The sequence below is a fragment of the Triplophysa dalaica genome, chromosome 22, assembly GCF_015846415.1.
Source record: "Triplophysa dalaica isolate WHDGS20190420 chromosome 22, ASM1584641v1, whole genome shotgun sequence".
Lineage (NCBI taxonomy): Eukaryota > Metazoa > Chordata > Actinopteri > Cypriniformes > Nemacheilidae > Triplophysa > Triplophysa dalaica.
Genome location: NC_079563.1, coordinates 16,570,807 through 16,694,006, shown reverse-complemented (window position 1 = coordinate 16,694,006; position 123,200 = coordinate 16,570,807). Strand labels below are relative to the sequence as shown.

At 38.3% G+C, this 123,200-nt stretch overlaps 4 protein-coding genes across 16 annotated transcripts; all 4 read right to left on the bottom strand.

Moving 5' to 3' along the window:
* Positions 1 to 4,540: 4,540 nt before the first annotated feature.
* On the bottom strand, positions 4,541 to 6,150 carry gltpb (glycolipid transfer protein b). The gene is made up of 5 exons (XM_056737218.1): positions 5,941 to 6,150; positions 5,492 to 5,550; positions 5,238 to 5,371; positions 4,875 to 5,025; positions 4,541 to 4,723 (listed from the first exon to the last, which is right to left on the bottom strand). The coding sequence occupies exons 1-5, from the start codon at positions 6,041 to 6,043 to the stop codon at positions 4,541 to 4,543; spliced, it is 630 nt and encodes a 209-aa protein (XP_056593196.1). The 5' UTR covers positions 6,044 to 6,150.
* A 387-nt stretch (positions 6,151 to 6,537) lies between these two features.
* git2b (G protein-coupled receptor kinase interacting ArfGAP 2b) lies at positions 6,538 to 19,755 on the bottom strand. Of its 2 annotated transcripts, XM_056736898.1 has the most exons (20): positions 19,598 to 19,755; positions 17,855 to 17,988; positions 17,315 to 17,427; positions 17,121 to 17,226; positions 16,920 to 17,006; positions 15,873 to 16,003; positions 15,692 to 15,786; positions 15,564 to 15,609; positions 15,311 to 15,362; positions 15,167 to 15,239; positions 13,615 to 13,712; positions 13,422 to 13,533; positions 13,193 to 13,335; positions 12,967 to 13,119; positions 12,685 to 12,894; positions 12,269 to 12,358; positions 11,254 to 11,330; positions 10,455 to 10,613; positions 9,142 to 9,205; positions 6,538 to 9,040 (listed from the first exon to the last, which is right to left on the bottom strand). In XM_056736898.1, the coding sequence occupies exons 1-20, from the start codon at positions 19,647 to 19,649 to the stop codon at positions 8,861 to 8,863; spliced, it is 2,175 nt and encodes a 724-aa protein (XP_056592876.1). In that variant the 5' UTR covers positions 19,650 to 19,755; the 3' UTR covers positions 6,538 to 8,860. The 2 variants fall into 2 exon arrangements, with proteins under 2 accessions (XP_056592876.1, XP_056592877.1); XM_056736899.1 differs by lacking the exon at positions 12,269 to 12,358.
* A 1,652-nt stretch (positions 19,756 to 21,407) lies between these two features.
* Positions 21,408 to 68,368, bottom strand: gramd1ba (GRAM domain containing 1Ba). Of its 12 annotated transcripts, none has more exons than XM_056736109.1 (21): positions 67,866 to 68,368; positions 67,444 to 67,684; positions 54,558 to 54,635; positions 37,036 to 37,252; positions 34,758 to 34,778; positions 29,686 to 29,770; positions 29,266 to 29,369; positions 28,993 to 29,088; positions 28,839 to 28,919; positions 28,634 to 28,749; positions 28,229 to 28,388; positions 27,877 to 28,075; positions 27,663 to 27,809; positions 27,062 to 27,180; positions 26,427 to 26,569; positions 26,243 to 26,346; positions 25,916 to 26,110; positions 25,558 to 25,675; positions 24,966 to 25,073; positions 24,756 to 24,876; positions 21,408 to 24,632 (listed from the first exon to the last, which is right to left on the bottom strand). In XM_056736109.1, the coding sequence occupies exons 2-21, from the start codon at positions 67,578 to 67,580 to the stop codon at positions 24,543 to 24,545; spliced, it is 2,439 nt and encodes an 812-aa protein (XP_056592087.1). In that variant the 5' UTR covers positions 67,581 to 67,684; positions 67,866 to 68,368; the 3' UTR covers positions 21,408 to 24,542. The 12 variants fall into 12 exon arrangements, 11 of the variants coding, with proteins under 11 accessions (XP_056592087.1, XP_056592088.1, XP_056592082.1 ...); XM_056736110.1 differs by having other exon boundaries at positions 54,558 to 54,632; XM_056736104.1 differs by lacking the exons at positions 67,444 to 67,684; positions 67,866 to 68,368 and adding exons at positions 55,693 to 56,252; positions 57,504 to 57,643.
* Positions 68,369 to 70,724: 2,356 nt separating this feature from the next.
* Positions 70,725 to 116,912, bottom strand: LOC130411300 (CXADR-like membrane protein). Its single transcript, XM_056735793.1, has 7 exons — positions 116,651 to 116,912; positions 81,365 to 81,522; positions 80,303 to 80,501; positions 77,977 to 78,144; positions 76,599 to 76,721; positions 74,128 to 74,269; positions 70,725 to 73,764 (listed from the first exon to the last, which is right to left on the bottom strand). The coding sequence occupies exons 1-7, from the start codon at positions 116,679 to 116,681 to the stop codon at positions 73,416 to 73,418; spliced, it is 1,170 nt and encodes a 389-aa protein (XP_056591771.1). The 5' UTR covers positions 116,682 to 116,912; the 3' UTR covers positions 70,725 to 73,415.
* Between the last annotated feature and the right edge of the window lie 6,288 nt (positions 116,913 to 123,200).

Here is a 123,200-nt window from a genome sequence, read left to right as displayed (position 1 = left end):
TCACTTTTATTTCACATTGTGTAGGTCGATTCACATATTCAGAAACAGTAGCTGTGTCTCCTCATGTGCATGAACACATTCAGAAATAGTCAAAGCCGTGGCACAGCGTTTGATGCACATGTGATTGTGTTCTGGGTTTAGAAGGATGCAAGTTTAACTCGACACTCTTTATTAAAGGTAGAAAAGTCAAATATAAAAGATATGGAAATACATTTACTGATAATAATACAATTGTCAGGTTTATGCCTTTAACACACGTGACTCCCTCAAGATTGTTTACGCTATGATTGTCCGAAATGACTTTCCAAGCTCTTGTAATGAAACACAAGAAATAAATCACTGAAGTACACCAACAGAGATATAATGCATCCAATAAAGATACAGAACTATAAAAGATTTCAGCATTAGACGACACATACAGTAAGAGTATAATGAGTCTGACCAGTGTCCTTCAAAGCAGTTTCACATAATCACATCTGACAGTCATATTGATCCACTAGGAAACATCACTGTGACCGTGGAAATATGGCAGTACATTCAAAGATGACCACATTTACAATTTAAATCCAAAAATCTATGTTTCAAGAACGAAGTTAGCTCTTCTAAAGAGTTACACACAGTTTAAAAAGTCCAGCAGCCGCACTTACTGACATCTTATAAAGAACAGAAGTTGAGCCACAGTATTTTATATTTCGCTTGTCTTTTACAAAAAGTGTGGTAATATTATACTTATAATAAACTTAGGTAAACTTAAATTAAGAAAAAATATTTACTGTCAACTTTTTGATATATTTCTCAGAAAAATATGTAATGAAATATGTTCTTAAGTTCACCACTGTTACTCTTAATGTAAACCTAAAAGTACACTTAAAATAGGGCCATGTTAAAGTAGTATTGAAATAGTACGCGTGCAAGAATATAGTTGTAGTAATTAATACATAAAATACGCTTAAAATATGCTCTGCTTAGGCATACGTAACAAAAATGAACTTAAAGAATACTTTCTGTAATGGTTAACAAACACCGACATTAAAAGCCTATAACATTTTGGATTTGTTGTCATGCCATGTCACATAAAAGTAACTGTTTAAAAAAGTTGTTAATAAACAACATCTTTAGATCTCAAAGAGAGCCTCCTGCATCAGGCTAAAAATGAAAAAAGACAAACTCGTACCTTGTTATAGAAGTGAGATTGAGATGAGACGGGTGCGATGAGCATTTGAGCTTAGATCAGGGTTTGAACTCATGGACGCAGCATCACATCACGCTGGTCTCTCTCTCTCTCCTCTAATTGGTGGACCGGTGGGATGCTGCAGGCCAGAAGCGCTGGATGAATCACTGTTAAACGTGACATGCAGTTCCTGAACTGATATGAACACATTGAACGACCCGCTGGCTCTTTCAGACCTGATCATGTTGATATATGATCAATCTCATTGACCAAATACAGTCACAGAATCAACCGTATACAGGACACACAACACTTCATCTGCATCACACTCTTCTGATGTATTTCTTTATAGATGATGAAGTATTTCTCATCTCATCTATGATTTCTTTTTCGTATAGGGAACCAGCAGATGGCAGCACAAACTCATCATGTTTCATCTTCAGATGTTTGCAGTACAGATGTTTTTGATATTCTGCCATCAGAACACCTTATAAACATAAAGAAACATTTACCATGATAATACCTCAATGATTTTGTTCTTTACTGTATTTGTAATGAATTGATGTGAAGCAGTGATGAAAACGCCTCAACATCATCTGTATTTGTGAGAACTGATGTCTTTTAATTAAAGTCAACAGAAGCCGAATGAACACACCTCACATTTCTCATACATGTGAATACAGTAACATTGGGTTAACTCAGATTCAACACATAGAGTACAGAGAGGTTCACCAGTGAAGGGGCTTCCATGTTGCATTCTTCTTATTAAATATCATGTTTGACATAAATAAAAACATTTACTTGAGCTGGCATTGACCATTATTTGTGCAATATGTGTACACAGTGCTTATTTATTTTAATGGGATAGGATCCCTGAACTACTATTTGTGTTTCATTACTATGCATTGTTTGATGGTCTAACAAAATGTAGTTGTTATCTTGCATGACAATAAATAGTGAATTGAATTGAACTTGGAGTCGTGTGGGGTAAATTCATTTTAGAGACGCTCTTCTGACAGTTAAATTGCCTTAAACGCACGCAGAGAATTAAATGAAACTGTCCCTCGATGTATGTGAAGCAATTGTTTTAACTAGCGATGGCCTTAAACAGAATCAATACATGCCCTACTTAGATCTTTGAATTGAATTACATTTTAATTGATAGCTTTAAATTCATCGGGAAAAAGTTAATCAGAATTCATAAAACCTTATTACATAAAATTATTATTTTTGTTTAGGTCTGTTAGAAACTCATAGATGAGATCTCTTGAATTATTTCTAAATCAATGAGATTAAATGGAGAGAAGCAGAAGGTATTTCTCCTTGTCTCAGATGTTTCTTGTGAAGAGAGAAAGAGTCAGAAATCGGACAATCATTTGAGTTTGAGAAGAGATGTCAACAATGTGTCAAACTGAGCTCAGATTTAACCCCGTTTGTAAACCATCCTCTGTATGTGATCAAGGTGTAACATCATCACAACAGTACATTAAACATCACAATCACAAACAGTATATCTGTCATATAAAGTGTCGTGTTTGGTTTATTTGTTCATCATTTGTTATGTATGAGAGAGCAGGATGAGGATCAGGTGAACAGGTAACACATGAGCTTCATAAATAAAATGTCAATACCAATATCATACAGAAATTGGATGTCCATGCTGTGTCTCAGAGCTCACGTGAATTAAACAGGATTTGAATAGTGATCACAATCATTTCAGTTTCTGTGACAGATACGATAAAGAAAGAAATAAACAACATGAGATGATTTTCTGTATATTATGAGAGAGCTTTTTTATTTAGTTGTATAGGCCTGTTTCATATGTTTACATCAGTTTCGCTCGTAAGTTCTGTATGTATGCCACAAAATTAGTTAAAGTAACAATATGTTTGAGTTCTACACTGTAACAAATTTTTGTCATTTGAATAGTTTTTTCAACATTTCAATATGTACAGTATAATACTGTTAAAACGGCAAACAGTATTATACTGTAAATAGCAAAGGATTATGGGAAAATGTTTATTGACCACTGTAATTCTTCTCTCCTGAAAATCGATTTACAGTTCAGTGCAAATGCCCGTGAAAACTAACCAATGACAAGTGAGATTTCTTGTCAATTTTTTTTTCCCATTTGTTTGGAGTGGGGAACAATGGAGGAATGACAAAACAAAAAGGTTTGTATTACTTCGGTAATTATTTCATGTAAAACCTGCATTAACTTGTTAAAGACCAAACATGAATTAGTGGGACAATTTCAGTGAGAATATCAATATTAAACTGGGGTTACGAGCCCTTTCCCCCTCAGAACCCCTCCCCCACCCTAAATACAGTGAAAGCCTTAAAATATAGTCACATTTAAAGTTTTTCTTCGGTATTCTGACACATTTCCGAGTGAAAATTGAGAAAATTAGTGGGCATGTCTTGCGAATTGATTGGATGTCTAAAAACAGCGTTTGCATTGATTTTGAAATGAAACTGGCAGCAGACTGACATTTGAAGGGGCGGAGTTACAGATGTTCCGCCAAGCCGTCTAATTTGCATAATTTGAGATGGATAGTCATTTCAGGCAGGAAGTGCATTTTCAGATTTTAATTGATGATTATCAGGGTACAAGAATTTTTGAAAGATAACGACCCACATTGATGAGATATTTAATATAAACGTTGCAATATTTCATGAAAAATACGAATTGTCTTTTTTAATTTCACTTGGACTTTAAGCGTGTATGGCGGATTTACATGTTATTGATTAAATATAATATCTATCTTTTGTTTTTATTTAAATTTTCATTTATAATTGTGCATTAAGTTAAATTTTCTTTATTTGTCAAACCAATAAAGATTTTTTACCGTTTAATTTTCTGATACTTAAATGCTGCTCTAACATTTACTTTGTTTTGCTGATTTAGTCTTCACTCCTGTCATATTCTGAATGTGTCTATAGTGCATCTCAGAAAAACATTGCACGTCTTAAGATTCACAACAATTTCTTATTTCAATAAATATTGCTGTTTAAAAATGAATTTGAATCAAAGAGGTATTGGTTGGTTAGAAATATAAATACGATTCTTTATATTTTATATTACCATTAACACTGGCTTTTTAGTATAACCTGTGAACCTCCTGTAAATATTTTGTGGTTTTATAAAATTATTTGTGCATTTATGTTTGCAATTAAACATAATGAATTAGTTTCCAAGGAAAACACATGCTTCCCTTTGGTTCAAAAATATTCAATGAAGAATGCTAAACTAAACCTTAACTCAAATGATAAGTCATGCCATCTTAATAAGACCTCATTTAAGGTAAAAGGCCTTGTCAAAAATTGTCCTACATAAATGTGTACTCTAAAATCCAACATAATTTTTTTTTAAACCTGGTAATCCAGTTCAGCATTCATTGTATAATACATTTCGTAAATGGCATCCACAGTCGCAGTGAAGTTTATTAAAAACTGACGAACTTTAGATAAGCAGTCCTCCTCAGCAACTTCATGATTCTTGGATAAAGCTTTGAGAAAATCCGACCGGCAGGGTGCGGCAAATAATGCAGCCTACAGCAAAAGCAAAAATATTTATTTGTCTTTTCAAAAGTTTCCACACACTGTGATTTAGTAAATTTCTGAGACTTTTGCTTAACTTCTGCAGTAGTTTGCAATAACAAGATTGAAATGCTGTAGTTTCAGTAATGTCTTGTAAACCAACCTTGAAAACCTTCTGGACTATCCAGCCATGATACCTTTTGAGGGCTTGATCATACGCTTTAGTGATATTGATGCGGATAAGAATGGGATTTTCGTCATCTCTTTCTCCATCAGATAGACTTTCCAATAAAATCTGAATGAACCGCAGACCTCTGAAACCAGATTAGTACAAACACTTCATAAAACAGTGGGACTTGAAATAAATTGCGATGATTTTTTAAGATTTTCTTATATAATTATGGTTTTGAACTGATATGGAGATAAAAAGAAACTTTTCCAAAAAAAGTTTTCAAATGACTGTAAGACAATTAGTTAAATAAACTTAAATGAGAATGTTTTTAACCACATTTAACCACATTTTAACCTTTTTAACCACATCAGTGCCAGTGTCGCTCCAGCTTTAGGCCATTCTGAACCATGGATGCTTTTCTCGGCTAACAGGATCTGCTGAAGGGTCTCATACTTCACCGGATCAGAGTCATAGACAGATGTAATTTTCTTGTGGAAATTGGAAAGAATTCAAACACTGATCAGTGTGTGTTTGGTGGAATTAAATGAAAATGTCCTACACAAAAACAAAATTTAAAAGCATTACATAAAAATAGTGTTTTGACTTACTGTAATGTTTCTATTTATGTCAGCCTTAATTGGTGCAAAAACTTTGGAACCGAGACAATCTGAAAAACAATTGTGTGCTAATCCCTGTCAGTCTTTGATTACAAAATTAAGAAAACCATTATCAATATGCAAAAAATGTAAATTCACTTTACAAATGGAAAAATGCTTAACGTTAAAAAAAGTATTTTATAAAATTGAAAGAAACACTTTGTGTCATTGAGATATGATGCATTAGGCCCACAGCACGTCCAACAGTTACAGAAGTATCATTTGGCGCCACCTTAAGACATAAAATGGTATTGCAAACAGCGAAATATCCGTTACGCCCTATAAATATTTAAATCGCTTTAATGAAAATGTTTATGATGTCTATTTAAAAACCCAATAATAGACTCGTTCACAAAAATAACTGAATCGAGTTATTTCTGTAAATGAAGATGAGCACTCACCGAAGAAAGGCGGCAGGTGAGAGACAGACTCCAGAAAGACTCTCGTGTTGATCTCCTTGCTTTCCGGCAGCGGTGGGAATTGGTTATCCAGTAAAAGTGTCATTGCTTAACTTTAAAGCACGACTTTCTACAAGCGATTTCGATTTGAAACGGCCTGTTTTTATTTTATTCTCACCGCGTCCGGTGTGTCGTATTCAACAGGTGAGGACAGTCGACTGATGCGATCCGACTTCACATTCAGTCTACAACGTTAATAAATCATGCCAGCAGTTTAAACACGTTCCTACTGAAATATAATAAGGGTAAAAGTGGATAAAGTGTTTCAAAACATTTGCACATGTATTTTGTATTGATGTTTTTCTACTTTTAAGTACTGTCTAGTTCAAAACAGTAGTAGCCTAATAAAGATTAGGGTGATATTTTAAAAACAAATAGAAAAAAGTGACACATTACATTATCTTTACAAGGATTGAAGTCATATTATGTGACATTTTATCACAAAATTGTACCCGACACATTTTTAACCAAAAATGTCATATGGCCTCTTTAATACTTTATTATAAGGCTGTCTATTAAAAATGACACATGTCGTTACAGTTAAAATACTGTTTTTGTTTTATTATATTTAGTAACAAGATCAGCTGCTTAATAGATATCAACATGAAGGTGAAAGTCAGCCAGGAAACACAAGAACCAGATTTAACTCCACCAGATTAGTTGTGCGGCCTACATAGTTAACAACCAGCAGCTTACATACATAGCTTTCATATAAATACAATGTCGTAAAACATAATGGGAAAAGGTATCATAAAATCACTATGGGCTATACGTCACGCGTGCATAAAGCCAAGGGCACAACAGATGGTGGCAGGTGTTTGTTCGGTGACCCTGATTTTGCCAAGTATGACATGTTCCCCGATCAACATCCTTGTTATTTCTGCCAAAACATTTTTATCAATAAACCATCGGTAAAAATGGTGTGGAGACCTTAACTTAGTACTGCATTTAGTATACCCATCATGTTTTGCGGGGAGATTTTTGACAGGTCAAACTGGGCAGACAGACATGTCACAGGAACATATGAAGAGTTTGGTTTTAAAACAAGGCTGCTATGTTTTTAAGATTTTTGAAAAATCATGTTTTTTCTTTTTATGTGTTTTGTTTGTATTATGGCTTAAATCAAAACAAGCCAACAACAGTGATTGATTTACATTGATTGGAAAGCACAATAAAAAAACATGATTTTTGAAAAAACGTTAAAAACAGAGTTCTCATTTTGGAATCAGACTCCTCATATATTACTTTGCAATATCACAATGACAATTTGTGGTATTGGTATGATTTCAGACAAGGCAGCACATGAACATATATTTCTTGGATGTGCAAGATACATCCGTTAAACATCACATATAGTTTATTCATGTCAACAGGATTTCGTTTCCTAGTCGTCTATGAAAAAAATGATATTTTGTGATGCCCTTTATAAGTGAAAACCTGCACGGACCCCATCATTCAACAAAAAAAAAAGGAATTGCACGCGGATGTATATCTGGACTGGTCAATGATGGGAAAAAATGAAATGATTACGTAAAATAACTAGAAAGATATGATTGTTATATCCATCCATCCATTTTCTACCGCTGTATCCGAACTACCTCGGGTCACGGGGAGCCTGCGCCTATCTCAGGAGTCATCGGGCATCAAGGCAGGATACACCCTGGATGGAGTGCCAACCCATCGCAGGGCATGATTGTTATATTATAAATATATATATATATTGACATAACAATGTTTCCAGCCCAAACTCACTTCCGACTCCTTATGACTCCAGAGTATTTTAACACCTCTGAAATGTGAGCAGATAACTGCATGTATAAGGAAAGTGTATCTTTAAAGGTTAAAGGAACAGTTCACCCAAAAATAAAAAATTCGGTTATAGTTTTCTCACCCGCGAGTTGTTCCAAATCTGTATAAATTTTTTTGTGTGGTTGAACACAGAGAAAGATATTTGGAAGAATGCTTTTAACCAAGCAGTTCTTGGACCCATTGACTACCGTAGCAGGAAAAATAACTTTATAAAAACAAAAGAAAATATTTTGAAGAACGTAGAACAGTTCCGAGGCACTTTTGACTAACATTGTGATCATTGGGATCCAAGAACTGTTTGGTTACAAGCCTTCTTCCAAACATATTTTTGTGTTCAACCAAACAAAGAAATGTATTGGTTTACTAGAGAATATTTCCTATTTCAGAATTTGAACCATCCCTTTAAATGTGTAATTTCTGTACCACTAGATTTACATTCCTGTGTGTATATAAACAAAAATATATATCATAGTTTATTCTCAGAGCTCAGAAAAAAAACGTTATCACTTGTGGTACAAAAATGACATATACCTTTAAGTACAGTATATAATAGACTCCCAAGCGTGCACACACACACACACACCAGGACTGCATAATATGACCACACATTATTAACATCAGGAGGGTAATGTAGCATTTTGCAGGGCGACTAAATGCAGTTATTGCACAGGAAATTATGTCTGTCACACTATCACACCGGCTGAATAACAGCGGAACACACATTTTTATTCTCACTGAAACTCTGGTGTAAGAAGTAAATGACTAACGTCCTAGTTCTGCTTGCACGCACACACACAAGCAACACAGACATTCTGTTCGGTTATTAGCACCATAGGAAGCAAAAATATTAGTTTCATTAAAAAATTCACCACAAGAAATACGCCATTGATTTTCAAGGCATTGTGTCCTGAAAGTTGAAATGACGCATTAATACTCGCAATAAAGGCAAACCAAACCGTGCCGCATGAAGGAACACAACACATCACCAATAATACTGACATAAAAGACATGAAATGACATTGGACGTAATAAGCAGGAGGTGTCGAGACGTAATTCAGTTACTGTCTTTGGTTGTTACAGTAACTAGCTGTTTAGCCGCTTTGGCGATGTCATAGGCACACTGAATGACCTGCTGCGAGTCGTGCGGCGATGCCTTTTGACACTCGGACTGCAGACGACTGGCACTAGAGGTCAGCAGACGCAAGGAGCGGCGGATGGTCTCGGAGGACGGTCTCTGTACCGGGTAGAATGTGCTTTTCAGAACATGTCACTTAAAATTCCTCAAAATTTTAAGGATTATATTCTCCATTATGAGACGGTGTTGTCAAGTCTTACCTTAGGAAATAATGTGGCCATTTCTGTCACTGCAGCAAGAATTCTGTCTGAACACGGGACAAAGCTTAAAAAAAAAAGAAAGTTATTATCGTATTAATAAGATGATGATATAAAGCAAGACATTGATTACAAAAATGCAAATGAATCATTGCGAGGATAGAGAAGGAAATGTAGTGCAACTAAAGATATGCTCAATTAAGAGACCATTTCAAAATCAGTTCTCCTGATTTTAAAATTGAGTATTTATAGGTAAGTGTTTAGGTAAAATTCTCATTTTTGTTTCATTCTTTGAACTACTAACAATATTTCTCCCACATTTTAAATAAAAAGATATTATATTTTCAGCAAAATCACATGTTTTTGAACAAAGCTCAAAAGATATTTATATGTGATAAACTTGATTTTTATCAGTTTTGTCAGGGTGTCAGACTTTCACATCGCTATTGGATGACTATGTCACTCATGAGGTTTGATTTTGTTGAAATTCAACAGACACTGGACTAAAATGGCCACAACACATCTAGAAAAGATGAATAAATGAACATTTGGAATGGTCTCTTCATTTTTTCCACGGCTGTAGATGCAGAAAAGATTTAATATTCAGCATATTACTCTTGACCATACATAACTTTACGAAAAATTAAATATCTAATTTATGGCAAACCATTGCGATATGCACATCTTCGATATTTTGATATATTGCACAGCCCTACTCCATATAAAAATTCACCATAAAGATTCTAGAATATAGAGAATATTGAATATGCTTTCAATCTCATGCAACTGCATCGCAGCTACATCAAAACTACAGTGGAAAAACAACACAACGCCCTAAACAGAGGTTTGCTGTTGAAAATGTAATGTGTTCAGTATAGATTTGGAGTTTCAGCTGGTGCTTACATAGCAAGTGTAGATCTGGGTATTCTGAAACACAAACCTACAGTATCATTCTCTCATGAATGCATAATGACGGTCACTGATCTCATTGAATACCGGCACAAGTTAAGCAACAAAACCACTGATATCGGATCCATTGTTGCTTATTTTGTGCCATATTGATAAAAAAATATATAAAAGAAAACTCTGTATAAGCCACTGAATCAAGCTAGATTTAGTATATTATCAGTTTCTTGGTAACGTTGTATTGAATCTGAATCCCAGCTGTGTTTAAAATCCATTCACTCAGCAGATAGACAAAAGATGCACTGTGTCAACAGGATTGAGTGCTATCAGAACACTGAACCCCTGTTGAAGACGAGGCGCTTTCATTAGCCAGAGTGCCTCAGTGTAAACCATTGACTCATGCTTCATACCTCTCGTGTTTATTCTCCTGTGCGGCTCTCAGTAACTCTTGGATGTTCTTGGTGATGAGCTCTGTTTTGCTAATGACGTCCTCTGTGCAGGGTAATGTAGGGTCACACTCGCCCTCAGACACGCTTTCTGTTGACGGGACAGTGTCGTCGGGCACCCAGCTGTCAAAATGATGTCAATAAAAACATACAGCATTATTAAATAGCGTTTATTTAGTGAGCTTGATGAATGCAGAGAAAAATTTTAACACAAAGTGTTGTGATGCATGTTTTAAGGAAGGCTTGAATAGTAATGATGATCGCTGATGTTTCGGGTCATTTAAAGGCAAAGACACAATTAATGCAATTAAAACTAGCTAATTTTGTTACAATAATTGAATAATTGTATCGTTTTATTTATAAAGAATTCATAAATAACAAAAAAAAGACACAAAAGCGTTGTACTAGGGCTGTCACAATATCAGATTTTCACTTTTATCACACCAAACAAATAACGATATTATCACAATGAATTTGAATTAATAAATACATCAGCCACATTTATATTTAATTTAGTTTCTTTTGACAATGAATTCCACTCAAAACACAAGTTGTTTGTAACCAAATTGTTGAATTATTTTGACTGAATTATATAGTTTTAAAAATGATTTGTATAGATGTGCATTTCCACAATATCAATCATATTAATGTCAAGGTTACTGTCAGTACCGGTATATAGTGACACCACTAGTTTGTACTTTAGTCCCAACGCACAAATAAATGAGAAGCATGTTTTTCAGACAAAGAGAACACTAAGACAAACCAAGAATCTTCGTTCTCGACATGGTTCAGTGTGTCATCTCTCTTAGACAAGCGGCTGGGAGCGTCCAGACTGCAGCCCTGAAACAGTAGAAACACAATGAACGTCTATAGAAACATGAACAGCCTGTTATTGACCGTCAGTGCTTGCTCAACAAAGCTTGAAGAAACAGCAGACCTTCATGCTCGGTGGAGAATCAGAACATCAGCATAACAGAAATGAGGCAGAAACACACGCTACTCAAGTACGCAACTGCAGACGTGAACGCTCTGACAATGTCTGTACCATTTAACCACATATTATAATATTTCCTTTGCGTTTACATTTAAGGATTTGGTATTCAAAGTGACGCGCATTAAGTATCAAACCCGCGACCTGTGAGTGGCTATCGCAAGGCTTTACCAATTAATATGCAGGAACACAATTTGAGTTTATGTTGCATTTGCGTATTTGCATAGAGCGTGTTTCAGGCCTAAGATATTAAAGAGGCAGTGACAGCTCCATACATTAAGCAGAGTTGTGAGTTATGTTATTGTTTTTCGCTGTGCTTGTAAAGGCCCGGTCACAATCACTCTTGCATGGTGAAAGAAACAACATTTTGACCTTGGCCTTATAGGGATAGTTCACTCAAAAATACATATTTTGTCATCATTTATTCATCCTTATGACATTCGAAACCTACATGAAGATTTTGCAAAAATGTCCATACAATGAAAGTCGATGGGTGGCCGACGTAACCCAACGTTCTCCAAAACACCATAATTTGTATTAAGCAGATGAAACAAAGTCCTTCAGGTTTGAAATGACAAAGGGGTGACTAAATGATGCAAGAATTTTCATTTCAATCAGAACTATCCCTTCAAATGTAGATTAAAGTTAGTAATCCAGCACAGGAACAATGAGGAACATGTTGTGCGTTGGACTGTTGTATAGATCTGAGGTTCATGCATTGAGTAAATGTGGGACAGATAGAGAGAGAAGCTCTTCCAGCAGCCTGATCACTGAGCAGGTACTTCACCCTTTGGGTTCTCTCATCCCTGGACCAGGACGGAGGTGAGGGGAACGAGGGGAGAGAGGAGAAGGTGGTCACCGAGGGACCCTTCCCAATCTAGAAAGGGTTTAGATTGTCTTTAAAGTGGGTAAGTGGAATTTTTGAATTTGATATGAATGCAAAAAAAGGACAGGACCATCAAGCCATACCTGAGAAGATGATTCGCCCGGGTTACCGAGCGTGCTTATTTTTACAAGTCGACTAGTCATCTAATCAAAGTTTGCCTTATGAGAATGTCTGTGCAGCATTACTGCATCCATTCCTCATGTCTACGTAATAAGTTAAGTGATGTACACCAGCCAAAACGAACCCATCGACCAGTTGGTGCAACCCCTACATATTAAAAGAAGGTAATGGAATGGGAAACTTCGGTTAGGACTCACATTAGAGGGCAGCGGTTGAAGAGTCAGAGTTGTGTCACGGTGGGTGGTCTCTCCTTTAGGGGGATACTGCCTCAGAACTGATCCGGTCTCGTACATCGACATGGCCCGGCAGCCGCGTTGAGTCAGCCTGTGCGGGAGATCCTGCGGCCTCGCCAAACTATCAGGAGTTTGCCATTTCAGAGTGCTGTTCTCATTCTGAAGAGAGTTCAACTGAAATATATAAACACCGATCAGAGACTGACTCGATTGTACAGTAGGGAATGTGGTCAATTTGGGTCTCACTTTGCTCTGCATGATTCTCAACTCCTCACTCAGATGACAGTTGACTTTGAGGAGCTGTTGGATTTTTGCCTCAGAGGAGTGGAGGGCATTTTTCACTTCCATGAACTCCTGGACTGTTATGGGGCTGTCCGAGAGATCCGAGGACTCCGAGCTCTGCGAGAGGAGATGAACTCACAAGGCCCAATTCAAGACAGCCATACCAAGATGCAACGTCTTAGCAACGTACCTTGGTCCGTTCGTCTTTTCCAGATGTCAGTTCCTGGTCGTTTTCCTCGTCAGATGCGACGCTGTCGTAATCGGGCTGATCTATTTCTGGACTTATACTGCCGTGACGGTTACCAATGTCCTTCAGAATTAACTCGACATTATCTGGATTTAAAAACAAATTACACAAAATTGAACAACTTCTTGCTCAATCAATAATTCGCCCAAAGTTCTTTCATTCTTTTCATCACCTTTCACATTATCAGGCGAACTCCCTTGTTGACGCCGTTTGGCATCGGCTAAAATGTCAATAACTAGCGTCGCAAACTCATGCGCGTTGAATCTTGCCAGCTTCTGTCGACCCTGCAATGTATGACATATTCAAGTTATAATCAGATGGAAACCCAAACCGTCCAGGTGATGTGTGGGAATCGGTCGACTTGCCTGGTTCCTGGTCGAAGAATATTCAGGGTTGACGGGGAGGAAGGGTATGATCGTAGTGTCTGTTACAAACGTGCTGTGGTTCTGAGTTGCAAGCCATACTACGACAACACAGGACAGACATTATTAAAAACATTAAAAGCAAAGGTTAATGTTAAGGTTAAATCAGATTTTGGGGCTTTGGAGGGATAGTTCACGCAGAAATGCAAAATCCGTCATCATTTGTTCACCCTCTTGTTATTTCAAACCTGAATGACTTTCCTTCTGCGGATCACCAAAGAAGATATTATTGCTAAAGGGACAGTTCAGCCAAAATCTCCAATTTGCCGATTATTAACTCACTCTCAGGCCATCAGAACCATAAAGAAGATTGTTTGGTAAATCCGCAGCCCTCTCTGCTTCATATACTGGGAGTATATGGGGTCCACCTGTCCCAGAGTTCCTAAAGCACATAACTCCAGGCGACATGTTAACGTTTCGTGAATATATTTGAACGTCATTTTTAATAATATTAGCCATACTGTACAGTCTCAACACTCCCTTCCTGCAGGTGGCGCTAAACGTGCCAGATGCTGTATGCCATCTGCCACAAAAAATACAAGAATAAGATTGCGATTGTTTGCAGAGGCTGCACATTATGGCTAATATTATTAAAAATAAAGTTCAGTTTTATGAAAATATCAAACGAAACGTTCACATGTTGCCAGGAGCTGTTTTTTTGAATTATGTGCTTTAGGAACTCTTAGACAGGTGGACCCCATAGACCCATTATATGAAGCAGAGAGGGCTACGGATTTACCAAACAATTCTTTATGGTTATACCTACATCTAGGATAAGTAAGTAAATAAACGGGAAATTTGAGTTTTTGGGTGAATTATCGCTTTAACTCTTTCACCTCCATTGACGAGTTTTCTCGTCATTTAAAAAAAACGCTTCCCCGCCAAAAAGACAAGTTTTTACGGCAATCAGTGTTTGTGCTGTTGTACAGCAGGTGGCGCTATTACACACCATTGGGAAAAAGTACAGGAACCTAGAACGTATATGTTTTTGCGTTTTTTAATGATTGTTCTGAGTGTAATCCGGGCGGAATCTTTGACAAAAAATGTTAATTATCTCAGCTGTTTAATCAAAATGATGCATTTTTTAAGAAACCTACCCATATCTACGGAGTGATATAAAACGAACAAATGAAGATAGAAGAATATGGTTTCTTTTGTTTAAAAGGTGAGACTCTGTTCTTTCATTTGACATATTGTTTGTCCATATATTCTATACAGAAAATGTACAGTGAGCGATTAAAGTTGGGTGAAAATGTTAAAAAACGCTAGCGTAGGCTGGCAACTTTATTTTAAAGAGGCTGGCGGCGAAGGATTTAACTGGCAGCCATTGACTTGCATTGGTTTTGTGTCCACCCAATAAAAGTGAAAGGGTACAAATATCTTATGTGTTCTGCAGAAGAAAGAAAGTCATACAAGTTTGTAATGACATGAGTGCGAGTAAATGATGACGGAATTTTAGTTTTGGGTGAACTATCCCTTTAAAGTTTCCTCATACCTCCATCCGTTTCTCTTCTGTCAACTTCGTCGTAGACGTCCATGGCTAGTTCTTCAAACTGATGATTACTGAGCTGAAAAAAGAAAAATCACCTCAACAAACTTCAGGTGTCAAGGAGACGTTTCAATTGGGATACAGACTTACAGACTGAAGCTTCTTCTTCGCTGCTTTGGCCAGTTCGGACAAATCAAGACTGCTGTATACAAAAAGAAAGTTTGAAAACTGTTATCATGTGGTTCTAAACGTCTCATTGTTTTAAACAAACACACGTGAATGCCACACTTACACATTTCTTATCGATGCGGAGCAAAGAAAACAAATGATGCGATTAAGGATTACATTAATAAAACAATGCAGTCCTTTGATGTAAACACTACAAACGAAAGTCATCGCCTACCTGTCTGCTATCTGTGGAACGATAAAGTGTTGACTGCTTTTATGATCTGGAAAAGAAAAAAATATTTATAACAGACATAAATGATACATTCACATGCAAAATCCTCCCGCCGTAGCGTATCTACTGACCTGGCTTTCTCCCGCACAGATAGAACGCCAGTCTGTCTGTCAGCTCAAACTGTATCTCCAGCAATCTGTCTGCCAGCTCCTGGTGTCCTGCTTGCCTGCGATGGGATGTTATTGACAGCATTAAATCTCAGTATCGATTTCTTGGGTTTTGCCTGCAGTCCGCAGTGCGGCTCTTTCTCACCTGGCGTAATCGATGGCCGTCTTTCCGGAGCTGTCTGGAGATCCAGGATCTGCTCCGTAAACTGTGAGAAGCTCTGCCTGTAACAGCTGACCGGCTTTAGCTGCTACGTGTAGAGGAGTATTTCCCTTCTCCTTAAAAACAAATTAATAACATTCATTAAAATAAGTACAAAATGACAAAGTAGCTTGACTAAGGCAAATCGCTTTATTGTATTTCTATTACTATTAGCGCTGGCTTAACGCATGAATGTTAATAACTACCAATAACTCATCTGCAATCTGAAACTTTCTACACTTTTGTCTCTCTGTTTGAAATGTAAAAATTGAATGTTACTTTATGGTTGTTTACTCCAAATAAAAGTTCAGTGTTTTTTTTGAGGATCTATTGATATAAACCCAATATAATATACATATGTTTTCAGAGGTGTATAAAGAACTAACAAAATGAAGCGTTATGTTTTTATTACCTTAGAATGAGCTATTTCTATCCACATACACTGCGGGACCCCTAAAAGGGAACTCGCCATATTCTTTCTACAGTAGCCCTAAATGGACAAACTGCTCTACAGAGTGTATTTCATTTAGGTTATCTTCATCAGCAAAGACGCGAAAATGTGAAGGTCTCCTTATCAGAAGGTCTGGAGTGAGCCATTGGTTGCAACTCACAACCTAACCTCTAGATGTCGCTAAATTTGACATGCTGGACTTTTTAATTTTCTTATTGATTTATTTTGATTGCCATATCAGCTCTAAGACCAATTCATGGTTTCATAACTTCACACCATAATACCAACAAAAACTCAACAATGCTTTTATATAAAACTTGTAAAAAAAATTAAAATAACAGTGAAAGATAGATAACATTTATAAAAGTTCTTTCATTTTAATACTTGTATTTAAACATGTCTTTAAGCTTTCTTAACATCTTAAAATACACGTTGAAGTTTTAAAAGGCTACTGTCAATCAAAGAAAGTCTATACATTTTGTTTTAATACTAAAAGATAAATTTGATCTTCTCAAAACAAGAAGTGACTGGTGGGAACTTACTGGATGGAAAAAGTTGGCCTGTGCGCCTAGCGACAGCAGCCGCAGACATGTTTCCAAATTGCCTGTACGCACGCTTGAGTGAAGTTGCTGAAATCAATGGTAAAGTTACGTCATCAATACAGTTTATAATTCTAACGTCTATTGTTTTTCAATTTTCAAATAAATGCTGTGTACTTATTCCAACTAAAAGCAGATTTTAACCTTGCTGAGGTCTTTAGCAGTAATGCTGTCATCTTCTCGGCACGGCATTCGATGAACAAAAGCCAGCATTTGATATTTCGCTTTAATGAACTCTGTTTTATTGGGGCTGAGAGGAAAGCATATTGTAAGCATGTTTACGCCGAGAGACTCGCTTGGCTTTCAATGTCAATGATATATGAGGTGTCATAGCTCACTGGATGCGGTCCTGAGGGTTGGCTTTGCGTTTTCCACTCATGATAGAAGATGGATCTAATAAACTGTGTTCCCAGATTGAATTTGCTCCATTACTGTACAGGGATCTCACCATCTGTGGATAAACACCAAAGAAACACTAATGAACCAGTTCAGCCAGTCCTTTCATCTCGTGCATTTAATATGACTGTCAATCACTCGAGACAAAAATGAACACATAAATTAATTCATTAACTAAGGACACATTCGACACATGCCTAAAATCCAAAAGCATCACTCAGAATGTCAAACAGATTTCAGGTTAAAATTTAACAAGGAAATGAACCAGAAGTGTGTTGCTCGCAGTACGTTATGAATGACCTCTTAAGTCTAAACTATAAACAGAAGCACAGGATGGCGATGAGGAAAGCTACGCAGACCACCAAGTTCTATTTTAGATATGAGGAACTGAGATACAATGCCTCACATTTCCTTCCAACAAAACATAGTTAACACGCAGCGCAAAACAGGCAGCAGTCGAGTGTGTTTGTGTGTGGCTTCACCTGCAGTTGGGACAGGGGCCATGCAATATGGGTCAGGTGCCGGACCTGAGAGCTGTGTCGACCCAGCCCTCGGTGAATACTGCAGCACTCATCGCAGATCAAAACACCACGATTGATTGAAGCCCAACGCGGGTCTGAAGAGGAAAATTTAAAGCCTGGTGATCCACACTTCACTTTTCGTGATTATTAATACTACACATACGTGACTGAGTTTCTTTTATCAGCACAATATACCTTGAAGTCTTGCTTGGACAAAATATTTCCCAAACATGAAGGAAGCTTTCAGAATTTACAGTTTTGTGAACTGACATAGGTTTCAATAAGCAACAAGTGGACTTCAATGGACTCCAAACGGTCGAAGGTCAAAATGACAGTTTCAGTGCAGCTTCAAAGGGCTTTAAACGATACCAGACGATGAATAAAGGTCTTATCTAGCCAAACGATTGGTTATTTGCTGAAAAAAATTTAAATGTCCGTATTTTGTTTAGTCCTGAAACTGCATTGCAGAACAGAGCAAGGCGAGCATTTGTGTTTCTAAGGCAGATACATTATAATTTTTTTTAAATGACCGATCGTTTCATTAGATAAAACCCTGATTCATCGTCTGGTATCATTTAAAGCTGCAGTGAAACTGTAATTTTGACCTGTATCCAATTGGAGTCCATTGAAGTCCACTATATGGAGAAAAATCCTGGAATGTTTTCATCAAAAACCTTCATTTCTTTTCGACTAAAGAAACAAATGCATGAACATCTAAGATGACATGGGTGCGAGTAAATTATCATGAAAATTCATTTTGAAAGTGAACTACTCCTTTAAATACTCGATGCATTAAAAATTTGGGATGCAAAATGTAATTTGAAACGTATGGATTTAAATAAAATGTATGAATTAATTTTGGGACTGATTTTTAAGAAATAATATTCTGTGAACCCATCAAAAAATATTTTTGATTGCAAGATCATTGATCAAACTCCTTTGCACCAAAGCTCAGATTGCAGTTACACAAATCCTCCTTGGAATAATGTCAAATCAATCTGGATTAACGCGAATCAACAGATTTTGCACAAACTTGTGAAACCCCCACGCAAGTGTGTGCAGTCAGCAAAAAAAGACACCATTTGTTACTTCATCATTTACTAAAAACCACGTGAAACAGAAACATAATCCATTCAGAAGACTGCAAAACCACAACTTCCACATCTGGGAAGCAGACAACTGGACATCATTGACAAAACGATGAAATGGTAGATCAATATAGTAAGATTACTTTGCCAGGTTGATATACTTTTTCTTTCTTTTGGCTAATACCAATTTACTGAAGTTTGGGGTTTTATTATTATATTTACAGAAACTGTTGCAACTTGTTATTTATGGTCCACTTTTTGCAAGGTCTCCACTAAAGATGCCGCTTCACCACAGATCAATTCATTAGGCCTGAATATGATCATAATAATCAATAAATGCTATTTATCCATTCAAAATATAATTTCTACCTCTTTTCTTAAATCGTGAGGATTATCATTGCGTTTGTTTTACAAGCTTAAACAAACAGTTTGTCAATATCTGCTTCAATAAAACCCTGCAGCACAAATAAACACGATCGGCCTTCAACTTTTGTTTTATCACGAATGCCCCTCACTAATAAAACAGCGGCAGTTCGATACATAATCAAAGCCGTTTCCTTTGATAAAGTAACAGATGATGACCCCGTTTGTTACAATGTGTCGATGTTTGTCTTACCGGATGCGCTGCAGTCGGCGCAGATCTCTCTGTTTCGCGCTTTCATAGACATTATACAGCTGAAACTGACTGATAATCTGAAATATTAATGTGATTTACGCATTAATGCGGGAAAGGAACAGATGCGAGAGGAGGATGTGTTTTCCTCTTGTTCCTCCTTTTTTTTACTTCCTGGTGGAGGAGGAGATCGTGAGTCATGGGCGGAGAATAGACGTCACGCATGTTTCTCTCATCGAGAGATAAATGTCTCGAGAGATTAATGTGCCATCAAAATGTGATGATTAACATCAATTTAATACAGAGGATATATAATATTATACTATCTTATATATGTATATATATATATATATTGGTGTTTCTGCAACTACGGGCACTTTGAAGTCCCACCAGTGAAAGTTTAGATTTATGTAAAAATTTGTCATATTACGCTATTAATATATTCACAGTGTCATTACACACATTGACAAAGAATATAATTAATGATTAATGTGATTTAATACAAAATTATGAAGCATTTAAAAGTCCAACAACAAATTTATACATGTGCCAAAAATTCTGGTCAAAATGTTAAGATAGGTAAAATAAGCTTTAACTGAGATCAAATTTGACGTTATTTCAAATGCAATTGTTTAATATACATATTGATTTTCAGTATCTTAACATTATTTGTATTATTTACAGATCATCTGTATAATTTTTTTCGAGTAAATCTGCTGTCCCACACTTTTGAGTCCTTAACGCAACAATGAAAAAAAGCTTTTATCATGACATTTTATCAAAGACAAGAAAGTGTGGTATCTATGAAAACAGAAATTAGCATTTGACAACATTGCTGACAGATTGGGCCACACCTCTACCTCAATCACAAGATCCCAAAAATATAAGGTAAATATCATATTTTCTGTGTCAGTATTTATTGTGTGGCTTTACCATACAGCTTAATTCTGTACTTTGAACTACATTTTAAAAGTATATTTAAATTACTGTTTAGTTCATGTATATTAAGATGCCAAGAGTTAAAACTAAGCAGTAGACCTTGCTAGCTGCCAATTAACTGCAATATTAGCAAAAATGTCATTTCCGCAACATGTCTTTACCGCAGCATTTTCAAGGTTTACTGTATATTAAAGTACAAATAGTTCCAGATTAAAATCTTAATGACTCCATGCAATTTGTTGACATTTTTGTGTGTATTACAGACTCTGATGATTGAAAGTAAAATTCACAGGTGTTTATATTTATTTATTTTGGGGAGTCAAAAGTTCCTGTAGTTGCAGAAACAAATATAAACAGCGGCTGAAAAAAATTAACAGAACATTTTAATGTTATTTTCATCTTATCTAAATCTACTATTTATAGGTATGTTTTTAGGTCAATTTTTTTTGATTCTGTGAACTACTAACAATATGTTTGTCAATTGTCAAATACAAAATATTGTTTATATTTGCATTTATTTGCTGAAAATGAAAACTGGAGAAACAGGTCAAGGTTACAGCAAAGATGCTCTGTATTTTCTCAGACCTCAAATACTGCAAAGACAAAAAGTTTATTTTCACATTCAAGCAATTAAACAGTACTATTTGTACTTGTATTTAGGAAAAGTTCAACTTTTTTGTGTGATAACCTTGATTTTCATCACAGATTTCATGTTTCTTGTCATGCTGTCAGTCTCTAACACTGCTGTTTATGTCGCTCCTGAGGTTTAATTTGGTTCAACAGACACCTGACTGGAATGACAACAATACATCATAGAAATGCTGATCTTTGATGGAGACAAACACACAACAAAACTGAAGCCATAAAACAAACATCATGAGAAAAATATCTTAAATAATTTTATTCATTCCGCCTATTTCTTAACAACACACTGGTTGGGTATATTATTTTCTGAATGTTTTGTCAGTGCGCCCAGCGCATGTAGGAAGTGCACTGTACACGACATATACATACAATGCAGTATACTTCTGTGTATATACATTTTGTAAAGTCACGATAAAAGCATTTTAAAACTCATTCTTGTAAAGAAAACACTTCTACAGTTTATTACTATTTATGTTGATGAAGTTCATGGGTTGAAAGAACATTTTCGTTTTAGTGAATGTAAAAAACGTTAAAAACAATCCAGTGGGTTTCTACATCACGCCCATTACTTCACTTGTTCCTGTTTTTTCGGCAAAAATCATTTACAAACTAAAATGAGATAAATCATTTCACACTAGTCTGGACTTTAACAGTCACAGCCATCAACCATTGTTTAAAGGTCCAGTTATGTAATTTAGCGGCATCTAGGTGTGAGGTTACGAATTGCAACGAATAGCTCACTCCTTAAGAAGCACTCCAGAAGATGTCGTCACGTTTTCGCTTTTTTCTAGAATGAGATAACGTACTTTTGAAACGTGCTCTGTAGAGAGGTATGTCCATTCAGGGCTACTGTAGAAACAAAATGGAGAATTGCGTGTAAGGGGACCCGCAATGTATGCAGATAGAAATAGCTCATTCTCTAAGGTGATAAAAACATAACGCTTCATTACGATAGGTCTGACCTCTAAAGATGTAGTTATGTGTATTATATTGCATTTCTGTCACTAGATCCTCCAAATTATTACACACTGGACCTTTAAGCGCCTGACAGCGTACAATGTGGCACTATTGCGCTGGCCTTCAGCATTACGCATTGAAAAGAGTCATGTAAATCTTCATTGCTTCAGCAATCAGCACGCTTAAATGAAGACTATAAATAAACACAATGCACATCTACTGCTGCACATTGGTGCTGTTTAAGAAATAAAAAATGCTGTGGCTAAGACTTTCTAACAGAATAAAGAAAACTAAAGCCCAGAATCTTCATCACTCATACACTGGGCTACAAACGCATACAGACATTTGCTTTTAAAATGGAAAAATATAAATGGAAATATTATCAGATGGGTTAAGCATACAACCATTATTAGACTAAAATTGATCTTCACTACTAGATCCAGTCCAGTAAAAACACATCCTTAGTTTTGAGCTTCTTTGATTCTTTATGCATAGAGATACTAAAGAGAGGGCAGGATGTGAAGACTCGAATCTCATTCGCTCACATAAGCACCACAGCTCACAGCTGATGGTACTTTCTCTACTCGAGCCAGTGATGCACCTCAACACATAAATCCATCTTTTTCAGGTAATTGAACTGTATTTCCAAAAGATTAAAATAAATACTGATAAGTTTCATATTGTAAATTCAAGCATAACATAATTCACAGTTTAGACTTAAAAAACAAAACAATGCTGGTCTGTTTAAGAAAGGATCAAAACACAAGCTGTGCAGCTCAGTTGCTGAACAAGCCACATCAAATATGTTCTTATGACATCATAGCAGTATGTGTAGTATATTTGCCTTCAAAACACAAACATACAATATGGACAAAGTCATAGAATGGCTTCGAAACAAAAACACGTTAAAAAATTGGCAATATGAAATTGTTAACAACTCTCTGCAGGATATAAATTCCTGAGGCAAAACAAAAAAAATCATGTACCTAAAACAACTCATTCACAAATAGATGCAATTGGCTGGAGAGGACCTGTCAAAGTTTCATCACTAACCGCTGACACGCCCCAAACATCACTGCATTAGGGGTTTGGTTTGACCACAACTTTGAATCTCATGATAGCTGCATCACACTTTGCCAAACATCCACCCTTAATTGTATGCGATGGCAATTTGACAAATCATAGTAAGCATGCCAAATCAGAGTGTGTTTAAAGGTCCAGTGTATGAAATTTAACGACATCTAGTGGTGAGGTTGCGAATTGCAAACAACGGCTCATTCCCCCTCCGCTTCGAAGCACTACGGTGGCTGACACAGGACTAAGATGTCGTCACGTTTTCGCTCCTAAAGGAGATAACGTATTTACGAAACACGCTCTGTTTGTCCGTTTATGGCTACTGTAGAAACAAAACACCGAATTACGTGTAAGGGGACCAGTGGTGTATGTAGATAGAAATAGCTCATTCTCTAAGGTAATAAAAACATAATGCTTCATCATGTAAGGTCTTCATACACCTCTGAACACATAGTTATGTGTATTATATTGCATTTCTGTTGATAGATCCTCAAAAAATTACATTTAAAGACGGCAGGAAACAGAAGTTGACTGTTTTTTTTTTCAAATTGTTACCACAAATTTAAAAACAAGGTGGTTTGTCCAAGCTTTGTGTCTTAAAGTATATACTTTCCTATCACCGGCAAAGTAATACGCAAACTGTAATGCAGCCAATGACACGTTGCAAATCAACCAATCAGGGTAAGTCGCTCCTCCACACTGGAAAGTAAATACAGTATCAGTTGCATATATCTGATGCACCATGGCGCAAGCTATCAAGGAACCAGCCTTGATTCTCCATGGAAACCTCTTACAAATATAACTCTACTTACAAATCATATAATTTCACGTATATATCATTCAGTTCCATATATATATTTAGATTTATAAATAAAGGTTTACATGTCCAAGCAATACTTTGATAACTCTACTTTCCCCTGGTCCGAGACTTCAAGAGGTTTAAAAAAGGATGCCGCTTCATTTGAACGTCAGCTCCAGTCTTTCAAGTATTTAAACCAGCGAGTCCGTTTGCAATGAGGATTCAACAGAGTCGGCTTGTTTTAGCCCTGGGTGTGAGGAATACTTCTTTAAGATTTCACAATCAGGTTTGCACCGCGGCATGCCATTCTGTTTTTGGCTCTTTCTGTAACATTCCAGAAAAGGAAGAGGTGAGGATGAAAGAGCTGTAACAGCGTAGTAGTTCTGGTGTCTGCTGTCAGAAGAGATTGACTGCACTTCCAGGTACTGTAGTCGTGAGTGTGCCGCCCACTTAACTTGCCCACACCACCCGGCCCAGCTCAACAAATGTCCTTCAAGAGAGTTGTTTGTGTTCGCTGAGCCGGGAATCCGTTCGTCAGTGATGATGATTCTTCCTGGCTTCAGTCTCGGATTCGTAGTCTCTCAGTCCCACACTTTTCTGTAGCTTCATCAGAGACTCTTTCATCTGTAAAAACACAAATAAATAATTATTTTTGAAATGACTGGGAATAATGATTTTTATTACCCAATTTAACCAATGTGATACATTGACATGAGCAGAAAGAAGTTTTTCAATCAAAAATCTCACTTCATCTAACAACATCACTGACGATTTTATGATTTCTCTCCATTTCTCCAGCTCGTTCTCATGGTAACGCTGCTGAGATTCAAGAAGCAGGGCCCATTCGATCTGCGTCTGTGGAAGTTTGCTGTAACACAGACATTCCTCATAACCAACATTCTGATAGAACAAATGATTGAGATTTTAAGGGCCTTTTTGAGTCTTTTGGGCCTTCACCTTTCGTGAGACCTGAGGTTGTGCCAGGAGGTCAGCGTTTGAGCGGTGTACTCCAGCATCCAGAGTTTATAAAACAGCATGATGTTTAAAAAGACCAGCAGCACCAGACTGACAAACAGCAGAAGACAAGCGCACATCAGTTGAATCGCATCAGACACATATAACAATCTACAGTAATACAGAAGAAATCACTGAATACCTCACACAAATCCTGCAGGATGCAATGAAAACATAAGAGAGAAAAGACATGAACAACACAGACCGTGTGACCGACTGTATGAGATCAAATAGAGAGCAAATAGTTCACCCCAAAATCAAAATGCTTTCATCGTTTAATCTTTCCAAACCTCTATGACTTGCTTTCTTGTGCAGAACACAAAAAGAGGCTTTGTTGGTCACCAAACAACTTTGGAGTCTGTGGACTTCTATTGTATGGACATTTTACAAAATATCTTCTTTTGTGTTCCATGGAGAAAAGAGTCAAAAAGAGGTTTTGAACGACTTGTTTTTGGTTGAACTATCCCTGGTCATAGATTTGATTCAAATATAAAGCACTTTAGGTCAAAAGTAAGTTTGTGTCATGAATACTTACACAGAGCTGATGATGAGCAGGAGTTTGGAGACGCTGTAAAGAGCCAGACCTTCAGATCTCTGATCCGGCATGTGTCTGGTTTGCGTGGATCCTGCCAGAACACAATTCATAAACATTTCTGTTGATCAGAGCAATGTTTCTTAGAAACGGGATAGTTTAGAGTCTTCCATGAAAAGATATTTTTAAAGCAAGTTTGTTTTTCTTTTATGAACATCGGCTATTGTGTTCCACAGAAGAAATACACTCTTACAGACACGAGGGTGTATAAACGGCACCAGAATTTACTTTTTCAGATCAGCCATCCCTTTAAGATCAAACTGTCATAATCTTTCAAAGTGCCCAATGCATGATGTCACACCTGCCACGTGTTTAATGCGATGGACGATGCTCTTCTCTTCCTCAGGTGTGGTGACGGGGCTGAGCGCCTGGTCCAGGTGCTGCTGTCTCAGGGGTCTCTTGCGACGCCTCGCCGTGGCCGTGCGTAACGCTTTCGCTTTGGGAGACTGTGCGTGATGTTCAGAGAGTAGCAGCGGCACTTTACTCAACTCCAGCTCTGCGCACGTACAATGTAGACAGAGAAAGACACATATTCATCGTTTCATGCATTCTATCACTGCCGTTTGGATTATTATTTGAACTTGCTGTTGAAAGATTGTGCTCCTTCCCATTCAAAATCCACACTCACCTAAATACCTGAAATATTCGTCCAGTCCACTCCAGAAGTTTCTCTCGATGAAACCCTTGACCAGTCCCCATGGGTGCTTCCTGAAGCGCAGTTCAGCCGACACCCTGCGCACAACGCACGTTTCAATCCTTACATGCTCAACTTTATAATATTCACATTTTAAGATTATTCAATGTGAGTTTACCTCAAACGGCACTTGTTCTTGGCGACCCTGGTGAGCATGTACCGGTTGAGTGTGTAAAAGTAATCGTGATACGGGACGTCGTGTGTGATCACCTCAGCGTCGATGATGTAGCACTCGCTCACCTGACTGGACCTGTGCAGAGTCTAGAGGGAACAACAAAAATAAGACAGTTGCATTGTCACAAAGACAGAAACTACAGCAAATGTGTTTGTGTCCTCTGGTGAGAATGGGCGTACAGTACAGTACAGTGTACAGGGGGTGTAGACAGGATGTGTAGTAGTGTGTGTTTGTACAATGTACAAGTGTAGGGTGTGCTGTATGGTGTATATGTACAGAGGATGTATATAATAGGCTATAGTATGCACTGTAGTGTCTACATATGTACAGTAGTGTGTACAATACGATATACAGACTGTGTACAAAATAGTGTTCAGTAGGATGTACAGTATGGTGTAAAGTGTATTGTACAGTAGTGCATACAGATTGTGTACAGTAGGTTGTCCAGATGGTGTACATTATAGGGTACAGTATGTACAGTAGGGTCTACAGATGGTGTCCGGTTAGGTGTTCATATGTACAGTAGTGTGTACATATTGTGTACAGTATGTACAGTTGGGTGACCTGTAGGGGCTCACCTGTGTCTCTGTGACTGTGGCTGTCTTTGGGGCCAGTGGGTTGGAGAGAGAGATGGTATACATGATCTCTCTGGTCTGATTACCAGCTTCCTCTTTCCTCCAGGGGTGATAGACCACACCTGTAGAGAAATCACCATGTTAAATTGAAGGACGTACTTACATTGTTCTGTGGTGTGTTTGACACCTTAAGCCTGGTTCGATTAACCAGTGTGACTTAAATCGCAATCGGTTCACCTGGTTGGAAGAGGTGGGCTCGCGATCAGTTTGGTTTGGAAAGGGGGCAGTATGAGCTCAAACTGAACTGAAAGAATGACGTAAAGAGGGGACAATTGCGCTCGGGCACAGTTTAGAGCAACTGGGCTAAATGTGAGTACGCCCTTAGTTGTCATTTATTAGTAATAGAAAATAATGCAATGATATATAAAAGAGTAAAGTCATATGAAATGCTGTTGATGTAATAACCCCTGGATGTGTTTGGATATATCATCTGAACGGATAAAAATGGCATTTGCACTGTGCATTCAATGGTTGAATTCAATTAGCGAATGAACCGTTCTGTCCAAATACCAGAATCGGTCAGTGAAGCCCTCGGGGTGCTAACCTGAGAAGCGTCTCTGCTCCAGGAAGTCACTCATGAATTGGGATTCTGTGAAGAGGATGTCATAGAGTTTGTCCACGCTGAACATATACACTTCATTAATGTACAGCTTCCCATTCAGATCCTCCTGGAAGGCCTGCACTTCACCTGCTGAGAACACACACGTGTAAGACCACAGTTGTCGTTTTGATCTGTATGTAATGTGTGTTCGACGTACCCTCGTCATGTGTTTCAGAAGAGTCGCTGAGTTCGGTGGGCAGGTCCTCGTTGTCATTGAAGTCAAGGGAGGGGGCGGGGGAAGGGGCGGAGACAGAGGCCGGAACACTTATTTCTGACAGCCTGTTGTCAGGTAAAGGCAGGGGCAGGAGGTCTTCTGGGGCGCAGCCAGTGTACTCCTCCACCGGGGGCACATCAAACTACACGGATAAATACAAATATTTATGAAGTGTAACAAATAATTATTAATACTACACAGTGTTCATTCCTGGCTAATTAAATGAGATTTTTTCTTAAAGGTACAGTAAGATATACGCCTGGAAATGGTTATACTAAAGTGACCTGATGCTTACATTGATCGGTGCTTCTATGCTGTCCGTGGAATTCAGGCTGTTATTAGGGAAAACTTTCCTGTGGAGCTGCGGGCTGAGGTCCATTGTGGCATCTGGGGGGCAGTTTTTGGGGCAGTTGTCATTGCCCTCGTTGTCTTCGGGGGGAATCTCCTCACAGTACCTGCACCAGGGAGATGGGCAACAGCTGCAGGTCAAGATTACCAGCTCGGGCACCAGGACAGACCCTCTACCACACATAGCAATGAGAAACCTAAAGCGATGACTGAATGCCGGGTGTAATGTTACCCAGAAACCCTCCTATTCCAGATACCCCTAAATTACTGAATACCCGCTCTGAAAGATGGTGTATGATGAATTGTGGACCTAGATGAAAAAGTGTTGAGTTTATTATGGGGCGAGACTCACCCCATGGTGTTGAAGTCATCATCGGGAGGCACATAATCCTCATCGTCACTGGTTAGACCGAGTTCATTCCCGTAACACTGATGGACAAAATGCCACAGCTCTTTGGGACATAATGGCTACATTGGGAACACAGAGAGACACAGAGTTAAAAGTTAGCTAGAGAAATCATAGCAACACCACGTCTAACACCGAAGTCATGTCTAACCTTGTCCAAGAGAGCGTTCTGCCAGAGTCTGAACATCATCATGTATGTCCGGTCTCTTGCCCCAAATGAGGTAAAAAAGTGCTGTAAAAACCATGATTTTCAGATCACAGAGTTCAGTACACTCATGTTTTAACTGGTTGCGTATCTAGAGTACCTTCTCACTGTCTGTGCAAAGCTGGATGGCATTGGGTATGAGTCTGGCCGTCTTTTCTTTCGTCATAAAGCAGACGTCTTTCAACCTTACGGTCAGCTACACAACGAGAAACACATAGAGTACTCTACATCAGTTTTCAGCACTAAAAAAGTGCTTTTTCTCCAGATGTTAAGAGAGGTGTGAGATAAATGCCTTATCAGATATGTAACGGTAGGAGCATATGGCATCGCTATCGGTCTCCGTCCGGGAGATGAGAATGATATGTTTACTCACCAGCGTTTCCCATCGGAAGATGTTGCTATAGAAACAGATCCAGTTCTCGGAGAGGTAGAGGCGACCCTGGAGGAGAATATCTCTCTGCAGGGCACAGGAGTAGTCTGTCACGGGACAAGAGGTCAGAGGTCACGCGTAAGGATTTATTCTTTGCTTTCCTGATGAGCCTCAAATGCATTTTGTTTGAGACTTCATGCTTAATATAGACTTAGTGTTTTCAGGTCAAATACACAAAATTTGAATTCCTATTGAAGACAAATTTAGCAAAATACCCAGGCCACTCTTTCACATACAATGAAAGTCATTAAAAGGTAACTGAGAAATTAAGCATTATAAAAGTACTCTAAAAAGTATTTTAACCCTTCTTGATGGATGACGACAGAATTGGATGACGACTTAAATTGAGAATCCTGCTCTTACCCACGATGAGACGCTCCGTATCAGGCAGCTGCTTAAAGAGCTTCCTGAAGTCTTCATTCCGCTGCTTATACGTGGGGCTCAAGACCTGACAGAAAAAAAGATAATGAAATCTATCCATGCACACACAAACTCACACAAACACAGGAGAAATATAAAGAGTGCATCAGAAGTGCAACTTTACATCCGACTCCAACATACTGGAGAAAAACTCTAAAGAAGTAGTGATGTTGGTATTTATCTTTCTAATTTTAAATAATAAAAATTTTAACAGCTAAACACTCCAAACTTATGACGATAAAAATACCATTCCTTCTGTTATTGGGTCCTTTAAACACAAACATAAAACTCGCCCAAATTCACACACATAAGGCCATACATCTGTTAAGGATTGTGTGTTTTCTAAAACCAAACCCTTGTCAGACCCTCTCAAACCATCCGGCATACACAGGTGGTCTCCAGACCTCCAAAAGCCAAACATTCATCCCCCAACAATCCTGAAGGTGTGTCATAATCAATAAAATCCACACAGTTGCGCAATACACTTAATGAAGCTGGCGCCCCCCTTCTCATATCTGCTCTCTGATTGGTTGCTTACAGCAGGAACTCTATCAGAATCCCAGTCCCAGTCGGTCCAATGATACCGGTCCGCTTCATGCTGATGAACCGTCTCCCAGTCTGACAACCAATCAGATTCCATGTCAAAGCTGAGGATTTCCATCGCTGCCAGTCATTAAGCTTTTACAGAGATGTTTGCTCTGATCTGATTCTTTATAGCACGTGTGTTGTGCTCCAGTTCAGCTTCACCGGGCCAAACTCCGAAGTGACCCGGAGAAATCCTGCATCCCCGAGGAGACGTTGCTTGGCATTACCTGTTTTGTCACTTAAAGAACGCAGTCTGAGCTCCGAGACGCTTTACATGTACTTAAACAACAACCAAGCAACATCATTTTCTCAAGCTTCTCACATTGATAAGAGGCAGATGTCTGTTATCACGGTGGTGACATTGGAAAACATTTTCCTCAGGAAATGAGTCAAACACGAACAAGACCAACAAGACAGCGACTGGTCCGCTTTAAAAGGATAGACAAAACATACGTTGGTCCTTATGTCCAGCAAGAGAAAACCCGTCCGTTTTTTCTAGAAATACCAGAGAGGATCAACGGTTTTTAAAATCCCCAAAATTGAAACGTTTGACTGCTTAAGGACTCCGAAAAAAAGGATGCACCGGTGGAAAAAAGCAGCTTCTTCATGTTTTCTCGTAATGTTTTTTCACAAGAATATTCAAACTAAGATCTCGTCGAAGAAAATGAATTTATCGAGTACATAAGAAATATTCCAAGGAGAATTTCATCAGGCAGACAGAGAGAGACCATCCTGAGCTGAGACAGCCATTGACTACAGCAGTCCTCGCTCAGACTTTCTACAAAACAATTCTGCAGAGAGGGGTGGGAGGAGTTGAAGAGATTATTTGTGTGTAAGGGGAGGGGCTTTGGGCGCTGGGGGCCAATAGGCTGCACAGGAGAGGAGAGGGGAGGGCAAGTGTCAAATGTAGTGGGCTTTTGACTTCAAGCACAACATTTTCTCACATGACAGAGCTGTAAGATTTATATCCGTCTCTTAAGACTGTCATAACATTCCTCTCACAGATATAGAGTAACTTCTGTCCAAAACAAGTTTCCAATGAAATCTCTTCTCACCCTACCGTACGATTTAACGTTGTCAGCTGCACATACCCTGAGGGGCAGATGCACAAAGGCTTTCATTATATTGCGAAACTCGAAAAGTAGCAAGAGCAGTTTTTTGTTTTATGAGATTGCCGAAAGAGATGAAAAACACCTGGAGGTGAAAAAGAAAGGAAATGAATAATGGATGGAGGGAATCAAAGAGACCTCTCTTGTGCTCTGGAGCCGTGTTGAGATGTTGGCGTTGAAGCTCGGCCAAGGACAACGCCTCAGCCTTCCTATTCTCCCTCGTTCTCGCACTCTTAAGGGGTGAACGAACTCGAGTAAACTTCCTGCACTGGAGGAGGGGAACGGAGAGGGAATGCTAAACAGTGAATTATGGCTCTCCCTCGCCCTCTCTATCTCTCTCTCCAACCTCACCCCCTATCGCCTCTCCAGAAAAAAACAACTTGTGCTTTAGCACAGTTCAACTTGTTCAACAAATAAAAGAATGAACTCTTTTCTCTTGCGGATTTGTGGAAAACATCAGAGGTCATTGAACGTAGAGGGTATAATTATGGCTTTTAAAGCACAAAAAAACATGGTATTTTTTTTTTAATTGAGACTACATATATTTGACCCTGCCTGTGAAAGCCAAAGTCTTACAATCTTTATTTTACCATCAATATTTGACAATACAGTTTTTAATAACAATAATAATATTTAATTTGAAATTGGCATTTTTCACAGACAGTTCTTGGCAATTCCAGCATTATGAGCGTGACATAAAAAGATATTTTTTACGAATATATTGAACCACCTTGATCATATTTTACTAAACCCTTGTCGGTCTATGAACAAATTTCTATTTAAAAAAAGCCAAATAAACATGAGTTACGGATGAGACAAAAAAGGGACACGTTTTTTAGGAGACGACAAATTTTGTAGGATTTCTGTGAATTAAAATGAACGAACCTGAGCACTTATACCCAACGAATGTAGAAGGGATGCCTCTTTATAGAACATGAAATATAATAGTTACTTTATTTTAATTTTCATGTGTCCATTCATGAGGAATATGTACCGTTATGGATGTGTCAATCCTGAAAATGTCATTTACCTGACTAAATAAAACCATGCACTTAAAATAAAATTGTGACCTCACATTGATATCTGTCCTGGTAGCGTAGTAAGTATTATTATTATAACTTTATTTTTTCATGGTAAGGTTGACATTTTCACAGAATTGGCCTTCTCTGCATTATGCAGAATGATTTTATGTAGCAAATAACACAAAAATCAGGTGAGTTAATACAGGCAGGGTCACATATAATGTTCATTTAATGACTTGTCAAAGATAGTTTCACCAATTTCAATATTTACAGATTGGCAAGTGCTGTTTTGGTTGCAGGCCCAGCATGTTCAATCACAATGTAAACTGTATGACTGTATTGGCGTTTCCCTGCGACCACACACACAGTTTAGGATTATTTCCAATCCTGAGGAGGAAACGCTTCTTGTCCTGACTCCTTTACTTTACTAAAACTATAATACAACTAGGTTTGTATACTGTGGTAGGATATATGAGAATAGTTGTTGACTGCACTTATGCTTTTTGTTGGCCTTATGTTGTTCCAATTGCTTCCATTGTTTATCTCATCTGTAAGTTGCTTTGGATAAAGCGTCTGTTAAATGTAAATGTAAACTATTCAAACATTTCTGTCTATTGAACTCCAACACAATATTGGCCTTAACATTAAAATAAAGACTTAAATGAAAATTGAATTTAATACAATTAATATACAACAAAATATTAATATACATTTTTTTTAACGTTAATTGAATATAAAATAAATTGCTACATTACTAGCCACTAGTCAAACCGAAAATAGAACACAGACTGAAAATTAACCTCAGGCGAGGCACGTGCTTCCATTGAAACATAAAAATATGAAAAAAGGCCATAAAAAACTGCTAAAAATGTACATAAAGACAAATAATAACACAATTATAGTAATCGCTTAGAACACTGACTAGCTGACAGCTTGAGGTCATTCACCACCCACGAAGAACGATGAATAAAAACAAAAATCCTTAAATATACTTGGGCAAGATTTATCATTATTTACAGATGATTCTCCTAAATATAAACTGTGATCTGTTTCCCACAGAGCTGGTTTTCCATCAGAGCACAAACAATCATGAATCCATTAAAACTATCTTGGGACACGTCCAAAAGACTGGAAAAGGTCAGGAACTACAAAGTAAAGTACATTTTGCATTTCAAGTATCAAAGTGCACAAAAACTAGTGAATAATTAATAATATGCCATAAATATCTCAGTTATTCCTCTTAGGCAACAATGTGACTAAACAAGAGAGCAAATGCTCAGATTATGGTGCTAAAAAAGCAATCATAATAATCTCAAAGGCCCCCCTCCAGAGTATTAAAAAAGTTACCAAAATACCAAAGTTAGAAATCAATTGAGCTTTTAAAATAAACTCAACAGATTTCTCCAAAAACCAGATTATTGGTTTTATTCAATCCACAAGAACCTTATAGGTATAAATGCTTATTATTGCATGTCCTGTTTTTGAGTATTCGAAGTTTAGAAAATTCTGTTTAGAGTTGTTTGTTGTAATGCTGGTTTGACCCGATCTGAGAAACAGATGGTTTATTTCCGACGAACAAAACATACGTTGTTATGAATGAAGTGCATACCGTATCTCTCAGGGTGGCCCAGAGGTTAAGGCCGAGCACTTGTAAAAAGCCCAACAATGTCATTAAAAATCCCAGAGGACCAGAAAAAAATCAACGCTTTCCCATGGGAAAAGAAACACTGTGAAATGTCGGGTCAAACGTGAGGGTGTCCAGGAGAACAGTAGAGGGCGCCACCCTGAGAGATGCACATGACATTGCAGTGAGAAATGAGGTTTCTCAACAATCTACAACGGTTAACATCATGCCGATGACTAATCTCACACTGACAATATAAATTGTCAGTGTGAGTTCTTCATACAGGACCGGAATCTATAATCTGAATCTCAGAAAATAGCACTCTAGCCACAGAGCCACAACACTACATTTAAAGGGATAATTCACCCGGATCATGAATATTTCTTTCGTTTACACACCCCCATGTCTTTCCAAACCCGCATTACTTTTTGTTTTTAGCAAAACACAAAAGATATTTTTTTAAGAATGCTGGTAGCCAAACAACATACCCCCATTGACGTTCATTGCAATAACACAAAACCACCGAGACATTTCTCTAGACATCTTTCATGTTCCACAGAAGAAAGAGTCACATACAAGTTAAACCACATGATGGTGCGCAAATGAAGACAGAATTAAGATTTCTTTGGTGATCGATCCTTTTAACATGATCAAGAAGAGTTAAAACAGACTTACGTTATACCAGCTTTGACTTTTCTGGACATGGGAGGAATCCGATTTTCATGTGGATAAAGCAAAAAGACACAAAGTGAGATTTAAAATTTCAGTCTGAGTACTTCAAATGTGTCGCACAGATCCCACAAACCACAGGGTGTCATTTAAAATCTGCACTTATACCTGTGTGTTGTATAGCAAAATTTGGATCGGTCTGTCTCTGTCTGCCAAAAATGTGTAAGGTTTTTGACCACCACAGGTATAAGTGCAATTCATTTGGGTATATTAAAAACAAGGGATTATGGGAAAGCTCTGCTTGTGTGTGGGATATTTAGCACAGACCAACATAACTTTTGTGCTTGGACAATAGATCATATGACCCAGACACAAAGCTACCACAAGAGGGCAGTATTTGTACTTAAACAAACTTCAATTCTTTGTTTCTTTGGTTTTACAGAAACACAGCTTTGCAATGATCCCATAGATTAGATCTGCGAGCACACCTATCCCATTTCATTAATAAAATATTATTGTATAAAATCATATATGAAGATAAACATACATTAAGACCTAAACCAGTATCCTTGAGAATTGGACAGTCATATAACACACGTTAAGACTACATTGTCATAAATCTACTCTGGACGAATGGCATTGGAGGAGAAGACAAACAGATATTAATATCTTACTTTAATCAGGTTTAGTCTGTTATACTAAGAGAAAATGTATCAAGAGTGTCAAGTGAATGACGCAAATAAATAAACACATTATTTGGCTTTTAACCAAGACAGCAAACGGAGAGACTCAATCGTTCCGAAGGAAACGTATAGCAACATACTAGAGGTGTTAAACAGAAAGAAGTGGTTATGTTGCACCCAAGTTTCTTGGTATTTTGTCAAATTTAGTGAAGTAAGGTGTCATTTTCTCGACAAGTACCAGAATTCTACAGTGGACAATGCACAGATGGAGATAAATTATGTCACAGATTAATGAGGTCACTCATAAATTAAGTTATAGTGTAATGGAGTCAAAGATAAATGAGGTCAGCACTTAACTAACAGCAATAATGCTGTGACGTCAGCTTTTCATGAAAGTGTGTTACAAAATTAAATGGACATGGAAGGAAAATTGAGCTTTTGCATATAGAAAAGTAAAGCGAGGAAAGCACTGACAAAATACCGCAGCTGCTGATAGTTAATAGCTGTGGTATTTTATAAGGTGTAAAAAGCATAGTTGTCCTTTTCTTTAATATCTTTACAAACTAAAACCATCACCACTATGGTATTTTGGGATAAACTACAGTTACAACAGTATATTTTGAAAATAACTTGAGTGTAGGAACTTTCACACTGACACTATTTTGTAATTTCCTTTTTACTTAGCTAAGCAGGTTAGTGCATGCAGGTGAAGCAGAGCATTGTGGGATATGTACAGGGAGGGCGCAGACAGAGCAGATAAGAGTGATGCTTACTTTAGACAGTCTCTTGAGTGACTAGCATGCATGAGGCAGATATCAGAAACAAAAAACAAAAATCAAGTTGAATAATACGCAGAGACAAAAGCAAGTTCCTCCACGTACTGACGTACAAAAGACGTTCTGCGTTAACAAAAAGTTTTATCGTTGTTCATGAGATGGTGATGAATATGGAATGGCAACAAATACTGACTCATAACTTAAGAGCTACACTTAAATGTCTTTCTTTGTTTTTTAAACTATTCTGTGAATCTGTTAAATGCACCACAGAATCCTAGTATCCTGAAATATATACACTGTAAAATATAAACATCAAATATTTCAGTTGAAGCTGCAATACGTAACGTTTGCCTCTTTATCACCATCTCTGTTTGAAACACAGAATTGCAGGTTATCATGTTGAATACAAATAAGGGCAAACTGACATTTTCCCTGAAACTGTATCTGACAACGCATCTTGTGAATCATAATTTTAAGCTTGCTCAATGACTTTTTGGATGTTTTATCCAAAAAAAGTTGCAGAGAACCGACTGCAACATTCTGCAAGCAAAATTATTGAGTATGAAATATGAGAAAAGTTGCCTACTTTATATTTAGATTGATTCCCAGAAATTTCCACTATGTCCTCCATCAAAAAGATTGTTTTCATCTAAAAGCCTGTTAGCTACTATATACGTGGGTGCAACTCAACTGAAATGTCGAATTTCGATTCAGAATTGAGTTACACTGAGAAAAATAGTTTAAAAGTTATGAGAAATGTGATCTCACGGCAGCAATAAACAAGCAGCTGAAAAAGGAAAAATCTGAGAAATCTGAAGCGTGTACCTTCGAGTTCTTGCCCGTCGGACGGGTGGTGTGAAGCGACTGGCTGTAGGTGCGGTGGACAGCTTGTTCAGGGGTGGAGGGGGACTTGTCTGATGAATGATCAGAACTTTTTTCCACCATGTTCTCTCCCTCCGGACTCTGGTGCGTTGGGGAGCGCGAGCGTTTACGCAGGTCGGGTGAACAGGCCGGCGTGCTGCGGTTCGAGTTACTTGCAGTGCTGAGGGGAATCAAAAGAACAATAAATAATTATTATTTATTATTTACAAAAAAGTGCCCGCTGAATTTTTTTTTAAATGATCATTTCTATCAGGCTACAATGTTTATATTAAAAGTTATTTTACTTTAATGGGAAAGAGGACATATTCAATTGGCCATTGACCAACATATAAGCCTAAAAAAACGCAAATTTTAGAAGAAATTTTCAAATTGCACGCACGCACGCACGCACACACAGGTCTTTCAAATCTTGCTCTGTCAGCTTCCAGGAATGCATTCAAACTGACATCTGACCAAAACACAGAAGTGAGTTAAGGTAGAAATTTCCACATCATTGATAAAACTTCATCAGCATTTTTACAAGCAAAATCAAATTCATGGGAACGTATCTTTTTTTTAAACATAAAAACTCCATGTTTACACCATCAATGTTGTGGATTTACTGTATTTACAAACAGGTGTAACTTTTCGACTATGCAATATGGGCAACAAGAAACAGTGACAGAATAGTAAATCATAGGTTTAGTTCACCTAACAATAATAGTCCTGTCTGTGACTGTTTCTTCATTGAAACACAAAAGAAGATATTTTGAGAAATGTCTCAGTGTTCAGTGTTGAAAAAAATCATACAAGTTTGGAATGACATGAGGGCAAGTAAATGATGAAAGAGTAAAAATTTGTGGCTGAAGAGCCCATAGATAATGTTTACTCTTAACTCTTTTAAAGATGAGGCCCAAAACTCTTTTTGTCACACAGTGATAGACAAATTTAATGACACAGCTCTAACGTCTGTAAAAAACGGCTTATGTCATATACAGTATACAAACACCAAAACTCTGAGCTCTTAAAACAACAAACTGGAAAAATTTTAAGCTGCGGTGGGAAAATTCAACAGAAAACACACGGAAGAGCAAACGTCAGAACACATAAATCTATCGGTTAACATGCTTCATTTGGTCACGGAGGTCAGGATGTGGTAGAGCTTCAGAATGATTGGGAAACACCTCTCTATCTATCATCACCTCTCTCTTTCTCTCTCTGTCCCCAAAGGCCACTGAACTATATCTTAATTACTAATGTTCTGTACCTGAGCTAAGAGCTTCTCTCTGGAAAAACAAACACGGTGTGACAAAAGTGTGAGAGAGAGGGAAAGATAGCACAGAAGTAACTCAAAAAACACCTCACAATCTGTATTGGCTCATGATATCAGGCTAATGCATTTGGGATTGGGTTCATGCATCCACACTAGAGCTCTCAAGGCTCCCGCTCATCTTCCTCAGAACACACGTCCACGTTTTCCAGAAGCGGCTGTGTGTGAATGAATCACTGCTAATGAAACCGGCATCAGATTACCTGTGTATAGATCTACATCTGTTATTCTATCTGAATATGTTAGGTCAGCTGCCCGTGTATGCTTTATGTATGTAAATAACAGATAGAAACACATCAAGGGTAAAAGTTAATATTTTTACATATGGCAGGCGCTTTTAGGCATTTGGCAGACGTCAATGGGTTTTATCCAAAGCGACTTACATTGCTTCTTCCTATATATTTATGTACAATTATGTGCAATCCCCTCGGATCGAACCCACGAATACAATGTGATATAGCAATATAAAACAGAAAGCAGTGAAGCACAGTGTCTTGAATGCAATTTCCCACAATGCAATGCGCTCCACATGGTTTTCTGGATTACGAATGAACATGAAGTAATTGCAAACTGACATTTGATTCTGGATTTTATCATACAGGTCAAGAGATTTATAAAATGTATTCCAGTCCAGTGTCGAACCTCCTCCAACAGCAATGTGAAAGACTGACAGCGTGACAAGATGCGTGAAAACTGTGATAAAAGTCAAGGTTATCACACAAAAAGACTTTTCTAAATACATGCACAAATATAACTGTTGTATTGCTTAAAAGTGAATATGAACTTGTTTTCGCTGTAGTATTTGAGAGCTGAAAAAATACAGAGCATCTTTTCTGTTATTTTCTGCTACTTTTCTGTCGGTTTCTCCGGTTTTCATTTTCTGCAAATAAATTCAAATAGAAACAACTATTTTATTTGAAATTTGGGAGAAATATTGTTCGCAGTTCACAGAATAAAACTAAAATGATCATTTCACCTAAACAGATACCTATAAATAGTACATTAAAAAAAAGGAAAATATTTATTTTTGCAATGCAAAGGTTTTTGTCTTTTGTTTCTGTTTAAAACACAAAATTGCAGGTTACTTAACCTACAAGTCTTTACGTGCAAATCCAACCGCTGTGTGTTTCCGAACACTGTTTTTCTATGTACATCCTGAATAACTGATTTTTGGTTATTTAATAACCAAAAATGTTACAAATGGCAGTTTTAAATATTAAAAAAGATGCAAAAACCACTTCACACTGAACAGTGAACACCAAGCAAATATTCCATTCTGAACATGTCGTCTCTCAAAAGCATCATCCACCATAAGTCAGCGTGTGATCTTCACATGAGCTTTAAGCACGTATGTTCTAGTAGCACACATGTGTTAGAGCTTTTCCTCCCGCCACACACTTACGTGTGATAAAATGTCTTTATCAAACCCTCGCTGTGGTTAACTTCTCACACAGCTCTATAGCTCTCTTCGCCTCTCAGCTGTCATCTCAGTGCTTACAGCGCACAAGGACCAATGACAGGAGACAGAAGCATATTTGTGTGCATTTGGGTTTAAGCTGCATTATGGGAAAGATGACAATCCCTTTATTGTGATGCCAAATCAACCGTACCTGCAATTCAAACATAATAAGCGTACAAAACAATGTCTTAATGGAAATGTAAAAATGCCAAAAGGCATCAGGGAGTGGAAGGGATATCATATATCATAAGCTCACCAATGGAAAAAACTATAGAAAGACTGAAGACTATGAATGTGTTGCATTATAAAGTATATTGAGAGAAAACCGTCAACCCACATCCCTTCTCACAATTATCTTGAGAGTCACACATCATTCTCACACTTGTTTACACACTTAAAACGCTCCCTTGAGACGCAAAACGTTTACCATGCAAACCAATATGTGCTGTGTTGCTTTGATCAAACCCTTCTTAAAGCATCACCAACCCATGCGAACATTGGTGTGAATTAAGATTATAGATTCGACCAAGAATCAAACGTTGTATTAAAAATAACACCCTCACTGAAGAATCAGTGGAAGTCAAATAGCAAACACCCAAGCTAGTACTGGGCATCATGCAAATAAACCAAAACTGACTTCTCTTTATATATTGCATGCAAAAATCACACACGGACAAACCTGGAGGCCATGAGGGTCTACGCGACAGCTCGGCTTCATTCATTCATTCATCCATCCATCCGCGGCCGCAGTGAGTATGGGGTGATGTGAGCGGAGCATCAGAGAAGGTGGAGCTATCATCTCTCCATCCAGCATCACATACTCAGCGCTCTCACACAAGCATGCTCCTTTCCGTTCTGCCTGAGCCGTTTTGATGTATGTTTGTTTCGCTATCTGCTTCTCAGGGACAGTGGTCCGGCCGCCGGCGTGACAAACAGAGGCTGTGTGCTGCGGGGTAGCCAGTCGGCTGATTTAATATTAATGGTTTCTTGCATAATGCTGCTCACGTCAGCAGATGAAACATCAACAAGCCAGTCTCTGCCTCGCTACCCCTCCCCCAGTTCAACCACACCACACCTCTCTCTCGTTCTCTCTCTCTCTTTCACTCCCATACATCTTCTGTCATGTATGCAGCATTACATACTATACACAGATTTTATACATACAGACATTTTTTTTAATCTATATAATCCAGACTGTTCATTTTAAATATTCCGTTTTTTTTAAATAGCTGTCAAAGAAAAAAATTAATAAATGCCGTTAGCTAATGTGTCATTCAGAGTGACAGGGGTTTTAATTGTTGGAGGTCACACGGTTATTGCAGCGCTGCTACTGTTGTAGACGTTCCAGCAAAAATCGATTTTAAAAATCTGATACTAAATTAAATATATTACCTGTATTAGCGAGACGTCTGCTTTAAGATTTAGAGATCCGTTTTTTGGGTGCTTTAAGAAATCTGCAACGTGATACACACCTGCATATAAATGTTATATTAGCTGAAATTGCATGTAAATATATTTTCTACTTATGGTAAAGTATTTTTAAAAAACAAAGTGCATTAGACGTTTATAACTCTTGATGTATTTAAAGGGGTGCTGCAACGATGTGTCATGCATTCTGACTTCTTTACAACGTTAAACGTGCTGTCTATTGGTCAACTTGTCAAAAAACGAGTTGGTCGTATTATGTAGTATTTCTGTGCTCAAAACACTACCCCAGCGATCGTACAAGTTTCGGAAAGTTTTTTTCGAACATATAATGTCCATTCGTAGTCCCTTATTGGACAATTCTCCCGGAAAAGCATGCCCACGCGGGAGCATGGAGAGCAGGAGAAAGAGCATGCGTAGACGTCACTTTCACTTGTGCGCAGGAAAGAGAGAGCATATGTTCGCAAAGCTCAGGTGTTTGTTTGTTCACTGCATTTGGGTGATGAATGTTATATAAACGGTGGATATAACGCTGAATTTTGAGATCATTTGAAACTGATATATGGAGCTGTCCCAGCAATAAAAGATGCTGGACATGAACCGCATGCAGTGAGTGAAACTGATCTCTGTGTTTTGTTGACAATGTGTTTGCGAAGTAATCATACAGCTGTATCTATCTTTTATAAATGTGATCAAACTAAATACTCTTCGAAGATACGCCATATGCAATACTACTCTATAGGTACTCAAGATTAATATGAGATTGGCAGAAACCCTGTGTGTTAGGGCGGCTTTAAAGGAGCGATGTGGAGATTTTACCGGCATGTAGCGGTGAGGATGTGAATTGAAACCAATGGCTCACTCCATCCCTCCCGTTCGAAGCACTACGGTGGCTGACACAGGACAAAAATGGAGTTACCTTTTTCTTCTTTGACGTAGGAGATAACACCCTCCGTTGAGGGCTACTGTAGAAACAACATGGAGATTTACATGGAAATGGACCAGTGGTGTATGTAGATAGAAATAGCTCATTCAAGGTTAATAAAACATAACGCTTCATTAAGTAAGGTCTTTATACACCTATGAAGACATATGTATATTATATTGCATTTCTGTCAATAGAAGCTCCTAAATATAACACACTGGACCGTTTTTACATAACAGAGGACCTTTAGCGACTCTTTATGCTGTGAAAAAGCAAAACTCACTAAAGGGAAGAAAAACACTTCCTCTTATTCTAAAAAAAGCCTCACGATCATGTAAGCATGCTAGTGTGTTTTAAGGGCACTTTGGTCTTAGGTTAGTCTTCATGCAATATTTTTGCATGAACAATAAAGTTACAAAATTGCTTTGCCAAAAACAAATGTAAATATACTACAGAGAAGGATAAAGTATTTCTGCAGAGCCACATTTAGTTTGATGAAACGCAGGAGTTGACTAAAGAAAAGCTTAAATAGGTAGACATTGAGCTTTAACAAGAGTGAAGGGGGGGCTTTTGTCATTGTTTTATCCTGAACATGTGACACAACAGGGTCTGATTAGACTGAATCAATCAGATCAGACAAGAGTCTGATAACATAATAATCACATACAAATAATAGTCCAGAGATCGAAGATCAGAGTCAGATCAGAAGCAGGTTATGAGGAGAGAGAGAGAGAAAAGAGAGAGAAGAGAGAGAGAGAGAGAGAGAGAGAGAGAGAGAGAGAGGAGAAGATAGAGAGAGAGAGAGAGAGAGAGAAGAGAAGAGAGAGAAGAGAGAGAAGAGAGAGAGAGGCCTGTAATCTTAAAATAGGCCTGTAATCTTTTTTTCTCACACGGAACTGAGCCTCGACAGCACCGCCAAGTTTTTCCTACTGCAATAATTATTGTCACATGCAAACAAAAGTAAACATTCGTAAATCTATAGTCTGCACTGAAGTAAACAGAACATTAGTACTTCAATATAAACAGCCTTTGTCTGTGACATATTGGCGCAGTAAAGAGCAAGTACACAGCCTCTGTATAGGGTACTGTGACATTCTAAGAACCAAAGCAGGATGTAGACAACACACTGAACTGACATAAACCTAGATTACTAAACCAGAGAGAGAGAACAGAGACAAAAAAACAATACAATCTCATCTGAAAGTAACTAAAACAGCACATTCTTCTAAAAGAGATTGCTCTATCAAACCAATAGAAACACGCCTCTTGGTTTCAAAATAAACCCGTCCCTCATCCGCCATTTTCGTAACATCCCCAGGTGGTTACTTTTTTTGTCCTGCAAGTACACTGCAGTGGCATACACACAGACAGTATAGCAGACGAAGACACATATATGTACATTAGTGGAAGAAATCTGAACGCTCAAAATTAAAATTGATGCATTTTCTAAATTTTATTTGATTGAATCTGAAAAGTCTGTTGGGCGAGTTAACAAATTTCACGCTCAAAATCTTGAACCACACAGATGAATGCATCCATATTGTCACTCAAATCAAATAAAAATCTGTGTTATTTCATTGGTCCTAAACGAACAGGGACTTTTAGCCGTTAGCGTTCTGATTCCTCACACTGATGTCCATACCTGTGACTCTCCTCTGCTACACTGTCTCTGTTTCTTTTACCGCAGTAAGCTCGACACAGAGAAGGTGATCTGATCTAGGGACACACACTGCACAGCAGCAGCTGTTAAGATTGGTCTATGATGTGACCGCAGAGCAGCCACTCACCAGATCTCCATACAATTACCTCAATGTAACAAACCAGTGGTGTGCTAAAATCCTATATAGTTATCGTTGACCAACTGGAGTGCATTGAAACGCACAGTTTTGTTCAAAGTGTAATTTCCACTGAAACATGAAGACAGGCAGGACATGTGGAGTTGTTCCAGCCACTTTAAAAGTGATAGTTTCCCCAAACTAGCATCGTTTCCCAAACTAGCAACTTATCCTCTTGTCATTTCAAACCTGTACGACTTTCTCAGCATAACACAAAAGAAGATATTTTGAAGAAAGTCAGGCATCCATTCACTTCTACTGTATGGCACACAAAACCAATGCAAGTGAATGGGGGCCAGTTAACAACATTCTTCAAAATATCTTCTTTTGCATTCTGTGGAAGAAAGACAGTCAGACAGCTTTGAATTGACAAGAAGGCGAGTAAATGATGGGAAAACATTTTATGAGTGTTGCGTGGAACATTCTCCGAGATATTATGTGTTTAAACCATATTTTCCTTCCTATCATTGACCAGGACATGTGACAGACATGACTTACAATGACAAACATGCAAAGTTTTTATTTGAGGACCCTAATCCTCATTCTTTTTACACAGCTGCATGGTAAAGAGACGCATGGACGTTATGCATGATGTTTCGTTTTAAATCTCAGAGAACACCAAGTCACGAGTGCGAGTAAATCATTGTTTGGTAACCTATTCCTTTAAAACACTAAAACTGCAGCGTCACTCTCGCTCGACGTCTAATCTGCATAAGTGCCCTGGCTCAAACTCAGGGCCCCAAAAATAAGCTTCCAATAGCCTACGGGGGAAGTGATTCTGCCATCTACGAGGGCACCGTTACATAAGCATTTATGCCACCTTTGCCACACCTGTGTAACCGCCGCGCTCACCAACATAGAGCCATTTAACGGTCTTCCTTTACATATTTAAATGAATTAAAAACATCAGAGTCGATGTTGAACTTGTTTACAGTAAACACTAATGGGCCACTTCCGAAAGAGTATTTCAACCATACAACAAGAAGCAGAAAAAAAGGAAAGCACAAACAAAACAACGTCATGAAGAGGGTTTCAGATTAGGCATCAGATCCACAAGCGACAGGAAGAGTCTGTCTGTTCGTATCTGTCAGACAGATCTTACCAGGCGAGCCTGAAGCCTTTCATTAGTGCAGTACGGGCTGTCCTGGTTCCATAGTGTCATCTTCCCATTTCACGGGCCGCCCTTCCCGAAGCATCCCGAGCGGGCAGCTGTTAATCCGACTGGGTTCTGATGATCGCATGCAGTGGCGATTAGCTTGAATCTGAATGATTCACTCAGCTGTCCTCGAAAGTGCCCGACGAGCCACACTTCCACATTCTGAATGTGTGTGGGAAACACAGCACTGGCTCATGTGCTCCAATCTGAAATGCAGCAGCCTCTCTCTCTCTTCCTGCAGATGAGAGCGGGAGCTGCTCTTGTCACAATCTGGTACATACTGAGCATGCTCAGTTCCCTTAAACCCCTCCCCCTGGCTCGCTACAGCCTGCTGCCTTCCTGACTCAAAGAGATTTCTGTCCTGTGTCATTGCTGCAGTCCACTGAAGACTGTGTGTGTGTGTGTGTATGTGAATGGGGGAGACTATGGGCCTGTCGACAGCTGGTCCTCTAATCCGTTAATACAGGATGGACACAAAAAGTGTGCGAGTGTGTGCGGGGGATAAAAGAAATATGCTGTTTCGGGTGTTTGACCAGCTAAATGTCACATACACACACATAAAGCTTCAACAAATCAATAGTCTGTGCTTAAATCACTATGCATAATATATCTTTTCATACCACACAGACACACAGGCAAACATCCGCAAGCTGTGTCTGACCAAATCGATGTCTGAATGTTAAAGGGGCAGTTCACCAAAAATGAGGAATAGAGAAATTCTGAAAACTGTGCCGGCTGGTGTTTCACGTGCAGTTGACAGTACTGTTAGTTACTAAGAAAAAAGCTTCATTAAGTTATAAAAGTGTTAAAAAACACCTACAGACTAGGGGTCTGCGAGACCTGAGAGAGATACAGAATTAATTGCTTTCTTAAAGCAACTGTGGCAAGGACACTGTCCCACCGTCACAAAATCCCACAATCACAAACATATTTACATGAAACCCACAAAACTTGTCATATAATTAACTTTTTTGACAAAAACAGCCAATTAAACATTGAGATAACAGAAGATTGGCCAATCAGAAAGGGGTTGTGTTAAAGGGATAATTCACCCAAAAATGAAAATTCTGTCATCATTTACTCACCTTCGAGTTGTTCCAAATCTGTATAAATGCCTTTGTTCTGATGAACACAGAGAAAGATATGTGGAAGAATGCTTGTAACCAAACAGATCTTGCCACCCATTGACTCCCAAGCAAGAAAAAATACTTCCTACCATGGAAGTCAATTTGGGCTAAATCTGTTTGTTACAAGCATTCTTCCAAATATCTTTCTCTGCGTTTATCAGAACAAAGAAATGTAAACAGATTAGGAACAATTTGAAGGTGAGTGAATGATGACCGAATTTTCCTTTTTGGGTGAAGTATCCCTTTAAATGTTTTGTCCAATCAGAGCGAGAGACTATCACAGTGGTGCTGAATGGACAGCTCCATCACAGACCTGTTAAGGCATTTGAATCCAACACTATTAATGTCTCCATATGCACAGTTTTACATAGAACTAAAAAGGAGAAGGTAATGTTTTTCCAGAATTCAAAAAATTACACAAGATTGGGAATTAAATAATAGACGATTTCAGCAACAAGGTAAACAAACGTTATTTGGCCCAAAATTAACGGTAGACCTTCGCAAAGAATCAGCAACCGTGGAGTCAATTAAATGTAATTAAATACAATAAAATATCAATATAAATTAATATTAATTTAAAGATATTATAAAAAAAATAAAATGGTCTGCATAAAACAGTTTATATAACAAGGCCAAAAACAGAAACAATATTTCATGAATCATATCCAATGGTCTGAAAGGCTCACAAGACATACCATGTGCTTTTGATGTGCAAATACAGCAAATATTTCAGAATCTCTGTTTCTCCCAGTATTAAGAGGAGGTCAGTGCTTAAATATCAGCGCTGCACATGTAATCGGTTGTGTCAACATGTCTTTCTGCCCTTGCTGGGTCTCTTGGGGTCTGAGTGGGAAGAGCAGATGAGAAACTCTGACTCCAGCGGGCCTGGAGAACACAGCAAATGAAGGGAGGAATTTAAATCTGTAGGTCCAGCTTTGCCTTGCGGCCCAACTGCCTCTGAGAGATGCCACATGGCCCCGCCCCCTCAGCATTGCTGAGCCTGCTGCCACATGGAAGCTGATAGAAAACAGCCAATGAGAGAAGAGTGTGTCGAGTCAGGTGATGAGGTGCCTGTCAGGCCTAGTAAGTGAGTGCGCTGGAGAAGTAAAATGAAGCAGCTAATCTCAGCTCAAACACACAAACAAACTCATGCACCCAACACAATTCTTATCCGCAAAAAACAACATAAATTATTACAATGAACAGAGCTAAGACTGAGCAGAATATATAACTAATAACTAGTTGTTGACGATGTAAAATTATTCAGTGGCTGATACAATTATCAAAGAATTTGCTGAATGATGCACGTTCAAATTGTGTTAATTCAAAGTGAATTTCACAATAAATTCTTCATGACCTATTTTCAACAACTCTATAGAGCAGACTCTTCTGAGTTGGTTTCATCGGTTATTTGTAGGTTTTCCAGTTCCAATATCTATAAAGCAGTGGCGGCTGCTGATCTTTTAAAGAGGGGAAGCTCATTTTCGGCCTAAATCATAAAAATTGTCCATTTATTTATATGTAAATTCTGCCCTATGTTCCTTTTCAAGAAAATGCTCTGTAACCCTGTCGTACCAACAAGCCGTCTTTTCCAGTGACTTGACCAGTGTCCTCTCAATGGCCAGCAGAGCTAGGCTGCTTAAACGGCCTTGGCCCATTGTGTTACGGGTGTAGGACTTGAAACAATGAATGTGGTGTGAAATTGTGTGAAATATACGATGAAGGTTGCAGCAGTTTGTCTTTCGACTACACATGCAAAATCCGCGATGGGACTGAGTTGGAAATGGAGACACAGAGTGATACGCGTCATAATCTGAGGAACACGCCCATGCCCACACCAACCGTCTCTTTGCATTGCGAGAAGCTGCCGCTTCCTTGTCGTTTATGATTTATAAAAAAAATAAAAAAATGTCTAAAAGCTGATATGTGACAATGTGTATAGCAAACAAGCTAAAAAAAACAAGAAATACGTTTTTATAAACTGTCGACCCCAAAAAACTAGCGTTTTAGGACATAAAAGTGGATTAAAAAGAGATGACAGGCCCTCCAATCATCACACAGACGCTCGGAGTCCGGGCCAGCCCACTCCTCCATTCATCCCAGAGACGCTGAGCGTCCGTGGGCGGGACATAATCGCAGCATTATCCAATGACCGTCTTGTTTCTAAGCACTGAAAAAAACTGTTTAAAGCAGCCCCATTGAAGTCAATGGACGCTGGGCTTCAACAGAGTAATGCACTGTACGCTACGGGAATGAATGAGAAGGAAATCGAGTCAGCCGACCTAAGTAGCTGATTCTGAATGAAAATGGTTTTCGTTCGAGATGAACGTGTTTAACGCATTTTTAGTCAATAAAATGTTAACATAATAGTTCATATATTTGACCATTCATTTTTTGACAATTATAGGGGAAGCTGAGCTTCCCTTGCAGTCTTAAAGAAATCGCGTGTGCTATAAAGATAGAAAGACAGGTGTCTAGATATGATACGGTCTATGTAAGAGTCTGTTTAAATGAAGGTTAGCAGTGCGCATCAGCTCACTATGAGAGGATCTGGCAACTTTTCAGTGGAAGAAAGAGTGAGAGAGAGACATATAGTGATTGAGCAAGCGAGGGATCTACCTGATTTTCCGCATCCGCACAGCTTCCAGCGCATACGCAATCTCGGACACATGCGCAGTACAAATGAGTATGAATTCTCCACCAGACCATCAGAAGGCAGCACTGAGCTGCGTTATTTACAGGCTCGCTGCAAATTGAAGAAGTTTGGCTCCACCATTGCAGACGACAGATAACAACTAGCCGTCCTGAATACATCTTTATACTCCCTTAAATTGGAATGAAATAAGTCCGTAAATGTTCGAATCTCCTCACACGCTCGTCGAATTCGCTCTCCATTGTACTCAAACTCTTTGTTTTGTTTTGTTTTAGGCTCCTCCACTTCGGCTTGTTGCTTTTGTGCCGGTCTTCTTCGACAACTTGACACCGCAAACTTTCCATTTGTGAATTGCCACCTGGTGTGCTCAACATTTTCTAGCGCATGCGCTGTTGTGCGCGTTTCGTCTGCGTGTACACAAAATTTGGGCTTCGCAAGGATGCTTCTGATGTGAAAATGACGTCATGCGGACGGGACTTTGCTATATCTGAGGCTTTAGAAAGTGCGCGAGCAAGAGAGATCGAAACAGTGAGCGAAAAAGAAACAGTGAGCATGCAAGAAAGAAGGTGTTCAGAGGAAGGGAGAGTAAGTTATAGAGACGTAGAGTGATCAAGCACAAGAGTGAGCGAGCGATGGAGTGAGAAAGCAGAATAGCGAAAGAGTGAGCAAACAAGAAAGAATGAGAGAGTGAGCATGAAAGAGAGAAGGTGTTCAAAGGAAGAGAGGGTAAGACAGATACACATATTGAGCGAAAAAGAAAAAGTGAGAGAGTAAGCTTGCAAGAGAGAAGGTGCTCTATGGAAGAGAGAATAAGAAAGAGAGAAATAGAGTGATCAAGAGTTATAAGAGAGTGAGCGAGCAAGAGACATCGAAAGCGTGAGCAAACAAGAAAGAATGAGTGGTCAAGCAAGAGAGAAGGTGAGGGAGCCGGCAAGCAAGAGAAAGAAGAGATGGGGAGCCGTGAGCAAGTAAGAGCGCGAGCGAGCATCTGATTAGGGTGTTAGATAACATGGGTCTGCAGTTCTCTGATGAATCATCGGTTCTGGTAACAGGACACTGCCGCAGGTCTCTCATCTGAGCTGAAGGAGTCTGGGCATCTTTAACAGTCATCTGGTGAATTAAATAATAACAAAGAAACAAGTGCGAGGCGATCTGCAGCGCATTACAGGAACAACAGTGTGTTCGCACATGTCCGTTTTTTCTAGATTTTGTCTCTTCTTATGAGCTGTTCTTTAATATTAAATCAATATTAAATCATTTTAATATTAAACCTCTGAACTTTAATATTAAAGAACATGCAAAGCTGAAACTAAATTCAACTGCATAATAAATCAAATGCTCAGGATTTAAAGCTACTTGACTGTATGCAAGTAAAGCACATTATGTAGTTAAAAATACGTTTTTCTTCTTTTTGGACAGAAAGCAGAGAAGTGTGTGAATAATGTACGTGTGCTAGGAGAGCAGCAGCACTTTTATTTTGCTGGGTAAGCTTTCCCTTACAAACTACAACAAAAGGGCAACTCTGAATGTTGCTGAGTGTGTCAAAACAAGAGCCCTCTCAAATGTACACCGTCTGATACAGAGAGAGAGAGAGAGAGAGAGAGAGGGAGAGATGGTAGAGAGACCTCTCCTCATTCATAACGCTATGAATGACTAATAACTAGACAACAGGCACACATAGGGACACATGTACGCAGCATCAAAGCTTTCTGCCTGAAGAGAAACAGATGCGGTTACTGTGACAGGAACACAATGACCCTGAACTTGTGCTATCCAAAGAACATGAGATGACGTTACTCTCTCATCATCTCACTCAAGTGTGTGTATGTTCATCCGTCTACCAGCTGATCATACAGTTGATTTCTCTGTCTTGTCTTGTTTGAAAGCTTTTCTAACTGGACAAAAAACCTAAACCACAAACAATGACGGGGTGCAATACCTTAATCCGCTCGCTCAGAAAGTAGGGCTGCTCCATTATGACAAAAATCATAATCATAATTACGATCACTCATTACCTTTAAGAACAACATAGAAAACTAAAAAAACTTGCCTTTTAAACTGTGAATTTAACTGAAAAAAGTATATAAATGTAAAAATAGTACAGCTGAACCACATGGAAAGGGGTGCGCTTTATATGTGGTTAGATAGAAATTATAAATATATTTTTACACCACAAGAAAAGAGAGGATTTATGGTAAATGGAATCCAGCACAATAATTGTTTACCTCGATAATTTAGTTTTTGTAATTGTTGAAGGCCAAAGTTGACGATTACGATTAATTTTCGATTAATTGCACAGCCCTATCAGAAAGCAACATTTCATATGTCTTTGATCACCTGCATGGTGCATATCACAGTCAAAACTCACCTGTTACATTCTAGTATTGAACTTACACCTACTTTTGCAATTTACAATGATCAAACTTTGAGAGAAACAAAGTAGACGGTGTGTTCTTTTGAGAAAATATGCAGAAAAATGCAAAATTGATACGTATTACTTTACATAACAATAAAACAATGCACGATGAGACACAACGTAATTCATCCGTCCTTTGGATGAGACGTTAAACCGAGGTCTTGACTCTTTGTGGTCATTAAAAAAAATCACAAATTTGCCCAATCGCCTCTATACATCATGGCCTCCTAATCATCCCCATATGATCTAATTGGCTTCAAAACTATATCATACTATAACAATATGGCTGCTGTCGCATCATCCAGGTGGTTGAGGGGATTCCCCACTTCCATGTAAAGCGCTTTAAGTGTCCAGAAAAGCGCTATAAAAATGTAATTAATTATTATTATTATTATCTTATAAATAACTTGTCGCAATAATAATATTTACTGATTCATCCTGAAAGGATGTAATGAATTTTATCACATCATTAACAAATGACAAAGTGTTTAGTCTCTAATTTCAGTCTTTGGCCTTTAATTTCAAATTTAGATTTGTTAAAATTCAATCTATGTCAATGTAAATTCAATTGCAATTTTTAATCCTTAATTTTCACGTTTTTGTATTTTATCCTAAAATAAAATTGTATTTTCCTTAAAAAAGTTTAGTTTACACAGCCGAAAGAGATGACTGAAATAATATTTCACTGCAGATTATTTACAGTATATAACTGTATATGTGCCAAATAAAAATCTTGAATAATATATGTATTACAGTCTTTAATATGAACAGTTATTGTAATGTATAACTGCTGTTTCTGTTATTCAAAAGAGACTTACAACTAATATAATTATATTTGTTTAAATAACATGACAATATTTTATATTACAATATTATTAAATATAATATAATTAAAAACATAATAATGGCTATACATGCATAGATACTTCAAGTAAAAGGATAACAAAAATATTTGAAGAACTGTTTTGCCAAGAACCCTCTTAATAACATCTCTTCTTAATAACTGTAAAAGATCCAGCAGCTTTAAGTCCAAAACCATATCACAAACGATTGCAATAAACATGGTGTTTTTCAATAAAGTGAATAATCAGAAATTTTACTCAACTTTCTGTCCTTTCAGTGTCTCCGAGGATACAGATGTACATGTAATTCAATAGATTACTACAGTTAATAACTGAATTTGCTGACCATTAATTTTCGTTCAACAATAACAGACAAAATAGACAAAAAGTTTGTGTGAAATGACTCACTGATCCCGGCGGAAGTGGAGGCGTTTCCTGAGAGTGGACACACGCAGGTGAAAGCCCAGTTTGACGGGTGAGGTGCATGACAACGTCTTGCCCTGAACCATGATGAACTAAACGTCAGCGGCCCTACACGCCGTACAAAGACTTCTCGCTACTAAACTCGCCTCTCCCACTTCTCCTATATTCTCTCTCTCTCTCTTTACATGGCTTGTGTCCTGCGGTGACCTAGATCTTACGTCTTTCTCTGTGTGCACTGCACAACAGTACAGTTTGTTTCCTCACCTGAGGTGTGGAAGCAGTAAGACCATCAGTGCGAACACTAATATTACCCCCTGTGGCTCATTTCTTAATCTAAGTTGCTTATAAAGATTCTTTCAAAATTGCCTTTTTTTGTGTTGCACACACACAAAAAATGCATATTGGGTGATGATGAAAATCGGGTTACACGTTCCTTTCAAATCTTTTTTTTGATTGTGTGCTGATTGTCAAACACACATCTGATCGTAATCAAAAGTAGAGAAAAATCTTGTCTCACGAGTAAATAATCTAAGCTGATCCAAGTGTGTGTAAATGAGTGCCGTGTTTCTACACTGTGATTCAGTCTGAACATTCATCACCTGTAACAAGCATTAGCTGCACTTACGTCACAACATGAAACCGATTTAAAAATAATTTCAAGAACCAGCTGAAATCAGGCTGCTGAGCGCGCAAAATAAATGTGCCAGCAGCTGCGCGCATACAGACTTCAACAAAACCAACCTTGGCAGGTGTAAAGATGCAATGGCACCCAAACTAAAGGGAAAATGCATTATCATGAAGGAGTCTGTAAACATCTTATAAGAGGACGTGCTAAAGATCAATATCATATATTATGTTGTTAAAATGACTGTACCGACTCCCACATCAATCCACACCTACATGACGGTGCATTTTTTTTTTACAGGAACGCAAACAAATTTATTTATAGGAAAATGTTTTTCAAACACAACCGAGGTAGTTAAGCTCTTCTAAAAAAAACATAAAAGTGCCATTAAACTTGTCAATTTGGCTCATTCACTGAAGCCAGGAATACAGGAACAGAACATTTATAGTTGACAGACTCAATTACCTTTCATACCTTTCAACTTTGCTTTAAGCATGTAAAGTCAAAATGCACAAACAGTAATTGAAAGATATTTTATAGAAGAAAAAACATAGTGTTCTGACTGGTCTAGTTCCACATGATTTTAACCTGTGCAGCATCTGGTTTAACAACAGAAATTCTGCTAAATGCTGTGTTTTACGGGAAAGTCAAAAACACTGATCTTTTTTTGTTTGTGTGACACAAAAAGCAGAAGACAGAAAGTGAGATCTGTGGTAAGACTCTCAAAACCACTAAGCAGATGCAGAACTTGAGAGAAAAAATGAACTTTTTGATACCATGAACCATGAACACAGAAACATTTTATCCATGCATGGGGACTCATTCATATCATACAGTCATCTTTTGAGCCTCTATGAGATTCATGGACCGTTTACCAACCATATGTTAGATATCACAGAAAAATGGCAATAAAGATGGCAAGCTCAATGAAAATTCAATGATTAGAACTCGACAATGTTACAAACTGAGCTCAGATTTGTCAAGTTTGCATTGACAAGCCAAAATTATTGAAGCTTTTAATATGAACTCTGTCAATTTACAAAATCCAGATTATTTGCCGAATCTTCATTGCAACTGCCTGGCCAACTGTGAAATCATTGACCACCAACCTCCCCCTAGTGGTCACATGAGAGAAGTGCAGCAAGATGCCACTAATGATGGACACGCAGGACCAAGAAAATATATTGAGATTAAATCTAATAAATAAGCTGTATTTTAACATACAAAATAGTGACAATCCAATAAAACCAACACACGTGTAGTAGTGTACCTGTCCTCGCGGGTGTTGGGACTCAAGTACCGTGTGGACTCCTCCTCATGACTGCTCTGCAGGCTGCTCTGCTGACTGCTGTAAAACAGAGTGTATGATCTGAATCAGGACAACAGAAATACACAGACAGATCTGATGTTCTCACACAAGACAATCAGATACAGACGTGTGGTTCAGACTCATACAAACATGTTTTAATGACAGCACAGGCTGTAAAGGAAAAAGTGGTTACACCACAGCTTCAAAAAAAAGATTCTTCCTACATTGGTGACATTTTAACTCTTCTCACGGCCTGAAAAGGAATCAAGATGTTCAAAACATGAACTCTGAGCTCCACTGAGCATGGTTGCATCTATGTGAGTGCATTTTTTTGTTTGTTGACTAATTACAGCAAGAGAAAATGTTGTTCTAAACTGTCTGACTGCCGCTAAAGAGACAGATTGAAAAACTAGTTACATATGTACACTGACCTCAATGATACACTGCCATATATTGAAACTTCTCCACTAGAGTGCAGCGAGCGTTTGTGCCATTTAGAATGAACATTAACTATAAAACAATAAATTTAAAGCTAAACATGATGTCAGATCTTGACAAAGACTCGTCAGAAGAAGAGATATTGTATCTCACCAGGACTTCTTCTGCATAAATAAATCAACAATAAAAAGGATCTTTACTGCCCGCTGGTAAAAAATGTGCTACTTCCACTTCCTTGAGAGTATACATCACACATTTAACCACAAAAGATGATAACATATCAATCAAGATGTCAAATTAAGTTCCAAAAGAGTTTTTTTGTCATGGTCTATTCAAATAAAAATCCAGCTAGCTACAGTAGTGAACATTTAAGAAGTCTCTAGACAAACTTTTGTCTGCCTTCCTGGAAGAAGCAGGCAGCCGCATGTTCTCCCCTCCAATCTATAAATGTCACAGCTTCACTCCTTCCAGAGTAAACCGAACACACACACAAAGGCATCTCCTATGCCTAATGTACCACAGCACGCTCACGTGCCGAAGACATAACCGAAATGATGCATTAATCATGACAGACAGTGAAAATGGATGAGATGCAGACATAAGGCAGTGATGGAGTCAGGGTTGGATTCTAGGTCAGGGTGGACGTGCTCATACAGACCTGCTTTCGCTGCCATGCTCTTTTTTGTCACCACCCCGCAGCCACTTGCGCAGGAGGAAGCGTCTGCGTTGGGGAGAGGCGCTGGGGGTGGAACATCTGGACCACGCCGCATCTTCATCGCTGGATGGCGTGATCTCAATGGACGGAAGCTGCAGGTACTCCTTGGAGCCAGATCGCTGAAGCTGATCTTTCTCCAGCTGTTCCTTCTCGCTCATGACATTCTTCATACGTCGCATTTTAAAGCGCTTGCGCCGCAAAGACGGGCTGCAAGAGCTGGACAGTGCCGTATTCACCTCCAACCCATTGCAATCTCCATCTCCCGGACCGTGGATCTGCAGCGCCGGCAGCTGCAAGGTCTCCGACATGGTTCTGCTTCTGCTCAGTCTCGCATGAGTCCGGAACCAAAACGAGGTACGGATCAGAGACAGCAGGGAGCTTAGCGAGTCCACAGCCAGGTTGAGCAGAGTTCAGCGCTTTCTGTGAGATGGGTGGGCGGACCCGGTGCCGACATGTTTGGTCAATTAGGTTTACCTCAAATCAAATCCTTCCAGAACAACACCCTAGAGGTCACAGGAAGGTCAAACAGTGTGCTTAGGGAACAAATCCAACATGCACACAAACATTTACAGTAAGGGGAGGGCTTTATATCATAAAACTCAAAAGTAACTCAAAAACAAACCAGACCAAAAAAAAGCCACATTTATTTCCTGCTCTGCTCTGGAGTTTCAGTGTCAACCCTTTCGATAATGACGCCCAAAATGTGCTCATGCAAACGTTGCAATGCAAGTTTGGTCTCACTTACAATATTTACTTTTAATGCAAACCAATTGCAAAACAAATAAATATGAAAGTCGGATTATTTATTATTTGCGTCTTTTCAGTTTTTTCTTGAAGGCCAACTTTTGTAATTAAGTGCAGATCAATGCAGCACATTTTACCGGCACATGCCTATTACACATTTAATTAGGTTTACAAATTGAACATGAATCTGGCAAATTCCTTTAAATACTTCAGAGCCAGCAATGCATGCCAATGCTTTGTGTAGGGGCGCACTTCAGGCGTCTGTGAGAAAGTCGGGCATAAACATGTAAACGTGTTACAGTAGGAAGCCGCAGCCCACTGAGAGCAGACACACGCTCACAGGATGTCCATCTGCCTGCTCAACACATCACACCTGCCAAATACTGCCAAGGTCGCTCCTGCCATCACTCCACTCAAGATTATTACTTGTCCTTCAAATAAAAAGGTTCTGACATGCTTGTCTATTGCTATAAACACCAAATGCAGCCGTTGAATGCAATCTCCTTATTATTAACAAAACAAACCTTAAGGCACCCCCAGGCAAGGGCTCTGAAGTGCACGCATGAGTACATGGATACATGGGCACTTGCGCTTGCGCACACACAGGCACGCACGCGCACACACACACTACACCAACTGTAGTCTGACCTGTAACTTCCTGTAAAATTGTGTGGCTCTAAAATGAGGTCAACTTTCGCTAACTTTCTTTTTCCAAGAAATAAATTAAAGTGCATTGGAAGTACATTTGAAATGCATGGTTTAACGTTACATGTGCAGATTGTATTTAATGCACTTGTTGGTCAGTCAGTGACAATGACATAAAAATCATCGTATGACTGCAAACCACAAAACTGTAATGTCATTCTACAACATTCAACTACTTGGCATTTATAAAAGGCATGCATTATTAAAAACAAAATAAGAACAAATGCTATTTTTAAAATGTGTTAAATAGGTTTACACCCGTGTGCACGAACGTTACGTTTTAAAAGTACGAGAATTAATCCTACCTTTATTGCATCCCGAATAAAGACAAGATGTTTTAAAACGCAGTCGTTGTCTTCATGTTTGTAACTGGAGGAATGAATGAGGTACAGACAGGTCGGCGTTAATTCCGTCACTCACTGATCCGTTAATATCATCAAGTTTCTTTTCCCCGGACGAGTCCAATACGATTCGAGGGGTCGGTTGATTGTGCACAAAAGAAAAACCACAAATGCAGTTTCACTGCAGGACGAAACTATATGATAGAAGAATATAGTGCTCAAGAGTATTTGTTATGATACTTAAGTATCTGTGTGCGTAAACGGAAGCGTTTTATCCACGCAGGTGGACGGTGCGCATCACCCCCGTGTCTGCGTTTGAGACAATCCAAGCGTCTCTTTAAAATATCCACTGTATGTAAATCTGACATACTCGTCCGGGATGAACTATGGTCGATCGCTAACGTTACAACAGTAGTCTTATCTGCAAACACCAACCAGAAGGTAGAACTATGAAGATGACACGAGGAGGGCAAATTTATATAACTGAGGTAAAATTACGGTTAGCAAGGTACATCACGCGTCAGTTAAACGGCTGTTTTAAGCGCACCTCGACATAATTTCGCTTTCAAATATTATAATGGTAAAGTTTGGCTATATCCTTGAGGAAAGGACTCAAACTCAAGACCTATATGTACACAGCAGGACGAATTAGGTGAATAAAGTGGATGGTGTTGGGAGGATGCTGGTGGAATCGTCGGTGGGTGCTTCGACACGCTTTTGAGATAATTGGCATGTCCGCACGATCAAGCTCCTCCCACATTTACGTCTAAGGACATTTAATTCAAAGTGTAAAATTGAAATGTTATCTTCAGATAATTTACGATGAAAAGAACACTGTATATTCACTTTCAAAACTACAACAAATATGAGTGAACAAGTTTGCTCACACAATGAAATAGAGGGTATGCACTGACGTCACTTTCCCACGTGAACGTGTCAGACTTGATCCCCTGAGTGGCAAAACACTCGAAATGGTTGAGAAGAAAATGAGAAACAAAGAAAATGGGACTAAAACATGAAATTATTTGCTCAAAATTACAAGCAGTTGGACTCGACGGTGTAGCTTTCCTACGACTTACAAAAGAATCAGGTGTACCTGGACACAACAATGTTATACGGAATTGCTCTCCTATATATTTTGCAGAGTGTTTTGCCACACAGGGGGTCACGCTCCGGCGTGCTCACGTGGTGTTCATCTGGTAAAGTGATGACGTCCATACCCTCTATATGATGGTAACCCAGGGTTTGGTAATATATACTCCATTTTCATTATGTTGGCTACCCTGTTATGATCTGATTCTTTGACATGTTTTTAGCACGGCAATACTTTCCAGATGTCATTATTAAATAGTGAAGAGTGAAAGTATGTGCCAGCCAGACTGTGAATGAGACTGCTGCTCCATTCAACATCACTGAGGGGATATCAGCTGAGGCCGACTAAGAACGCCGGAATCATATGATATCAATTTGTGATTAACACATTTGGCCATCTGCACTCACACCCTGTCTTCTGTGAAGAAAACACTTCTCGTATCTGTGTGTAAACGAAACACAAATCTGGAACTGCTTCTTTGAGCCCACATCTAGACTGAGTATACTTTAGCAACATTGGCTTTGTCATCCGCCCGTTTGTTGAAACACAAAAGGACACAAACTGCTCTTTTGTGCTTGCCCACTGCTTTTGAAGGTTATATAAGGTCTTACATAAAACAACGTCCAAGTGCAGATGAAGTGGGAGTGGAAACATTCAACAGAGCGAACCGTTTGCTTACCGAATCTTCCATAACTACAGCAAATGATAAAAACCCAATTAACTACAACATGTTCAGAGTAATGAAGCAGAAAATGGCTTATGTATGTTTAAAAACTGTGGTGTATAAATTAAAAGAAATTAATACATATATTCAACCGTTCAACATCAATCAATTTATTGATAAATCTAAAAACGGGAACACACTACATGCAGCAATTGAATTAAGAAAGATCAGATTTGGGAGTAAATATGGAGATAAAAACTAAATCCAACAACTGAGAACCTCCATAACTCTTTCATTTCCCAGGGCTCAGATTAAGAATTGGAGAAGTGATTTCAAAAGCTACTTTCACACAAAGAAAAGCTAAATCAACCATTTAGCTAACAAGCCTTTTTAGAAAGTTCAATGGTTTCATTTTTTTTACAATTTGATCCTAAAAGTAATTTGAGGACGACACAACGCACAAATGCAATTTCATGTGGCCTTTTAAACTCACAACAATAAAACCTGAGACCTTACAAAAGGGGAAATGATGCCTGGAGGGATGTTTGAGTGCCTTGAGTAAATCAAAAGAGACTTGTGTTAATAATTTACAAGCAAAGAGTGCCGGTCCCCACATACAGAAGAATCAAACACTGACAAAAATAACATAACTTAACATAACATAAATAAAAACTGCAAAAACCTCACAACATTAAAATCAATGCAACATTGTAAAAAGCACCATATAAATAAATAAATAAACGTTCTTCTATGGCGTGAACAAAAAATGAAGAAAACTTGAATACGGTAAATGCTCCTGACAGCATGTGCAATGGGTGAGAAGTCACTGCCGGTTCACATGTCAGATCTTGTTGTGCACATGTCAGTCACTGTGTCATTATGTCATGAATGTGCCAGACTATGAAAAGTGTAGTAAGACATTTTTCCACGGGTTTTGATAATGTGTCTTACCTAGACAGAGATTCCATTACAACAACTCAAAACATAGCCACCCGCGATTGATTTTGACGAAATATATTTGTCCTGCAAACACCTGCCTACGTATTCTGATCTATAATGACTGGTTCACCAATTTTTGTAACTCTGAATGTCAACCTCGCAACCAAGCTCTGTTCATGTAAAAATATATATTCCTCAGCTCGATGTTACCATGACAACTATTCTCAAAATCGTTGGGATTTCTTTGAGAATTTAAGCGTAGGGAGTTTGTAGTCATATGGATGAAATAAGATTAGGATCAAGAATGAGAACAATGGATTAATATGCACGCAAAACTATATCCCAGATGACTTACAGTAAATAACATCCACATGCAAGAGTTTCTTAGCATTAAAAGTTAAAGTAATTTTAAGTGAAAATGTATACGACACAGCACGTTCGCAATCTTCCAAAATGTCATTTGTTTTAAGTTTTTCTAAATGAGCAAGAAGTATAATAGACAATCATTAATTTGACTGTCTCTTCAACCTATCTAAATTTTCTTTTGTGTGTTTAGACTTTTTAGTTTAGGTTAAATACAACATTAACTGTTGTGTACACATAATCACAAACAACGTCATATCTATTTGTATATTAAATTATTTTAAGAACCATTTAAAAAAAATTGTAGCTAAGGTTAAATGATGCGAGCCCCTGTTTGCTGCCACAATGCTGGGGGGTTGCTAAGGTGTTGCTATACAGTTGCACAAGTATTCTGACTATTATTCTCGCCATGCAAAATAAGTCTGATTGTGGAGAAAAGTAAATGCACAAGATAAATATCTAGGGCTACCAATTCTGAATATAAACTAAGGCTAAAGAACTAGGTAAACTAATCAGCATGGATAAAGGAGCATCCCTGTCTATGACAGCTGGACTGTCTCAGACTGCTGAGACGTGAACACAATGACCTCAATGGGAGGCCAGACACTCAGGGACGTAAACATGTGGTCTGATGCATATGGAATAAAAGATGCCAGTGGGTTTGAAATGTGTCTGCCCAGCATGATTCTGAATAACGCACCAACAGCCAAAGGGTAACAGGAAACGATAAACTCCATCAGAAATATGATGCTTTTACGGATACAATACCCGCAAGGCATTGGATGGACCCCTGGCAATGACTAAAAAAGAACACTATCTTCTTCCTCCACAGACTGGTAAACACGATTCTGATTCTGTCAGGATCTGACCAAAGCTTTCGTTCAAAATGTTCACTATATTAGAAATGTATTTGACTTTTAACGTGTTACAAATTTGGTTAAAGATTGAATGCAGTCCAAAGCAGTGAAGGAATTGTCACATTACTTTTTTTCAAGTCATGCTCAACATATGCATAGAAAACTGAAAAGAAAACATGCACACCAACATTACACCCTATAAGGTTTGCATGCATTAACAAAGCAGCACATACACAACATTTGGGATAAAAAAATGTGTTACTGTTACCTCACCCCAAATCATGTGAAACATTAGCCAATGTGTCTGATACAAGCCAGCCTTCGCTTTTCTGTCCACATCATGAGAGAAACAAAGCTCTGAGAGGTCGCAGTCGAACCACACTGAGCTCATGCACATGGGCTGGCACGCAGAGAAAAGAAACGGAGCAGCGCTTCTTCACGAGACATCGAGCCCACGTCACATGACGCCTGGTCTGCTGCACTCTCTCTCTCTTCAGGTGTCCCGTTCCACCCTTATCTTACTTCTCTCTCACAAAACACCATTCCTAATGCTGATCTGGCTAAATCTCCATCATCTGGTCGCAAAGCAGCCATGCTGGAGGTTGACAGACATCTGGAACTAAGCGTTCTGCGGTTTTGCAAGAGCACTGTAAGGACTCAGTTCCCTTTCAAAAAGGGAAACAAACCTCCAGAGAAATAACACTAGGTCTCGGTCTGAGGTAGCGTGGAGATAAATTCACCTTGCACAAGCATTCTGCATAACTGCTGACTCGGGTGTGCAAAATCGCACCCAAAAAATAATAATCTTCACCGGCACTCATAGTTTGGGCTGGAACTGGCTCATTTTTGTGATGTGGGTGGTTTGACTCTTCAGGGCGAGACAGAAATAAGTCAGCACCATTTGAAAGTTTCAAGTATCTGGGGAACTGACATTTTCTGCCAAGCCTTTTTATTGTAGATGTGTTGAGTGAGAGCCCTCAAACAGATGTATCGAGAACACAGAATTAGGATGCAGCTCACGCACCATCAGTGTTGAAAATAAAAATCCCTGATCTCAAAAATCTCCCAGCTCTCAACAAAACACAACAGCAAGATCGAGATTCTGTTTTCCACAAAATGTGTATAGCGTCATTCACTTTCGTTTATTTTCTTCCAAGCATGATTACCTACTATTTTCATGCAACACAAAGGTTGTTTCTTCTGACACCTCCATCCCCACTGATGCGCAAATATAACAAAAAAAGCAACATAAAGGTAGGTAAATGTACACAAACTCATATAAACACATGGAGGAAACAAAGTCATAGCTCATAAGGCTCTGGAACAACATGAAAGCATTTTTTTTATTTTAAGCAACCTGTTTGACCTTATTAACAGCATTAGCATATTTCGATAAACAGAAGCCCACACAATGTTTTTTTCAGCTGCACAGAGGGCGGACAAACCTGCGTCTGTCTCCACTTCTCTTCTCACAGAGGCGATTTTCACTTCTGGCAAAAAACGCAGTTGGCAATAATTAAAGAAGTATTCACTATGCACAAAAAGAGAAGCATCCATCAAAGCATCACATAGAAACTTCACAGCGGGTAGTAATCTCTCGGTTTCTTTCTCTATTCGTCCCTCCCTGATCGGGGGAAAATAATAGGTTTGTCACACAACTTCTGCCGGGCAAGTTTTACCTACATACACAGAAATAGATCAGTCCAATATAAAAACTGAAAACCATGAAAAATCCATGAATCACATGCTATATTTTTTCGTTTAAGAGGCTTGGAAAGAAACTTTAAGTTAAAACCAATGTTGACTCCTTTAAAATAAGGAGTGTGATGCATTGCTGAATCCAAGGTTAAAAAAATATTTAACCTGGGGTTAAGGGTTGTGTGAAAGGCCCATTTATAAGAGAGAAATGTGAAAATAAATATATGTTGTGGTCCAATGCCTCTGACCTAGAAGGCATTCAAGGCTCTGAAAAGCCACAGGGACTCACCCGAGGTCTTAAACTACATTGAATAAGACAGCATAATCGAATACAGTAAACTCTCGAGGGGTGATGTGTCTAGAGCTTCCACCATCTTAAAAAACTGTGAAATTGAAATGTGAAATTCAAAGTCAGGCATCGGCGGGTGGAGACTAATGTGTGTGATGGCACTTTGCCTTTGGGTACATTTATGAACTGAATACGAGAAAATGGAACATCACAGTAGGACAATTTTCTGCCCAGCTCAGACCCGACACCACTGTATCAGCACAGCAGGAGAAAATTTGTGAGTAGAGACTAAGAAAACGAACTAATCAAACATGATGTAGTCTATATTGTTGAGAAACATCACCGACCTGCACTCTATCCATACAAGACTCAATGGAATACTTGATTGTGATTGGTCAATTGTGACATCAATGAAAAATTATCAAATAATTGACATCAAATCAATAAATTCATTGTCTTAGTACTGATGAGTTGAATGAGGTGAATTACAGAAATTGTTCCTGGAGCTAAATTGGTAAATCAATGCAAAAGGTCTTTTGCTTCAATCCCCATGGAACACTTTTGATAAAAGTATTTGGAAAATGCATAAATGTATGCACAGAAGTCTGCTGCAGATGTGAGAATGCATCAAGCGGTGTTCAAATGACACTGAATGTCTGGGAATGTTACAAAACATTGTGAGGACCGTCATAAAAAAGAGAAAAGTTTTGCCTAAAACTCATCCATCCACTCAGCATTGTTCATGCAAGTTTTTAAAATGACCTTATTTGGGTGTGTAGTTTTGAGTCTACAGTTGCTTGCCTAATTTGTTTGCATGCAAAAAATAAAATATGTATTTTTTATAGCCTTCCATAATTAAATATTAGACAAAAGTTTAGCTGTTCATTTAGGAAAACCATAGGTTATTTTCAACACAGTCTTGAGTCTAAAAGTGAGGCAGCATAGGTTAATTTACAACCCAACAGTTATAAGGGGTTTGTCCTTTTTTAACACTAGGCTGGGTTAAATATTACCCAGCACTCCTTAGAGTGCATTGACAAAACTTGTATGTATCAGTGCTGCCCTCTGGTGATTGTAAGCCGACCAGGCCCTTTAATGAAAGCTAAACAACCAAAAAACAGTTTCCAACATAAAACTGCCATGAAAGAAAAGTTTTCTCTTCACACTGATTTTTTCTATCTACCACTATCCTGAAGTAATAAAGGCATCAAACATTACAGGCGAAGCAAAGAATGTATGGTGCGTGAGAGGCTGCTGTCCAAGGTGCTGATTGCTCTCTTATCTGTGTGTTATCTGTGTGGCAGTAAAGCTGAAGGCCCTCAGGCAGGGGTGAGTTTCTCAAGGCTCTCTGCTACGTCTGACTCACAAAGGCTTATCAAGGACACATTTCTGATAGTCTGTGATAAGGACAATCATCGTGGCTTGATCTCAGATTTTCCATCTATTTGCAGCCTTGAACAAGATCAGTCAGCTATATGCAACAAATAGCCAATAAAATATGACAAATGCCCAGATGACCAGAGTTCTAGAAACACAACACAGTTTATGTTCCTATTCCTTTCTATTAAAAACCAAAAGATGAGAATACTTTATCAATATTTGCACATATGGAGTTACTTTGTGATGCTTTGATTGGACCAATCACAACACTGGAGTATATGTATATATAAATGAAATATATAAAGCATAATTAACATACATAAACATAATAAATACTCTTACGAACATTTAACCAGAACTGGCTAAAACCCCGACATGAAGTTTACAACAAACCTTTCCTAGAGCACAAAATATTCTCATTGTTTTCAGGTCTGGTTCCATGATGCATTTATTCTTTTCCAAAGCCAGTATCACTTTACTGCTAAGATTTTAATGCACAAGCTGCAAAATATGATATTACTTCATTGCACTGCTACAATCTGTCTATACTCCAGGATCACATGTCTAATTTTGTCAGGACGTGTTGGGTGTCTCAAGAGGTCACAGGTAATGGACAAACAATCAATAGTGTGCATAAGACTGTAATGGCCTGCATTGCGCAATGGGATCCAGAATGAGGCTATGTAAATAATGATCCATTTTACTGTGAGTTGTTTATGCAGTTCAGTCATAAAGGATGACATCTTCGCCCAAAGTGGTAAGATTTTGGTGGAGTTTAGGTGGATTTAAGTCAAATGTCTCTACACTCTACCCAAGACTGATATTCTATACCTGAACTGGGACCCTTTATTTTAGTTTAATGTATCCAACACATAGAAACAACACATGAAACAACACATAGAAAAGCACATAATAGCACACATCTTTTCAAGAAACCACAATTACAGTTTCATTCTGTAACACAAAAATGCATTAAATTTGTAGTTATATGAACAATATGCACAATAATAACTGCAAGTCAACATATCAACATCCAGTAGATTAGCTACAGACAAGATGATCAAGCCATGAACGGAGGTCAAACCAGGCATGGAATCGGTACATTCAGAAGGTCTTGTCAGGATGTAACACCATCAAAATAGAGATTCTCTGGAGAAAAGCCAAGAAAATGTCTTAGTGCCTCAGATACAACGTCACGCTTTAACCGAACAATGTTGTCCTTGAGTTTCCGGCAATCTCAGAATCAAAGGTTACCGGATCTAAATGAGCTGGGTAAAACTACACACAATTTCTAAGTAAATCAATGGTATGATTTGGCAACCCCTCTGACCTACAGGTGACTTTAATTTTGTGCGAACTCAACTAACTGTTCAGATTATAGTATGTGTACTGAAGCTAATGAAGAACTTCACTATAGATATCCTCCACTATAGATATCTTTCCCAGCATAACCTCCATCAGTCTTCACTGCACTACTACATAGCTAGCAGCGTGAATATGATTTAAATGGCAGGGTACAAGGTGGCACTAAGCCATTTTTTACTACAATTCCAGCTGCTTTGAGCATGTAGTCGAAATAAAATTGACCAAATAAAATAAAAAAATATAAAAACCAAATTGACTTGGCATAAGGTATTTCAAAGTAAAATAAACTTAAAATAAAAAATGTCTTGTAAGGCATCATTTTATACTTTAAAATTACATTATAACATTGACATTCAAACAACAAGCATTATTCAAAAAATGTGATTCTATATGATGTCATAAACTTAAGCCCATTTACTTTGAAAAAGACAAAAACCTGCTTCAATCTTAAAAATATCAATCAAACACACTTTAAGTGGGTGATAAAGGTTAACAAAGCATCAAGTCATTCAGACCATCGCAGCGTCCATGCATGTCCACACAGTCGTGGTGAAGGTCAATGTGATACAACAGCAGATGGGTTAATTTCAGACAGATGTGATGTCCATCTCTCCATCTGAAAACACTGCAGCATTCTCTAATGCTCAGTGGTCAATAATCACTTCACCTGCTGGTCCTGAGACCATCACATATATGTTACCTTTGGTGGCCATGCAATCTGTTCTCATACCGAGAGGTCATCGTAGAGCCCAAACTAGACTGAGAAATATGTGCTCAGCTCACCACATGTTTATTTACAGATCTACTAAAGGCATTTAATTAAATAGTCGCTAATGAGGTTTTGGAAGTCCACTGGTGCATTTGCTATAATTGCTCGCAATCTAATTTCAGCAGATTGCTTTTGCTCTTCTGCAAGCACAATGTTTGGACGCCCCGCAGATTTAATAAAGCATCACAGACTGAAATGACTAGATGACACGCGATATCAATTTGGAAAGCTTGATTCTTCTTCATTTTCCTCTTTGATGCTGAAATCAAATGTGAAGGGTGTGAGAAATAGCTTGTTTTTGAGGATGTTTAAGCAAAAGTCTATGAAGTTTGTAATTTCAGACAAATGAGTGGATGAAGTTTCACGTGGTGATACGCAAGCTGTCAAAATGATGGATGTCAAAGATGTTAAACAAGAGACCGTTTAACCAATTACATCTGCTAAAACAAGGTTTGCTTAGATCAACCGAATTCAACGCGTCGCTTACCTCTGGTGTTTCCGTGAACTGAACGGGGAGAAGGTGCTTTTGGTCCGCCGCGAGGAGATGCTCCGGGACGGGCTGCCGTCCTCCACCTCCTCCACGTTTAACTGCGGTATGATCTGTCCGCCTACGGTACACGCCATTTCCCGCGATTGTGTATGTCTCTCTCTATCGTCCCGTGAGAACAGAGAACTTCAGCTGTGGAGTCAATGTGAGCGGGACGTGCTGTGTCTGGCCATGGGCTGGACTGCGGGGGTTGAGAAACAATACGGTGACTCTAGATAATTCGTTATATAGTAGTGACTCTTAAATTACCATGTTGTAAACCATAATCGATTATAACACAACATGACACGTCTTATTCGAATAGAATCGTACAAACGAGTACACTAAACTAAACAAAATAATCGTTTCTATGCATTACTTACCACATCCTCAACACTGTCCCATAGTCTTATGCTCTTGGAGTTTCATCGTTTTGGCTGTAATCGTTTTCACACTTTTGATATCTCTTGGAAATGCACACCTTAGTTAATTTCTAGCTTTATTAAAGTCTTTAAGGGTTACATTTAATATTTTATGGTTCCTATGAGGTCAACTTGTGGTTGCTATGGTTTTACTAGAAATATCACCGTTTACGGCAGGTTTTCGTAAAGCACTACAAGTGTCAATTTAAAGAACGAATATATTTCTTTTTAGGTGGCAGTATGACGTCAAGATAACATAAATTGTTAACTGTGCGAATGTTAAAGAACCAATGTAGATTTGATACATGTTTAACAGATGAATATTAATCGATATTGAGTCAGGTGTCTGGAAGCCTAGCAAGCTATACATGTCCTCTTCGAGTCGCGCCATTTTTCTGTTTTCCTCAATTTTTGCCGTGTAAACGGGACATTGGCTTGAATAAATTCAGTCAAAACTTTGATGGTTTCTCTAAGTTCAGTATTGTTTTATTCCACATGTGATGTGTGTATAAAACGTCCTTAACCGGATCTAACTCGCAACTCTGAGGGACTTTTAATTTGTAAACATACAACTATAAAAAGCTGTTCTTATGGAAACCGCAAACTCTGTTTATATATATATATATTTCATTTATGATTCCCTTGTTTATTTCTATTGTGACTGGACCCTAAGTGAAATAGATTAAGTTTCAAAAGTCTATAAAATTGTTTAAACGTTTTAGTAGCACTTCAAGATGATTGCGCCTCAGTTTTTCTCTCACTTTATCAAGTCGCTTTACAAAGGCTAAATAATGTAAATGTAGTCTTTTTCTCGGCATACAGTACTTTTCTCGACTAGTTGATTTTAAAGTCACCATGAAATCAAACAGGAAATTTCTAAGTGTTTCACACAGAGTTGCAGTAATTATTTTAAATAATTTATCAGTGCACGCCATTATTTTTTCAAAATTAAGTTGCACTTGTAATCTTTTTCACCAAAAACATCAAGATCCTCTCTCCCTCTCAACAACAACTCTTCACCACACTAGGAGATAGAGTCGCGTCTTCTCCGTTGACTCCAATAGACAGTTTTTCACAGTTTTATTATTTCCCGGAAGTTACTAGTAACACATGGAGCTGCGACTGAACAGACCAACTGAGGTAAACTTCTAACCCATTAAAAGACGAAAGCCATTTAATGAGCAAAAAATGAAAGAAATAAAGCATTTAAAGAGAAAACATAACTTTCTGGAACTATCCTAAGGCTCCGCGAATCACGTGACGCTCCAGCGTTTTGGACATCCGTTGGCAGAACTCTCTCTCTCAATGGCTCTTGTAGGAGACTGACTGCACTATGGCCAGGCATTTTTAAAGCCCTCCCCTCCAGGCCCAATTTACAACAAACCAATCACTAAGGCAAGGGTAAAATAAAGCCCCGCCCTACTTTTTTTTCTAATTTCAGAAGCCTTTTACTCGAATATACGTCACGATACGGAAAAGAAGTCAATCGAAACTTCCGTCTCATGGTGACTTTAACAACAGCACTTTCTGCTCTATCATATCAATTCTTAAAAACATATAGTCTTAATGAGCTAAGTATACTCCGTTTTTGGAAATTGTGCTCAGTATTTGATACACTTGTACATTTTGTCTTTGGCTGTCGTTATAGCATCTATTGTTGCTCATTTTGCCATTGGCTTTGGATGAAAGTGTCTGCTATGATGTAAATGATTATGAAGCAATCCGTAAGAGCAGACATTGGCCGGTGGAGGGCACTGTTGCACTGACAGCACTTCGTGAGATGATCATCTTGTAACAAGTGATAAAATAAAGACGGCGCAGAAAGATGAAATATTTCCTCAAAGTATCTCTGAACCGAATTTTTTAAAAGTTATCGATTGAAAAATGGATTATATTTCTTTTGTTTTGCAGATCTGGGTCAGTCTTCTGTAGGCCTACTAAGCTTTGCTCACGAGCTCTGCATCAATCATTTGTTAGACTGCATACTGATGAAACATGACTGAATTCCAACGAGAGTTAGAGAAAAGACATCATAATGTGAGGATTAAGGAATGAACAATTAACTCTTTTTTATTATTATTCTTAGCTCGTCAGACGCTTGAGAATTTCAGAAGCTTAAGCAAAACTTGCTTTGTAGAGAACATAAATCTTATATGGAAATATGAATGTCATCATGTAAGGCGGTTTCCTGTTGCACTTGGCAATTGCCATATTTGTATAAAACCCTAAAACACATAAATCTAATACATAGAAATATTATACAATAGTTATTTTTATATATGATAGTAAAACACCTGCTATATAAACTATCACTATCATATACTATATACACTAGTTTAGGTCACTTGACTGAGTTTCCTGTGAGGTGTTTACCTTTTTTGATCATTTTTTGTAGACATAAATGTAATCATGCCAACATAATAATCAAATTTCTCTCTTTTGTTTTCTTATATCTCATTACAAAACAACATCAAAGAAAAGCAGCCAATATAGCTCAAAATAGATCGTCTCAGGGTGATATCCAGCCTGAATGATGCAAATATTTCTGTAAACAACTCTAGTAGTGATAGATTGTATAAATGTAAACCCACGTTCTCTGATTTATACAATATAATATCCAATACACGTCCATATGTTAAACACATTCATATGGGACCATGTATCAGATTTTGTTTTCTGGGTGTCTATTCTGAGTATAGAAGAAGATCAAACTTCCAGTTGTTCCTAAAACTTTAATGGAATTAAATGATGCACTGGTAACACATTTCTCCTCCAAGTGAGCTATACTGTGCATAAACAAAATAACAATATCTTCATTGGTTTGCCATTGAATGCTTTATTACAAACCAAAAGAAATTCATTAAGATACTGTACAAATATACATTTGAAATGAAGGGAAATATGTACAAGGCTTTAGTCTTTCGACATACCAGTAACATGTACAAAAATACTGGTGGTGTCCTTACTCATGCGGTCTTAAAACACCAGACTGACCAGACTAAACTATAGAGAGTACAGCTGTGGAATCATTTCATTCAATCATTATTCAGTATGTTGAAAGTTCTGTGAATGAAAAAATCTGTATTTACATCAATAAAATTTGAACCCAAAACCTTTTCATTATAAGACTTTTAGAATATAATGTACTGATATAGGATTTAGCCAAAATACTCTTCTTTCTCTAGCTATCTGTGTCATGCAGGTCCATTGCCAATAGTGTTTAGATGCACATTCTCTCAAGCAACTGTATGCGGGGGTTTAACATTAGAGCTCAGCTGGAACTGACCAAACACAAACTCAGCTGAACCATGCGTCTCAGCACATATCAACAGCAGCACAATCACAGCGGCCGGCGAAGGAGGACTAATATTTCCCTTCAGTACTTCATCTCCTCACTTTCCCTGTTCGCGGAAAGAGACTTCAAAGATGGAGAAACGCCCAGGCTGTGGGCTAAATCAATGAAACTCAGTGCTCATCCATGTGTTCTTCTGCGCTGACCCTAAGAGTTCTTGAAGGATTTAGATAAATAAGGTCAGACTTTAGTGCCTCTTCAAGCATAAAAGGCTGCGACAAGTCTTTTTCCATGCGTAGAGCATCGGGATATTCCCAGGTTGTCTAGGAAAACAACATTGTTCTGTCCTTAAAGGCATTGCCCACACGATCTGTCACTTTGAATCAGGTCGGACATCTTGTTCAGCCATCTAATTCATTCTGAAGAAATAAAAAAAACAAGACGGTCTCTTTTGGGGGAAGAAACCGAGGTTGTGTCCCCTGCTGTTGATAAATGTGGTCTCAAAACACAGCTGGTTGTGTGTTCGTGGATTCCGGAACCCCTACAAGCACTAAAAGTCTTTCAAAAGCATAAAAATATGAGAGGGTACACTGAAAATAAATGATTAGATATGACATTAGTGAGCTGATCAAATTAAAGGGATAGTTCACCCCAAAATGAAAATTCACTCATTATTTACTCATCTTGTCATTTCAGACCTCTATGACTTTCTTTTTTCTGGAGAACACAAAAGATGATATTCTGAAGAATGTTGGTAAAAGAAAAACGTTGTTCCACGTTGACTTTGGCTTGGCGTACAAAAGAAGTGAATGGGGAGCAATATTCTTTAAAATTTCTTGTGTTTTGCAGAAAAAGAAAAGTCATACTGGTTTAACACGACAAGAGGGTGAGTAAATGATGACAGAATTTTCATTTCGGGGTGACTTATCCCTTCAAAAGTGATTGCTGAAATAAGTAAATGCTATTAAAACTCTATTTAAAGCTTCTAACCTACTGCAGATATAATGATATATTGTTAGCAAAAACGGCAAAAATCTTAAAGAGAAATGAAAATCCCCAAAAGCCAGCGATATAATATTGAACACATTCAAAAGATAGCTCATTGATCGATCATTCAATTTTTCAGATATTCTGCACATACTTGGGGGGGAAATCTGTATGCAATTAATATTGAGGTCATAAAACATCTTTAAATGACCTGAAAGTCCTACATCCGTATCTGAAAAATCATCAAATTTGAATAAACAAACACGCATGGAGCATGGGATTCGGAAAACTTATGTGCGTTCCAATTCTGTGTTAATCTGCAACGCCTGGGCCCGATCGTTCAGTTTCATTTAAATCATTCAGACGGATTTAAAATGGAGCGATTCGTTTCTAACATACTGTTGCATCAAAAGCCTGGGCCGACCTCATCTTACTTGCATCCAATGGGATACACCAACAAGATGATTTCAATTGCAAATACCAGACATCACAACCAGAGCCAAACATCCAAAGCATTTCCCAGTCGACATAATCAACCCCATTACTGAAGATCCTGTTTATATTATCATAAAGAAACATTTTCAGCTATAAATGAATGTTTTAAAGGGAATGACACACATTACAAATGACTTAGATGCTGCTAGTTGATACTTAAACACAATATTTATATGCAATTCTTATAAATGCCTACTAAAGATGAATAATTATATCTCTATAGAGGATCAAACAAATCTATTGTTGTGTTGGTTCTCCATGTTTGGGGCCAATCGTAGCGTCTGTGCCCGGCAGGTGACCTGCCATTGCTTGATGAGGTGTAATGCCCGCCGGGGTGACTGGCAAATGGCAATTGGCTGAGGAAATGAGTGACAGGTGTGATGCCTTGTGGGGGCGAGGAGAGGGTGCTGGAGAGAGTCCTCGAGAGTACGATTTTTATTCAGTTTTGAAGCTGTCAGTTTTATCCAAACATGGGCAGTACATGTTTTATAAAGGCAGAGCTGTATTTATGATTCGGTTTCTTCAAACACAACATAACAAGTCACAGCCCTCCTCTCCACTTCAGGTCAACTTCAGCGCCAAATTAGAAAACATAAAAGGGATTTGACGTTCAAAATAGAAACAAGGTGATCTGATCGCCGCAAAGAATTAGAAATTGGTGAAGAAATGAAAACTTTCCTGATTTCAGATCTGCGCACTGCAGTGTGTGTGTTTTTGTGTTTGGTCCGCAGGTGTTCTTAAACAGTCTGGAATGCCTTGGTTTGGGCAGGAATCATCACAGGTGTGCCGCCCATCCTTGCCAGGTTCCCTGGGTTGAGCTTTGCCGGGCTGGGTTTGGGGCTGCTGCCAGGCTCTGCAAGTTTCGGGACCACGTGGTTATACGCCGGTGGTGCCGGAGAAAATCTTTCGGGATGTCCGCCCTCCTTGACGGCAGCTGGAACGGGCGGTCGGGGCCTGGGCACACGGGGGGCGCTGTTGTGCACCATAGACTGCGTGGAAGAGGCGCCAGAGCGAGAACTACCGGACCGGGAGGAGGAGAGCGAATTGGGCTTCACCAGCTTGGCCTTGGGAGCCTCAGCATCCTCCCTGTAAAACATATAGAGAGACTGTGAGTTCAAACTCAATCACATAACCCACAAATGTGCCACTGTAGCTTTACACTAGAAGCAGAAAGTTCATGAGTTTGAGTCCCAAAGTACACATACTGTATACTGAAAAAAATATACAGTATTGAATGCACTGTAAGTTACATAGGATAAAAGTGTCTGGAAAATATATAATTGTTATGTAGTCCTAAATATTTTAGCATGGTAAATATTAAAGCACTTAATAATGTTCCGACATGTTTCTGAATGCAATAACATATTAAATATTCAGTGAGAAAAGTGTGCGTTTGTGTATCTTCCTGTTGCTGGCTCTGCACTATTTTCTGTTTATTTATGTTTTTACCTTATTTCATTGGGAGCATCCTCCTCTTCATACTTCTTTTTCTCTTTTTTGCGGAAAACAAGCCAGATGATGAAGATAATGAGGAGCACGCCGAAGGACACGCCCACTATGGCACCAGCCACTACGCCCATGCCTCGGACATCTGTAGAACAATGACATCACATCTGTTTCAATTTTGTACTTATTCTAATTAGTGGTGATAAACACGGAACAATAAATTCTATTCTATTCTATCCTATCATTTTCGATTCTATTCTATTCTTCAGTCTTGTTCTATTCTATTCTGTTCTTCAGTCTTGTTCTATACTATCCTATCCTATCCCATTCTATTCTATTCTATTCTATTCTATTCTATTCTATTCTATTCTATTCTATTCTTCAGTCTTGTTCTATCCTATCCTATTTGATTCTATTCTTCAGTCTTGTTCTATTCTTCACTCTTGTTCTGTTCTATCCTATCATTTTCGATTCTATTCTATTCTTCAGTCTTGTTCTATTCTATTCTATTCTGTTCTGTTCTTCAGTCTTGTTCTATTCTATCCTATCCCATTCTATCCTATTCGATTCTATTCTTCAGTCTTGTTCTATTCTTCACTCTTGTTCTGTTCTATTCTATTCTATCCCATCCTATCATTTTTGATTCAATTCTATTCTTCAGTCTTGTTCTATTCTATTCTGTTCTGTTCTTCAGTCTTGTTCTATTCTATCCTATCATTTTCGATTCTATTCTATTCTTCAATCTTGTTCTATTCTGTTCTGTTCTGTTCTTCAGTCTTGTTCTATTCTATTCTATTCTGTTCTGTTCTTTAGTCTTGTTCTATTCTTTCCTATCATTTTCGATTCTATTCTATTCTTCAGTCTTGTTCTATTCTATTCTGTTCTGTTCTTCAGTCTTGTTCTATCCTATCCTATTTGATTCTATTCTTTAGTCCTGTTCTATTCTTCACTCTTGTTCTGTTCTATTTTATCCTATCATTTTCGATTCTATTCTATTCTTAAGTCTTGTTCTATTCTATTCTATTCTATTCTATTCCGTTCTGTTCTTCAGTCTTGTTCTATTCTTCACTCTTGTTCTGTTCTAGTCTATTCTATCCCATCCTATCATTTTTGATTCAATTCTATTCTTTAGTCTTGTTCTATTCTATTCTATTCTATTCTATTCTGTTCTGTTCTGTTCTATTCTTCAGTCTTGTTCTATTCTATTCTGTTCTGTTCTTCAGTCTTGTTCTATTCTATCCTATCCTATCCTATCCTATCCCATTCTATTATATTATATTATATTATATTCTTCAGTCTTGTTCTATCCTATCCTTTTCGATTCTATTCTTCAGTCTTGTTCTATCCTATCCTATTCGATTCTATTATTCAGTCTTGTTCTATTCTTCACTCTTGTTCTGTTCTGTTCTATTCTATCCTATTCTATTCTCTTCTTCAGTCTTAATCTATTCTATTCTAACATTTTAAACAAACAGAGACTTAATACACACAATAATTGAAGATTCAACAAGAAATACAAAATAAAGATCTCATGCTAAAAACAGCCAGCAAACAACCAGTAAGAAGCGAGTCCCTCTGCATTGCAGATACCTGACGGAGTGAGAATACTCCAGCAAACAGCCGAGCATTAATCAACGTACTGCACTCACTCTCTTCCTTTAATAATATGCCATTTTTTGCATGAATACATTTCTGTTACAGCCACATAATTAATTATTTCTTCTAATTCCATCATCTGAGATTAAATTATGCAGTGGAGCTGTCTGAGAGAGGAATTAAATCAGTGCATGCTATGATAAAGAAAGGCAATGTTTCTTTGGAAACAAATGGAGCTGAAGGATCTTGACGCTCAGCACAACAGGTTGGGAGTTAGTGATAAAGCAATAAATTGTGTTGACAGTAATTACAAAAAATGTTGAACTGAGAAGATGAAGACAGACAAAAATGAGAAAGGAAAACAAAAGATTCATGCATTAGAAATATGGTTTTACAGTATGTATGTATTCCTACATAAATGTATTTATGTGTACTGTGTAGATGACCTACTACACTTGCCACCATGTGCATTACAACCAGAACACACTTTGTATCCCTCTCAGCTCTGGCTTCTATTTCAAAGTGTGACGAATAAACAAAAAGCAATATAAATTCAATCTTGTTTGTGACTCACAGAGTAAGGCTGGCAACCGCTACAACATGTTTTTGGGAAAAATCAACATTAAAAAACAAATGTAATGTAAGAAAGAAGAATGTAACAACAAACATTTCTGACATAATGACTAGATATCACACGCTGCATTAAACCTGCAATGCAATGCAATAAAATGACAATAATGTCACATACCACTGAAACATTTATTGTTGCATACTGTGTACTGTGGTAAATATTTTAAGAAAACATCAGGGAGTCTTTACTGTGCTGTGTGCAGTATTATTTCAAACATAACACGTCAAACAGAGCGATAGATACTCACAGTGAACTTTGACCTCTAGAGTGCAGCTTTCCTCCCCGACATCATTGCTGGCCATGCATTTATAGACACCCGCGCTTTCCCTTGACAAATTTCTCAACGTCACAATCTCCGGGTTCTTTAGATCTGCAAAATATTGAGGTACCCATTAATTGATATGTCAATATTTTACACATATTAAAAACTCATTTGAACAAAACGTTTCATTTCTGACATGAAAAGGCCACTGTTAGCGGTCAGGTGACTAAGCAGAGATCGTTCGGGAAAGTGTGCTAAGAGGCTGGCGAGGAGTAGAGTGTACATTTCACATCAGTCATATCTCGTATCCGATCTCATAAGAGGGGCTAATTGAGGAGGTAGTGAAGCATGTGGGGTGAAAAGTGCTGATGGAATTGGTGTAAATTTAATTTGAGAATGCTTGCAGTGTTAAATTGGCCCTCTAGTGTCTTCATCTATTTTCTGCTCCTCCAGAGAGGAGACGTCCACATGATTTACTCCCCACGCTTTGGACATAAACTTAACGCTGCGCTTTCTTTCTGCAGAAAAAGAGGAGTATGAAGTGATCGGAGCAACACATATCACATATGCAACAGGTCAAACTCAAAAGATGATCTTTGGATTGATGCAAACATTAGGATGTGTGAATGTGGCACAGATGTGCTTCCATAATTACTAGCGGTGCTTGCTTAGGCATCATTATTATTAATGCTCATCATTTTTAGACGTGAATCATCTGGTTTGTTGAGGAAAGGTGTACTATAACATTTATGAGAGATCTGATTTTAAATGACTTTTTTACTCTTAAAAAACGTGCCAAATCTGGGGACCAAAGTATCATGTAGACATGAAAGCTGACTTTGGTCAGTATGCAGTCACTTAGCAACTACCAAGAGATGACCATGCAACCAAATGTGAGTTTTTAAAGACAAACACCTTTCACTTTTCATAAGAAAATCTTGTAAATAACAGACATTAACTCACCCAAAAGCACCGTCAAAGTTGTGACTGAAAATCAATGTTATTCCTTCAAATATTCATTTTCTTAAGCTCTTCTTAAATACTGTACATGTAAAATACAAGTTTTGTGTTGTTTTAATATTACACATCTTTCTTTGCAGTATTCAAGATGTGAAAATATTGCATCTTTTTGCTTCTTTATTTGGACAGTTTGTCTGGTTGCAATTTTGCGCAAATTGAAATATAATATTTTAATTTGGAATTTGGGAGAAATGTGAGAAGTTCACAGCATGAAACAAACAATATCAATCACACATCAATAAATAGTCAATTCAGATTGAAAACCCACCGATGACGTATTTTTTTATTTAATTCAAGCTGTCCATGTTAGAATCATTTTAACAGGTGTTAAACATGAGCTCACCTATGAGGGCCAAAGGCGGCAGCTTGCCAGCATATTTTCCCTTGTCCAACAGTCTCTCCCATTTGTAGCTAATGGGGTCAGAACCATCTGTAGACTTGCAGCTCATTCTGACATCACTTCCTTCCAAGAGACGACCTTCCATCCAGCAGCGTGGTTTTGACGGTTTCACTGTATGTTAAAGAACACATATGCATTAAAATTAAAACGTAACATTTTCTACAGTATGACCATTATGACCATAAATGTAATCAAAATGATCCATATGATGAAACAGTGACTTTGAGAAATTCGATAAAGCCTTCAAAAATGTGAAGATGTTTTCGGATTCAAATTCTGGTGCCATTGTGTTGTTTTACAAACAAGTGCTCACAACAATTTAAAGCAGTCTTGCCCGCTGATATGCATAGCATACAAAATATCTTGCACAGTAAATATCATTACACAGCATGAAGTAACGCACACACACGCCAAGCAACAATGGCCATACGTTTTATGATGTATTATTATGTTATGTGCATTCGTAAGCAAAGTCAGATCTCAGCTCTCTCACATCAAACACAATCACACATACACTTTTGCCCTCTCATTCATTCTTCCCCATGCAAATCAGTTTTCCCACATTGAGAACCTCTTAAAACCCAGCTTGATGCCACCGAGCTCTATAACATGAATCTGTACAAGAACCCGTTCACCGCTCACTCCCCGACCCCCCGTTTCTTCCCACCCCGGCCATCGGCATCTGCTCCCGCCGCCTCTATCTGCTGAGCCAGGACAATTCTGCCCCGGCACTCAGGGGGTGGATGCAATTACAGTCGCTGAGTGGGATGCAGGTCCCCTCCATCTCCCGACACTGTCAGGATCACTTACGGCACGCCGAGGAAGCTGCAGTCGTCTGCGAAGCCATTATCTTTGTGTTGAACAAGACAAATGCTAATGTTTGTCCCTCGGAATCGAACGTGTCGTTTGGGAGCCGTGAGCCATTTGTACAAATGTATGCGTAAATTTGCGGCGCTCTTAAATGTCTTTGTATGGCTATCGGACGAAGGAGGGAATAAATAAACAATGGATAAAATGCAGAAGGATACTGTTTTGGTGCAGCAAGAGTTGTTTATTTAACAAGTCATTGGTGGAGTTTACAATCGTAAGCGTTGAATGAGGAACAACAAAGTAAAAGCGGCAATTTAGGTGCATCCCTGTGCAGTATTTTATGAGTTTTGTTTAGGGAGATATTTTGTTAAATGTAGCACCACTGTTATTGACTCACAGGTTTTACATCAGTGAGGTGTTTAGTGTAAAAGAATTGATTCCAGTTTAATGCCGTCGCAAATAATTAGGCGGATAAATTATGCTCTAATTTTGAAAATGAATTGTTTGAGAGTTTAAACAGTAAAAAATTAATAATTAAAGTAAAAAAACTAATTAATTTACATTATTTCTTAAAAAACATTTGAGCAGATATGGTAACAATTTACTTCACTTATGATAATCTATAGACTAATTTAAATATTAATACACCTAAAGGATTATTAGGAACACCTTAATTCTTCAGAACTGCCTTAATTTTACGTGGCATTGATTCAACAAGGTGCTGAAAGCATTCTTTAGAAATGTTGGCCCATATTGATAGGATTGCATCTTGAAGTTGATGGAGATTTGTGGGATGATCGAAGCTCCCGTTCCACCACATCCCAAAGATGCTCTATTGGGTTGAGATCTGGTGGGGGCCATTTTAGTACAGTGAACTCATTGTCATGTTCAAGAAACCAATTTGAAATGATTCGAGCTTTGTGACATGGTGCATTATCCTGCTGGAAGTAGCCATCAGAGGATGGGTACATGGTGGTCATAAAGGGATGGACATGGTCAGAAACAATGCTCAGGTAGGCCATGGCATTCAAACGATGCCCAATTGGCACTAAGGGCCTAAAGTGTGCCAAGAAAACATCCCCCACACCATTACACCACCACCATAATTGCATTAATGAGAAATTGAACAGGTGTTCCTAATAATCCTTTAGGTGACTGTAATTGTGTAGTGAAAATCTGATATTGTTACAGCCCTACTCAAATTGTATGTTTTTTGTAGCTATAGTTTTAAAATGGTTTACCCAAATGCTATAAATGACTAGTGTCATTATACACAGAATTGTTGATATGTCAGAATATTATTTCACATTAAGATTGGCCACAACTCGATGCCAAGGGATGACATCCTGGTGCTATTTTTGGACCCTTACTCCATGACATAAGTATCTGTCATACCTTTATCGTCTTCTGGGCCTACGAAAGCAGTTAATTAAAGTCAAGCCACGGGCCAAAAACTCACATAGCACGATGAGGTTGACCGTGTTCCAGTGGTACTTCCCTCCGTTCTTGACCTTGCAGATGTATTCTCCAGAGTCGGTGAGCAGGAGGTCGCTGATCATAAGCGAAGCGTCGCCCTTCAGGTAGTCGCCCGTCAGTGACAGCCGCCCCGCCTCGCTCTCGTTGGGGTCATAGATTCGACCCGCAAAGTATGTGATCAACTGCGAGGAGACGAAAAACAGATTAATGTTGTGAAATTCCTTGCGCTGAGGGCACTCGGCGTCTGAGACTGAGAGGTGAGGGTTGAGTCACGATCCACGCCTGAAGTAGGTGCTAAATTTTGCTGTCATTTTGAATCAGGCTTGGTTACATAAAGTCTTTTAGTTTCCCTGACTCATTTTTTTCCACAAAACAAAAGCAAAACAACTCAGATCGCCAGAATCTGACCTTTGATTAATGTTTCTTGACTCTTCTTCAACTTTTCTTGAATTTTGAGAAAAAAATGATGTGTGATCTGCAAATCTGAAGGCAAAAGTACACCCATATTTTGGTTCAATCTAACATGAGGGGGCAATAAATAAACGAATTACAAATATCCCCCCGGACATCACTTTTGGCCACCCAGTCCTTATGCACATTCAGACCTTGGCGCCTCAAACCCATCTCTCCCTTTTGTGACACGCTGCGTGTTTTGTCATCTAGAAAAATAGCTCTAAAATGAATCGTCACTGGCAGGAAGTTTATTTGGCTGAAGGTGCAGGCTTGACCCCTCTTGTCGGTTACATTGTGTCAGAAAGCACCTCGGGGACCGACTTGAGCCGCGGCCAGATTAAAATGCAAAACTTGTCCCTCGGCCAATTCCATGAGGTCATAAAAGTAATTGTTGGGGGTGATACGAGGGAAACCGGTGACATATTAAATGTTAGCGGTTTGAACACTGCAGTCTATAGATAACCCTTCCCATCATACAGTATCATAAAAACCCCTGGGTAGGGTTGAAAGCACTGCAGTGCAGATCAGGGACTCGTGCGATCGGCAAAGGCCTGCATCAGCAGCGCGCTGTCGCAGTGGCGCTACTTCTTACCACTTTCTGCCGTGTGCTGGATTTATGCAGCATCCACTCGATGTCCAGCAGAGACATGTCGGCCTGCCACAGCTGATGGTGGCACGGCAGCGTGGCGTTGTCACCGACCACCCTCTTCATTTCCGTCTGGCTGTTTGCCTGAAGCACACTCAGCAATACTGTAAGGAGAGAGAAAGAGAGAGAGAGCAAGTGGTTAAGGCCCGCAGCCAGGGAGCGGTCAGGACGATCGTTACTGGAGGATACAGAGGTAGATTGGGGGATTCGAAGCGGGCCGAGATATTGTGCGACTGATCCACTCGTTCTATTCATCCTCACATACAAGGGCACAGTGGTACAAATCTCCTCCAGAACTGAGAAGATGATTCAGGCCCAAGGCCAAAGACTAAGAGCAGAGGCTCCGCAGAGACAATCGCCGCATAAATTCCTAGAATTGGACAATGGTTAACAGCTAAGCAGCCGCTTTTCTCGTTGAATAGAAAATCAGCTCTGAAATGCAAGAATGGAGCATTAGGGATTTTTGGATACGAATGGGCTGAAATGCTTCGATTCAAACACTGAATATAGATAACACACTGATTTGGTTGCGTGGGATGTGCATTATAGACCCAATTGTCGCAATCTGACTCAGCCTCTGAGCTTTTCCCATCGAGAGGCATTTTCCACTCATCAAGCAATAAAAAGCTGTGGCCATGCAGAGAGTGAAACTCCTGCAGCGTTTCTACGGTATTAAACACCGTTTGCTTTTGAACTTCTCCGCATTAAGGCAGGGAGGCGGCTAAATGAAGGGCAAGCAAATTAATTCCCAGCATGCATTGTGATCACAGAAATAATGCCCACAGAGCCTGTGCGCGGTTATGACAAGCACACAACTCTACACCTGAGACACTTATTTTATCAAACGTCTTTGCAGTATACAAGAAAGCCAGTGTTATATTTCAAATTAAATATTTGATGAAGTGTTTATGAAACAGTATTCGCAATGTAACATATATTATTATAGTGATTGATTCCTGTTACGACCTTAAAAATAAATACGACATTATAGAGCCGTTTTAATTTCGTTTGTGTCAAACACACAGAAAAGCGTTTGTCATCTAGAAATCATTAATATTGCTTCTGGTTCATTTATCACACTGTAAATGGAAGGTCAAGTAAATTGCATTGCGGGAATATTCCCCGCAGGCTGCTTTGGGTAAATGCTGCACATTAAAAATGTTGAAAGTCAACTGGGTATTCCAGGCAGAAAATGTGGATACGGTGCATATTCTGCGTATTACTTTCTGTAAAAGTAGCTGGTAGATGGCATGTCATTTTAAACATGCATAAGAAGTCGAAGTTATATATGTTTAGTTCAACAGAAATACATTTATACATTATCTATACACTTGGACACCTCCCACTGTAGCATCGTTCACCCAAAAAAATATTCTGTCATCATTTACTCACCCTCGAGTTCTGGGGCACTTTTGACTACCATTGTAATTTTTCCTACTATGGTAGTCAATGGTGGCCAAGAACTGTTTGGTTAAGCATTCTTCCAAATATCTTTCTCTGCGTTCATCAGAACAAACACATTTATACAGATTTGGAACAATTGAATGGCGAGTAATGATGATAACAGAATTTAAAAATTTTGGTGAACTGTCCCTTAAAGATAACCTTCAGAAAGAGTTTTTGTGCTTTATTCTGTAAGTTATTTTTGGAGTTATTATGGCAAAAAATAAAAACAAATCAACTGCAGTTCTCAACTGAAATTCTTCATGTGATTAACATTTAGCATTGCAGTTATTTGAAAATACGCTCATCACATCACAATACATTTAATAACTGAAAAATAGATTTTTCCCGTTCAACATTGTATTTTATTTCAGAACATGAAAGAGACACGTCTGTCTCTCCGTTTATTCTGCAAAAGCATCTACACTATGTTGATATTAAATGGGTTAAAATACAGGGCAGCTAAAATGGGCTCTGACGGAAGCAGGTGAATTCCGCAGGCCAGAGCTTAAATATGGGACACATCAGAGATGATCAGAATAAGAAGTACTGTAATTCCTCAAAGCCGAAGATAAGATCAAATAAATCCTCATTTGCATGCCATGAAAATCTCTTTGATACACCATAAAATCTGAGAGATCTGGCTTTCTCTGCCTCCAAGTTAAGATTAACAGAGTAATACTTGAAGTGAGAAGTTTTATTAATAAAAAGTGTCCTGATGCTGCACTTAATATTTGAAGATGAGATGAAAAAGCCAGACGTCAAGAAGTCTAGGACATAAATGTGAAAGAAATCACTGAATAGTAGACTGTCTGGACTTTTTTAGAATCAAATAGTACCTTAGTACTCAATGAACGCTTCATAAAATAAATTCATAAATGGACATCAAACAGCAGATTTTGCATATGAGTGTGTAGTTATCATCTTGAAATTAAAAAGAAATACTTTTCAATTCAGATCAAATAACATTATATCGGGCACATTGCATTGTGAACATTTTTAATAACTAAGAAAAGGACTCAGATCATGCTCAGTTCCTGTTGGCTTTGGTTAAAATGGCCGTGGTAATGCCAGCAGATCTGGAACGGTTTACCGTTCATCCGTCATGTTCTGCCTCTCCTGGACTACCATCAGTTTCCATTTTCTGGCCCTTCTGGCGTATTGAAGCTCGGGGTGGGGTGGGAGAAGAATCTGGAGAGTGGCTCATTACAATAGGAACCAAGCAGCTTGGACGAGATGCACCAAAGGCTGGTGGAAATGCAGATTTCTATGAAGATGGCCTAGGGGGAGTTGTGCTCCAGTAAATTCTCCTCCCTGCAGATCACAGCCGTCTTATTATAGAGCAGCCAATAAGCACACATCACATTCGTACCCTTCAAACTGTCCAAAGTCATGGTGCATATCCTTCTCAGTCTTTACACTGGCTCCTGGGCTTCACCGCGGGAGATAGCTGTGATCTCCCGCCCAAAAGCAACTTAAAGCGGGCTGTGGAAACTGAAAGAAAAATCTGATGTTTGGTCCAATTAGTGCTGCCGCTGCAGCGTGACTGTTATTATTGTCCACACTGAGGGTTGTGGATTTAAGTATTACAGTAAGTGTCTACTTCAATGATACAGGTGTGCTGTTACTTTGAAATCGTAGACATATGTTAGAGGAGGGAGCCGGCATCCATATCATGTCTTGAAGAGTACGAACTCTTGAATTTGGGCTTCATTCAGAGCAGCTCAGAAGTGCAACACCCCCCCACACAAAAAAGACCATGAGAACTTTCTGACACACGGCAGGAAAGATAAATCCAAACATCACCAGGATATCAAAATTGATGTTTTGGGGGGTTTTATGGATATTTAACATAGCACTTAGGACATCCAAACAAGTGTGCTTAAAAAAATGGACAGAATTTACAATAGGGCTGTCACGGTATCAAATTTTCACTCTGAGGATATCATGGCCGACCATACTGGTAACGGAATGATCATGATATATATTTCAATGTTTTATTCTTGTAATAAACAAGCGGTCAAAATCGTCTTTAATTTTGTTTATTGGTGTTTCTCCCTTTTGGGCTTTTTGGTGTTTCTCCCTTTTTTGACCTGAGTGATCATTTCTGATTTATTTCTATATCTTTTCTACATTACCAAAAGATAAACATGCTAATTTAAGCTAAGATAAACTAAACATGGCTCTGTACACTGTAGGAGGCTTTGTGAGACATGTTTTTTTTATCGCTCTTATGCTTTTTGTTGTCCTAATGTTTGACCCAATTGCTTCCATTGTTTACCCAACTTGTAAGTCGCTTTGAATAAAAGCGTCTGCTAAATGACTAAATGTAAATCACACCTCAAATTCTAGTGTAAGGATGTAACCAGTGTCTTTTAAGGAAAAACATTTAACGGCTGCTGCTTAATATTTACGATATTATCATATGTGTAGAATTAACACAATATACATCATCATGGTTTTTAATATCACAGTCATTGTCAATGCAGATTTATATATACAGTATATACACATCCTATATATGTGACAGTCTCTAAGTAAGTAAGTGAATAGCTTACATGTGGCGACTACACTGTTACCCTCATACCTTATTTTATACATTCAACAAAAACCCATTCAAAAACCCATTTAATTTGAGTTGATGTAACCGGAAGTGCTAAAATGCTAATGCTGTAACTGCGGTACTCTACACAGATCAAAGATTTTCGATGACATCACACTTTAGCTATCTTATCACAATCTCTAAAACAAGATCAATTCAAGTTTTATACACTCACCTAAAGGATTATTAGGAACACCTGTTCAATTTCTCATTAATGTAATTATGTTGGTGGTGTAATGGTGTGGGGGATGTTTTCTTGGCACACTTTAGGCCCCTTAGTGCCAATTGGGCATTGTTAAAATGCCACGGCCTACCTGAGCATTGTTTCTGACCATGTCCATCCCTTTATGGCAGTTCTGAAGGCGAAAGAGGGTCAAACACAGTATTAGTATGGTGTTCCTAATAATCCTTTAGGTGAGGTTAAGATATTCTAACTTTTTTGTTTACCCCATGTTACCCCATTAGCAAATAGTTTAAAATTCAGTGAGGTTAAGAGTTGCAAACGAGAAAAAAAATGAAGTTACATTTCAGTGTCATTATGTTGCACTGTCATGCTTCTCGTGTTTTTATATCTCGTTTTAATGATGTTCTAATATTTTACTGATAAACAAGACAGAAATAATGATGAAGAACTAAATCACAATCCAATCACCCACAGCACTCCGACATCATACACACCAGCAAGCATCACTGACAATTATTAAAAAACACAATTTTTTTGTTGTTTGTGCCATTTTTCTTTCGAGACATCTGGAGCGTTAAGGGGAGTCTGTTTCTTTTCAGAAGTGGAGTGAGAATCGGGAAAATCAAAGAAGGCAAACAGCTCTTTGTTTTTCTTTAAAGTCTGCTCTTGTGGCGACTCATCTTTGCTGGAAAGGGAGGTGTGTGTGTGTGTGTGTGTGTATTTGAGAGCCAAAAAGAGGCGAGAACATACAGATGCTGTAAATGTGCTTTTCAGCACAATGTAGCACATGCTTCGTCTTTTTTAAGCTGCATTTATCTGTCTAGATTTGGGCTTCTACTGGCACAGTTTAAAAGTTTAATATCACACATGAAAGTCTGAAACCTCTCACGTGAACATCATTCAAGGCTGAGAAGGGCCACACTAAAGCTGAATTTTATACGTCCGCTGCCCAATAGGTCCGTTGAGCTATAAAAACACAATGGATGGGCGTTGCATTACACCGAGTGTCCAGAGACGCAGCAGTAAATACAAACGCAATTTGGCTGTCAGGTTCAGGGTTTCACTGTCCCATGTGGACCAAAGTGCTGCTCGGTTAGACGCAAAATGTGAATTGAAAATGGACAAAAAATATGCCTACTTAGTGGTGTTTCCTTAGGTAACCACCATTAAACCCTTCTTTATGTTCTTTTAACCTACATAGACCATTAAGAAACCACATAGAAACTACCCACGATGCAATTTCATCTAATTAAACGGATAGTTCACGCTAAAATGAAAATTCTGCCTTAATTATTCATCCTCATATCTATGACTCTTTCTACTCTGAAACACAAAAAATATGGTTGTCTTCATTATATGGTTTAGTGTCCATATAACGGAATTCAATGGGGGCCAATGATGTTCATTACCAACATTCTTCAAAATATCTTCTTTTGTGTTCTGCAGAAGAAAGAAGGTCACACAAGTTGACTTAAATGAGTAAATGAGGACAGAATATTTTTGGGTGAACTGTCACCTTAACACGTAAACTTTTACTACACACACAGTAGATACAGCTTCCTTTTACAGTCTGCAGGCCGAAACTTTGATGGCAGAAAGAATTCTTTAATCCCGCCTGCAGCAGGAGAACACAACCCGATCCATCCACAGTGTGCCTGATATGCTGTACCTGAAACCATCTGGAGGCAAGGATTTCACATCTCTCGCATTCCTCGCTGTGCTTCTGGTGGTCGGTGAACATCTTATCTGAATTGGAGATGCTCAAGCGCGCAATGACATTCATGTGAAAAGCTCATTATCTCCCGCTGAACGCCGCGCGTCAATCACTCTGAGCGACACGAGCAGAGAAAACAGCAAGAAGACAGAACGCAGTGTGACAGAGAACCAAATGAAATGAACGTTTTATAAAGAAACCTGTGTTGTAGGAGTCAGCTCCACAGGTTAGCTGATGCATCAATGTTATGGTGAAAGCTTTAGCAGTTTTTGGCACGTACTAAACTAAACTCATGTCTAGTTAATGCAGTGTGAACATTGCCATTTTAAATTATTAAATGCTTACGTTCTTGCTATTGCTACTGCTATCGATGTACTTTTTAAATAAACCTGATCAGCCTCATGCGGATTTTAAAGGGATAGTTCAACCAAAAATAAAAATGATTTAATCGCTTATTCATCTTCGTGTCAATTCAAACCTGTTTGACTTTCTTTCCTTCGCAGAACACTAAAACGATATTTTGATTTCCATTGACTTCCAAAACCACTGAGACATTTCTGAAAATATCTTCCTTTGTGTTCCCCAGACAATAGAGTCATATGCATGTTTTGAATGACATGAGGGTGAATAAATATGACAGAATTTCCTGGAGCTAGGTTTAAAAAAGCTATTCCTCCCTTAAAAGAACACACAACCTTCAGCAGATGAAGACAAATGCACACGCGTCCATGAACTCACACACACACTAGGTGCTGTCCTTCTCGTCTTTAATGAGGAGATCTAATACGGCTGCAGCACTGCAGAACTCATCCCGACGGATCATCCATCTCCTGCAAAACCAGCACGAAACACTGCAATATTGACTCATGCACATGCAATTTTTCGCACATCTGAACTCAAAAAAGGTGGTATAATTTAGGCATAAGGAAAAACTTCACTCCCTTAGCAGATCTTACAAACCCGTCAGGACTCAAAAGCATGAATGAAAAGGAAAGATTCATCACAAGAGAACTCGGCTGTCTCTCTCTCCCTCTCTACCTGGTCGGAATGATCCACTTTCTGACATCATCAATTCTGCTGAGCTTTCACCTGTGAGGTTTACTTACAAGAGTAAGTTTAAGTTTATGTCCTTAAATTTAAAGCATCAAACATTTAAGGGAGATTTTAAAGGGAAAATGCTGCGTTCTGTATTCATTTTGAACACAAAAACTCACCAAACGTGAAAACAGTTTAACCAGCCAGCAGTAAATGAAATTTTGTTGAAAGAAGCTTTTGTACTTCACTTAGTGTTCATGTCAGGCTTGCCACACATCTATTTAAGCCTGACATTGGAAACCACAAGATATCAGGAGGATTTCGGGGGGTTTAAAGGGATAGTTCACCCAAAAATGACAATTCTGTCATCATTTACTTACCCTCATGTTGTTTCAAATCTGTATACATTTCTTTGTTCTGCTGAACACAAAAGAAGATATTTTGAAGAACGTTTGAAACCGAACCGTTCTGAGGCAAAATTGACTTCTATAATAGGAAACAATCCTACGTTTGTAGTCAACGGTGGCCTAAAAGGGTTTGGTTTCCTACATTATTCTAAAAATACTCGTGCTATGATTGGCCAGTCAACCAGTGCATAGTGATTGGTCGAATACTGGAAGAATGTGAGGGAAATGTAACACTTCTTACCATATTCGGAACATCATGTTCCCAAACAATTGTACTGACAGGTGATAAAATGTCTTCGGAAGCAATCGTTGGTGAAAAGCGCTGCACAAACTTAATCATGCAGATTGTACTTTTCTGGAACAGTGTTGTAAATCAAATGTAAACATTCGTTTTAAGTTGTTTCATCTTTTGGAAGGGCAAACAAAGAGTTTTTCTTTTCGCAACGAAACCCACAGCGTCTCCGCAACATGGCTGCGGCAGTGACGATACAATGAGATTTACAAGTACGCCCACCTTACTTGCTTTTACATTTTGTCGGGCTTAAGTCAAATCATGTTACGAAGTGACATACAATCGGTAGGGTGTGGTTACGCGAGACGTTTCAGGCAGGTCTGGGTGAACATTCGCTTTCAGATAGAATGCATCTTTTGTTCCAACACTTGAATTTTTGCTATTTTACGTGTCTAATACATGCATGGGCAACACACCAAAGACACAGGAAAACATGTATCCGCGCCATATGACCCCTTTAAACATCCATCAGCCACAATGATAATCACGACGGCGGTCTTCCCTCTTTTATGTTGTTTTCCTCTACAGGAGAACACACGGTCGCATGCTAATCAATACATTCTGTATGGCACTTTTCCCACGGAAATCCTCAAATCAATAGCTAAACATATCTATCAATGCAGGACACAAACACTCAACAAGAATCCAAACGCAAACAAAAGAGCAGCTGAGATTCTCTCCCCATGATGCTGGGCTCAGTTCAGCATTGACCTGACCGGATCGATACTTTGATACACTTTTTCCCTGCCACCTTCATTTTGCTGCAATTTGCAACTTTCATGGCCATTAGGTAGAAAATCTAGCTGACTGTGGGGGAGAGAGGAAGAGGCAAAATGCATCTTTGTCTTCCCGAATCCATTTCTGACTGCTCGACACAAACGGCTCGGCCCGCGCTACAGCTATATTACAGTATTGCTAGCGGTTCTGCTGGGTTTCCTTTCATCTGTAATGTAATCTAATAAGCGGGAGGTTAGACAGAGCGGCTTGGCGTGTTTTACCACATGTATGCTACTATGGATAAATACTATTGGGAGTTTATGCTTTATAAGCATCACTGAATATGTGGACTCCCTCCCTTCAAAACAGCCATATTTATACATACACCCGTGGAAAAAAAAGAGAGAGAGACCATTACAGGTTTTCATTTAATCTGCTTTTCTAGATGTATTGTGTCTGTTGAATTTCAACAACTCAGGATTGAGTTATCCAACAGGAATGTGAAAGACTTACAGTGACAAAATGACAAGTAAAAAAATATATAGTACTTTTTCTAAATACATGTAGAAATATTACTGTTGTATTACTTAAAAGTGAATATGAAATTATTTTATTTGCAGTTATTATCTGTTATTTTCATTTTTCATTTTCTTCCAATAATTCAAACTGAAACAATACTTTTATTTGTAATTTGGGAGAAATATTGTTAGTAGGTTACCGAAATATTTTTCCCCTTACAAATAGTAAAATCAGAAAAACTTTTATTTTTCATAAAATAAATAATTACTTTTATTTTTCATTATATTAAAAGTTTAATTTAGCAAATATTTAGTAAATATTTTATAGAACAGTTTTTTGCAGACTTTTTTAATGGTTTTCCTCTCTAAAGAATAAAAATTCTTCTGTATCGTCTCTGGGCAAACTACAGTCAAACCAAACATACTTATTAATAAACAGCATATTGTACACTATGTTTAATTATGTTTAACTTTATACAATAATACACCTTTTATGAAAGACCTTTATATAAGGTTATTTCACAATATAATAAAATTGTTAATAAAAAATACATATAATAATGAAAAGATGTGTGTTAAGTGTTAATATCAATGTTCTATATATTATATTTTACAAAATATTAGTTTTTTTACTCCCCAACATTACTTTACATTTTCATTAAGCCAGTAATCCAAAACTCGCCTTCAAGTAATAAAGCTTTACATAAACACACACATATAAAAACTATTTATGCGAAAGAAAAACAAGATCGTAAAATCAGAGACAACATTTTTTTTGCAGATTCCTTACTGTTAAAATGCATTTGCGTTCTTTTGCTTCTCTGCAGACCCCCTACCACCCTCTCGCGGCCCCCTGCCAAAAACTGCCAAAGACAATGGTGTGTAAAACTTGACTAATTGGAATGGAAGCCCTGAAGTCAAAACTGTTTTGCAATAAACTTGCTGATACGCACAATAAAAACAAAGGAAAAAAACGATGGTTTGGATCATCTGGTTGGACCGCGCAGTTTGGAGCGTGAGGAATGACAGATGCTCTTAAAAGCGTGCGGCATGGGGCGAACCACTTCAGTGACAAAACCAATTTGTCATGTGCTTTTCACTATTGTGCCAGCAAGGCCAGCCACGGCGTTCTGGGTGCACTCAGCAAGAGTGATGTGAAAACAACCCTACTGCTGAATGTTCAACATTCCACATTAATTAAAAGCAGACTTTCTCTGCTCGTATTTCTGTGCCGGAGAACCCAAAAGCACAACTTCCATTAGGACCGGCTTTAGGGGCGCATTAAGAGATATCTGATCCAGATTCATCAGAGTCTTGGCCACGTCGGGTAAAAACGTAAAAAATGTAGTATGTCAGTGTAACTCGGTAAATACCCAGTGTCTCTCGGTACAGAATAAGATGCGTCTCATCTCCGCGTATTTATTGCGTCTCACCCACACACGGCTCTCAATTAAGACAAAATATGATTACTGCTTTAAAAAAATGTTCAATCATGGATGGGGTTCTTAAAATGAACGTAATTCAAGGACATAAAGTATTTTTCAAAGTGCATTCAGCAGTGGGAATGAGACAATAATAAGATCTGAAGTGGGCTATGTCTCGATGACATCATCAGATTCGCTGCTCAGCCGGGGTAAATGACGGGTCACTGCAACACTCTGTTCGCGTTTGTGACAAAAGATGCTTTTAAAGAGGACATACTCAACATTTGTGTTCATGCTTGGCAAGTTTTACTGAACCAAGGATCATTTGTATCACTCTCTCTCTGACCTTCGCTTACAAAAATGAACTGTGCTTTTATTTGTGGTATAAATGTGTCTTAATAACCACAGTTTAAAGGTATAGTTCACCCAAAAATTAACATTTTGTCATCATTTCTGCACCCTAATGTGGTTCAAAACCTGAATGTGATTCTTTCTTCTGCGGAACACAAATTTCGAAAAAAGTCTCTGTGGTTTTGTGTTCATACAGTGGAAGTCAATGGGGGCCGATGTTTGGTTACCAACGTTCTTCAAAATATCTTCTTTTGTGTTCTGCAGAAGAAAGAAAGTCTTTACGGTTTGGAATAACACATCTATTTTGGGGGTAAGCGGTCCGTTTATCCATGATATTTGAAATAAAACTACAACAACTACTTATTTGCTTATAGTGGGTGTCTCCATTACATTAAACAGCGTTAGTTTCATTTTCCAAAAACAGCCCATTTTTAAACTCTCTCTCACATCAGCAGGATCATAACCTCATTTGTCCCGCAGGTAAGCAACTCACAGCCCGACTGGCTCCACATGGGATGGGTCCAAAAAGAGCCGGGGCGAGGTGATGGGAGGTTGGAAGCAGATGAATGAAGCTCTCATGTTAAGCCCTCGCTGGGTTAGTGTTTCAGTTTCTGCAGTTAGATTGAAACAACGTGTGGAGAAAGCGGGCCAGACCTTCTCGTTCCTGCAGAATAAAGCTTTTAACCCAAACAACGTTTACCTTCTGAGAGCAGTGAGAATTGACTTGTGAAAGGCTTTTCCAATTTCTTCAATCACTTTTCCTGTAAATGTGGGTGCCGGTAAACAAGGCAAGCAAGAATTTTACCGTAAGAAGACTTGGTAATACGAGACATTTAAGTGATGAAATTTCCGTGTGTGGAAAGAATAAGTCAAGCCATTAAAGGTGTGATTGTTATCCATCTTCACCCATGAAAACAAACACCTCCATCTCGATTCATCATCAAATCCACAGCTGCAGGATGATGGTGGAGCGTGCCGAACATTACAGCCGTCAGATGAATTCAGTCCAGAAAACCTTTCAGCTCTCAGAATGTGCTCTTACCCACAGCAGGTTACAAAAAGTCAATTTTTCTTAAAAATTGCTTGTGTTGCTCATTATAAGAGTGAAGAACCGCGCAGGCAAAAATTGTCTGAGTTTTCCTAATTGGACACATTCGTTTGGTACAGATTCTGTTCGGAGAATGGAAACAAGGCCACTGGCCACAAGAGTTTCTTGTTGCCGAAAACACACACACATCTTTCTAGTGGAATCAGTAGTAACCCCTGCTAACGTGCAGAAATGCGCAGAACACTGGATCAAAATTCAACAAAAATGAGTAGAGTCAATTATTTTTCATTTAAATTATAGCAGGCAAAGATTTGAAAAGAATAAAATGTTTACATTTTCCATAATTTTTCTACTGTAAGTGCAACAGCGACAATGTATTGACTTTATTCTTAGATAGTGTCTGTACAATTCTTTCTCATAATATGATACATGGCAACTGTTGCTAAGGTATGACTGACTGATAACATTTCTAAGGTTGATTTTAATGAAAATTTTACTATGATTTCTTGTTCCAGTATTCTACAGAATGTTTGGAGCTGCTTTTATATAAAGCTGTGGCTAAAAGTGATGTCAGTAAGGCTCATTTTTACAATATTTGCTCTTAACGCCCCTCAGCATACGCTATGAAAACACCTTAACAGGTTTCTCATGTTATTTTAAACCCGGCTGCAGTTTATTTAAGTAATTTAACATTTTTAACACATTTCAAAAATACATTCTATAAAAATTCTGTGAAGTAAAACTATATAACACAGTTTTTTACAGTGCAGATTAAATTAGGTGTGTGGTATAAAATGGACAAAACAGTGATTTTTAAGGCATTTTGAGATGTTAAATATTTGGCAAAAAGGAAAACTGCAGCCTATCAGGGAATGTACAAAAAATTCACAGAGAATCAAAAATCTCACAAGAAAAAAGCAAACAATGATTAAACATTAATAGTTTATAATAGTTATTCATATTTTGTAGAATTTTCCTGGGCCTTGACCTATTAATCTCTGTACATGTGTTTTAATTTTTGACAAACCGGGCGATTCACATTTTGTGTCTTTTGCGCGCACAAGTTCATTATTTTAAATGTAGAGACTCGGCAGGCGTGTGCCAATAGGGAGCGACGTGGTCATGATGCGTACGCGATATTCCCGTTTTTCTTGGCGTGTGGGCGCTGAATCGAGATGAAAATATTTCACCCTTTCAGAATGGCTCACGAGCAGCACCGCATGACAGAGCAGTGCGGCTAGCGTTTGACACATGGTTTTAGACACAAATGTGAATAACCCCTTATTTTGTCATTATTTACTCACCCTCTTTCTTCCACAGAACACAAAAGAAGATATTTCGAAGAAAGTTGGTAACTGAACAGCACTGGACCACATTCATTTCCATATTTCCATAGTATGGACACAAAACCAATGCAATTGAATGAGGTCCAGTTCACAACATTCTTCAAAATATCTTCTTTTGTGATCTGCGAAAGAAAGTCATACAGGTTTGAATTGAATATGTGATGAGTAAATGATGACATTTCGGGTGAACTTTCACTGTAAATTCTTCTGAAAGTTGAGCTTAAGTTTGCATTCCACATACAACTACACAGCAAGCCTACAACATTTTTATACATCATTAATAACATACGTACATTTTCCAAAATAGGACATTAATCCCTTCACTAAACTAAACAGCCCTTTTAGTTCAGCATCTGCTTGGATCGGTGAAAACAACCCATAACCGCTCAATGTCAGATTCACTTCAGTGAACAGCGTTAATTCTGTTGTCATCACCCAACTCATTAGCACTGAATCACTTTCCTCTGGTTTATACGCACTGAAGCGTGAGGAGATACAGTAAAACTCGTCGCCCCTTCATGAGTAGGTGACTTACTGTTAAAAACGTGCCTTCTGTCCACCTTGCGGAAGGGTTTGTTTTCATCTGACAGTTTCTACATCACCGACCACATTTGAAATACCCCATGGAGACACCAACCAAAACAGTTTGAGAGAAAATAAATGTTGTATTTCTTCATTAGGGAATAAATGCCAGAATGACTCAATTTAAATTGCGATTGGTGTGACACAAATGCGTCAATCCCTGTCGCTCTCGATCAAGGCTCTCCGGATGAGATGCGGTCAGCTAAGCCAATTTACAATGTACGTAACTAAAAGCTCAAACCAAACTTCTTTCCTACCTACATTTCACAAGTCATGAGGTCAGTTGTTTATCACCAACACATCGCTTCAGGAATATGAATTGCAAGCTGTAAACTCACCCTGCATTTCTGCACCGTGGTGTATTTGACCTTACAGGGGTGGGTGGAATTCCTGCAGGTCTTTTTATGAGGACCATAAAGATAAGGGTCTCTTAGGACCGACTCAAATGTATATCGTTCGCATAGTCTTGCACAAAACACACACACAGTATCTCTAGTGAAGTCCCCCTAAAGGCCGAGACATTAACCAAAACCAGCCGTGCAATACTGTAAGCGTGACCCCACCCAGAGCCGGGTCTAACAATCCACTGCAGGCCGTTTATCATCCAGAGTTTTCCAATCTGTTCAGACTTCTGTCTCGTCCCTGGAGTCTGTCAGCTGTCAGGCCAAGAGGAAGTCGACTGTGATGAGAAGACCATTAAAGATAATTTACAACATATTCATGCACTTCCAAACACCTGCCACTAGGGGGCGCTGTGCTTGACCTGACAATAGTCGCACCCGTTTAACTGATATTAAGCCTTCTGCAAATTAGGTGCGTGGCCACTTTAGTGACTAGTGGTTTCAGCAAACAGACGCCTCAGCACCAAACACGTCACGCCTTTTTACACATTTTCGATTATGTGGGAGTGACACACTGCAAAAATGGCGATGCCCGGCTCCGCCCACTTTAAGCTTCAAAGAGCTCATCAGAAACCTACAGATGACGTCATGGACACTACATCCATGTTTTATACAGTCTATGGTTTTGACACAAGACGTTTGGTTGTCTGGATTTCAAGGGCTACTAGATGCCAAAACTAAACCGTTCTACTTCAAAAAAAAAGTTTAACTACATTGACGGCAGTTCTAATATGGGTTTTTCTATCAAATATGACAAAAAAGGTTATTCAAGTTTAGTTTCTAAGGTGTTCATTGTAAATTAGCAGCATTGCTTCATATTATAAGAGGCAGTTGATTTAATAAGAAATTATAAATGAATGTTAGTGATTTTAATGATATTGTGTAAATAACATCCACATTATTGGCGGACAGAAGCATCTCTCTGTAGGGAAAAACAGACCTCAGGTCTTAATCTGGTTGTGTTCGATGAGCTGAAGGAGACTGTAACACTATAATGGGGTTTCGCTTTGGGTGTCTCTTGAGAAAGAACTAAATTTAGAGCCGGTAGAATATAACTGGGCAACAGCGCATTTGATATACTCTAGACAAGATACAAACTGGGCTGCCAACACTGACAAATAATGCACATGTATCTGTAAAGAAAACAGGGTGACACTTCACGTATACAAAGAGCCAAAAATAAAATAATGAGAGCAAAAAGTTTTGTGTGTGTTTAAGTTAGTACACTCAAACTTAAATGTTTTCAGCATTTGTCAGTCTGATGCTCACGTCGCCCAGAGAGGACACTACACGTTCCAGCTGTGTTTAGATTGCTTGACCTCTGGAGATATCGGCAAATGGTACAAAGCTTCACGGATCCTGCAGGACTTCACCACACAGTCCATATAGAGGCATCGTCGAAAACTGCCCATTAATGGGAAAAAACTTCAAGCAAGCACCTTTTCATAGGCAGCCAAACAAGATCCAAGACTTGTGATGACCATAAAAGCAGAACTGACACTGAAAACACACGCTTGGCTTTGAGGGCTTGTTGATAGCAAGTTTTTATTTTTTATTTGAACAAAATGACTACTCAAAGATGTTTTTGTAATACCAAAGCCAAATACTGTTACCCACTGAAAAAAAAAATTGAACTAGTTAAATCTCCAAGTCTGGCCGCAAACTTCTGGCCTGTAATGCATAACATAGTGGTTTTAGTCATTTTCACATCTGATAATTTGGCAACGTTGTCGTCTATATGTGAAACTATAAGAAAAACGTTTCCATTTTAACGAAAATTAATCACCGTTTTATTTATAATAAGAGCAAAAAATGTTACTATAGGTAAACTACTTTACGATAATTAACCATGACTTAGCAACAGTATCCACACTTTAACCATAGTGTTTGTAAACTTTGGTTATACAATCGGTAATCAATCTGCAAAAATAAACATGGTCGATACACTTTTACTATACTAAACCATTTTTCAAGGGCGTTAACCTTTGGTCAGCAATGAGATTCAATTAGTTGAGATAAAGACCCCAGTATCCTCATTTCATAAGTGTGTCTCCTATAGACTTTCTTCCTTTGACCTTTTTACTCAACAAATTTCTCGAGGAATTGGAAATAATCTGAGCAATGCAATCCACATACATTTTACTATTCGTCAACAATGGTCTTATTTGTTTCCATAAAAAAAAATCTGAGACAAAGTTAACACGTAAATGAAGCCTAACTAAGGTCTCTGGACCGATGAAAGAGCAACCACCATGCAGTAAGAATTCCCCGCGGCCATGAATCAAAATCAAAACATAAGGCTCTATTGTATTTAACGCACCATTAATCGTTTTAGCCCAATGACTCACGACAGCACCCCACCAAAGCATGCATATTGCAGCAAGCTGCAGAATCCCCCCTGCGCGTTTCCCTCCCAGTCCTGCTGCTGCTCCGCCCCGGGATCGACTGCGTCTGCGGTTGCCTTCCTCCAGATGAATTATTGGGTAATGGATCTCCAGATTTTCCGGCCTCAGCACTTCTGCTCACCCTGCTGGCCCACGTTTATTAGATGTGGCCCCTGTAAATTTCTTCTGCTAGATTTTCTGCTAATGCTTGATTCATATCACTAGCAAAGGTCAAGCTATCCACTCTCAATAATTCAATATCCACATACTCTCAAGTCTGGGTCGTATTAAACGTGCGGAAGATGTTCGGCCAGGCGTGGACTGTCGAAGCAAAATGCCTTATGCACCAGATGAAACCAAACAAAATCCTTCACAGAAATGCAGCATTGCGGGTAACAAATTCCTACTGAAAATCACAGGCTGGTTCGTATTGGTTTCGTGTTGGTGGATCAGCAATGCAATGCTGGGAACCAACAAAACCTAACTGGTGAAGGTGGGCAACTAGATAAATTAGATCTCTTTAATATGCGCAGAGTTTGTGTCCCGGCTCCTGTTCCCGTCTCCCTCGTCCTATAATTTCCTGTCTCGCTCTTAACTATCCTATCAGTATAAAGGCAAAAAGTGATCTCTCGCCTACATTTTGTTTTGGAGTTATGAAATTTGACCACATTGTGTTTTTTTGTATAAAAGAGGCAAAACAAATTTGAGTTTAAAGTAACACAAAATTTGTTGTCGTCAACTAGACCGAAATGTAAAATTGTACTGTATGTTGAAATGACTTGTAAAACCATTTGTACTTTGACAGTTTCAAAAATGAAAATTCTACCATCATTGACCACGTTTACATGGTCAACGATAATCCGATATTAACACGATTAAATCAATACTCTGATTAAGAATGGACCATATAAACAGAGCTTTTTGATTAGCTTAATCGGTCTAAAGTCATGAAATAAATTGAATTAAGACGGGTGGAGTACTCCTATTTTAGTCGCATTATCGAAGTGCGGTATAGACAAATACACACCTTAATCGCACTATTACCGGCGCGTAGGAACTTTCACGGAACTTTGCCACAGGTAACACACACACACGCACGGCAGTGGACAGCCGATTAGTTTACGGCAAACTACATGGATTCAAGCAAGAAAGCACATTTTGGGTCCGAACGGGCAACAAGAAAGATGCCAACAATTCTGGAAAAAATGAAACACCAAAAACTGTACATGGTACCATGGCGAAGAGATACAGTTGGTACATGAAATTATGGAGGGAATGTCGAACGGCTTCGCTTAGGGATGTAATAACGTTGTCATTTACTCGCGCTCTTGTCATTTCAAAGCTGTATGACTTTCTTTTTTCTGCAGAACACAAAAGAAGATATTTTGAAGAATATTGGTAACCGAACACCGGTGGAACCCATTCACTTCAATTGTGTAGACCCAAAACCAAGGCAATTGGCACCACCATTGTTAGGTTACCAACACTCTACAAAATATCTTGTTTTGTGTTTGTGAAATAACAAGAGGGTGAGTAAATGATGGCAGGAATTTCATTTTTGGGTGAACTACCACTAGGCAGAGAAAAAGTCACAGTGAAATAAACAGAGATTCAAATACAAACATTTTCAATTATTATAGCTCTATACTTTCACTCTCTGTCAACATTTATGGTGTTTCATTACAACTTGCGTTCCAAAGAAATGTTATGGAACAAAAAGACATCTACAATAAAGCTGATATTTACGTTAAACATAACCGAGTGCTCAAAAAGTTCATGATGCTATAAAAACCAACAACTAAACAACAACCATTTCCTCTTGGTGGTGATGCTAGCTGACTAGAAGAGTCAAGATGCCACCGGCGTACCACCAACTCAAGCAGCATGCAACATCCATACACAGCATGCCTTTCAGCAGGGATTAGCTTGGAATTATGGGTAGCGTGAGAAAAAAGACACACATGAAATTTTACAGCCCCCAATGACGTATCCCATCATGCACTATGGTGCCGTTTCATATCTTGCCAGGTTTACGATTGAGAGTGTGGTTGGATTTATGTTCTTCTGCTGAGCTGTTGAGCCTCTCTGACGCGCCGTAACTCAAGCGCAGTGCACTAGTGGACAATTCCACTCTTAATTCCCTCTCCGCTTCTCTCTTTCTACCAAGGACACATCAGTGCAAGTCAAAGATGTTTTCCACAAACATTCTTATGTAACACAAGCCTTCTCTCCACAGAATGACAGCGCGCTCCCTGGAGATCTATGAGGAATGCGACAGACTTCATCGGCTGACCTCAGCTTCACACCCACGGGCCGAGGCGTCGCTCCCCATGAAAACAGCATCTTTGGAAGCCGCCCGCTTGTGCAGTAAATACGATTGGTCACGTAGTATTTTAATCAGCCTGGAGATTGATAGCAGCGGCTTGCCATGTTAACTGTGATCATCATTCAAAGCCCCGGGCATTTCATGTTTGTCAGGTGGGCGGAAAGTCTCCAGCGCTGGCGTGAGTTAGGAGACCCAAACCTGAAGTTAATCCACCTCCGCCCGCCACAGAAGAGAACATAGATCAGCCTGGATGTCGGTGCCGGCAGTTTATCCTAGAGGAACCGGTTTTGATGGATATGGAAATTGATCGGCTTTTGTACCGATCGGGAGGTCTACGGTCTAAACTGCGGTAAACTGCAATTACTTCCCTCACAAAAAGACAGTTTAAACCAATCAAAGTTGAATATTATGAGATATAGTATACAGCAGTAATGGGATATTGAGTTTGGACAAATGCGAAACTCGATGTGGACAAACGCTGGTTTAATCTCTTCATTCTGAACCGCACATAAACTGTGTTCAGTGGCATGGGACGGATTCGATTCATGAACACGGATAAACAAATAAATGAATCAATGAAGGATTAGAATTGTTAAACTACTGTTTGCATGAACAGAGAAGAATGGAAGACATCAATGGAAATTAGCTTTCATGTCTTTAAGAACTATTCTTTAATGAAGTAATTTTTTTTTTTTTTAGGGCATTTCACTTTTAATAGGTGAATACAATGTCAATATCATATGAATATTATAAATATCAATATAAAAAATTGTCAACTTTGGTGGTTCTTGCAAGAAGCAATGGTTAATTTCTTACCCCATGTGCACTTGAGTGTACTGGATGACGTAGAACCGAACACAGGAGCATTGAAACCTGTTTTTGGTGAAAAATGAACATGTCGTTTGGAGCAAAATGTTCTTTTAAAAGTCATTTTCAGCTTTGAAATATAAATTATTCGTTGTAAGGGAATCTTAATGTTTAATAAAATATGTACTCTTTGCTTCTGACACTTCATTTTTTTAAATTCTGGTAAAAATAGCAAAAAAATTCTTTTTTGTAACCTTATTCTTCTCTTATTGAGCTCTGGAAAATAGAGATTGGTAGAGAGGATAAAGCATTTCCTCTTTTCTTAAATTGGATCTTCTCTGTGCGGTAGAGAGAGAGAGGCCAAAGAATGAACTTATAGAAGATGAGGTCAGAGTGAGCATTAGATGAACAGACTGAGATATCCAGCCGAGCTGGAGAGGGAAGAGATAGAAAACTGTGAGTGTATCACTTCATCCATCTCTGTTAGCCCGAAAGCTGTCAGAATTTCAATGACACCTCAGACCGTGTGCAAACAGCTTACTCTTTGCATTCAGCGTCGCAACATGATACTGTTTTCACAGCATATTTGACACAAAAAAGTTTGACAATGGCATGTGGACTCTCAATACTAGAGAGTCTATACACAGAATTTTAACTAACAATACTGTATCTATATATCCAGACAAGACTGTAGTTATATTTGAGCAATATAAGATGACACCATCTATTTCCATTAATGCATTTGGTAGACACGTTTATCCAAAGTGATATTGAGAACATTCAACCTATACATTTTTTTAAATCAGAAAAGTTTGTGTTCCCTGTGGATCAGATCCATGGACCGTTGCATTAAAGTCCCCGTGAAACACCTTGGAACGTGCAACATTATTTGATGTGTTGTCCTGACATCCTTAAGGAATTCCTTTTTAATAAAAGGAAAGAAACTTTCATTTTGATTTCACTGGGGCTTTAAATGTCCAGTGTATGAGAATTAGCGGCATCTAGTTGTGAGGTTTGCGAACTGCATCTAACGGCTCACTCCACCCCTACCCCTTAGAAGCACTACAACTGCTTATTACACAGAATTAAGATGTCATTCCGTTTTCTCTTCTTTGCCGAAGGAGATAACATATTTACGTTAAGCTTATTCTCTAAGGTAATCAAAACATAATGCTTCATTATGTGAGGTCTTTACACACCTCTGAAGACATAGTTTACCGTATGTATATGTGCAATATTAATTATATCCTCCAGATAATACACTATCTATTTTTACTTAACTTTTTCTGTAAATTATATTTCATTCTGCTGTATACAGCACATACCTTGTACTACATTAGTCAATTCTTCTATTGTATTTCTTTATTTTTCATACCCATAGGCCCTTATTTAAATCATCTGTGTAATGTATTATATTGTGTTATGGTCTCTGTGTGCTGTTGCTGTTTCTGTGTACTGCATAATCCTGTCACCAAAACAAATTCCTTGTGCAAACATACTTGGCAATAAAGCTCTTTCTGATTCAGATTTTATATTATATTGCATTTCTGTCAGTAGATCCTCCAAAAAATGACAAACTCCTTTAACACAACCCACTTGAAAACGAGATGGTGCATCTCAAGGGGTTCATCCAATAAATAAATTAGAATAATTTGAACAACACAAAGCTCTTCCAACTACAGGACCAGATCTGAGATCTTAACACAAATTCAGAACAATCTACTATAACTGAAAGTATATGATAAATACAATAAAGTAATAATCCAATGCATTAGAAAAGATCAATAATATAGCATACATTAAATAACTACAGACAATAAAAAATAATAAAAGAACCAAAATATGAATGCATTAAAATAAGATATTATATACAGCTTCCTGCTGTTTCTCTGCTGTCAACCCTTCCTGAACTCAAACAGATACACTTGTTTTCTTTCCAAAACATTTTTCTAATGAGCGTCATGTTATGCTTTTTTAAAATGACAACTTTCAAGCAAACGTCCCATCAGCATCATTTTCCGTTCTAGCCATCAAGCTTGATCAAATCAGTGTGTCTCTAATGAGAAGCCTGTTCACAATCCAATTATTTTTTTGCAGGACATCTGCGTTTCCAGCCAGTGCCCACAAGGCACGTGCCATGCTGGCTTATCCGTTTTCATCTGCTGTGGTTTTACACCCACATTTTAACAGAATCATGGCCCCAAATTTGGCCCGCGTGCAAGCCAATGAGGGGTTCCGGCTGGCATGTTTATGAACATATGTGACTGATTTCTGACACACAAACATCAGAGACATGTCCTGTAGACACTCCTGCTCATTGCGGGTCAATGCGCAATGTCTGGGCTCACAGAGGCCTAGAGACGTGCCACCAGATCAGAGCTGAACATACTCAATGCCAACACTGGTATCACAGATCACAGGCTTACCAGATTTGTCATGCAACACACTGGGACCAGACTCTTGCTGTAATTCTCTCAGAGCGGTTGGGTTCTTATTACTGAACAAGGAGATCAAATGTGCTGGATTCAATACAAGTTAAGCATTGGCGTATAGAAATGCAGTATTGGTGGCATTTTATTCAACAACTCGTCCATGAGATTTAGGGAAAGAAGAATATTGTAATGCAATGAAATGCTAAAATAAACATTCAGTCATTATTAATTACAAATCAGTATGAGACACATGGAGATGTTGGGCAGAATGTTTGTGACTGACTACTTTAGTCACCAATTACTTTCACTGTTTTTTTATCTTACAATGAAAGTTATTGGTGACCATATGCATTGCCTCACTGTAACCTTATTTGTGCAAATGAAAATTTTATTTTACACCATTAATTTCCATCTATGCATTTCACAATTTTTAACTATCCCTGTGTTAACATTAAACAAAACGTTGAAACAATGCATATATGTGCAAAAATCCAATATCACATATAGTTTGACTTTTAAAGCCGGAGATTTTAGCATACAACATGCAAGGATTTAAGAGAAAGATGTTTAACATTGGAAAATATATCATTGATAAATAACTAAATGCTTGTCTGTCTAGAACAACAGTCCCATAGCAAAAATAATGCACATTATAATTATAAAATATATCAAACGGCTTAAATAAGGTACATAAGTCACATTACTGTTTGCATTTACATAACAGATATTTTCATGCAAATTAATATCCACAGCTGTTTTCAGGAGCTTAACTTCTCTGAACAGTTCACAAAGACGCCTTGACATTAGTGGAACTTATCGAACTGAGTAAAAGTTTTGCAGTGCACCGTGGATCTCTTTAGACGAGAACATGCCCAACATTGTTCATCGTGTATAAGCACTAAACGCTTGAATTATATCATTAAGCAGAATTAGAAAAGAAAGACCCAGAAAAACTGCAGCATAGAGGGTCTAATGAAAATCTTTTCACAGCCGAGGGCAACAAAGACCCGATTAATTCTGTCAAAGCATTAATATTGAACTAAATGTGCGTGGGACATTCAAATAGAGCGTTACAAAGACGGCCCCATGTGCTCTCACCCTGAACAATGTCAAACAAGAGAGCGAGATTATTTCTACTCTCACTTTCAATGAAAATAATAACTATATATAATCAGACAAAACCTAATGTTATATTTTTTGAGGTTCATTAAAGACTACGGTCAAGGTTTGTCCACGCTACAAAAATAACTTTAAAGACGATGTCAAAAATGTAAAAGAAAGAAGTCCACACTTGGATCAAATTCAGAGAGATTGTTTTCCAGCTAATAAATGCATCTACCTAAATTCATTGAGGTGAAATTGCTTTATGTTAAATATTCATTTGAGAGCAAAGAACGCCTGCAGAATGTTTGCATTTAAACAACTGGAGCAGCTGAGCATAAATCATTTTATTGGACTTATGTTAAGATAATGGAAGCTCATTTTACAACATTATAAAATACTTTTCCAGCCAACTTTAAATACGCAGCAAAGAGAAGAAACTTTAAAAAGACAAACAAATCTGCATGTCATACCATTAGTGAAGGTGCCACGAAATCTGGTTCGTTACCTAATGAGTTACCAAATTAATTGGAGCTCAGACGCTTTCCTTCTGTCCTTCTGTTCAAACTTGAAGTAAAAACAGAAGCATCTAAAAGCCAAAGCAAATGAGTGAACCCAGAACATTGCAAGAACTTCAAAGGCTTGTGCTGATATTCGCCAGAGACCGTAGAGAGAGCGAAACACTCGGGGAGTCATTATGAGCCGACACAATAGTGCGGCTCATTACAGTGCCATCAAAATAATCCCCAAACCTCTAGAATTCCTACCGCACAACGGGGAAGAGAGAAAAACAGATGCTGTTCGCACCAAACACAGATAAAACAGACCGTTTAAAGCCATGGTTTTAGCAACGGGTATTCGTGGCATCATGCAAGACAACTGGGCAGTGACATCACCTCACCTGCAGCATCTGGTCAGCGTGTTCTCTGGATTATCAAAGGACTGATGGGTAATAAAGGAACAGTTCACCCATAAACTCTTTATGAAAAATCGGTCATGATTCACTCGCTGTTGCTGTTATTTTTGCTACGGTAAACAAAGGAGAAAAAATGTAAATGAATGTTTGCAAAAATGCCTTGCAAGCAAGCATTACGAAATAGTTAAATTCATAACATAAAATATTGTTTGACTTTACTTTTAGGTTTGTTTGGCAACCCTTTTGTTTGCCAATAAAAACGAACAAAAATAAGTGTTCAAAACTACTTTAAACATAATAAATTACTTTAATAAGTTACCCCTTAAAAGTTTAGTGTATATAGGGCTATCTTGTGGTGAGGTTGCGAATTGCAACCAACGGCTCACTCCACCTCTCCCTTTCAAAGCACTACAGAACAAAGATGTAAGATGTTGTCATGTTTTCGCTTCTTTCTCAGAGGAGATAACGTATTTACAAATTTTACACTTTGCAATTTGTCCGTTTAGGGCTACTGTAGAAACAGCATGCAAATTCCATGTAAGGGGACCCACGGTGTGTGTAGATAAAATAGCTCATTTTAAGGTAATCAAAACCCCTTCCTTTTTTTTGTGAATCACAAAGTATAATTGACAGTAGGCCTTTATATAAAACCATATTTACTTTTCTTCAATGGACATTTTAACATAATAACACATTTGATTTTCTTAAGACGAATTATTGAACATTACAATTTCCCCAAATTTCCCTAAATGCAGTCGTCAAAGCTTCATTAAATTACAGGATCTTCTCTCACCTGAACAACTCTTAAATTGTGGAACTGAAACGAAGGAGAAATAATAAATATAACTAAACAAATGTCTCTTAATTGACCCTTTTCTCTTTTGTATTCATCTCACAAAAGATTACAAGGCTTTGAATAAAATAGTACTTGAACTTTATTCTTGTCTGTTCCTGTTCATGAACCTAACATTGCTTTAGTATTTAAAGAAGTGGGTTGGTTCATTTTAGGTGCAACTTCAATAAAAAGTAAAAAATCTTATAAATTCAACTCTAAAGATTTATGTTTATCATCACATTTCTTGTGTTAGTAAATGAACTGAATCAGATCCACATATATAGGTTGATTTATTCATTTTTTATATTTTGGATATTAAAAAAAAGTAGAAGTCCTACTGAATGTCATTTTACCTAAATTGAAATTACCATATAGTTTTAACCTAAGACAAGCAAACAAGTTTAATGGAATTTACGTTTGTTACACGGAGTGAAGGATTCAACATGAGTTTAGCATGTGTCAGAGTTTAGTCTCACACTGTTGCATACATACCCAAGTAGACGGAGCAACGAGGAGAGATGAACTACAGTGCACAGTACATGTTTGTACAGTACATGACGCGTGCATTGAGTGTGTTGACAACTATAAATTATTGTCTGCGTCACGACTCACGGGCAAAAATCTAAATGCGAAAAAACGGGCGATTCCGGTCTCTGACCGGTCAATCAGTGCACCTCTTAAACACCTCTAAAGAGACAGTTATGTATATTATAGCGCATTTCTGTCCCTTGATCCTTCCACACAGCACCTTTAAAGTAGCAGCTTCCTTGAGTTTTGCAAAACAGTACAAATGACTTCCTTTATTCAAAAATGTTGAGTTTTAATAATAGTTCTAGAGTGATAATGCCAAACAATTGTTTCATTGAAGAGTTTTTAATACATTTTTCCTCTTTAATTTCCAATTGATAGCATTATGCAGAGTATTTCTTAAATTCCAAACATTCCTCATACAAATGAAAGAGTCAGATGCTTAGGGGATGTACTGATATCCTGTTTCTATGAAAATGGACTGAATAAATGACCTTTAGCAATTACAATTTATGTATTATTGATTATGCCTTTCAAAAGCCATGTATACAAGGGTACACGACTGTCAAGTCCAAACACAGGAATGAAGCGTTTAACTTGATGATACAATGAACACGTTATTGCTAAAATGGACAAAAGTCAGGGTCATGCTGAGTGCAGATTTTTTTGTTTCACTACCAGAGGGAGAGATAGAGAGAGAGAGAGAGAGAGAGAGAGATAGATAGAGAGAGAGAGAGAGAGAGAGATAGAGAGAGATAGAGAGATAGAGAGAGAGATAGAGAGAGAGAGAGAGGGAGAGAGAGAGAAGAAATAATTAAATCAGCGCAGCAGTTTTGCATTGATTTTGCGAGGACTCTTGCAGCATTAATTGACTTGAGCAAGCACATCTGAAGCACGAGAGAAGTAAAACAAACAAACAAACATTGAGAAAGGCATCAATTATAAAAGCTGCTGACTTCAGGTGCATTAACAAATGGATTCAAGCCTGCAATATATCCGCCATTATGATTTCACAATGGCTACTTTACACTTAAGACTGACTCGAGGTCAGAAAAGCTGCACACGTTAGAAAAAAATCACGGTGCTGTTAAAAATAAAAGGACACGGTGTGTGTAGGAGGAGTACAGAATGTCACATTGTCAATTTATGCTGAGTTTAAAAGCTGCATTACAGTATTGTAGTACAGACGGAAAATGCGCTTCATTTTTTATGAAAAAAGTCAATCAAACGTCATTAAAAAACACTTGCTTCTGTGGAACACAAAAGAAGATGTTTTGAGAAATGCCTTGGTCCATATAATGGAAGTCAATGGAGACCAATGTTGTTCCCAACGTTCTTCAAAATATCTTCTTTTGTGTTTTGCAGAAGAAAGAGTCATACATAAGGTTGAATAAATGATATTTTGGGGTGAATTATTTCTTTAATTGTCCTAAAATAGACTATTATTTTCTTTATGTGACCTATATGTTTTTTTGACGTTTTCCTTTTTATAGCACCGCTCCACACTCACAGACAGCACAGTTAGTACGGGTGTATGTCTGTGATCACAGCCTCTATCCCCCTCACATAAAAGTGTGACGAATGGAGGACGAGATCATACTGCAGTGATGGCATCTTTAGTCCAATTGACATTTAAATGGGGAACATGACATGCTATAATAAAGCGTGTGAGGGGGGGTGATGTCCTTTCAGTAGTACCTTTCCAGCTGAGGCAGCACTGCAGAGAGAGAACACATACAGACGGCAAGGATGAAAGAGAGAGAGGAACAGAAAGAGACCTGCTTACAAGAGAAGATTTTTTTTGCTTCAAAACAACAGCATACTACTTACAAGTATGAACGTTCTCTATATGCATTGTTTATGCGCTCCTTCTTTCAAACTACATACTTCAAAAAGTAGTGCACAGCATGCTGTATACTGTGCTTCACGCTGTAGGCTTGTTTCTCATTTTGATACTCGCTCCTTTAAAGATCACACGCTGACTGCAAATGCACTGCGTCGGCACGTCAGCCAACCTTGACATCTGTCTCTCACGCATTCACAGCATGAGATGAGCAATCCGCACTCACACAGAGACATTCCCCTCGGCCAGCGTTCTGATCGTGCGCTCACGGATGTGCCTCCAATCCATACAGTCATTCTATTACGTATAGAGAGAAGTCACGCGTTTGCATAACCCAAGGTCACCTCGCATCTTCCCAGCGCTGATGTTCTCCATGATCTGTGTCATCCAAGAATGCGGACTCATTATCAACAGCCGCCGTATCAACGAGCGAGCCGAGATCAGACGGCTCTGTCAAAGTTTGTACAAATCTCTCACGCAGATTCCTGCACTGGAGTTTAACTAGAGGAAGATGGGAACCTCGGACGTTGCATTTAAGGGATGGATGTCAGATTCAGGCCAAACCAAACCAAACAACGATCTCAACTCCTAAAGTCGCCTTACCGAATCCAACAGAAACTCTTACATTGAGAAAAGCCCAATGGAGGCAGAAGAGTCAGAGATGCTCTTCCCTGCAAAGCCAAAAGTCATGTGTTGGCTGAGATTTCATCTGCCGACCAACAGCTACTTTAAAAGTGCAAGACACAGACTTAATGAGCTCATTATGGGGAGGCTGTGGAAACATCGCCCTTGTTTCAGCATTACTCAATGTCACAGGAGCTGCAGAGAGGTCAATGGATAGAGAGAGAGACTTACGTTGTTGACATGAGTAATGTTGGTTTAATAAAGGAATGTTTGGATGATGTTCAGTTTGCTCTGGTCGCCTCTGGACTTCTTGTTAAATTCAGAAAAGACCTCGGGTGGAAGCAATGAGAGTAACGAAACCACAGCGGTCCTCCGGGAACAGAACTCACGTTGGTGGGTCATTAAATTAAAACCTTGTCTTATGTACGTATATTTATCCTGGTTTAAGGAAAATAGAATAGACAAATGTGTGCAGAAGTAATGTCCTACTGGAAATTAGATGTCTTTGCTTTTTTGATTTAAATAAATTATTAAAGATATCTTAAAGGGAGGATGCAACTGTATCATGCATTCTCACTTATTTACAATGTTAAACATGCTGGCTTCTCATCCTTAACATGGTCAACTTGTCCAAAAACGAGTCGGACTTATGACGTAGTATTTTTGTGCTCGATGCACTCCCCTAGCGAAAATTGAACATGAAAATCCATTTCGTAACAACTTTTCTTAGTCCCTTTTTGGACAATTCTCCCGGAAAAACACGTGTGTGCTGGAGAGAGAGCCCTAGGTTGAAATGTAAACTGAAGCTGAGCTTTGGGAAGAATTTAAAGAGATACACAAAACGTTTAAGAAGACAGTATGTTTCTACTTATTTGTATAAAATATTTCCTGATATGCTGTGGTTTGCCTTTTTGCCAAGTAAAACTTAAGGTTTCTTTTGTCCGTTTTGTGCCGTATAGTTTGTATTTTGACGATTTAGTCTTAAGTCTTACTTTTTAAAGACCAAAACATTACAAATATACCCCCCAGACATCATTTTGGCCACTTCTCAGATAGTTTTGGTAGGTTATACCATTTTTTTTCACAGAATATGATTTTGCTTTTCTAAAAATCAGTCTAAGAATCACGAGGCTTCTTCTTTCCTCCCCGAAATAATCTAAGAAGCAAAAGTCTCCATTTCCTCTCTTTCCGACCTCCATGCAACAACAGAGACATCAAAGAGAATTCATTTGCATTTGCCTTTTCGATGCACATCTCGGTCTATAAAATCAAACAAAAAGAATGACTCTAGCATCCTAACCTTCATCCCAGATTTCTCTCTGGATCTTGTTCGTCCTCAGTTGTTGGCTGCAGTAAATGGCATGCCTTTCTTTAAATGCCAGATCCCAGCACACGCTGAGGCGGGCCGGGCATCTGAGCGAGACCTTCGCCTTTCGTCTGTTTCAGCGGGGACGCACGCTGCAGTTAAGCTGTCACACCGCATGAGCACTAAGGTAAAGCTTCTCAGAATAGACGCAGCAGGAAACAGCAGCCCGACACGTGGCCGAGGAGACAGCCGCAGCACCTGTATCGGCCATCCTCCTCCGTGAGGCAAATAACACCAGACAGTCCTTTTAAAACATAGCTTTTCAAAGCACACTCACACAAGCCCTCAGTATTTAACTAACAATGGGAGGAAGGTGTCAGCTCGTGAAGGTTAGGGAGGGTGAACTCACTTTTACTGAAAGGAGATTAAGGTTATTTTCAGCAGGCCTTTGACTGGTCCACTTACGTGCTAATACTGCAGTTTAAAAGTGGGTAAATTTAAAGGTGTGCTATATTTAACAGAGCAACTTATGATTGCTCTATTTACTGCGTCTGACTCTAAAGTAGCAGCATTTTGGCCGCTTAAGAGCCAATTTACTATCTTTGCGATGCACATTTAGGCTGGAAACGTGCCTACTTTGGAAGAAAAGACTTTAGATTTAGGCCTTTTTATTCAGTCAAAACGTCAAAAACAACCATCAAGAAAAAACATCTTGTTGTGTGTTAGTTATTGTCATTATTAAAGGGGTCATATGGCGCAAACACGTGTTTTTCTGTGTCTTTGGTGTGTTATAAGTTTCATGTATTAGACACATAAAATTGTAAAAGATTAAAGTGCCGGAACAAAAGATGCATTCTATCCAAAAGCGAATGCTCACCCAGACCTGCCTGAAACGCCTCCTGTAACCACACCCACACAAATCTACGTCAGTTTGTGGAATGATTTGACTAAGACCATCCAAATGTAAATACAAGTAAGGTGGGCGTACCTGTCAGTACAATTGCTTTGGAACCTGATGTTCCAAATATGGTAAGAGGCGTTAGATTTCTGTCACGTGTTTGCAGTATTCGACCAATCACCAGGCACTGGTTAACTGACCTATCATAACACACCTCGCTTTTCAGAGCGATGAGCTTTGTAAAAAAGATGAGCATTTCAGAGAGGTGCGGCAAAGAGGAGATACAAACATACACGGTATGTGGAAAATACAGCGTTGTTTAACCTTAACTCGTGTATACACATTACATTACATCTGAAACTATTTATAACATTCGTTTTAGCCGTGTCATATGACTCATTTAAGCATAAAGTATGCACACCTCGGATATCCTATGCATACGATTTAGGACAGAATACATCTCCCTGCTGTGCTTCTGAAATCTTGTTTCTCCATAGTTAGTCATTTTTCACTATAAATCATTATTGCTAGTCACTCCTTATGTTGTAACCAGGTTATGCAAATGACTAAAAGTATTAACAAGTGCTTTCAGCAAGTGTTTTATTTTCATTTCCTGAATTTGGACATACAAGGTTTCAGAAGGACAGCGAAGATATATTAAAACCGATCGATGAGTTGCATCTGTGTTTTTATCCAGTTCACTTTTTACCACTATAATTTCTGTCAAATTGTATCAGTAAAAAATGTGCCACACATCTTTATAATTTAAATGAACCCCTGATATGAATAACAACTCGAATCCTAAACCAAAATTACAGAAAATTCAGTGTGTGATATTCCTCTGAGTGTATTACATTTACATTCATCTGTTGCTTCTATCCAAAGCAACTCTATTTTTTTTGTTAAATTAGCTGTGAATGAATGACAGTTTTGAGCTGGGGGAAAACTCTGGTGTTTTTGTTTCTGTAGGTGAACAGAATGCACTGATGCAACAAGACAATTAGAGCAAAAATACACAAATGTGTAGTGCAGCGGAACGGCTCAATTTCATTAAGAAGTTATGCCTAACCACTTGTAAAAAAACAGAAATAAATGGTGGTGCCATCTGTTCAGTAAAAGCAGGAGAGAGAGAGAGAGAGAGAGAGAGAGAGAGAGAGAGAGAGAGAGAGAGAGAGAGAACCTCATTAGCTTTGTGTGCCAACATGCAACATTATGGGTCGGACTATTTTCTTAGTAAAAAAATGTAAGAAAAGTATCTCGACCTAAAAAGGATTTAAAGCAAAAGTCATACTGGTTCAAAATAACAAAGTGAATAAATATTGTCAGAATTCTCTTTCGAGTAAACTTTTCAGTGATCAAAATGGACAAAAATGGACACAGATGGTGACCAACAGACACTAAGTTAAACAAATAATGCAGAATATTCCTTTGACATCAATCACTCTCTGTTTGTCTCGCTGTTCATTTAAAAGGTTTTGCACATTTATCAAACGTACACCACGTCGCAGTGGACAGGCGGGTTAATAAATGTTTAGAACACCGAGAGTGTTGTTTGCAATCCTAAAGGTTAGTTGTGTTTTAAATCCCTCTTTCTTTCCACTAAAAGCTTAGTCAGAATAATACCGGGTTCTTGTTTTCCCTCCCTTGTTTTTCAAGAAACACGAGTCTTAGAGAAACAACCAGATGTACACGGTCAACTTCAGGGTGGTCAGAAGTGAACGAAAAAATGAAACAAAAATAAAATCTATTGGATACACTTAACGAAAACCCTCCCGCGAGTGTTTTCTCAAAAAACACCCTGGTGACATAAATCCAGAAGGTGACTCTTAAACGAAACCCCTTCAAATATTCCTAAAAGAAATATTTGGTCTTTCCACAATGAAAGCATGAGGTGAGAGCATGTGGTTTGGATTACCGTAAATCGAAACCATTTCACGCCGTCTGGGGAAACAAGGAGTGAAGCGGATCATTCCAGCTCTAGGCCTGGAACGCTCCTCCAAAATCTGCTCACCATCGCTTCACTTATGTCTCTGACTGCTGGGAGATTTGTAGGTCACACTTTGGTCAGTGCCACGAGACATTTCAAAGCAACATCATTAAAATCGTTAATCAAGGTCTTAAAGTGTTTAGCACATCTTTGTAACCCCTCTCTCTCTCTCTATCTCTCTCTTTCATTAGTCACATACTGTCCCACCGGAGTGATGTCTGATTTTGCTGTGTACACTAAAGCTGTGATTTACTTCAGCATTTGTGTACGTGTGTGTGCTTGTAATAAACTGTTGTGATTTGTGTGTGTATAGAGGAGGTAAGTGGCGGGTGATCTGTGTCTGGTGGGTTAGAATAGATGTCACAGTGATTTTTCTGAACAGTATGACACAGCCCTCAGTGTGGACCGAGCCTGCTGGGATGTGCTCTACTAATTAAAGACAGCACAGGGTCCCTGTGGGGAAACACACACTCAAACGCACACACACAGATGACATGGTCCATGTTAAATTGGGCTCATAACGGGCTAAATTAGAGATAGATGCTGAAAAAACACAATACAGTTTTTGACTTAAGCTTCTAATTTACCAAATTTATTCTCAAACACGCACCCTCCAACTCACACACACACACACACACACATACACACAGCTTTGGGTACTATCATTTATGTGATCCATAATCCTGATGGAAGTGAGTAAATCTGGTGAAGCTTTTTTGTGACGGTTTCTTAAACCACTAATTATGTCAAAATAAATAAATATAAACTAAGCTGAGACTTTGATTTGCAGCATAAATTCACAAATAATGCATAAATTAAGTCTAAAGTACAAACAAAACTACCCTGTTACCCAATTCCAGATGAATATTCAACGGCGCATGTATTGATGACATATAGACAGATGCTAAAATATCATTGGTAGAGCTCACCGCGATCGAGTCGTCGGACTGGAAAGGTCATGACCTCATCATGGTTAGGGTTAGAGACACTAAGGTCAAGTATGGAGATATTTTGTATTTCAGAACTGCTAAACTCAGCTTCTGTTATTAAAGTCTATCTGACAGCAAAATTCATAGAGCAGAGAGAGAGAGAGAGAGAGTCAAAGTAGCACAAAGCATGATGTCGCGTCCTGACCTCTGGTTCCGAATGCCCATGTCATCTTTATACTTGACAGATATGTTGCTGCCCCTGGAGATTGTGTCTAAAAATAGATTGATCTTAGATCTGGTTCCAAAAACACACACATGGAATTGTAAGAACGATTCGTGAGATGTTATGTATTTACTCGTCTAATGTTTACTTGAGCAAATTCTTTAAATATTAACATTATAATTACTGTAATAATCTAAAAGTGCATTTACAAAGCTTTCTTTTTCCATTCACCTCAATGGCAGTTTTCAGCTAACGCATGACCCTCCCACAGTACAAACCTGCGTTTCTCTTGCATAGTATCTGTCTTAAATAATATTTAAAATTGGAATTGAGTTAGTCCCAAATCATAGTATGTTGAAATGAGTATTCTCAAAGTAACTGGATGGTCTACTGACCACAAGGGGGAGGAGTTTATTGACACTACATTAATAAGATCAGAAAAGTGATACTTTATCAAATGAATCAATTAAATGATACAGTAAACATTATATCAGTAAGAATAAGAGTAGAATATGGCAGGAAAATGAAATTATGACAATTGGACGGTGAAAAACATGCACAGTCGCAAGCCTTCCACTTAAAAGTCTAATATTACTAATATACATGTTGCTCACATGCATGATTATAATATTTTATCATTATACATCGCTTTCGATAAAAAGCCATTTCCACTTCCAGGCGTGCCAGAAGAGAAATTCTACCCATCCAACCTTGACCAGTTAGAAATAAATGTGCTTTGCTAGAAAACTCTTGAATACTTTCAGCTCCAAACAATAAACAAGTGTGTATTTTTCAAAATATATTTTCTTTGAAGTATCTCCTCAAGACGTCCTTCACCATGAAGCTATAATCTATACAATCTATAATCAATGCATTTGCAGACAGACACACAGACACACAGTCTTACTCTCTTGGGTACTGTGTCTGCGGGGGGGGGGGGGGGGGGGGGGTTTAGGGGGGTGGGTGATGATGATGTTGTGAGATGTTGTGTTGTTTTCACAGCTTGTCTGGCACAGTTGTTTTAATGCAACTAATGAAAGCACACATCATGATAATTGCTGTGGCGTTTGCAGTTATATGTGTGTGAGTTTGTGGACACAAGCACCTTGCATCTCTCTACCGCTTATTGCACAACATGTCAGTAAACGGCATACAGGTTACAGTATTTTTACGCTGTAGAAATAAAAACTCTTTATTAATACACATTCCTGTTATTATTGTGAAGCAATCTTGGTGCACTAAAACAAAGCTTTCTTTCTTTGTGTTCTTTTAACAAATTGGCTTTACCTCTAAAGCAACTTTCCATTTTAGCTGATGTAAGCAGGCCCCGTAACAAAAACAACACTTGCGTATTATCACAAAAGAATGCTTTTTTAACACATTGTTCACATAATTCGTACACATAATTCGAAACGTTTCAAAATGATGATGACGTCATAATACTTGCATACCTACTGAAAAACAGGACAAAACAGTAGTTTTGAATCGCTATGCATTTGGTTAGTTGTAATTGGTTAATAAAGTCGGTTCGTAGAGTTATTACTCGTCTTAAGACTCAAACGATTAAATAATCGAAATAAATAATAATTCACATTCACAGTTTACAAAAAATAAAAAGCAGACTTAAACACTGTAAAAGTGCTGACAGTTTACACAAATAGTTCAACGTTAAAACAATTTTAACCATTTAAAGTCACTTGCGTTCAACTTTAGATTGAACATCTAAGCAGATTTCGTTGAATTCCCTTTCAGCATCTTTACCTTTCACGTATTTGTAATGTGGAGAGTTTGTATAATAATCTTCAACATGGTTACACTCGTGCTAACAATCCTCACTAAATTGTACATTAATGCATAATACAGGATGCTAAGTAAAATAGTTGCGCCATCCAGCACTGCGGTCACACATATCTGGTCGGCATCTAAAAGTGCTTCGTTAGCTAAGACAAGTCTGTCCAGCAATCTGCTGCATCTCTACAACTCATCTCGTAACACGACATGCACAACAGAAACAAAAAACGCAACTTGCCCAAGAACACGGAAGAAGTGCTCGTAGACATCACGTCTCCGGACTGCGCTGAGAATCCTACAGAAACGTCTCCTTTGGTCCTCAGAATAAGCACATTGAGTCATTGAAATGATCTCTTAGTTTTGTTCTGAACGCAAATAGAGCGACATCGCCAGCGGAGATCACGCAAAGCATCTCTCAGATCTCCAAACGTCCTTGCGCGCGCCTCCAGAAACGCCCGAAAGATACCCGAAGTTCTCGTCCACTTGAATAAAGATGCGTATCTCCTCCTCCTCTCCCTCTGTGTGCGCGTGTGAGGAACCACAGGCTGCTGGAGGTGTGTTAGGGGATGTGGGGACCTCTGCAGTTAAAGGAGAACACTTTCCTTTTGCAGAGATTCCGACGGGACGCATTGGGCTTAAAATGATGATATTTTGCAGGATCCCGGGTACAGAGGAGTTCTCTCAGGGGTACTTTAACTGTAGTAAACAACATTTTAATTAATTTAGGTTATTAAAAGCAGTATGCAGTGGATGAGTTATTCATTTGAATTAAAATAATACGTTTTTATAAAATCATAAATCAAAACATTTTAAATAAGTGATGATAACAAGCATTACTGTAAGTTAAAGCTTTTTGTATATTTAGCTTAAAATGAATTACTCAAAAATCAATCAAATAAGGAAGAAACTTAAAACAGACAAAACTATCAAGAAAGTTAGTAATTTTAGTAAACATTTTATTTGTAGTAAAACCACATCTTGGTCAGCACAAATTTGTCTATATGGTATACTGTTAGGATGATATGTGTAGTAGTAAAACTATGGTAATACAAATAGCTATCAATAAAAACATAAGGGTAAAAATGATTCATCCAATTCTTCTTTTTAAGTACCTCCTGTCAGTCCAACGTCATAGGCCTACTGTACAGGAACAACACAACAGTGATGTAGGAACTGCTAACTACGAACCTATTGAATGCAAATTAAAATTGTCAGGTTTCATCCAGTTACATAGACCTAAAACTCCAGTTTCCAGACAAAAACAAATCATTACCGTAGATCCTAAACTATTCAGCTTCCATCATGTATCCATTTATTGTGGGCCATCTCCACCATTAGAAAAAACATTTAGACTCCAATGGATTTAATAACCAGCCCTTAAAAAGTTCATCTTTTCGGGAATGATTGAACCGAAACGACTGAACGCAACAATCATTTCCAATTTCAAGCACATGTCCACAGCTTCTCTCCAAAACCGCAGGATTTAAGTTTGTGTGTGTGTACAATCAAATCAATTCTGAGTACATCTGCAGTGACACAAGCAACACATGGTTTCGAATTTGAATGCATTATGCGATTATTTTAGTTGCGTGTAAAACTTCAAAGGCCAAACGTGGCCTGTTTTTCATCTGATTATTCATGAAAGCAACACTGCAGGAGGATAGGACTTATTGCCATGACCTGATTGCAGATTGCGGCAGATGTCGATTTTTAAAGTTACCTATCTTGGCATAAAGGCAGAGGTGTTGAAGAGGGAAGATCTGGATGCTCTTAAAGCAGGGACAACAATTCAAGCTTTGTTTATTGACTTGCAGCCTACTACAAAAAGAACGATTTATTTTCCTCCATAATCGATCGACTATTTTAAGTTCTGAACATTGTGGACAAAGTTCTCTTGGCCATCAATAATTCATCATGGCCTCAGATGCAAGACACTCAATTTCATCCACTAAATTTAGGTCAGACAGAAGGAAAATGTCTAAAAACCAAATGCCGATGTGTTCCAAACACAGTGAGTCTACAGCTCTTTTAGAACATACCGAGGTCTTTTCATAATTCATAAAGGCCTTGAAACTTTAAAACAATCCATTAATCCGTTCATTCATTTTCAAGAGTGAAAAATGTCAGCCAATCCGAGCTCAGCTCTAGACTTCAATGCAAAAGGCCTTTCTGTATAAAATTTAACAGCACAATAAATGGAGAAAAGAACATGACTCTCACCTAAACGTTCTCTGGTTTAAGCCTTATAGACAAAGACGTTAAAACATCACCACACCAGAGAGAACGCAGTAAATCTACAAGCTGCCGAGCTCCATAATTCAACAGCAAGTGATCATTCATCAAACCATTCAATTAATAACCTTCTCTGAGAGCATGGCTGGGATTTATCAACATCCTTCTCAGCTGAACGATCTCACCTCTCACCACGTCACTGGTGGAATTGAAACCATATCCTAACTTGGAACTTGGAATTTCTGTGGAGCTTTCTAAGGCACTTAATCTTCCTGGTCCTGATGGAAACCGTGCTTATAACAAATTTGAAGTCTACACCACACTGTGGAGTGCTGAGGCTCTGATGGGTCATCTTTATATTGTCTCTCGGTTCAATCTGAGAGCACAATCAGAACTCATCCATGAAGAGGCTGCCTGGATGATCAGAGTGAATTCAAAGCTTTTATGGAGTGCTCTTGGAACGGAGTGATTCCTAGGGACAATGCAACCTCAATATCCCTGGAGCACCAGGAAAATGAAAGGAATGCCAGAAAATCAAGAACCCTGAGATTCAATTCCTTTGAAAGACGAGGTCTATTTCCTTAAAGGCCATCCTCAAGGTCTCTGAGAGAGAGAGAGAGATAATTGCCATTCTAAAATATAGGGAGTTGCATTGCTGTCTGCCTACGTGGTTGCATCCAAACAAAATTGGAACCTTTTAAGCGACTTAACAGGAGTGCTCAAAATGTGTTATTACAACACAATCTCATGGCAATTTGTATCTATTTCACGAGGTGGCTAATTCATATGAATTTGTCAGATCTCATCTGATGTGAAAACAGATCGTAAAACATAATGGTTAAGTTTAGGGGGGGCTTCATGACGTTTAAATATGTTTTTGTACAATTCAAATTGTACAAATTCACCCAAATTATAGCCACCATGTTAAATTGTTATGAATTGTTATGAATTTTTGCCAAATGCAAATGACAATGGAGACTCCAGTAACACTTAAAGGGATAGTTCACCCAAAAATGAAAATACGGTATATAATAGAAATTATTTAATCATCCTCATGTATTTTCATACCTGTAAAAATGACTTTCTTTTGATGAACACAGAGAATGTAATTTTTAGTACAGGAACATCATTGATTACTTTAGTAGAAAACATCAAATGCTAGTCAAAAGTGCCCCAGAACTGTTTGCTTTTCTTAGATACTTGAAAATATTTCATTTTGTGTTCAACAAAACAAAAATTACACAATATGTTTTTTCTACTGTAGTAGTGGATGATGTTCCAGAACTGAAAATTGCTTAAATTCTTCCATATATATTTATTTGTGTTTATCAGAGTAAATGATGACATGAATTTTCATTTTGGAGTGAACTGTCCCTATAACGTCAATATCAGTGTTTGTCATTTGGAAAACATGATACTTTAATAAGCATACAATCTATTACACAAATTGTTTATTGTAAACAGATAAATAAAATGTTTTATGATCATATTTGCTCTTGAAATGTTTTACAGTAAGCTCATTGCAATGCATTGTGGGATTGCATTCTCTAGAATCTTGTACTGTTATTTAGTAACCTGAAGTAACATCATGACTACCTTTGAGCATTAGAGTTATAATTGGACCTTAAAATGGGGCTTACAGAGACAGCTCACTAGATTTTTGAGCACACTTTTACTTAAAAATAAAAGTGCTTCATGATGCCATACAAATCATCCAAAGAATCTTTCAAACGGTTCTTTGAGGCAAAAAAGGTTCTCAGATTATAAAAAGAAAGAAAGAGATGGTTCTTGAAAGAACCTTTGACTGAATGTTTTTTTTTGTGGAACCAAAAATAGTTATTCTATGGCATCTCAGAAGAACATTTTAAGCCCCTTATTTTTAATTTATTGTTGTTGTAAACGCTGTAATTAAAGTGATTGCTATCAGAGAAAATCTGGAGTATTTTCTACAACTGACATGTATTAATTCTGTAAAATGTACTGTTCATCAAACTGACTGGAAACAGATGCTCAGTCTGTGCAAGGGCTTAAAGAAGTCATTTCATTTAGAAAGAAGATTTAAGATTTAAACGACATATGACAATACAGAATGTTGTAACCCACCATGCATTGAGTTATCAAGTAAATACATTTTTAAAACGTAATTTTATAAAGCAAAAGATAGGAAAAGAAGCAAAAGCTTTTCATACCCCATCAATAACAGAACTGAAAATAATAGGCTACTATTACTACTAATGAAATACTAAACGCCGGTAATTCAGATAATATTAATTTTTGCATTATGAAAATTATGGCCATTCAGATTTTCCCTGCAAAGTATTTACATGAGAATTATGTTATTTTCTAATAAATAAAAAGTATTAATGTTTTATTGAACATTATATGGTAAAATTGCAATAAGTTTGTTTTTGTTCACTTTAATGCACAGTAAGAATATTATTGTGTTGGCCGTAACTAAAATGAACATAGATTAATAAATGCTAAAAAACTACATTGCACATTTTTTCATGTTAGCTAATGCATTAAATAAATAATAACAAATATGATCTGACTGTAAAGTGTTGCCAGTTGTATTCAATACAAGAACTGCATGAGCGAACATCAGTGTGGAAAATTTCTAAATTGCATACTAGGTTTTGCACTAATTTACAGTTTAGTAATGTCCTCATCAGTACATGCACACTGTACATCAAAGGTTGCATGAGCAGTTTATTGTGTAAACCAGAGAGAGATCCCACATCATCAAACAAACACACCGTCACTGACAGGCACATCCATCTCTCAGCGCATGCATGTCTTTGTTTAAATTGGGTTATTTAAATTCATTAAATACTGCAACGGCATGAACTACCGACGCCATTAGACTTGCAGATGAAGTTACTGCACTGGGCCACTCCTAATGACCACAGATTTTACATCTCTCAAAGCGGTGTGAGAATATTCTACTCACATCCTGTTTATGTTCGCCAGCCGAACAACTGATGAGTTCGCAGGACAGAATAGAAGAGAGTCATGTTAAAGACAGGGGTGTCCAATATTGCCTGCTGAAGGGCTGCCGTCCTGCAGAGATTAGCTGTAACACAGATCGAACACGGCTGAGCCAGCTAATAAAGATGTTCAGGATGGATGGGAAATGCAGGCAGGTGTGATGGAGCAGAACTGGACACCACCGACAAAGGTTTTGCATTAGACAATTGGTTGAATTGTTATCTCTTCATGGGCAAAAACTGATTTGGCAATCGTTTGTAAATAAGTATCCCAGGAATTTTTGACAAAAGTTCGAAAAAATCATGAGACTTAATTTATATGTTAACATCTCTTGGGTGAAGAGAGCAAAACATGTAAAAATATTCCTATGAGAAAACATTTATGTAAAACTTCTGACTGTACTAAATGAAAAAGTGAACATGTATGTGGCATGCATCTCTCGTAAGAAAACCATCTGCTTGGTTTCTGTACAGTGAAATGTGATTATCTCCTGACCTCTCTTGCTGTATTAAGAACATCTCCCATACACGTTTCTATGGCTGTGAGACGGTGGTTAAAGAGGACAATGAACCGTTGACCCAAATTGTTGGTGAAAATAGCTCAGAAACTCCAGCGCAGCTCCACATGGGACCCCTGGATTGCATTAGAGATGTTATACTTTTCAAATGACTCAATACTAGAGAGACTAATGCTTCCAGGCATCGCAATTAAATGTGGCACTCATTTACAGCACCCCTGCTATTTGAAAGAAAAAATCTATCATTTCAGAGAAGAGAATCATTTTACCCATTTCCATTTAATGATTTTGAAAAATAACAGTCGAACTTGCAAAGTGTGATTCATCTACTGAACTGCTCATTGCTCACATTGAAGTGCGTAAACTGCATAACTTGACAAAAAGAGTAATTATATAATCTTATATTAATATTCTTGATGACTTAATATTTTGAATTTCTTTTAAAGGAACAGTTCACCCAAAAATGAAAATACTCTCATCATTTACTCGCTCTCAAATTGATCTAAATCTGTATAAATGTCTTCGTTCTGATGACGTCAGAGAGTGATATTTGGAAGAATGCTTGTCACCAAACAGTTTCGCCACCATTGACTATAGTAGAAAAAGATTGTTTAATTTCTTTGTTCTGTTGAACACAGAAGATATATTGAAAAAGGTGAAGCAAAGAACGTTTGACTACCATTGTAAATTTCCCTACTATAGTAGTCAGTGGTGGCCAAGAACTGTTTGGTTACAAGCATTACAGATTTCGGAGTCTGAGCATCATGCTATTGAGGTCTCAGTGAAAGGAAGGCCAGAGAAAGAGATTGAGAGTTATTGTGATGCAGTGCTGTAACTGATCGGCCTCACATTCAGAAGGTCTGTCTCCAGCGCAAAACCAAAAGTCACCTTGAATCTCAGTGTCCTGTACAGCTGCACTGTGAAGAAGTGGCTGCGGGTGCGGACCAATGCAGCTCTGCACATCTGCCCTGCATTATGCGACATAATAAACACCTGAATAATGAATGTCAAAATGCACATTTTGCATTGCCACAATTTTGTCGAATTTTGC

What these genes read in the sequence shown, in the direction of transcription:
- gltpb (XM_056737218.1), bottom strand. Translation starts at nt 6,043, where the DNA reads ATGACACTTTTACTGGATAACCAATTCCCACCGCTGCCGGAAAGCAAG. An exon ending in ACATAAATAGAAACATTACA is followed by an intron (nt 5,372 to 5,491) that starts GTAAGTCAAAAC and finishes AATTTCCACAAG; the next exon opens with AAAATTACATCTGTCTATGA. An exon ending in GCACTGATGTGGTTAAAAAG is followed by an intron (nt 5,026 to 5,237) that starts GTTAAAATGTGG and finishes ATCTGGTTTCAG; the next exon opens with AGGTCTGCGGTTCATTCAGA.
- git2b (XM_056736898.1), bottom strand. Translation starts at nt 19,649, where the DNA reads ATGTCTATGAAAGCGCGAAACAGAGAGATCTGCGCCGACTGCAGCGCA. An exon ending in GGGATGAGAGAACCCAAAGG is followed by an intron (nt 11,331 to 12,268) that starts GTGAAGTACCTG and finishes CTACTGTTTCAG; the next exon opens with GGCTGCAGTCTGGACGCTCC. An exon ending in CAGGAGAATAAACACGAGAG is followed by an intron (nt 9,206 to 10,454) that starts GTATGAAGCATG and finishes TTTTTTTTTAAG; the next exon opens with CTTTGTCCCGTGTTCAGACA.
- gramd1ba (XM_056736104.1), bottom strand. Translation starts at nt 56,057, where the DNA reads ATGTCGGAGACCTTGCAGCTGCCGGCGCTGCAGATCCACGGTCCGGGA. An exon ending in TACGGAGCGTCTCATCGTGG is followed by an intron (nt 29,370 to 29,685) that starts GTAAGAGCAGGA and finishes GTCCCGTGACAG; the next exon opens with ACTACTCCTGTGCCCTGCAG. An exon ending in AAGAACAAGTGCCGTTTGAG is followed by an intron (nt 26,347 to 26,426) that starts GTAAACTCACAT and finishes CGTTGTGCGCAG; the next exon opens with GGTGTCGGCTGAACTGCGCT.
- LOC130411300 (XM_056735793.1), bottom strand. Translation starts at nt 116,681, where the DNA reads ATGTCTACGAGCACTTCTTCCGTGTTCTTGG. An exon ending in CACTTCTTCCGTGTTCTTGG is followed by an intron (nt 81,523 to 116,650) that starts GCAAGTTGCGTT and finishes CTCTCCTTACAG; the next exon opens with TATTGCTGAGTGTGCTTCAG. An exon ending in GATGCTCCCAATGAAATAAG is followed by an intron (nt 73,765 to 74,127) that starts GTAAAAACATAA and finishes TATGTTTTACAG; the next exon opens with GGAGGATGCTGAGGCTCCCA.